Source organism: Hemitrygon akajei, chromosome 9, assembly GCF_048418815.1.
Source record: "Hemitrygon akajei chromosome 9, sHemAka1.3, whole genome shotgun sequence".
NCBI lineage: Eukaryota > Metazoa > Chordata > Chondrichthyes > Myliobatiformes > Dasyatidae > Hemitrygon > Hemitrygon akajei.
The window spans coordinates 163,750,940-163,872,835 of NC_133132.1; the positions used below are offsets into that span (position 1 = coordinate 163,750,940).

General features: G+C 41.1%; 1 protein-coding gene and 1 long non-coding RNA gene across 2 annotated transcripts; one reads left to right on the top strand and one right to left on the bottom strand.

Moving 5' to 3' along the window:
- Positions 1 to 24,473: 24,473 nt before the first annotated feature.
- LOC140732844 (uncharacterized) lies at positions 24,474 to 25,546 on the top strand. The gene is made up of 2 exons (XR_012100160.1): positions 24,474 to 24,612; positions 24,853 to 25,546. It is a non-coding gene; the product is annotated as an uncharacterized lncRNA (long non-coding RNA).
- A 23,189-nt stretch (positions 25,547 to 48,735) lies between these two features.
- Positions 48,736 to 119,871, bottom strand: LOC140733713 (histone deacetylase 2-like). The gene is made up of 14 exons (XM_073057417.1): positions 119,778 to 119,871; positions 81,470 to 81,582; positions 81,251 to 81,368; positions 80,398 to 80,472; positions 80,102 to 80,240; positions 73,894 to 74,035; positions 68,754 to 68,846; positions 68,527 to 68,635; positions 68,261 to 68,401; positions 67,092 to 67,200; positions 61,223 to 61,353; positions 59,502 to 59,654; positions 54,252 to 54,309; positions 48,736 to 50,291 (listed from the first exon to the last, which is right to left on the bottom strand). Exons 1-14 carry the CDS (start codon positions 119,830 to 119,832, stop codon positions 50,264 to 50,266), a joined length of 1,464 nt encoding a protein of 487 aa, XP_072913518.1. The 5' UTR covers positions 119,833 to 119,871; the 3' UTR covers positions 48,736 to 50,263.
- Positions 119,872 to 121,896: the final 2,025 nt, after the last annotated feature.

Genomic DNA, 121,896 nt, shown 5'->3' on the forward strand with positions numbered 1-121,896 from the left:
TTTTCTGTCGAATCCTGTGCCTTATGACTTATCAGTGTGCCGTTGCATATCTTCGGTAGCATCATGTTAAACCGGATTTATTATCAAAGTGCCTATATAGTAACATATACGCACTTTGACAAGAGGTTACTTTGACCCTGACTTTGATAAGGAAATTTGCCATGCAAAGTGATTACCAAACCTATGGGAGGTATCACCAAGAATACACAGGTCACTGCCGAGTCTTCAGGACGATTTTCTCTAAAATACAAGTCGTAGAGACATAGAAAAGTACAGCACAGAAACAGGCCCTTCAGCCCATTTAGTCCACGTGAAACCATTTAAACTATCAACTCCTATCGAGACGTAGCCCTTCATGCCCCTACCATCCAAACTTCTCTTAAACATTGAAATCCAGCTGGTGAGACCCCACCTGGAGTATTGTGTGCAGTTTTGGTCTCCAAATTTGAGGAAGGACATTCTTGCTATTGAGGGAGTGCAGCATAGGTTCACAAGCTTAATTCCTGGAATGGTGGGACTGTTATATGTTGAAAGATTGGAGCGACTGGGCTTGTATACACTGGAATTTAGAAGGATGAGAGGGAATCTGATTGAGACATATAAGATTATTAAGGGATTGGACAAGCTGGAGGCAGGAAGCATGTTCCCGCTGATGGGTGAGTCCAGAACTAGAGGCCACAGTTTAAGAATAAGGGATAGGCCATTTAGAACAGAGATGCGGAAAAACATTTTCACCCAGAGAGTGGTGGATATGTGGAATGCTCTGCCCCAGAAGGCAGTGGAGACCAAGTCTCTGGATGCATTCAAGAGAGAGTTAGATAGAGCTCATAGATAGCGGGGTCAAGGGATATGGGGAGAAGGCAGGAACGGGTACTGATTGTGTATGATCAGCCATGATCACAGTGAATGGCGGTGCTGGCTAGAAGGGCCAAATGGCCTACTCCTGCACCTACTGTCTATTGTCTATTAATACTAGAGGACATGCATCAGGTTTAAGGTGAGAGGGCAAAGGTTTAAAATGGACTTGAGGTGCGAGTTTTTCCACACAGACTGTGATGGAAAAGTTGAAGGCAGGTACAATTATAACACTTAGAAAGACATTTAGACATATATGTGGACATAAAAGGTTTAAAAGTATATGGGCCAGAAGTTCAAAGTACATTTATTATCAAAGAATGAGTTCAGTATACAACCCTGATATTTGTCTTCCCACAGACAGTCACAAAGCAAGAAGCAGTCATGGAGTCAACCCGACAAACATTAAACATCAAAGTCTCCTGCACCCCATGCACAAAAAAAATCGTGCAAACGGCAAAAAAAGATTAAAAACAAGATATAAAAGACAAATGGCATATCTCAGTAACAGTTCAGATCAGCGTTCATTATTTGCAGGCTGCCCGATTGAAAAGTTGCCCAAAAGTAGTGACAAAAATAGTGACCGTAACTAGAGCTAGAAATAGAACACATCATTAAAACTGAACTAGAGTCCAAATCTACAGTCTGTATCGATTAATCCTTGCTCCGGTCCCATCCACTAACAGCATTGAGGGAGAGAGAGATCACTTGAACGCAAGAACCTTCCCTCGGAAGCAGAGACCGAGGGACCATCTTACATACACATGTTCTCTGCAGCAGCGAGTGATGGGCTGGTAGACAGTGTTTCCACTCTTTTCGGGGTGGACAGAGTAACAAATGAGGAAGTGCTGTGAAAAGCCAGAAGGAGAGGAGAGCTGACATCATCAATCAGGAAACGGCAGCTGGGATTTCTGGGACATGCACTGAGGAAAGCAAAGCTCAAGAATCTTGCAGTGACAGGAAAAGTGAAGGAAGACAAAGTCGTAGTTGACAATTTATGACATTTATGAGTTATATCAAAGGAAGGACAGGCAAAAGCTTTGAAGAGCTTGCCAGAGCTTCTCAGATGGAAGACCATAATTACACATGTCATACGACAAGGCACCTAATGAAGATGACTCCAAGGGAGGGATAGAAGGGGCTGGCAGACATACAAACACATCTATTGTCATGGAGTAAATGAATGAGACATCTAGGTGTAAAGAAAACAGATAAGAATTTACAGAAACTTCCTCAACAAGTGATTCCAAGGTGGCTTGAAAATATATGAAAAATACAAAGCCAGCATTGTGATGATCTTGATCAATTTGAGGTGATGTCCCATTGAAAATGGAGATCCACTGGCTGGACAACCATCATGTTGTCGAAGACACAAGTAAAAATTACTCCAGACCTTGCAATTACTCCACATGGGATAGGCAAATGTAGAAGGACAGATGGGTCAGTGGTATACATGAGTAACATCTACAAAAATGGAGAGACAATGCTCCCAAATAGAAAACACTTGTCGGCAGGTCAGGCAGAATCTGTGGAAAGAATAGTATTAGCATTGGAACACTGGACGACAGAACCTGTGCTTGTTAGAACCATCAAAAGCACACTAAACACTAACTCTGACATAACCTGCTGTTTCTGTTCTTATTTTCAATTTCCAGCGTCTACAGTTTTTTGACGTCAACATGCTGTTGTGCCAGTATTGCAGAAATGAACAACAAAAAGAGGCTTAGCTTCAAACAACTTTCAGGTTTAAAAATCAAACTTTGTAGGAGAATTTACAGCATTGATTGAATAATCCCACTTTTCCCCTTTGCTAATTCTTATGCTAAATTTGAATTTTAAGCCTGAAAACTACTCGAACCTAATCAAGATTAACTCCAGATTAACCCCATTGTGTCAGTGTGTAAGGAGTATTTTGAACATAGAACAGTACAACACTGGACAGGCCAATCGTCCCACGATGTTGCGCTGGTCATGACACCAATTTATCCTAATTACCTTACACTTGTGCATCATCAATATCCCTTCATTTCCTACAATTCATGTGTCTTAAACTCCAAACAGCCAACTTCTCTCCGTAAAACAATCCTCTCATGTTGCTTTTAAACTACCTCCTCTTACCTTAAAAGCATGTCCTCTGGTATTAGACATTTCTACCTTGAGGAATAGACTGTCTATTTGATCTTTTTATCCCCTTGCATCAGTGAACTATGGGTCTGTACCTCAAGGTCCTTCTCTGCCTCAATGCTATTAATGGGTCTGCTATTAACTCTATACACCAAGTGGCCACTTTATTAGGTACACCTGCACACCTGCTTGTTAATGCACATATCTTCTCAGCCAATCAGGTGGCAGCCACTCAATGCGGAAAAAGATGCAGGCACTAATCTCCCTCCTGGCCAGTATCCCTGCAAATGACAGAATTGCTACACCTGCCCATTTACCTCCTCCCTCAGCTCCATTCAGGGCTCCAAGCAGTCCTTCCTGGTGAGTCAACACTTCACCTGTGAGTCTGTTGGGGTAGTCTATCGTATCCGGTGTTCCCGATGTGGCCTTCTCTACTGTTGAGACCTGATGTAAACTGGGGCATTGCTCTGTTGAGCACCTCCACTCTATCTGCCAAAAGCAGAACTTCCTGGTGGCCGACCATTTAAATTCCTACCCCCATTCCCATTCCAACATGTCAGTCCATGGTCTTTTTTGAGGCAACTCTCAAGGTGGAGGAGGAACACCTCATATTCTGCCGAGGTAGCTTCCAACCTGATGAAATGAACATAAAAATTTTCCCCTTACTTTCCCTCTTCTTCTGTTCCCCACTCTGGGTACTTGCCGCTTCTCCTTACCTGCCTGTCACCTCCCTGTGGTTCTCCTCTTTATTCTCTTTCTCTCATGGCCCACTCTTCTCTCTTACTGGATTCCTTCTTCTCCAGCCCTTTACCTTTCCCACCCACCTGGCTTCACTTATCACCTTCTTTTTCCCCTCCCCCCCATCTCTTTATTCTGGGATCTTCCCCCTTCCTTTTCAGTCCTGAAGAAGGGTCTCGGCCCACATCGTCGACTGTTTCATTCATTTCCATAGAAGCTGCCTGACCTGTTGAGTTTCTGCAGCATTTTGAGTGTGTTGCTCTAGATTTCCAGCATCTGCAGAATATTTTATGTTTATGAAAAGGTTGAGTTGTTCAGACCAAACATCAGAAAGGGAAAAATTTGTGGTCTAAGTGACTTTGACCATGGAATGAGTGTTGGTGCCAAACTGGAGTATCTCAGTATCTGAGATATTCTGAGTACCTCAGAAGTTTCTCATCTCCTGGGATTTCCACACATAACAGTCGCTAGAGTTTACAGAGAATGATGCGGGAAACAAAAAAACATCCAGTGAGCAGCAGTTCTGTGGGTGAAAATGGCTTGATAATGAGAGAGGTCAGAGGAGAATGGGCAGTCTGGTTCAAGTTGATGGGAAGGTGACAGTAACTCAAATAATCACATGTTACAACAGTGGTGTGCAGAAGAGCATTTCTGAATGCACAACACATCGAGCCTTGAAGTGGATAGGATACAGCAGCAGAAGACCATAAACATGCAGGAGGTACCTAATAAAGTGATTCCTGAGTCTATGTGAAAGGTATAAAAACTGGAAGCTTGAGTAAAAATAATGGCAATAATTAGAATTAAATATTTCCAAATTGATTTATCATGTTCTTCTTAAGGATTGACTGTTAATTTTTAGAAGGAGACCACTCTGGCCGCAATTCTAGATCTAGCTCTCTGACAGTGCTTATAATTATACACTTATATGATCAGGTTTCTTTTCTGCATAACTCAGTAATACCCTGTGTTTTCCCAGGTAATCTTCAGTTATTCCCTTGTAAGCTTGAAGAAATTCCACATGAACAAGCAGCAAGCAAATTGGAGCCAGTAATAAAAATGTCACCATATTTTTCTATCTGTCAAAGGACCGAACGTGTTGATTAACTCGATGATATTATCTGAGAGGACCTTGCAGCTCCCAGCCAGCTTGCAGTTGGCAAACTAGAGAGAGCCATTTAGGGATTAGAGAAGTGTTACTTTCCAAATAGCATTTAATGCTGTTAGTTTTTGTGACTTTCTTCCCACATTCAAATAATTTGCGTTTTTTCTAGTTTCCCTGTAGATTGTCATTGAATAGTTTCTGTTATTTTTATGACCATTTTTTTTCCATGTGTATTTACTCATCCAATTCGTATTATCTTGGGCCCTGGTGAGAGGTAAAACACAGAACTCGCATCTGGTCAATATTTTCTCCTGCACTCATCTATGTTTGTGGAATTGCACTTTCCAGAGGGACCTCTGCATAACAGTCAGGAGTGGAAAACCTGGCAGATCTTTTCCACTCTGCAATCCAGGGGGTGGGGGAATTGAAGCCCACGGGTAGTTTATATCACCACCCTAGCTGAGATCAGATAACTCAGTGCAGCCTGTCAGCTGAATGTGGCCGACACTGTTCGGTTTCAAGCTGTATGTTTAACCAATCAAGGAAATATTTTGTGTCTGTTTAAGTTTACAATGTCTATTTCCCTTGCTGCCGTGGATTACAAACCCACCCCCTCATTTGAGTGGAACCAGACAGAAAATGAAATGATCTGAAGGTCTGACTCAGGGAAAGAGGCCATGTGAACTTTCCCAACATACTGGAAGAAAGTTTTATTAACTTTTTTTTTCTAATGCAAAATATCTAAACCACTTCCTTGCCCCCATTTGTCAGATTCGATCTGTCTACCACCCCCATCCTCAGAAGGACATTTATTCAGACGCTGACATGTTTTGCACAGAAACTCAGCAAGTTAGTGATTTGGCGAAACAATTCAGGAAGGCCAAAAGTCACAATAAATAATGTTCCTCAAATTTAACTGCTTTAGATTTTTTTCTGAGGGTTGTGCCTGCAAGGATCTGATTATTCAGTGAATACCGAACGAATGTTTCTAGTAACCCAAGGAAGAGATCCTAGGCTAGCTTGTGCCGAGTTTTGCCAATAATTCTGATGGGAACTGCTGGCGTTCAGCTGTTGAAAGTGAAGTCAGTCTCAGATTAGCATGCACTCACTGTCGAACTTGAAAGTCTGGGATTTGCCAAGTTCAGGGGCCAAATCTGTCAGTTTGCTCTGCCAATGGATTCCGTTTGGTGTCCAGCAACAACGCTGACATTTCACAGTGTTATGCCAGGAGGACAGCTCACCTCTCACATCTACAAATAGACAGGTTCTATGCAAGAGCTGAGACCAGAGCGATTTCAGAATCTTTGGGCAATAATTTGCAGATTAACAAAAATAGATCTGTCACGTGTACATTGAGCGTTTGATGGTCTTTTTTTTAATGGGTTCTTTTAATATGACCGGCAAATGTAGTGAAATTTGTTAACTTTGCGGCAGCAGTACGATGCAATACATGGTAAATATAGTAAAGAAAACGGAATTACAGTAATTCTAGATATAAAATAGTTCAGTTAAAATAAGTAGTGCAAAACAGAAACACAAATAAGTACTGAAGTAGTGTTCGAGGGTTCAATGTCCATTTAGGAAGTGTATGGCAGAGGGGAAGAAGCTGTTCCTGAATTGCTGAGTGTGTGGCCCTTGTTCCTCTTTTCTGATGGTAACACTGAGAAGAGGGCACATCCTAGGTGGTGGGGATCCTTAATGATGGATGCTGTCTTCCTGAGGCATCGCTCCTTGAAGATGTCTTGGATGCTACAGAGGTTGTAAAATGTATACATACTTTGATAATAAATATGCTTTGAACTGAAACACTGAAACATACAGTGAAGTATGTTGGTCGTGTCAAAGCAGCGAGGATTGTGCTGGACAGCCCACAAGTGTTGCCGTGCTTCTGGAGCTAACGTAGCACGGAAGTGGTTTGAGAGGGATAATAAATCAGCCTGGATTGAATAGTGGATCAGAATCAATGGGCTGAGTGACCTTATTTTGCTCCTTTGTCTTATAGTATCCACATAAGGAATGCAGAGGGAAAGGTGAAGTTACCCTGTTAAAAGATTATTTGCTTTAGATTGATGTTTTAACTACTTAATAAGTGTTTAATATTCTAAATGTCTCCCCAAGTCACAGAGCAAAACAGCATGAAAACAGGCCCTTTGGCCCAACATATCTAATGCAGCACAGACTAGAAGGGACAAAGGGCCTGTTTCTGCGCTGCACTTTTCTTATGACTCCATGTCCCTGCTGACCTTCTGTGCTAGTTATATTTGCCTCTGGTTGGCCCTCATCCCTCTAAGCCAGGGTTCAAAACCTTCTTTATGCCTACTATTAACTGAGGGGTGTGTGGACCCGATGTTGGGAACCACTGCTCTAAGCCATTCCTACCCATGGACCCGTCGAAATGTCTTTGAAATATTTCTGTTATATGTACTTGCTTTAAATGCTGGTATTGCACCAGTCAGGATGGTGTGTGTGTGTGTGTGTGTGTGTGTGTGTGTGTGTGTGTGTGTGTGTGTGTGTGTGTGTGTGTGTGTGTGTGTGTGTGTGTGTGTGTGTGTGTGTGTGTGTGTGTGTGTGTGGTTGCAGGTAGATGGGACCAGGCAGGTGACTAGGTCAGCATGGAGAAGATGGGATGAAAGGCCTGTTTCTGTACTGTGGAGAACCGTGATTCAATGACTCAATGAAATATACTATCAGAGACAATTTCCACATCTGGCAATGCTGTGCTCCCAAACCTTGCCAGATGTTACCATTAGGAAAAAGGTACAGGAGTCTCAGGAGGTTCAGGAACAGTTTTCAACCACCAGGCTCTTGAAGCAAAGGGAAAAACTTCATTCAGCTTCGCTGGCTCCATCATTGAACTGTTGTCACAGCCTATGGACACCCTTTCAAGGACTCTTCATTGCATGTTCCCGACAATTACTGCTTATTTATTCACTGTTATTACTTCCTCTTTTTCTGTTTTCACTGTTTGTTGCCTTTTGCACACTGTTTGAATGCCCAAGTTGGTGCGATCATTCATTGATTCTGTTATGGTTATTATTCTTTGGATTTAACCATATAACAATTACAGCACGGAAACAGGCCATCTTGGCCCTTCTAGTCCATGCCAAACGCTTACTCTCACCTAGTCCCACTGACCCACACTCAGCCCATAACCCTCCATTCCTTTCCTGTCCATATACCTATCCAATTTTTATTTTTAAATGATTTGTTGAGTATGCCCACAAGACAATGAACCTCAGGGTTGTACATGGTGACATAGTTTGTTAATAAATTTACTTAGATCTTTGTTGAAGACTCTCAGCACCAGACCTCCACTCAGCACAGTCCATCACTGAGCCTGTAAGGAGTTTGTATGTTCTCCCCTTGACCAAGTGGGTTTCCTCCGGGCTCTCCAGTTTCCTCACACAGTCTAAGGGTGTACCGTTTTGTAGGTTAGTTAGTCATTGTAAATTGTCCCATGGTTAGGCTAGGATTAACTCAGGATAGTTGGGAGGCGTAGCTCAAAGAGCCAAAAGGCCCATTCCGTACTGTATCTCGATAAACTAAATAAAAATTGTCTTCACCATCTATCATCGCACCATCCAGACTGCACTGCTGTAGTTCTGAATGTGGAGGGCCAGTGAGTCAGGCCATCTGCTTCTGGTCCTGGCTGTGGATTGGGAGATAAATCATGGAAAAATAATTCATTGTGAGGATACCAAGCTATCATGATCTGATTCTCTCACAGCTGAGAATTCTGGATCTTGTTCTAGGCTGGCTGTGAACTACGTGATTGAGGGAGGCTGGCCAGATCTTAAGGTCAGGTCCCTGGGGATGGGGATGGAGAAGGGAGAATGAAAAAGGATTGGAGACTTTGGGATGATCTGGGTTAGGTCATGTTGCCAATCAGAGAGGGGGTAGAGGTTGACTGCGGGGGGGGGGGGGGGAGGGTACTTGCTAGCTAAGGAACTATGGACTGATCACAAGCTCAGGAAGAAAATGGATTAGGTAAGGAGATTCTGAGATTGAGCCAATGAGAGAGGAAGGGATGGTCAGGGAGGTGAGTGGACTGGCACAGGAGAACTGCTCTGACTGGAGGTTCAGAGGGGAGATTGCTGGGTCTCATGAATAGAGGAACATTTTGAGAAATTGTTGGGCGGGAGTTCTCTACCTTTGTGGAGTTCCTAACCAGCAGTGACTACAGAAACTTAGTATTGATACTGATATTGGTTTATTATTGTCACGTGTACAAAGACACTGTGAAAAACTTGTCTTGTATACTGTTTAAACAGTTCAGATCGTTACATTGAGTTAGAATAAGGTAAGAAAAAATGCAGAATAACATGTAAAAAGCTAATGAAAAAGAGCAGTGCAGGTAAACAATAAAGTGCAAGATCATGATGAGGTAGATTGTAAGGCCGAGAGTCCGTCTTATCACACAACGGGCCTGTTCAAGAGTCTGATAACAGTGGAATAGAAACTGACCTTGAGCCTAGTGCTAAGTGCTTTCAGCCTTCTGTATCTTCTGCCCAATCGAAGATAAAAGAATAGTACGGCCTAGTACAGGCCTTTTGGCCCACAATGTTGTGCCGACCCTTAAACCCTGCCTCCCATATAACCCCCCAACATAAATTCCTCCATATACCTATTTAGTAGTATCTTAAACTTCACCAGTGTATCTGCCTCCACCACTGACTCAGGCAGTGCATTCCCCACACCAACCACTCTCTGAGTGAATATCCCCCTTGAATTTCCCATAAAGCCTTACGTTAAAGCCATGTCCTCTTGTACTGAGCAGTGGTGCCTTGGGGAAGAGGCGCTGGCTGTCCACTCTATTCCTCTCAATATCTTGCACACCTCTATCATGTCTCTTCTCATCCTCCTTCTCTCCAGAGAGTAAAGCCCTAGCTCCCTTAATCTCTGATCATAATGCACACTCTCTAAACCAGGCAGCATCCTGGTAAATCTCCTCTGTACCCTTTCCAATGCTTCCACATCCTTCCTATAGTGAGGCGACCAGAATTGGACATAGTACTCCAAGTGTGGCCTAACCAGAGTTTTATAGAGCTGCATCATTACCCCGTGACTCTTAAACTCTATCCCTTGACTTATGAAAGCTAACACTCCATAAGCTTTCTTAACTATCCTATCTACCTGTGAGGGAACTTTCAGGGATCTGTGAACGTGTACCCACCAGATCCCTCTGCTCTTCCACACTACCAAGTATCCTGCCATTTACTTTGTACTCTGCGTTGGAGTTTGTCCTTCCAAAGTGTACCACCTCACACTTCTCCGGGTTGAACTCCATCTGCCACTTCTCAGCCCACTTCTGCATCCTATCAATGTCTCTCTGCAATCTTCGACAATCCTCTACACTATCTACAACATCACCAATCTTTGTGTCATCTGCAATCTTGCCAACCCACCCTTCTACCCCCACATCCAAGTCATTAATAAAAATCACGAAAAGTAGAGGTCCCAGAACCAATCCTTGTGGGACACCACTAGTCACAACCCTCCAATCTGAATGTACTCCCTCCACCACGACCCTCTGCCTTCTGCAGGCAAGCCAATTCTGAATCCACCTGGCCAAACTTCCCTGGATCCCATGCCTTCTGACTCTCTGAATAAGCCTACCGTGTGAAACCTTGTCAAATGCCTTACTAAAATCCATGTAGATCACATCCACTACACTACCCTCATCTATATGCCTGTCACCTCCTCAAAGGACTCTCTCAGGCTTGTTAGACGCAATGCCCTTCACAAAGCCATGCTGACTGTCCCTGATCAGACCATGATTCTCTAAATGCCCATAGATCCTGTCTCTAAGGATCTTTCCCAGCAGCTTTCCCACCACAGATTACGATGTCTGCTTTACTAAGATGGCGAGAAGCACAGGCGGAGCCCAGAGAGGAGAGGCTGGTTCCTGTGGTGTGGTGAGCTTTGTTCACAATTCCCTGCTGTTTCTAGTGGCAACGTGCAGAGCGGTTATCATACACCCAGCCAGAATGCTTTCAACTGAATTCAATTCATTTCAAGTTTATTTGTCATTCAACCATACATGAATACCAATGAATACAGTCAAACAAGACAGTGTTACTCCAGAGCCAAGGTGTAGAGCACAGAACCAACAGTCACATTACGTGCACAAGATAGCAAGCACATAATGGCATCAGGAAGATATAGCCACACAATAACAAAGTGCAAACGCGGGCCGCAGAAACCTGCAGTGGACCTCAATAGAGCTTGTTTCCCGCTGAGCGAACGCTGGGGGCAGCACCGACTGCAGCCTGGGGGCAGCACCACACTGCCCCTAGTGAAGCGCACCGGCTCCAACGCCTCTCTCCCCACGGCCGTAAACAATGGCGCACTGATAGAAATTAGTATGAGTCAACGGGGACGTGCTGAACTGCTTTTGGCCTCCTGAGGAAGTTGCGGCATTGCCCCATGGTGGGAAATCTTGTAACAATCTGATCTAATTTCCCTCACAATGCTCCAAAGCAGTTCAGCTGCACAAGTAGCTCGCACCCTGGGAATTTCCAGAGTGATACGAAACAAGTCAGGTATAGTTGTTATTGTGCCTCAGTGCACGACAGGTACACTTTCAGCCAGGTAATACTTTAAAAAAAAACTGTGCTCAGTTGTCTGTTTTCATGCTCCTATGGGACAGTACTAAAAACAAATATCTGTATCACCAGCTATATACCTAATCCTAACATTATTCCCACCGACACAAGTGCCGGGGTACTGTTTCTCACATCAGCCTTTATTATCAAGATGTGATCTACAAAATGCGTGTAGACTCATGCTAACTAGGTACTGGATTGCAATTAATTCCTCAGAGAACCTCGGAACTTGAAGAGAGACACACACATTCCACCCAGCTGGTCTCTACTTAAGTCCTAGAGTAAGAAGAACTTGAGCCAACTCTTCTTAATCTCCTGAGACAGATCTAAGTTAAATACCTATTAATGCTCTGTACAAAAAAAAAATGGGATTTTCTGCAAAAATAATTGCGAGTATCAGAAATTTCAAAGATCCGAAATTGTTTTTTTCCCCCATGAAGTTCTCCTTCCAGACTTGTGCATGTAATTGTGTCTGTCACGGTGATGTTACATACACGGTATGCTGCATTGTTGAAGTCTTATCTTTCAACGAGGCATTAAATCAAGATCCTTTCTGGTGGCTCTACAGCGATTAAATATCCACACTCACTGTTTGTAAAAGGACAAAGAATTACCCAAGTATTTCATTCCTCAACTAACTCTCTGCCATTTCCACCCCACCACTCCAAGTAACACTCCCCTATTTCAGTTAGAGGGTTCTGGCAATGCAAAGCGCTGCTCTATTTGATAACCACTGTACTTTACAGTAATCTATTGTAACACTGTGAAACACAGGAGCAGAATTGAGCCATCTGGTGCATAAAGTTTACTCCGTCATTTCATCATGGCTGATTTATTCTCTCTCTAAACCCTTCTCTCCCCATAACCTTTGACACCCCTAATAATCAAGACCTTATCAACCTCTGCTTTAAATATACTCACTAACTTGGCCTCTGTGGCAATGAATTCCACTCATTCACTACTCTCTGGATAAATAAGTTCCCAAGTTAAGCGTAATGGCGGAGCAGACTCAATGGGCCAAATGGCCTAATTCTGCTCATATGTCTTATGATATATGCTCCTATGGTCTTATAATATAGAACATTGAAGGTGGAACACTGCAGCGCAGTACAGGTCCTATGGTTTGCGATGTTGTGTTGATCATATAACCAACTTGAAGATGCGTCTAACCCAAGACGTGCCCTCTTCTCATTTCTACCATCAGGAATGAGGTACAAAGTCTGAAGGAACTCACTCAACAATAAAGGAACAGCTTCTTCCCATCTGCCATCCACTTTCTGAATGGACTTTGAACCCATGGACTACCTCACCACTTTTTTATTTCGATTTTGCACTACTTATTTAATTTAACTATTTTATATATATATATATATAATTGGTGTAATTCATGTTTTTCTCTATTATTATGTAGTACATTGTACTGCTACTGCAGAAACAACAAATTTCACGACCAATGCCTGGGACATTAAACCTGATTCTGATTCCGAGAAACATCCATTTTTCTTTAACTATTTGCATAAGAGTTTCTTAAATGCCCCTGTCTGTCTCTACCATCTCCCCTGGCAGCACATTCCACACATCTGCCACTCCCTATGAAAAACAACCTCCTCTGACATCACCCCCCCCCCCCAGACTTTCCTCTAAACACGTTAAAGTTTTTTCCTTTTTTCATAGACCATTTCTGCTCCAGGAAAATGTCTCTGGCAGTCCTCCCTGTTTATGAGGCACAGTGACATTGCAGTTAGTGCAGTTTACAGCACCAGCGAACTTCGATCACCTGTAAGGAGTTTGTAACCGCGAGGGTTTCCTCCGGGTGCGCCGGTTCCCTCTCAAGTGAGCCGCCCCCAGTACAATCCACAGAGTGCATCGCTGTTTGATGCAAAATGGCGCATTTCCTTGTGTGCTAAAGCATGCTGTGTCGCCATGCTTGGAGCTTTGGTCTGTGTGCTATCCATGCAGATCGCTTCATTGAGGTATTGCAAGAGAACAAAAAAACACAATGCAAACTAAACAGTTGCAGTTGCAGTGTGCGGGTAGATTGTGGTAAATTAACTGGTCATTATAAATTGACCCATGATCAGGCTAGGGTTAAACTGGCCATTGCTGGGCATCACAGCTCAAAGGGCCAGAAGGGCTTTCGACGTATCTCAGTGGATAGATAAGTAAATAAGTAAATATCAAAGCTGTTTTTATTGTAGGTGTGTTGATTGGCTTTTCAGTCCAGTGGTCCGAATTTTGCATCATCAATCGACAGTAACACAAGATTACTGGGGAGGGACAAATGGAGAAAGGAATTGAGGGACTGATCCCTGCAGAAAGCAGAGAATGGTGGGGGGGGGGGGTAGGTAAAGATGTAAAAATTTACAGAAATTGCTTAAATCTAGGATCTTTCTGGTCTCTTTGTTCTCTTGTACATGGACTCTTCATTTACCAACTCAGACTTCATGCCAATGTCTACTTCTTAGTTTATAAATTAAGGACTTGAATTTTTTTTTCAGGGAATGGCTTCTACAAATCTTCTAGACTAACCCTGAAAAAGCTCAGTAGATCCTGGAGAAATGGAAACAATGATGGGAGATCGCCCCCAGGCTCGACTGATGTAAGGGCCGGACCGAATCAGGACGTTCGGGTACAGGCCAAATCGAGGCGGCAGGGTCCAGGCACCAGAGTGTGTCGAAGCAACTGAACCTGATGCTTAGACAACGGTTTAGGCACTGGGCCAGACTGAAAAGTTCAGGGTGTCGGGGCCCAAGGGGAAGAGCAGGACGATCCAGCTTGTCATTCTGCTCTGCGCTGAACTAAGAACCTGGGGATGGACCCTTTGTGGACGTCAGAACACTATTTGCTTGTGTTTATTGTTTGCATGATTTGTGTTTATTTTTCTCTGCACATTGAGTATTTTTAATGGGCTCTATTGGGATTCTTTCTTTTGTGGCTGCCTGTTAGGAGACGAATCTCAAGGTTGTATAATGTATACATACTTCGATAATAAATATACATTCAACTTTGAACCTTGAGCAAGATGGCGTCCACAACTACAGAAATTCAGAGTTAATCATTATTTTTCCATTCCTGAAGGTAACTCAGAAGTGTGCATTTAAATTCCCATTTTTCCTATTTGTAAATAACTTATGGAAAAAATAACATTATAAATTATACTATAAGAAGGCATTCAAATAATGAACTGAGCATAAGTTCATCAACATACTCCTGATTTGAGTAATTATTCAGCTTCACAGTATAAAAAGTGAGGCCAGACAAGTTAGTTCAATAAGAGATAAGCTACCGCATATGATACATATGTCATGCAACATCTCAAGAGTTTATTACACATAATGTAGAAGCAATTCTAAACAGCACTGAATTTAATTTGTGTTGTAGATTTGTGTTGAATATTTAATATAATTTTAAACATCCCACTTGTTATTCTTGGTGTAAATCATACATTAAATCTGCAATTAAATTAACTGTAAATGTAACTAACATCTTTCACTGAATTTCCTTTTAGATTTTTGCAGAATTTGATGAATTTCAGAGACACTGGTAAAGTACCCTCTCAGTAATCTGACTGGATTTGCCAAAAAAAAAACCAAGATCAGCTGATTTGACAAAGCTGCTTTGTCAAAGCTATCTTTTACCTTTAATACATTTGCAGTCCAGTTGCCCTGAGGCACTTCAAGGATGAGTTGAACCCAAAGCAATTTTAAAGGAGATCTTCAGTGTAAGTATTAACGAGCAGACTTTGAGGCAGGGAAGGGAAAAGTCAGAAATAAGACCATAAGACATTGCAGCAGAATTAGGCCATTCAGCCCATCATGTCTGCCCCACATTCAATCATGGCTGATTTCAGAATCAGAATCAGGTTTAATATCATCGGCATATGCCGTGAAATTTGTTAGCTTTGCAGCAGCAGTACAATGCAATACATGATAAATATAGAAAAAAAACCTGTGAATTACAGTAAATATATGTGTGTATATTAAATAATTAAATTTAGTAATGCAATAATAGACATAGCAAAAAAAAAGCGAGGTAGTGTTCATGGCTTCAACGTCCATTTAGAAATTGGATAGCAAAAGGGGAGAAGCTGCTCCTGAATCACTAAGTGTGTGCCTCCAGGCTTCTGTACCTCCCTCCTGATGGTAACAATGAAAAGAGGGCATGTCCTGGGTGGTGGGGGACGGACGCCGTCTTTCTGAGACACTGCTCCTTGAAGATGTCCTGGAACTATGGAGGCCAGTACCCATGATGGAGCTGACTAATTTTACAACTCTCTGATTTTTTGTCACTCTCAGCGTCATTCTCCTGCCTTCTCCCTGTAACCTTTGGTGCCCTTACTAATCAAGAATCTATCAACCTCCACTTTGAAATAATTTGGCTTAACATTTGCTGCAAAAAAAACGAACCAAGCTATTGGACAAGACCAAGGTGGTTTACAAAACTCCATGTGGGGACTGAGGCAAATATTACATCAGCCATTCTGGGAGAAAACTATCCACAAGGATCCATGAACATCAACTGGCTGAAAACCAGCCTGACCAACTCTCCAGAAAGTCTCTACCCACGAAGATTGAGAGAGGCACAACTTCGACTGGGTATCAGAGAAAATCATGGCGCATGCAAACGCGCGGCATGAAAGAGAATCTCTAGAAGTGTGGTTTTCTGCGAACAGTTCTGTAAGCACATATGTAGACCTTGATCCTATTTATGAGCCAAGGTGAGCAAAATTCCTGACCACAATGCAAGAAGATCGCCGCCCAGCCAGTCAGCAAAGAGATTTCCTCCCCACGTCACAATTGAGTTTCCAAAATGGCGTCCAATCAGCTGATTAAAAAGTATGTAAAGGCCAAGTATTCAGAGAGCACAGCACTATCAACAGTGCACTGACAATGTCTCCTCACATGGCGACAAAACGTTTGCAAGCAAATTACCAAGATCGGAGAGCAATTCAACCCGGTTACCTCCGCTTTAAATATACCCAATGACCCAGTGCTGTCTGTGGCAATGAATTCCATAGATTCAGCACCTTCTAGTTAATGAAATTCCTCCTCATCTCAGTTCTAAAGGAATGTCCTTGTATTCTAAGGCTATGCACTCTGGTCCTATACTCACCTGCTATAGGAAACATTCTCTCCACATCCATTCAGTCTAACCCTTTCAATTTTCAATGACTCGGAAGCACAGTAGAAATCTTGCATTCGATGTCAGTAAGACCAAAGAACTAATGGCGGACTTTAAAAAGGGTTTAGACGAGGGATCACACACCAGTCCTCATAAAGGGATCAGAAGTGGAGAGGACGAGCAATTTCAAGGTCCTGGGTGTCAATATCTCTAAGGATCTAACCAGGTCCCAACATAATGATGCAGCCATAAAGAAGTCAATACAGCGGCTTTATTTCATTAGGGGTTTCAGGAGATTTGGTATGTCAGCGAAGACACTCGCAAATTTCTACAGATGTACCGTGGAGAGCTGCATCACCATTTGGTATGGGGTGGGGTGGGGTGGGGGGGGGGGGTTGCTACTGCACAGGATCAAAGTCAGCTGCAGAGAGTTGTAAGCTCAGTCACCTCCATCATGAGCACTATAATATCCAGGACATCTTCAAGGAGCAGTGCCTCAGAAAGCTGTTGTCTATCATTAAGGATCATCGTCACACAGGTCATGCCCTCTTCTCATTGCTACCATCAGGAAGGATGTACAGGAGCCAAAATGATTCAGACCACTCAACAATTCAGGAAAAGCTGCTTCCCTTCTGCCAGCCGATTTCTGAATAGACATTCAACCCATGAACACTATCTCACTACTTTCATATTTCTTTGTTTTTGCACTACTTATTTAATTATGTATGTGTGTGTATATATATATATATATATATATGTATGTATATACTTACTGTAGCCACATATTGCATTGTCCTGTTGCCACAAAGTTAACAAATTTCACCACATATGCCGGTGATATTAAACCTGATTCTGATTCTGATATCTCTGCTGTTTCTGATATCGGATACGCAGTACTGGCAGAGTAACCACCAATGCAATATAACCTGCAGTCCTTCAAAAGTTGCACGCTCCCTCCACCTGCTCGCCCTCGGCTGAAGAGAATATGAAATACATTCAGCTCTCCTTACACGGAGGGTACCAGCAGTATTAGCTGGAGAACTGAGAGGGAGACTCATGGAATCACAGAATACTACAGCACAGAATCAGTCCCTGAGGCTGTGCTCTCTGGTCCTAGGCTCTCCCATTGAACCTGTTAAATCTGAAGCCGGGGTTCATACCCTTGATTGTCTGGCAGCAGGGCAAATAAAGTATGTGCACTCCTGGCCTCAACTCTGAGCCCGTTACTGCCAAATACGTTACCGGCACCGGTACATTGATTTCCCTCAGAAACAATGTTTACTCACTGAGAGACCTCAGTGATGTCTGCTGAATCCTGATAATAGAATAAAAAAGGAAAATATCTCAAAGGAGCGGATCTTCCATGCTATTATACAACTGGTGTGGTGCAAATTTCCACAAAGAATTAATGAACAATCTCTGCTTATTACAGTCAACAAGAACCCACTCAGGTTTGACAATGACTCCCATACTTGGTGTACAAGGGGTTCTGAATCTGCTGGAAATCTCGAGCAACGCGCACAATGTGCGGGAGGATCTCAACAGGCCGGGCAGAATCTATGGAGGGGAACAAACAGGCAAGATTTCAGGCTGAAACCTTCATCAGGAATGGAAAGGGATGGAGAAGAGGCCAGAATAAGGTGTGGGCAGAGGGAGAAGTAGAAGTCGGCAGGAGAAAGGTGGGACGAGATGAGGAGGAAGATGGGTGGACGGGGGTGAGGGTAGGATGTGTGGAACTGGGGAGGGGGGAATGGGTAGAAGAGGTAAAGGACTGAAGAAGGAATACAATGATAGGAGAAGGCAGTGGAATGAAGCAAAGGAGGTGGGCTGTGGAGTGGGGGGAGTCATTCAGGCTTCTACTCACTTCCCTCCCAATCCTGATGAAGGGTGCCGGCCTGAAATATCAACAGGTTATTTCCCTTTATAATTGCTGTTTGATCTGCTGAGTTCCTGCAGCATTTTGTGGATCTTGCTAAAGTACATACTTGGCCTTTTGCAATGGAGCTGACTGGGAATTTGCATAGAGAAGTTGCCCCACTCATCAGAGACTAAACCCTGCACGTTGATGTCACACAAGCATACCCATGTGACTAATTAACCTACTTACCTGTACATCTTTGGACTGTGGGAGGAAACCAGAGCACCCGGTGGAAATCCACGCGGCGGTCACGGGAGAACGTATGCTCTCCTCACAGACAGCGGCGGAACTGAACCGAGATCACTGACGCTGTGATAATATTATCTTAACCACTAAGGGTTTTTACATATTTAAAGATTTTTCTTTAAATTAAAAGATTTTAAATGTGTTTTAAATTACCGACAGCTAAGCCAGAGGATGAGTCCCAGCCAGCTGTCAAAGTATGTTTTTCCATTTGTCCAAAGCCTCCTTGCCAAGACTTTAAGAGCCCTGCAACTGAGGACTGGGCTGACTTCCCTGTGCTAGGTCTGACTAGAGGGTTATTGGACTTGCTGAGTGTGAACTGTGTTTGAAGTCCTGGGCAAGGCATGGGCAAGTCACTATTGACTATACGCTCTACTCTTTAATGCACATGAAGTGTACATCATGTCAAGTGAGCAAAAGCTACCTCTGTCCTCTCTGCTTTCTCATCTTTGAAATAAATATGGAAGATGTTTGTTCACGGGAGTATCTTCACCCAAGGCAGTGTCAAATTGCAGCAGCTTACACGAGGAGCCCAGAAAACAATTTCGCCGGAAAAGAGTTACAAGCTGCAGACCGCTGGGGTATCTCCTTTTGCATGGAAATCTAAAGCTGTATGCAGTTACTTGAGGAAATGTTGGCAGTTACACAGATAAGTGCTGTCATATGGCAGAACAATTCAGGCTATTATATCACCTGGGCTAAGCATGTAAAAGAAAATGAGGCAAGAAAGCCCATGGCCAAGCAAGATCTCTGTTTCACTTTACATCTATTTATTTATCACAGAGTCATGGAAATTGCGTTTGCCTCCTGCCTGCCTATTTTTCTAACTTACCTGCAAGTAGACTTTGCAATTAGCTTTATTTTTCCAGTTGCGACTTCACTTTTGGTATTGTTTCTTTAATCCCTGGCTGCAGTTCAGATCCGCAGTTAGAATCAGGTTTATTATCATTGAATTATGTCATAGGAATATAGTCATAGAAAAGTACAACACAGAAACATGCCCTTTGTCCCATCTAGCCCAAGCCAAACCATTTAAATTGCCTACTCCCATTGACCTGTACCAGAACCATAGCCCTCCATACAGTGACCATTCATGCACCTACCCAAACTTCTCTTGAACATTGACATTGAGCTCGCATGCACCAGCTGTGCTGGCAGCTCGTTCCACACTTTCATGACCCTCTGAGTGAAGAAATTTCTCTCACGTTCTCCTTAAACTTTCAACTTTCACCCTTAAACCTCGATCTCTGGTTGTAGTCACATCCAACCTCTACCCCATCTATACCCCTCATAATTTTGTATACCTCTATCAAATTTCCACCCTGTCTTCAACATTCCAAGGAATAATGTCCTAATCTATTCAACCTTTCCTCGTAACTCAGGCATTCCAGACCTGGTAACATCATTGTAAATTTTCTCTGTTCTCCTTCAACCTTGTTTATATCTTTCCTGCAGGTAGGTGACCAAAACTGCACCCAATACTCCAAATTAGGCCTCACCAATGTTTTATACAACTTCAACATAACATCCCATCTGCTGTACTCGATACTTTAATTTATGAAGGCCAATGTGACAAAAGCTTTCCTTAGGACCCTATCAAAGGTTCAAAGAATGCATATACAATACAACTCTGATATTTTTCATCTCCAGTTAGCCATGAAATAGAGCAAGACCATACATCAACTTCCCCGTATGAAAAAGAAAAAGAAACAAAACTTGCAGACTCCAAAAACCCCCACCCCCACCCCTGAAGAAGACAAGAGCGACAACAGCATCAATCTCCCTCCCCTCCCCTGCAGGGAAAAAACAGCGGCGATAGAAACAAATCTCCACCTCCTCACTTGCAAAAAAGAACTGCGACAGTAGCATCGAAACTCCCGCTCCCCCTCCCCCTCCATTACGCCACTTTCGATGATTTATAGACCCGTATTCCCAGATCCCTTTGTTCTACTGCACTCCTCAGTGCCCTACCGTTCACTAGTGTAAGACCTACCCTGGTTGGTCCTACCGAAGTTCAACACTTCACACTTGCCTGAATACAATTCCACCTACAGTTGTTCAGCCCATTATTTCAGCTGGTCCAGAAACTGCAGAAATATATGATAGCCTTCCTTGCTGTCCACTACACCACCCCCCAAAACTTGGTATCATCTGCAAATTTTGCACATCCAGTCAGGGGAACAACACTGGCTATCCTCTAACCCTCTGGTACTTCATCTGTCACCAAAGATGATCTAAATATCTCTGCTATGGCCCCTGCAATTCTCGGCAATGTTGTGAAATTTGTTGTTTTGCAGCAGCAGTACAGTGCAATACATAAGATATACTATAAATGATAATAAGGCCATAGGAAATGGGAGCAGAATTAGGCCATTTGGCCCATCAAGTCTGCTCCGCCATTTCATCATGGCCGATCCTTTTCCCTCTCAGACCCGATCTCCTGCCTGCTCTCCGTAACCCTGACTAATCAAAAATCTGCCAACCTCTGCCTGAAGTATACAAATATTCCCAATGACTTGGCCTCTACGGCCGCTTGTGGGTAACAAATTCCACAGATTCACCTCTCTGTAGCCAAAGAAATTCCTCCTCACCTCCGTTCTGGAGGCGGTGTCCTCTGGTCCTAGTTAGAAATACACACATATAGTTAATTATGTAATGCAAAAAGAGAACAAAAATAGCGAGGTAGCGTTCAAGAGTTCATTCTCCATTTGTTCATACTTTAATAATTTTAGTCCCAAAAAGAATGTACAAGTTTACTTTACATATATTCGTATATCACTATCCATCACTTTATGCCTACTATCTATGTGTATCCTCTTAATTACATACATTATTTTTGTCATCCCTCTTATTTTCATCTCTCATCAAAGACAATTTTAGAATCTGCACAAGCATGCCACTGATTTTTAATTAAAAGCGTTTGTAATGTTCCCCTCATAAATTCAGTCCATATTCCAGAGGTCCTCCATTGGTCGGGGCCAACCATCGATATTGCATCCCAGCAGTCTGTGAAATATGCCAACTGGTACGTCAGCCTGGGCGGTACGATACGGAGAGCAAGCTGTTGCCCAGGCTGCCCCTCTCCGTGCAGCTGATGAAGGAACGGTAGAAACCAATAAAGTTTGGCACCTGCAGCATCGCAGGAGCTGCCATTCAGCATTGAACTCAGCGTAGGACTACCCGAGGGATTCCAGCTCCAAATTTTTCCCTCAGGGTTTACCCCCCCGAAGTCTCCCCCATAAGTGGGTGTAGCCACAAGGCAGTGGAGGTTTGAAATCAGAGTCTTCCTTCTCCTCGATAAGCTGCCAACTCCAGTGGAGGAGGCCATATTCCATTATTTAATAACTTACAGCATAGATGTAACCATTTCTACATCCTGGATCAAGATTCCAACTGCTAGCTCATTTACAGAAATACAAACAACAACGAGCTGGGCACCAACCCGTATGAGGCACTGTTAGCAATGACCTCATCCAATCTGGACCAAGGCATTTACTTTGAACTTTGAATATGCTATCAACCAACAAAATTCTAGTGCTGTCCGAAGAATTTTTGTCCACCCTTTGAGCATAATTTAATGCCACACTTCAGATTAATGCCACAATGCAGATGTGTAATATCCATACCTAATAGTTAGCTACTAGATTGGGTTGGCGCGTGGCCAAGTGGTTAAGGCATTCGTCTAATTATCTGAAGGTCGCTAGTTCGAGCCTTGGCTGAGGCTTGCATGTGTGTCCTTGAGCAAGGCACTTAACCACACATTGCTCTGCGACGACACCAGTGCCAAGCTGTATGGGTCCTAATGCCCTTTCCTTGGACAACATCGGTGGCGTGGAGAAGGGAGACTTACAGCTTGGGCAACTGTTGGTCTTCCATAAAGTGGATGTGGATAGGCTTTTTCCATTGAGAGTAGGGGAGATTCAAACAAGAGGACATGAGTTGAGAGTTAAGGGGCAAAAGTTTAGGGGTAACACGAGGGGGAACTTCTTTACTCAGAGAGTGGTAGCTGTGTGGAACGAGCTTCCAGTAGAAGTGGTAGAGGCAGGTTCGATATTGTCATTTAAAGTAAAATTGGATAGGTATATGGACAGGAAAGGAATGGAGGGTTATGGGCTGAGTGCAGGTGGGTGGGGCTAGGTGAGAGTAAGCGTTTGGCACAGACTAAAAGGGCCGAGATGGCCTATTTCCGTGCTGTAATTGTTTTCTGGTTATATGGTTATAAAAAAAACCTTGCCCAGGCTTGCACTCTGGAAACTTTCCAAGGTGCAAATCCATGGTTTATCGAGACTAACGGAGGCCTACTACACTGGATTGGAATCTTTTCCTATGTTACTGTGCAAAAGTCTGTGTGTACAATCTATAGAGCAAGAATGCCCAAGACTTGGCTCGGTACTGTATTTGTCAACACTGAGTGGGGAGCGAGTGGGGAGCACAGCAGGAGGGTTGTGGGACAGGTGAGGGATGAAGGCAAGGAGGCAGACACACCCTGCCCCGAGCCACTAGACAAAGTCAGTTGATTCTAAACAATTGGGTTATTGATCATTACAGAACGTCTTTCTGGTGCTTCCCACTCTAATCCTCCTTTGCCAGAGCCATGGATTTCGCTTAACAGCTCGCGCTAGTATGGAGGGCTGTCCGTGTGTGTGTGTGTGTGGAAGGAACAGGGCTTGTTACACCGTTGTTGTGTTCTGTGTTGCTCTGCTGAGCATTGCGGGCATGCTGTGGTGCCTCCGGAGTGTGAGGAGACTCTTGTAGGCTGCCCCAGCACATCCTTCGGTTGTGCTGGTTGTTAACGCAAATGACGCATTTCATGGTATGTTTCGATGTCTACGTGATAAATAAATGTTTCTGAATCTGAATGAACAAACCAAGAAGAGGACCAAGATTAGCCGACTCCCCCGTCTGGGCGGCAGGGTAGCATAGCGGTTAGCATCATGCTTTTACATCACCAGCGACCCGGGTTCAATTCCCGTTGCTGTCTGTAAGGAGTTTGTATGTTCTCCCGATGATTGTGTTGGTTTCTTCTGGGTGTCCAGCTTCCTCCCACATCCTAAAGACTGGCAGGTTAATTCGTCACACGGGTGCAATTCAGTGCTGTGGGCTCGTTTGGCCAGAATGGTCTGTTACCATGCAGTATAGAGCCATAGACGCATAGAAAAATACAGCACAGCAACAGGCCCTTCAGCCCATCTAGTCAATGCCAAACCATTTTAAACTGCCTACTCCTATCAACCTGCACTGTGACCATAGCCCTCCATACCCCTACCATCCATATACCATCTAAACTTCTCCTAAACTTTGAAATCGAGCTCATGTGCACCATTTCTGCTGGCAGCTCATTCCACACTCTCATTAAAAAGATTCCCCTCATGTTCCCCTTAAAGTTTTCACCTTTCAACCTTAACCCATAGTTATAGCCCCACCCAACCTCAGTAGGAAAAGCCTGCTTGGATTTACCCTATCTTTTGTATACCTCTATCCAATCTCCTCTTAATCTTCTACATTCCAAGGAATAAAGTCCTAACCTATTCAACCTTTCCTTATAATTCAAGGTCCCCCCCCCCCCCAATCCGGCAACAACCTTGTAATAGTATCTCTAAATTAAATTTTAAAAATTAAAATGAATAGATAGGAGGAGGAGAAATACTTCGCTGGTTGTCAGGGAAAACCCAGCCTTCCGGCTCCCTCCAGTGGGCGCTTGTGGAACTTGCCCTGCATCTGCAGTCACTGGTTGCGCAGGAATTCGTGTCACTGAACACGTCCTCCTGGTTCACCATGGAAGCAATGCAGGATTCTAGTGGGAGTTCGTTTAAATAGGTCTTCATCCGAGCTTTATATCAGATCCATGCAGAATAGAATGAGAGAGCTGACTAGAGCTAAAACCGGGCTATTTTTTTCGAAAGGTCTGCTTTCATTTTTTGTATAATCTATTCAGAGATGTATTTGGGTAAACATGCGACATCCCCTAGGCCGTCAGACATTCGCTCCGCTGCCGTGCAGCACACACGTACACCCTGTCTGAACGCCCAGCCCCACCATTCTCCAACTCACTGACACACTCTCATCCCGCACTGAACATTCTGCATTTTTTTATTGCTGCTGCCTTAAATATTTATATCACTGCTTGTTTTATTATCCTGCAGGAGGACCGCAACCTCGTCGTTGGGTTTGGAGGCTCGCCTGCCTCAATGGCCCACAGAGAGTGATGTTGGCTGGAGTCGGGGCCTTGTGCTTTGGCTCTTGGAAGGGTCACTCATGTCAAACGGGTCAAAGGGTAGAGGCCAGACTAAGAGAGGTCCACCCCTACAGGGTCAGGGGTTCAGCTCAGGGCTAACAACCCTGACTGGTAAAACAAAATTGTTATGGAAACAGCAATGAAGAACCCTTCTACATATAGTACGATGGCATTCTTGAGTCTCCACCTGGGACTTGAATGACCAACAGCAGTGAAAACCGAGAGGAAGCTACTGACGTGATGAAGGAAGCCCTGAACACCAGCAGAGATGGAGGACCTTCACTGCTGGCCTAATCCCCAGTGGTGTCACAGGCATGGCTTGGCTTTTTTTTGTTTTATTATAATAGTGCCAGTAACGTTATACTGTCTCACAGAAACAGGCACCTTGTACTTTATGTCAGCCTGACAATCTACAGGCCGTGTCAATCAGGGACTTGTGTAACCTTATTTTGAGATTGTATATGCTGGACTGTAACTATATGCGCTGTGTGTGACTGTATGTACTGTGCTTTGCACCTCAGCCTCAGGGGAATGAAGTTTTGTTTATGTGTATGTGTACATGTGTATGGTTGAATGACAATAAACTTGAACTTGAAGTGTCAGCATCATTGAGTCCATCGTATGGTATGGAAACATCGCAGCTCATCCGCCAGTCAAGAGTTCTGTCATAGTTAGTTCCATTTCAAGATTCAAGTTTGTTTAATGTCATTTCTAGCACACGTGTGTAAAGGAGAACGCTTGTTCCTCTGGACCCAATGAAGCACAAATAAAACACAATACAATAAAGAACACAATAATAAAAAACACAATAAATATAAATATTTATGATAGCTTTTGTCTGCACATAAAATGATGCTAGGTACAGGACACAAGGCGACTGGCAGGAAATGATAAAGTGGTGTGGTGGGGTGGGCCAGTGGCTGGAGGTGTTGCTTGGGGAATGTAACAGTCTTTGAGTCTGGTTTTCCTGGTGTGGATGTTAAGTAGCCTCCTCCCTGGTAGGAGTGGGTCAAACAGTCCATGTGCAGGGTGGGTGGGGACCTTTATGATGTTACTGGCCCTTCCCTATATACTCTGTCCTTGAAGGTGGGTAAGCTGGTACCAGTGGTACACTGGACAGTTTTGACAGCCTTCCCCCATTGCAGAGCAGTTTCCGTGCTGTGCAGAATGCCTTCCACTGTGTATCTGCAGAGTGACGTGAGTATGGACGTGCTGAGTCCAGCTCCTTTCAGCCTCCTCAGAAAGTTGAGGCATTAGTGAACTTTCTTGATTGTGTAGGACGTGTTCTGGGACCATGAGAGGTTGTGCAAGATATGCACTGGCAGGAGTTTGCAGCTGCTCGTGGTATCCATTGCTGTGTCACACCAATGTAAAGTGGGGTGTGAGTGGTGAGAGTTCTGAAGTCAATAACTAGCTCCTTTGTCTTGTTGACATTGAGGAAGAGGTTATTTGCCTGGCACCAGGTCCCGATCTCCTCAACCTCCCCTCTGTAGGCCGTCTAATCGTTGTTGGTGATGAGCCCCACCACTGTCGTGTCATTGACCAACTTGGCAATGTGATTACTCAGGTGTGTGAGCGTGCGGTCATGTGCGAGCGGAGTGTACAGAGTGGGCTCAGCACACAGATGTGGGCCGGGAAGGTCATTTGCTGGCATTTTGCCCATAACCTTCTAAAGCTTCCCTATCTGCGTACCCATCCAATTGTCTTTTAAACGTCATAGCTGTACTTCCTCTGGCAGCTCAGATTAGTATCAATGCGACATGTTTAAAGTTATTCAGCAGCCCACAAGCTTCCTGCTTACCTGACAGATTAAAATGTTTTCTTGCAATGATATCACAACATTTCATGGGAATTCTACTGGATTGCACCAACTTGATATCTTGATTACATTCATTTCATTATTGAAATAAGTACTAATGCCGCACTGACTTTATCTCAAAAACTAAGACGCATGCGCCACCTACTGTCCATTTAAGAGCAGTGCATGAATGAATGCTAGATCTGCATTCTTGGTGTTTAAACGAACGAGGAGCAATTTTATTGAAGGATATAAGATCCCAAGAGGTTCCATAAGGATGGTGTAGCCAGAGGTGGTAGTGGGGATAAGCTCTTATAAGCTCCCAAAGGTGTGCATCTCAAATAGCCTCTGACAACCAAGTCCAGCTCCTGGCCTTCATGTGTTGTCCAGCGGAACTGTTTCTAATGGCGGGAGAACGGGCAAAGGCAGGTTACTGGCACCTTAAAACCGGTCGCTTCTGGCAAATGGAGCTCGTCAGTCATGGTTGGCAGCTCATCTAGGAGAAGGAAAACTCTGATCTCAAACCTCTGCTTCCTTGCGGCTATATCCACTCATGGGGAAGGCTCCGGGGGTAAACCCTGAGGGAGAAATCCAGAGCTGGAGTCCCTAAGGCAGTCTAACATTTAAGTTCAACACCGACGGGCAACTCCCGCGATGCTGCTGGTGCCAAACTGTATCAGTCTCTGCCGTTCTTTTGGATTCATCAGATACGTGGCAAGAAGGAGCTTACTACCTAGGCAACAGCTTGCTGTCCACGTTGTACTACAAAGGCCTCAGGAGATCCTAAGGACAGGATGACAGGGCATACATTGAGATGTTAGGGAGGCACTGGTCCTTCAGCTCCCTCGCCACTGAGGTGACCCCCTTACCACCAGCACAGCCAGAAAAGATGAGAGAGGATCTAAAGATGAGCTTCATTTGTCACATGTACATCAAAACACACAGCAGACATCCCACCTCTCCAGGAAGTTTCGGGAGTCTCCCGCAAATTGATAGCGGCTTCCTGACGCCCGCAAATTACATACAATATCCTGGAAATAGATTTTTTTTTGAGAGCGAGAGAGAATCATGGTAGAGTGTTCCAAAAGAAAACAAAAATATAAAACGTACTTCATCCCAGACTACACTAAAGTGTACCCTTGCCTAATAGGGGTAAAAAATAATGACAGTGTTGCTCGCTGCACTGTTTGCAACAGTGACTTTTCTATTGCCCATGGTGGGTTAAAATGTAAAAAAAAACATGTTGAGGTGAGTTTAACAGGTGTCATTCATTCACTAGCAGAGTTAACGTTACTTAAACTAGCTGGCTAGCTGCTAAGGAGCTACTCGATTGCAGCCATCCCACCTCTCCCGGGAGTCTCCCGCAAATTGATGGTGCTACCTCCCTGAAATGAGTTTTCGCAGGGTGGGATGTCTGTTCATACAGTGAAACGTATCGTTCTGTGTCAACGACCGAAACATTCTGAGCACAAGCTGGGGTAGACATGCTTGCCCCACCGACATAGCAAGCCCACAACTCACTGATCCTTGTTAACCTGTACATCTTTTGGAATGAGGGAGGAAACCGGAGCACACAGAGGAAATCCACGTGGGCACTGAGATAATGTACAAACTCTTCACAGACAGCGTCAGGAATTGTACCCCCATCTTACAGATGACACTGTGAATGATGATGTTAATCGCTGTTATCGTGCTCCCCTAAAATCGTGTAGAGTTTGCCAGTTCTCCCTGTGAGTGAACTTCACCGAATGGGTTTCCATTAGACATAGGAGCTGGATTAGGCCATTCGACCCATCTAGTCTGCTGCGCCATTCCATCATAGATGATTTATCATCCCTCTCAACCCCATTTTTCTGCCTTCTCCTTGTAACCTTTGACACCCATACTAGTTAAGAACTCTAAAGTGACTCTAGAGCAGGGATTCCCAACTTTTTAATGCCATGGACGAATTCCAATAAGCAAGGACCTCAGGCTGGGGTCCCCTACTCTAAAGTGTCGCTGAGGAGTAGAATTTGGGGGGCTGTTGATAGAAATATCAGGGAAATAAAATGTGTTAGGGTAGGATTAGTGGTAAACATGTGAGGCTGATGATTGGAACAGAATTAGTTGTCTTAAGGCCCTACCTCTCTCATTTATCTTTCCTACGCTCCACGGCACGCTTCCATTAACTTAAACAGGGAGATGTGGATACAAGTTAAGAATCAGTGATTAAAACTGAGATGAGTAGGAGGTTCTTCTCATGGAGAGTGCTTTGTCTGTGTGATTCTCTACTCCAGAGTGCTGTGGAGACCATTAGAGAAGTTTAAAGAGAAATTAGGAAGATTTTTGAAAAATTCTGGAATTCAGCAGGAATTGACACAGGTTCAGACTTTATCCCTTGCAACATATAAGACTGAGAGGAGATTTGATAAAGGTATACAGAATTATGAGGGGTGTACATAGGGTAAATGTAAGTAGGCTTTTTCCACCGAAGTTGGGTGGAATTACAACTAGAAGCCGTGGGTTATGGGTGGAAGGTGAAAAGTTTAAGGGGAACATGAGGTGAAATTTCTTCACTCAGAGGGTGGTGAGAGTGTGGAACGACCTGCCCATGCAAGTGGTGCATGTGACCGTGATTTCAACGTTTAAGAGAAGTTTAGATAGGTACATGGATGGTAGAGGTATTGGGGGCTGTGGTTGAGGTGTGGGTTGTTGGGAGTAGGCAGCTTAGGTGGGTTGGCATGGACTAGATGGGATGAAGGGCCTGTTTCTGCACTGTGCTTCTCTATGACTCCAGAATCTGCTGAAACCATCCAGCACATAGTAGCAGGGTGCATGATGCAGGCAGGGACAGCATACACTGAACGGCACAACCAAGTTGCAGGAGTTGTGTACAGGAACACCTGCGTTGAGTATGGATTGGACACTCCCAAGTCCAAACAGGAAACATCCGAGAAAGTAGCGGAGACTGACAGAGCTAAGATCCAGTGGGACTTCCTAATCCAGACTGATAATCAGGTACTGGCCAGCCAACCAGACATAGTGACACTGGACAAGGAACAGAAGAAAGCAATAGTAATGGATGTGGCAATCCCAAAAGACAGTAACATCAGGAAGAAAGAATACGAGAAGCTGGAGAAATACCAGGGCTTGAAAGAATGGATAGAATGGATGTGGAAGGTTAAAGCCAGGGTAATCCTGGTGGTGATAGGAGCACTTGGAGCTGTGGCACCTGGTCTGGGAGTGTGGCTCCAACAAATCCCATATCTCAGTCCAGAAGTACACACCGCACTGAACCCTCAAGCTCCCAGGCTTCTGGTAGAGAACCTAAGATTGAGAGGAAAATACACATACACTTGACAGATAGACCTCAGTATGTGCGGTTGGGAGACTGTAGGTCTGACACGGTGGTCAGCAGCACAGGAGCGCTGCAGGGGACCGTGCTCTCTCCGGTCCTGTTCACCCTGTACACATCAGACTTCCAATATAACTCGGAGTCCTGCCATGTGCAGAAGTTCGCTGATGACACGGCCATAGTGGGGTGTGTCAGGAATGGACAGGAGGAGGAGTATAGGAAATTGATACAGGACTTTGTGATATGGTGCAACTCAAACTACCTGCGTCTCAATATCACCAAGACCAAGGAGATGGTGGTGGACTTTAGGAGATCTAGGCCTCATATGGAGCCAGTGATCATTAATGGAGAATGTGTGGAGCAGGTTAAGACCTACAAGTATCTGGGAGTACAGTTAGACGAGAAGCTAGACTGGACTGCCAACACAGATGCCTTGTGCAGGAAGGCACAGAGTCGACTGTACTTCCTTAGAAGGTTGGCGTCATTCAATGTCTGTAGTGAGATGCTGAAGATGTTCTATAGGTCAGTTGTGGAGAGCGCCCTCTTCTTTGTGGTGGCGTGTTGGGGAGGAAGCATTAAGAAGAGGGACGCCTCACGTCTTAATAAGCTGGTAAGGAAGGCGGGCTCTGTCGTGGGCAAAGTACTGGAGAGTTTAACATCGGTAGCTGAGCGAAGGGCGCTGAGTAGGCTACGGTCAATTATGGAAAACTCTGAACATCCTCTACATAGCACCATCCAGAGACAGAGAAGCAGTTTCAGCGACAGGTTACTATCGATGCAATGCTCCTCAGACAGGATGAAGAGGTCAATACTCCCCAATGCCATTAGGCTTTACAATTCTACCGCCAGGACTTAAGAACTTTTTAAAGGCTATTATTAATGCTTTTTGAGATAGTGATTTAGATGCATATCATATTTTTTACTGAGTTAAGTATTGTATGTAATTAGTTTTGCTACAACAAGTGTATGGGACATTGGAAAAAAAAAGTTGAATTTCCCCATGGGGATGAATAAAGTATCTATCTATCTATCTACCATCCATAAGGGATGAGAATATATATATATATATATATATATATATACACACCAAATAGTTAAATAAGTAATGCAAAAATTAAAATCAAAACTTAAAAAAGGTAATGAGGTGGTGTTCATGAGTTCAATGTCTATTCAGAAAACAGATGGTAGAGGGGAAGAAGCTGTTCCTGAATCACTCAGTGTGTCTTCAGGCTCCTGTGCTTCCTTTCTGATGACAGCAATGAGTACTATTATACAGTACTGTGCAAAGATCTTAGGCATCCTGGCTATATACATGTACCTGAGACTTTTGCACAGTACCGTACTTCATTCCTTCAGCTGTATACAGTTAAAATGAATGAATGATGCATAATACTTCTTGTGAACCAAGAAGAGTGGACAGGGGGCGCTCTTGTACTGTGAAGAACTAGTGACTGATTGCTGTTAATAGTATAACACTACTGTCTGCAGGCAGGCATCAGTATTACATTAATAAAATATCTCCACAGTAGCAATTCCTCACTTTGCCAATTCTTCCCCCCTCTCCTTTCTCAAATTTCGTAAACATCATTTCCATTGGCTCAAGTATTCTTTGGTCCTTTCCCCAAGCGATCATTATTTATACGTGAGACTGGGTGAGGTTCTTAAGTGTGGGATATCACACTTAAATATCCCTCTATTAAATAGAGGGATAGTCTCCTTAAATATCCCTCTATTCTGCCACACACACACACACATACACACACACACGCACACACACACATACACACACACACACCCACACGCACACGCACACGCACACGCACACGCACACGCGCACGTGCAAATAGTCTAAAAATGCTGGAAATCTTAAAATAAAAACAGTGGAAGCACTCAGTTATTCAGGCTGCATCCACAAAAAGAGAAAGAGAGAGTTAATGTTTCAGGTGGAATTCATTTGTTGGAACGGGGAAAGAGTGGAAAAATAAATGAAGCTACTGGGGAGGTGTGGATAGGACAAGGGAGTCACTGTGATAGGCTAATGGGGCAGAAAGAAGATGTTTTGATGAGAAAGGATCTCACTGAAACCTATTGATTATTGGAAGGTCCAGATTTCAGGGCTTCCCAAACTGGAGTTCATGGACCTCTCAGTTAATGACAAGGGTCAATGATATAAAAAAGGACAGGAACTCCTGATCTAGAAAAAGTGGAAGTGGAGAGTATATCTCCTATTGTGGGGAATCTTGGACCAGAGATCACTGCCTCAGAATAGAAGGACGTCCCTTTAGAACAGAGATGATGAGGAATTTCCTTAACCAGAAATTTAACCAAAAAGCAAGTCTGTGGAATTCATTACCACGGAAGAGCTGTGGAGGTCGAGTCTTTGGGTATGTTTAAAGCAGAGGTTGGTCGGATCCTGATTTGTCGGGGTGTTGAGGGTTACGGGGTGGAGGCATGAGAATGGGGGTGGGAGGGACATTAAATCAGTCATGGTGGAATGGTGGAACAGTTCCAATGGATGGAATGGCCTAATTCTACTCCTATGTCTAATGGCCTTATGACAAAGGTGTATTAGAAATTGTAGGTCCAGTTGTGCTCTGGAAGGGGAAAATGAGCTAAATATTTGAAACACAGGAGAAATGTCCAATTCTAACATGGACACAAAAGGTGGGTTATTAGAAGCTTTAAAACAAATGGCCAACTTTAAACACCTCTATGTTGGCTCTGTCTGGATAAGTGAGCACAGTCTAGGGTGGGCCTTCTATGTATGTACACGGTCAATCACTGCCAATGCCACAGGGAAACCCAGCCTCAATGTTTACAAACCCACATGTCTGAGTCACCTCTCTGTCACCTCTTCTATACAACGCTTCACTGTAAATTATAAGTATTACTCATGTCTGTCCCTTTCTTACAGAAAGTAGCTCAAAATGAAAAAAGGAGACATGGACCACTGTGATCGTAATAGTCCTGGCCAGAGTAGTTGAGGTATGGGTCTGCAATGACAGCATTGGAAGCAAGGGCCAGAGTTCAGGAATCACATCGCTGGGGTCTTCATGCACTTTACTATTCAGGAATCTCAATCCTCAGAGTTCCATTTCTGGCCTGATTCCTTCTCCTAGACGGTAGAGATCCTGCAGATGCTAGATGCTGGAAGAACTTAGCAGGTCAGACAGCATCTATAAGACCATAAGACATAGGAGAATCAGGGTATTCAGCCCATCGAATCTGCCCTGCTGTTCCATCCTGGCTGATCCCGGATCCCACTCAACCCCACACACCTGCCTTCTCGCCATATCCTTTGATGCCCTGACTGATCAGGAAATGATCAACTTCTGCCTTAAATATACCCACAGACTTGGCCTCCACCGCAGTCTGTGGCAGAGAATTCTACAGATTGACTTCTCTCTGATTAAAAAAAAATCCTGCTTACCTCCATTCTAAAAGGTTACTCCTCAATTTTGAGGCTGTGACCTCTAGTTCTGGATACCTCTACCATTGAAAACATCCTCTCCACATCCACACTAACTAGTCCTTTCAACTTTTGGTAGGTTTCAATGTGATCCCCACACATTCTTCGAAATTTCAGTGGGTACAGGCCCAAAGCTGTCAAATGATCCTCATAATTTAACACCTTCATTCCTGGAATCATCCTCCTGAGCCTCCTCTGGACTCTCTCCAATGACAACACATCATTTCTGAAATATGGGGCCCAAAACTGTTGGTGATACTCCAAGTGCAGCCTGACTAGTGTCTTATAACTGCTCAGCATTATCTCCTTGCTTTTATATTCTATTCCTCCTGAAATAAATGCCAACATTGCATTTGCCTTCTTTACCACAGACTCAACCTGTAAATTAACCTTCTGGGAATCTTGTACAAGGACTTCCAAGTCCCACTGCACCTCTGATGTTTGGACCTTCTCCCCATTTAGATAATAGTCAGCACTATTGTTCCTTTTACCAAAATGTATTATCATACATTTCCCAACACTGTATTCCATCTGCAACTTTTTTTGCCCGTTCTTCCAATTTATTTAAGTCCTGCTGCAATCACATTGCTTCTTCAGCACTACCCACCCCTCCACCTATCTTCGTATCATCTGCAAACTTTACCACAAAGCCATCAATTCCATTATCCAGATCACTGACAAAAAATATGAGAAGTAGCGGTTCCAATACTGACCCCTGAGGTACACCACTAGTCACTGGCAGCCAACCAGAAAAGGCCACTTTTATTCCCACTCACTGCCTCCTGCCTGCCATTTCTCTACCCCTGCCTCTATCCATCTTTCCTGTAACACCATAGGATTCTATCTTTTTAAGCAGCTTCACATGTGGCACCTTCTCAAATGCCTTCTGAAAATCCAAGTAAGTGACATCCACTGCTTCTTCTTTGTCCACTTTGCTTACTACTTCCTCAAAGGAATCCAACAGATTTGTCAGGCAAGATTTCCCTTTACAGAAACCATGATGACTTTGACTTATAATTTTTGTCCAAGTACCCTGAAAACTCATCTTTAATAACGGACTGCAATACTTTTCCAGCCATTAAAGTGAGGCTAACTAGCCACTAATATCCTTTCTTTTCCCTTCCTCCCTTCTTAAAGAGTGGAGTGATAATTTCAATCTTTCAGTCCTCTGGGACCATGCCAGAAACAAGTGATTCTTGAAAGATCATGACTAATGCATCCATTATCTCTTCAGCAACCTCCCTCTGGACCCGGGGATGTAGTCCATCTGGTCCAGATGACTTATCCACCTTAAGACCTTTCAGTCTGCCTAGCACATTTTCCTTTGTAATAGCAATGGCACTCACTCTTGCTCCCTGACACTCACGGGCCTCTGGTACACTGCTAGTGCCTTCCACAATGAAGACAAATGCAAAGCACCCATTAAGTTCATCTGCCATTTCTTTGTCCCCTATTACTACCTCACCAGCATCATTTTCCAGTGGTCCAATATCTACTCTCAACTCCCTTTTACTCTTTATATAACTGAACAACTGTTGTATCCTGCTTTATGTTATTGGCTAGTTTACCCTCATATCTCATCTTTTCTCTTCTTATAGCTTTTTAGTTGCCTTTTGGTGGACTTTAAAAGTTTCTCAATCATCCAACTTCCCACTCACTTTTGCTACCTTATATACCCTTTCCTTGGCTTTTATGCAGTCCTTAACTTCCTTTGTCAAGCACGGTTGCCTACCCCTGCCATTTGAGGACTTTTTCCTCTGTGGGGCAAATCTATCCTGCGCCTTGTGAATTACTTCCAAAAACTTCAACCATTTCTTCTCTGCTATCATCCCCGTCAGTATCCTCCCCCAATCCATCTAGGTACGATGCTTCAGGCCAAGTCCCGATGATGGGTTTCAGCCTGAGACATCAACTGTTTATTTCTTACCATAGATGCTGCCTGAAACATTGAGTTTTGTGTGTGCTACTCTTCCTTCTACTAAAGCTCCGGCAGCTTACTCTGTGCCTGTTTTAGATCTCCTCTTCTTCATCCTCCCAGTGAAGTGGACAGCTGAGCATCCATTTCTTCAGCAATAACTGAGGCTTTATATGGCATAGACAGGACTGTTAACAGATGTCTTGCCTTCTGCATCCTCCATTCATTCCCAAACAAACATACAAAAAATTCAGGATTGTTGAATGCAGTCTGAAAGAGGGTCATTTCTTGGTGTTATTATTTCTTGGTGAATGGCTCTTGTACAGTTTTCATATGGCATCTACTTATGGCAAAATTCAGCTGATTTTTTGTGGCTCCTTTTGACAAAACAAACTTCTGATATACACTCAGTGGTCATCTTACTAGGTACCCCTGTACACCTTTTTAATCTTTTAAATATCTAATTAGTTAATCGTGTGGTAGCAACTCAATGCACGAAAGTATATAGACCTGGTTAAGTTGTTCAGACCATACACGAGAACGAGGAAGAAATGTGGTCTAAGTGACTTTAGCCTTGGAATGATTGTTGATGCCATACATTGTAGTTTTGTTGTTTCAGAAGTGCTGATCTCCTGGAATTTTCACTCACAACAGTCTCTAGACTTTACAGAGAATGATGCAAAAAACAGAAAACGTCCAGTGGGCGGCAGATGTGCAGGCAAAAAGGCCTCGTTAATGAGAGAGGTCAGAGGAGAACGGCCAGACGGGTTCAAGCTGACAGGAAGGCAACAGTAACTCAAATAACCACACGTCACAACAGTGGTGTGCAGAAGAGCATCTCTGAATGCACAACACATCGAGCCTTGAAGTGGATGGGCTGTAGAAGCAGAAGAATTGAATTGAATTGACTTTATTTCTTACATCCTTCACATACATGCAGGTTAAAAATATTAATGTTACATCTCCATCTGAATGTGCAATGTACAATTTATAGTGATTTGTAATATCCAGTATGTACAACAGAACAGTCAATATAGCTTAGAAATACAATTGTATCAGCGTGAATTAATTAGTCTGACGGCCAGGTGGAAGAAGCTGTCCCAGAGCCTGTTGGTCCTGGCTTTAATGTTGTGGGACCATTCCCTGGACGGTAGCAGCTGGAATAGTTTGTGGTTGGGGTGACTCGGGTCTCCAATGATCCTTCAGGCCCTTTTTATGCACCTGTCTCTGTAAATGTCCTGAACAGTGGGAAATTCACATCTACAGATGCACTGGGCTGTCCGCACCACTCTCTGCAGAGTCCTGTGATTGAGGGATGTACAGTTCCCATACCAGGCAGTGATGCAACCAGTCAGGATGTTCTCAATTGTATGCCTATAGAAAGTTCTTAGGATCTGGGGGCCCATACCAAACTTCTACAACCATCTGAGGTGAAAGAGGCGCTGTTGTGCCTTTTTCACCACACAGCCGGTATGTATACACCGTGTGAGATCGTCAGTGATGTTTATGCTGAGGAACTTAAAGCTGTTCACACTCTCAACCCCAGATCCATTGATTCTATAGGGGTTAGCCTGTCTCCATTCCCCCTGTAGTCCACAACCAGCTCCTTTGGTTTTGCGACATTGAGGGAGAGTTTGTTTTCTTGACACCACTCTGTCAGGGTGATGACTTCTTCTCTGTAGGCTGCCTCGTTATTATTTGAGATTAGGCCGATCAATGTAGTATCATTAGCAAAGTTAATTAGCAGATTGGAGCTGTGGGTGGCGACACAGTCATGGGTATATAGAGAGTAAAGACCACACTGGGTTCCACTCTTGTATCTAATAATATAGCCATCATCAAGGACCCTGATCATCATGCTTGGCGAAGAAGGAAGCGTTATTACCCCTCAGCCATCAGGTTCCTGAACCAGTGTGGACACAGTACAACATTGAACTGATCACTGAACACATCCCAGCTTCCAAGGTCTCTACTACTCATGTTTTTAGTATTAGTTATTTAGTTATTATTAATAACAAACATTGTTTATTTTTGGATTTGCATGGTTTGTCTTATTTTATTAGTTGCTTGTCCGTCTTAATGTATAGCTTCTCATTGATTCCATTGTAATTCTTAGTTCTACTGTGAACACCTGCAAGAAAATGAATCGCAGGGCAGTATTTGGTGAAACATTGCATATGTAATTTAATAGTAGATTCACTTTCAAATTTGACATACACATCACATGTGCTTTCTGATTTGCCGTGTCACGCAGGTCAGGGTCAAGTATGTCCTTGTGTTATATAATCAAAACAGGAAATAAATCTCCTCCTATAGAATTGAAAACGATTAATTTCATAGCCTGAAGTTGTTAGATGACGCACTACCTACACTCCATCGGCTCCAGGCATGGGAATAACATTGGGATTTCATGCAAGCTAATATTTCACGTCAAAAAAATATTGACATAATTTATGTACCAGAGTTTTAAAAAACAAATGCATCTTTTACTTCTGGCTACATGTCTTTTTTAAAAGGATCTAACTTGTATTTTCTGACCTATTCCTTCCAATGTTTTTAGTTTGAAAATCACTTATCCTTTACAGATTTCAGTTTGAAAAATAACCATGAAACAAGAATCAAGCAAAGATGCACTACAGCGTATTAATCACCTGCAATCAATTAATCATGACACTTAACTGTACCAATTACTCTGAAGTATTTAACATAAATTAAGAGCTGGTGTTTTGTGTGTGCCTGATAACAAACCCTTTAATTAAAATAGTTAATGTAAAAACTACAATTTTAATTAAAAATGGATCGACTCCACCTATGTCAAAGTTTAATTGCAATGTAATAAAGAGCAGCATGTTTAATTAAAATTATTGGAATGAAAATATAAACAGAACATAATTGATTTTAAAATAAAGTAATTTTTTCTGTTGAGGAAAAAATGTTGGTGGATTTGTGAGAATCATAGAGCTTTAGAATGCTTTTTCACGTATTCATGTTTCAAGTACATGGTTAATTCAAAGGTTATGGGGAGAAGGCAGGAGACTAGGGTTGAGAGAAATAATAAATCAGCCATGGAGCAGACTTGATGGGCCAAATGGCTAAATTCTGCTCCTGCGTCTTATGGTTTATTTTAAGTAGCAAACAGATTTTTGAATAATAGTGTCAGTGATTCCAGTACAGTTATTATCTATAACAAGAGAAAATCTGCAGATGCTGGAAATACAAGCTACACACCCAAAATGTTGGAGGAGCCAGCATCTATGGAAAAGAGTAAACAGTCGACGATTTGGGCCGAGACCTGAAACACCGACTGTGTGCTTTTCCATAGATGCTCCTGGCCTGCTAAGTTCCTCCAGCAACTATTATTTGAGTTGCGTGTAACTATAAGCAATGGAACATTAAATGAATACCAACGATTATTAAGCTGTAGTTATCTGGGCTCTGTTCTCATTTTGCCATGATTTGTCAAACTGAAGTCTGCAAGAACAAAGTGACCTTCAAGGGAGATTAGCTTTATTTGTCACATGCACATCAAAACTCGACGTGTACAGTGAATGTCAATGATTAACGCAGTCCATTCATGTGCTGAGGGCAAGCTGCAAGTATTGCCATGCTTCTGACCCACCAACACAGCATGCCCACAACCTACTGACCTGTACGTCTTTGTAACGTGGAAGGAAACCCAGGCAGTCACAGGGAGAACAGCACAAATCCCTTACAGACAGAAATGGGAATTGAGTCGCAAAAACGAGAAAATCTGCAGATGCTTGAAAACCAAAGCAAAAACCGTTTACTCTTTTCCATAGATGCTGCCTGCTCTGCTGAGTTCCTCCAGCATTTTGTGTGTGTTGCTTTGGGAACTGAACCACTCTTCAAGAAAGGAGGAAGGCAGCAGAAAGGAAATTATAGACCAGTGAGCCTGACCTCAGTGGTTGGGAAGATGTTGGAGTCAATTGTTAAGGATGAGGTGATGGAGTACTTGGTGACACAGGACAAGATTGGACAAAGTTAGCATGGTTTTCTTCAGGGGAAATCCTGCCTGATGAAACTGTTGGAATTCTTTGAGGAGATGACAAGTAGGATAGATAAAGGGGATGTAGTGGATGTTGTATATTTGGACTTTCAGGCGGCCTTTGACAAGGTGCCACATGAGGCTGCTTACCAAGGTAAGAGCCCATGGTATTACAGGAAAGTTACTAACATAGTTAGAGCATTGACTGATTGGTAGGAGGCAGTGAATGGGAATAAAAGGATCCTTTTCTGGTTGGCTGGCAGTGATTAGTGGTGTTCTGCAGGGATCGGTGGTGGGACCACTTCTTTTTATGCTGTATGTCAATGATTTAGATGATGGAACAGATGGCTTTGTTGCCAAGTTTGCAGGTGATACGAAGATTCATGGAGGGGCAGGTAGTGTTGAGGAAACAGGTAGGCTGCAGAAGGACTTAGACAGATTAGGAGAATGTGCAAGAAAGTGGCAAATGAAATACAATGTTGGAAAATGCATGGTCATGCACTTTGGTAGCAGAAATAAATGCGGACAATTTTCTTAATGGGGAGAAAATCCAGGAATCTGAGATGGAAAGGGATTTGGGAGTCCTTGTGCAGAACACCCTGAAGGTTAACTTGCAGGTTGAGTCGGTGGTGAGGAAGGCAAATGCCAGGTTAGCATTCATTTCAAGAGGTCTAGAATACAAGAGCAAGGATGTGATGCTGAGTCTTTATCAGGCACTGGTGAGACCTGACCTTGAGTATTGTGAACAGTTTTAGGCTCCTCATCTTAGAAAAGGTGTGCTGGGATTGGAGAGGGTCCAGAGGAGGTTCACAAGGATGATGCCAGGAATGAAAGGGTTATCATACAAGGAACATTTGATGGTCCTGGGTCTGTACTCACTGGAATTCAGAAGGATGAGGGGGGGATCTCATTGAAACTTTTCAGATGTTGAAAGGCCTAGACAGAGTAGATGTGGAAAGGATGTTTCCCATGGTGGGAGAGAATCGGACAAGAGGGCACAGCCTCGGGATAGAGAGGTGCCCTTTCAAAAGAGATGCAAAGAAATTTCTTCAGCCAGAAGGGCAGTGAATTTTTGGAATTTGTTGCCACATGCAGCTGTAGAGGCCAGGTTGTTGGGTGTATTTAAGGCAGAGATTGATAGGCTCTTGATTGAACATGGCATCAAAGGTTTTGGTGAGAAGGCTGGGAACTGGGGTTGAGGAGGAGGATAAAAGGATCGGCCATGATTGGATGATGGGCCAGATGGCCTGATTCTGCTCCTATGTGTCAGGGTCATGTGGTCTTATGAATCCCGATCACTTGTGCAAAAAGGTGTTACACTAATGTGCCCTTCCCTTTGTTAAAATGAAGCCTGCAAGAACAAAGTGACTTATATGCTGGAAAATATCTCCCATTGCTATTCTGCTTTCTATTTGTTCACAGGATGTCGGTGTGGAGGGAGATGGAATGAGGGTGTGTCATCCCCTTGCTAAGGACTCTGGAGAAGTGTGTGGAATTTTACATCAGTCTCAATAGTCGCCTGTTATCTTTATTATGATTATTTTTATAATGAATTTCAGATTTGTTTGAATTTGAGTTCTCCAGCTGCCAAGGTCGGTCAGTCTGGCTCATCTGGAGCAACTGTCTGAAACTCCTTGCTGGTCCAAAAACTCAACCCAACCACTATGCACCATGCTCTTTGTAACACTGGGGTTAATGGAGGAAACACGTTCAGTCCCTGTGCATTCCTGGGTCATTTTCTCACCTTTGGCCCTCTTGGATTAGCAGATCTGGAAGGTGGAATTCAATGTTTGAGATCAGATATGCTATTGCAGCTGAGGTTTGTAAACTGGATAGTCGGCCTGTAGAAGCATACTGGGTGGGGGGGAATTAGGCCGTTTTGTTTAAAATACACTAGCAAGTTACAGCCACGTTTGGTCACTGTTATCTTTGAATGCTGCCCGTACCATGGAAACTGCTATCGATGGAGTCAGGGATTATGCTGCTTCTTCACGCAGCAGAGGTATACTTTTAAACACAGCACGGTCGTGTAGTGGTTAGCATAATGCTTTGCTGCGCCAATTCCTACTGCTGCTTTTTCGGAGTTTCTACATTCCATATGTGCCCGCATGGATCTCCTCTGGGTGCTTTGCCTTCCTCCCACATTCCAAAGACGGACAGGATCGGGTTAATGAGTTGTGGCCATGCTACGATGGCTCCGGAAACAAGGCAGAACTCGTGGCTGCCCCCAGCACATCCACATCCTCGGACTCTGATAGCCATTGACGCAAACAATGCATTGGACTGTATGTTTCAATATACGCGCGACAAATAAAGCAAATCGAAATATTTTAACTGCTCAAGTTTCACTTGCTACTTTTCAAAGGCTGCTCTAGCGCCCTAAGTAAGTTGAAATTAAGTTAACTTGAAATCATTGAAGTTAAAAGCAAGAGGTCTGCAAAGGGTCTTTCAGTTCACTGTTACTAGTCCAATCTAACAAGGCCATTATAACCCTCAATAAGCAGTGACTGAACAGCATTATTTCTAATGTAAAAATGTAATCTTGAAAGAAAATGACCACAATGAATCAAATCAAACAGAAAGCCACTAGAAATGCGCAGTGGGTCAGCAATCATTCACAAATAGTAAAAACAAGTAAAGATTTTTAATTTTTTTATTAATGTAATCTCTTTCACCATGTCACATTTATAAACCAGTGCTAAATCTGATGGTCAATGTGTAACAATTTCTGATACAAGATATAATTGATACAATTAACGTGATGTCCCTATTAAAATTGAAAAGATCAAAATCTTCTGATTAGGAAGCCATCCCATTATGAAATATCATGTTGGGAAAATTAATGACTGGTATTAGAGTCGATACCCTTGCAAAATTTAACATAAATAATACTGTTTTGCAAATTGCAAAGGTGCTAAATTTAAAACGAGACACTCCAGAAAATAGGTTATTTGTGGACAATGAACAAGAGACAATCTGTAGATGCTATATATCCAAGCAAAACTCACAAAATACTGGGAGAACTCAGCAAGCCAGGCAGCATCTATGTTAAAGAGTAAACAGTCAACATTTCAGGCTGAGACTATGACCTGTCCTGAAGAAAGGTCTTGGCTTGAAACGCCAACTGTTTACTCTTTTCCACAGATGCTGCCTGACCTATTTAGTTCCTCCAACATTCTGTGTGTGTTGTGCTACTTGTGAATAACGACTGATTACAAAATTGAACCAACTATTGTAAGATCTCATGTCCGGAATTAGATAGTCCAGGCAATATTTGCATACTACACAGGGCTTAGGACCTGTGAGGATTCACAGTTCCAGCTTTTGTTCAGTGATAGAGTTCCTCTTGTCCTTACCTACCACTCTGAGCCTCCACATCCAACACATCATCCTCCGCAACTTCCACCATCTCCAAAGGAATCCTACCGTTAAACATATCTTTACTTCCATCTCTCCCCCCCCCCCCACCCAGGGATCCCTTGTCCATTCGTTGTTCCCCACTTATCCCTACAAACAGCTTAAGTGCTACACCTAACCATTCACCTCCTCACTCACCTCCATTCACGGCCAAAAACTGTCTTTCCAGGTGAGATAACATTTCACCTGTGAATCTGTTGGGTTGTCTATTCAGTCCAGTGCTTCCAAATGAGACCCATCGTAAACTGGGGGACTGAGTCATCAAGCACCTCCACTCCACCTGCCAAAAGTGGAATTTACCGCTCAAACATTTTAATTCCAATTCCCAGCTCGATATGTGCCAAGCTGAGAGAATCCTCAGGGTGCAGAAGCAACACCTTATATTCCCTCTGGGTTGCATCCAACCTGGTGGTATGAATATCGATTTCTCCTTCTGGTAAAGAATATTTCCCCCACCTCCTTCTATTCCCTATTCTGGCCTTTTACTCCTTCTCGCTAGTCCTCCTTCCCCTCTCCCCCACCTTTTTACTCTGGTGTCTTTCCCCCTTTCCTTTCCAGTCCGGAAGAAGGGTCTCAGTCCACAACATTGATTTCCATTGATGCTGCCTGCTCTGCCAAGTTCCTCCAATATTTTTTTGTGTGTTGCTTTGTACTTCCAGCATCTGCAGAATTTCTCATGTTTTCAATTTTTGGCCTGTGCCCCGTGCTAGAAAATGTTTGTGTCTTGGATAAGAAAAGGACCTGGCTTCCCAAAGAAAGTAACAAAAAACTTCAGCTGCTTAAAATGTGAAATAAAAAAAATTGAAAGTCAGGCATCATCTCCTCTATATGGTTCTGATCCATCTCCCCTATTGTTATCATCTACACTCCCTCCTCCCAGCAACCCCACTGCTGGAATATTTTCTCAACTAAAACCTCATTTGCATCCCATGATTGAAACCCCAGCTGTCACGGATTGTACTTTAGAACTTTTCGCTAAATGTTCAATTCTCCATTTTGCAGTCTTCATTTAAAAGTTGTACGAGAATCTACATATTTGAAACTAAGTAATTTGCCTACCCCAAAAACAGTTGAAAACATGTCTTTCTCAGAATTTCATTAAGGTGTGAAACAGTTTGTAAAGTCCCTTAAAATAATACACCAAAGTGAAAAAGGACTCTAGAAATTAAGAATTTGCTTTGAATCACTCTGAGATATCTGCGATAATTATCTTCCACAACAGATGATGCTCTTTACCTGTTTTTGAATGTATCAAAGCAGATGTAGCCCTGAAGAAGTCTCTGTCTAAAATGTTGACTATCTATTCATTTTCATAGATGCTAATTGACCAGCTGAGTTCCCCCAGCATTTTGTGTGTGTTGCTATAAATCTGTTCTGTTTCAATTTATTATACTATTTTTTTGAAGTCGTAAGATAGAACTCTATGTGAAAAGTAGAACTGATAATGTTTACAGTAAAATGGCCAATGGCCAAGTAGAAATGTCCATGAATTGCAATGTTACACATTGGCCGGTTTTGATACCTGTTCAAAGTAAATTTATTATCCAAGTACATATATGTTACCACCTACAACCCTGAGATTCATTTTCTTATGGGCATTCACAGCAAGTCCAAGAACCATAACAGTTCACATTTAATTGTCATTCAACCATACATGAACACAGCCAAACACATAGAATCAATAGAAGACAGTATCCCAACAGGGCAGATACACAACCAATGTGCAAAAAATTTCAAACTGTGTCAACACAAAAGAGAAAACAAAGATCACAAATAAATAAGTAATAAATATCAAGAACAAGAGTCCTTGAAAGTGAGGCAGAGTCTTTTCATGAAGAGGAGAAGGGTTGAAGAAGGGAGAAAGACAGGCGTCCTGATGAAGGGTCTCGGCCCAAAACGTTGGCAGTGCTTCTCCTTATAGATGCTGCCTGGCCTGCCGTGTTCCACCAGCATTTTGTGTGTGTTCCTTGAAAGTGAGATCGTTTTAAATATCCTGATGATGGCTATTGGCTCGAAACTTTGACTGTTTATGCTTTTCCATAGATGCCGCGTGGCCTGCAGAGTTCCTCCAGCCTTTTGCGTGTGTTTCTCTGTTTTGAATATTAATTTGTTTCCAATCCACAGAAACCACTGAACTGATATTAGCAGCCATACAGCGGTGGTCAAGACCTCATAAATCTCCTTCACTGTGTCCATTTTATTGTGCTACCTTTGAGGCCAGTCTATAAATTCTTATATTAAAATAATTAATTTTGTCTATTGAGTGAAGATCTGCCGTTTCTTCACCAATGAAGATTTTGAGTGAGCAACAATTTTTTTTGTTTTGTGATTTCACTTGAGTCTTCAGCACAGAAATCTGAGCTTCATTGGAGTGCTATACAGATCGTGCTGTGCCAATGGCAGTGTTATTTTTCCAGTTGACCTGCTAAACAGAACCCCCTCACAAATGAATGTAATTCTTCACTTTACAGACATTTACCCCTCAACCATCTCATTAACACAAACTATCAGGTGGATATTTCACAGCGTATAGAACCTTGCTCTGCCTAAATCATACTTCTACATTTACCATAATATGACTGTGTTTGGAGGCACCTGAAAAAGTTGTATAAAAATTTAAATTACTTTTTCTTCAATTCTAAGCAAATTTACATTATTGCCCTCATCTCTTATTCATTTACCCTCTCATGTTTAGTACTGAAGACTTTTAATTGTTCCTCTTTGCGTCAGCATCCATGCATTTTTCTTGTGTCTCTTGGGCTTTCTGATCAGCCCTTTAATGTGCTTTTGCACGTTCCTACGTTTGTCCAATTGAATCTCTTCCCAGTTTGAATTTGTATCCCTTCTTTACTCCAATTTATTTCAGTGTTAATTTGTTAATCTATTTAAGTCAAACTTGTTTGCCAATTTTTTTCTGACATGCTATGAATTAATCTTTTGAATAGCCATTCTAAATGTGCTTGACGAGAGTGTGGTTGAACAGCCACCTGCAACTTAATTGCTTTAGCCCTCCTAACATGTGAGACTATTCAATTGCTAATTGCGATTCAGTCCACAGAATCTTAGTGCTGTCTGATATAGCCTGGCAATCTATTGATTAGTACAAACCCCAGCTTCTTTGCCACCTTTAGCAACACACACAAAATGCAGAGGGAAACTCAGCAGACCAGGCAGCATCTATGGAAATGAAAATGCTGTTGCTGTTTTGGGCTGAAACCTTGTTAACTTTGAACTTAATACGAAAACAAGAAACAATACCCTTGAGGCAATCTCTGCCCATTTTGACTGTAAAGATTAAATGTTACCCTATTTTGCTTTAAGACTCTCAGTACACTCTAAGGTTATAAAATGACAGAAAAATCAATTTTCCATAATTTTCTTTGAAGATAGTTAGATATGTCAACAAGTCACCTTACTTCATATGACATATAATAAAAATTTTAACATTTATCTTCTGTGTTGACTCACTTCAATCACAATTTCGAACCACAGTTTGAGTGCTCTCTCTCTCTCGATGGTGAGTGCTTGCTGCCGATTCTTGAGTCAGGGGATACTCAAAATAAAAGTGGTATTACAGACTGTAACACTGAAACAGCGACTGTTTGTCTCTTCTCTTGCTGAGGAAAGAGTGATTATCTCTCTCTCCTTTAGTGAGAGCCTGAGGGATGTTGAAATGTTAGGATGAAAAGTAGTTATGATGGGCTGTAGACCATGGCCTCTCTTTGGGGCTTTGCTGTTGCATGGTGACTGGTGGAAGTGCTGACACTTTCTGCTAGAGTAAGTGGAGAGAAGGTTGGCGCTGCTTGCTGCTTCCTGTGTGTAGGGGGGGGGGCAAGGGCTTTGGGCTTCATACATTTTTTTCTGTCATTCATTCTTTGGGGTTTTTCTTCTGTTTCAAGGATGACTTCGATGAGCAAGGATTTCAGGTTGTATATTGTATACGTTCTCTGAAATTAAATGGAACATTGAACCATTTTGACTAACTTCAAGTCCACATATTCGGAGCCAATTCCAAATAAATTCTAAAATTGCATTCAGACACAATAATGGTCATAGTATTTTAAAGTTTCATTTATTATCAAAGTATGCAGTATACAACTCTGAGATTCTCCAGATAGCTACAAAAAGCAAACCATTGAAATCAAAGAAAAACATCACCTCCCTGCGCATATAAAAAAAAGCAAATAGTGCCAGCCAGAAACATGATCATCAAACCATCCCCTCCCACGCAGAAAAACAACTCATGCAAACTGCAAGAACATTAAACTCCAACTCCTCCACACAAAAAAAACTTACAAATTGCGCCAAATTAAATTGCTCAAATGGCAGCAAGAAAGAACAGATGAAAATATGGAATATAAAAGATCTCAAACCGAAAAGAGCACTTATAATCCACAGTAAAATTCTACCATTATTCGCCAGGCATGGCATTATTTTTTTTGAACCATCTTCCCCGAATCTTGGTAGAATTTTCTAGAGTTAAAAAAATCTGTATAGGATTTTGGGAAATATTAAACTTGGCCATGTCAATTAGTTACTGAACATTGGTTTATAAATTTCTGTTGCCCTGTTCGATTTTGCACACTGCGGATATTCCTTAACACAAATCCAAATGGCCTTTTCACTGAAGTACAAGTCATTTGAAAGACGTGGATCAGAAATCAATCACTTTAATTGGAACCAGCAAGAGAAAAAGTGAATTTTATTTCTTATGTCTGTGTACAGTGAGGTATTTTCATAGTATAATGTAGATATAATGAGAATATACTGAAGGCATTCCGTCTAGTCACTACAATATTAATGACCCAACACTGCTTGTGCTCCTTGTTCTCTGGTAATCACATTCCATATCCTCAAGGGGCTATAGATCTTTGCAGTGTTGGCACATACAACACAACTGGAATGCTAAATGAATTTTGTTTTTTTTCCCCAACCATTTTTAATAACTGCAGAAATGATATTCAGAATTCTGAAGTGCACAGAATTATTGTTTAGATCGAATTTTTAGATAGTAGGAATCTTAATGCTAAATTCCCATTTGGATAATCTACACTTGAACCTGAGACCCTGGTTGTGTTTCATATGCACTTGATGAGACTACTTGAAAAAAAAAGACATTATTTGCAGAGCACTCCATTATGGCAGATATTGGAGATATGTACCATGACAACACAAATGTTAAACTCTACTTCAATTTTTAACTTTAGGCATCATTTTCAAATATATTTCAATATTAATTAAAATAGGAGCTTCAGGTGTTTGCTAAGCAAGCTGGTATCTTGAGATACAGAACATTCCAGACAAAAAAACATTTAGGATCGAAAATGTACTATTAAAAAATACAGTAATGTTCTTGCAAATGTTCTTTACCTCTTCTCTGAGGACAAACTGCCCATATATTTATTGTAGGAAAAGAGAACAAGAAAGGGCTTGAAACTTCAAACTGGAAAAAAAAGAGTAGCGATATCCATTCTATCAATCGGATTCAAACCTGGTAACCTTTTTATATTTTAGTAACGTCATAATGTAAAAGATGTGGGACCAGTTTTCAATAAATCCCAACTGTGCATGAAAAGTGGAAATATGTAACTATTTCTATAGTACTAATTCTGATAGTAACAGCTGTACCATTGCTTAAAACTATGTTCTAATCATATAAAAACAAATAAGCTAATGTATTTTACCAGCACTGTCACTCATTAGCCATGAACTTGCCTATTGACTTTCTAAACTGTTTTTGCAAAGCATGCTGCTGTCAACAAGTCATCTGAAAGCACTGTGGTTTCAACAGGACTTTTGTGCATTTCCTTAAGTAGACTGAAGAATGATTAATGAGAAGTCAGAAACCGAACTTAATATCAGTTAGAATATTTAATTGAATAACAAAATTGGAAAACAAAAGGGGTGACTGGAATAGACGGACATGAAAAATAAAAACAAAGTAAATAGAAGATATTTACCTTTAAAAAAAACTCTTAACAGAACAAATATGACTCCAAGCTTGTAAAAAGTCATTTGCAATGCCAAAGGTATTTCACAGCAATTAAGACATCATGTGGTTCAGCAGGTGGACAATTACCAACTCTTTCTGAGGTAAGTCAGTAAATTCATAGTAATCAAGGCATTTGATTGGCGAGACAATTTCTGGAGGATACTTCTAGACTTTAACTTAGCATGTGCATTACATAAACAGCAAGGATCATATTATAGCCCTTCCAAGAGCAAAACACTGAGGCTCTGCTAAATTAGATCATATAAATAAAACAGTACATTATTGAACTGTACTGAAGTGCAAATCTGCCTACCATTCATTACCCAATCAAAATCAAAATGGCAGGATACTGAAAAGTCTTGGAACCCACTTAAGTTTGATATTGAGGGATTCTGAGAGGGGGCTGGGGAAGCCAGAAAGAGGTGAAGAACTAAGTAACAAGAGATTTTAGATTGTGAGGAAAGGAGAATCAAACGTGATTAAGTGCTCAGAACCTTAGATTACCTTTTCCCCTGTACCCACCCCCTACCCCTGCCCCCACATCATAGCAGCAAAATAACTGACTGGAAAATAAATTACCTGGAAAACTAATATTTTTCTTGTCAAATGATTTTCCTACACAGAAAGCTGACAAATTGTCTGTATCAGCACCAGTCACAAACAAAATAGAATTCCATCAGTCCTTTCATTCCATTTAGTTCTAATCCTTAAAATACCTGAAACATTGTGTTGATCAAGTAGGTGGCTTTTTAACTTGAAATTGGTGCCTATAAACAGAATGTTCTTGTATTGTTATGCTAAGTAAAAGTTTGGATAGTTTTGTTTTGAAGACGCCATTAAGTTGTAAAACAGAAATCATGGTGGTGCTTTACATTTGTCATCATGTAAATACCTTTCAATATCACACATACACATATACACAAACACACACTCACTCACTCACTCCTGCACTATTCAGTTATGTGACAACATTTAATTACAAATTTGTGTAAAAGATAGTAAAAAGTTTTAACAAAGTAACAGATAGCTCAGTTATAAGCAAAATTGTTTGGTTAAAAAACATTAATTACAAATGCTATTATTTGCAATATCAGTAAGGTGGTTTTTAAAGTTAAACCTTTCTTTCAGCTTCATAATTGGTACTTGTTTTTCAGAAGGTCAAGAAAAAAGCTGACCAACATACATGCCTGGTTTTGAAATAAATATGTGGTCCACTTGAAAAAGTACAAAAAGATTTTAGCCTTCAAAAGCAGAGCTTTAAGATATGACCTCCGTTTGCTACATTAGCATCCATTTTGACGAAAGTTCACTGATCTGACATGGTAACTCTGCTTCTCTCTTCGCAGATGCTACCCAAACTGAAGGACATTTACAGCTTTTTCCACATTCTATTTGATGGTTTGTTCAGACCTGATCCTGAAAGGGAAGACATATTATTAGCCAGTTTTGATACCTTACACATAGGAATGCAAGCACTGAATGATAAGAAAAAAATGAACATGAAAAAACTTCCTAAAACTTCTATTTTCTTACAGACAAAAATCATATTAATATACTCAGTGACCAATTTATTAGATACACCTACTCATTAATGCAAATATCTAATCAGCTGATCCTGTGGCAGCAACTCAGTGAATAAAAGCATGTGGACATGGTCACGAGGGTCAGCTGTTCTTCAGACCAAACATCAGAGTGGGGAAGAAATGTAAGTGGGATTGAAGTGACTTTGACTGTGGAATGATTATTGGTGCCAAACGGGGTGGTTTGAGTACCTCAAAAATTGCTGATCTCCTGGGATTTTCACACACAAGTCTCTAGAGTTTACAGAGATTGGTGTGAAAAATAAAAAGCATCCAGTGAGCGGCAGGTCTCTGGGCAAAAACGCCTTGTTGATGAGAGAGATCAGAGAATGGCCAGGCTGATTCAAGGTGACAGGAAAGTGACAGCAACTCAAATAACCACGTGTTACAACAGTGGTGTGCAAAGAGCATTTTTGAACACACATGTCGAATCTTGAAGTAATGGACAACAGAAGCAGACGACCATGAACATACATTTAGTGACCACTTTATTAGGTACAGGACTTATGTGCTTTGTATCCTCCTTCAGAAATTTTGCAAGTAAATAGAACCCACAGAGATCATTATAATATATATAAATAATGCTCTTATCCGATTTTCAATTCCTATCCAATAACTCTGACTAGGGTATATAATCTCTGGTACCATAGCCAAGTGACTGATTTATGTACAATTCTGAATAATAAGCATCAACTCATATTCCTCCGGTACCTTATTTGTTCCTCTCTGCCTGCACCTGCTGTGCACCTCCTTTTTTCTTAAGTAGGGTGTCAATATCTCTCGAAAATCAAGGTTTTAATAATAAGAAATGCAAGAGAACATTCAAGGAGGAAATCAGCAAGGGTAAAAGAAGGCATGAGATTGCTCTAGCAGGCAAGGTGAAGAAGAATCCTAAGGGCTTTTCAGATATATTAAAAGCAGAAAAACAGCAAGGGACAAAATTAGTCCACTGGAAAATCAATGTGTGAAGCCGAAAGATATGGGATAGATCTTAAATTGATTTTTTTTTTGCATCTGTATTTACTTAGAAGCTCACCGAGTCTACAGAAGTGAGGCAAAGCAGCAGCGAGGTCATGGGCCCTATACAGATTACAGAGGAGGTGGTGTTTGCTGTCCTGAGGCAAATTAGGGTGGATAAATCCCCAGACCTGACAAGATGTTCCCTCAGACCCTGTGGGAAGTTAGTGCAGAAATTGCAGGGCCTCCAGCACAGTTATTTAAAACATCCTTAGCCATTGGTTAGGTGCCGGAGAATAGCTTATGTTGTCCTGTTGTTTCAGAAAGGCTCTAAGAATAAGTCAAGAAATTATAGGCTGGTGAGCCTGACATCAGTGGTGAGAAAGTTCTTGAAAGGTACGAGGGGTGATTGTTAAGTTTGTGGCCTAAGGTAGAGGAGATGAGTTATTGTTACAAAGAACAATACAGCACACAGGACATTCGGCCCACAATGTTGTGCCGACCCTTAAATCCTGCCCCCATATAAGCCTCCACCTTCAATTCTCCATATACCTGTCTAGTAGTCTCTTAAATTTCACTAGTGTATCTGCCTCCACTACTGACTCAGGCAGTGCATTCCACGCACCAACCACTCTCTGAGTAAAAAACCTTCCTCTAATATCCCCCCTGAACTTTCCTCCTCCTCCTACCTTAGTCATAGAACCATAAAACATTACAGCACAGAAACAGGTCTTTTGGCCCTTCTAGGCTGTGCCAAACCATTTTTCTGCCTAGTCCCACTGACCTGCACCTGGGCCATATCCCTCCAAACCCCTCTCATCCATATACCTGTCTAAGTTTTTCCTAAATGTCAAAAGTGAGCCCGCATTCTCCACTTCATCTGGCAGTTCATTTCACACTCCCACCACTCTCCACGAACACGAAGTCCACGAACTTATCAATCACCCCCAATGAGTTAACTTCAAACTTTCTACATAATCACTCAAAGAGTTTAACTGCAAGTGCATGTAACGAGAGCTGTATAACTCATCTCCTTTTATCTTAGGCCACAAACTCATCGATCACCCCTGCTGTGGACACTTTCTGGAGGTCCAAGATCCGTATGCTCCACGACCACTGGACACTAGTGTGTAAATGTAGGAGGGGACTATGGTGAAAAATAAATGTGCTAAGTTTTCTAAAACTGACTCCTTCTGCCTTAAGCCACGAACATCAATCACCCCTCGTATTCTAACAGACTGGATATAGAAGTATTTGGACAGATAGCGTCCAATTAAGGATAGTCAAAATTGGCACTGTGCATGGTAGGTCGTGTCTAACCAATCGTACAGTTGAGGAGGTTACCAGGAAAGTTGATAAAGGCAAGGCAGTGGATGTTAGCAAGGCATCTGACAAGGTCCCACATGGGAGGTTGGTCAAGAAGATTCAGTCGTTTGGCACTCAAGATTAGGTAGAAACTTGGATTAGACATTGGTTTGAGGACGAAGCCAGAGAGTGGTAGTAGAGGGTTGCCTATCTGACTGCAGACTTGTGACTAGTGGTGTGCTGCAGGGATCAATCCTGTGTACTTTGTTGTTTGTGTCATCTCTATCAATGATCTTGATGATATTGTGGTTAACTGGATCCGCAAATTTGCAGATGACACCAGTGTTGGGGGGGGGGGGGGGTGTAGCGGATAGCGAGGAAAACTATCAAAACTTGCAGTGGGATCTGAACCAGCTGGAAAAAATGGGCTGAAAAATACAGATAGAACTTGATTCAGAAAAGCTCGAGGTGTTGCACTTAGGTAGGACCAACCAGGGTACGTAGGTCTTAGACAATAAATGATAGGGCACTTGAGGAGCGTGGTAGAACAAAGAGAACTGGGAATACAGATCCATAACTCACGGAAAGTGATGTCACAATTCGATAGGGTCATAAAGAAAGCTTTTGGCACAATGACCTGGGAATTTAAGTTATAATTGCATAAGACAAGGGTGAGGCCTAATCTGGAGTATTGTGTGTAGTTTTGATACAGGAAAGATGTAAATAAGATTAAAAGAGTACAGAGAAAATTTACAAGGATGTTGCCAGGATTTGAGGACCAGAGTTATAGGGAAAGGTTTATTAGGTTAGGAGTTTATTCCCTGCAATGTAGAAGATTGAGGAAGAGTTTACAGAGGTATACCTAGTTATGAGGGGTATAGATCGGGGTAAATGCAAACAAACTTTTTGGGTGAATGAGACTACAACTAGAGGTCAGGGATTAGGGATGAAAGGTAAAATGCTTAAGGGGAACATGAGGAGGAACTTCTTCACTCAGAGAGTGCTGGGAACGTGCTGTCACCGTAAGTGGTGGATGTGGGTTTGATTTCAACACTTAAGAATCTGGATAAGTACATGGATGCAAGGGTTATGGAGAGCTGTGGTCCAGATGAAGGTCAATGGGACTAGGTAGATTAATGGTTTGGCATGCACTAGATGGGGTAAAGGGCCTGTTTCTGTGTTATAGTTTTCTATGACTAACTGGTAATGAAGCAGCAGACTAATGCTCAGCCATTCTTCCACAACCTAAAAACACTACAACATCCAGTGGAGGACAACAGATAGGTCAGAAGCTGGAAGCCCTGTAACAGCTACCTCCTGTAGTTACCGCACTCGTATTAGTATGTGGCTTCAACTTCAAAAACAATGAAGACATTTAACATTATCTTCCAATTATTCAAAAGCAGTCAGATGAAGTACCAAGCATGCAGCACCTAGCCCTCAATTAAATTCAACAAAAGAGTTTAGTCCCTTTGCTTTTCACTTGTGTCAAGTTATCTCCAACAAATGTTATTAATTTCAAATACTAACTTACCCCTTTGCATCAGTTATGTCTGTGTTGCTATCTTTAGATATGTCTTCCTCTTTGGTATCTGAAAACAGTTCAAACATTATTAGATTCTGAAGAAATTTAGAGAAAGGAAATTTAAATATGCTCTTGATGGTATGTGGTACTTGCAACTACTTTCAGTCTCCAAAGTGCTATCAAATAATTGTTTTCATAAAAAATACATTTTATTGCAAAGGAACTACAGTTCTCAATCTGTATGAAAACTAAATGCTGCCATTTTCCTTCACAGCATAAATCGAGAAAACTTTCTTCAGCTAATAGATAACTAATAAATTGTAATTCAAATGATTTACACTTCAAGGGGAAAAGATGATTTACCTCACAAGCATAAAGATTATCACAAAAGCAAAAGAAATCTACCCTAATATCTTTGGATATCCTAGAGCGTAACATAGAATCACAACCTTGTTACAGTTTATGACAGGAATTTGGCCCATCTTTTCTTTGATGATTCTCTATCTGCACCACATTCTAGTTCCAAGTAGCAGCACCTTCTCTGTTGCCTGCAATTTTCTCTCCAGCATGCATGTATCCAGTTCCCTCAAAGATAAGACAAGATGGGCCGAATTGCTCTCATATAATCTGATCATCATCTCATATTCCAATTTATGTTACAAACAAGTGCCGCTTACATCAGTTTTAATTCTCTTCCTCTTTATCTTAAACCTGTACTTCTAATTCTCAAACACTTTACCTGAGGGAACACCCACTTATTATATACTCTCATTGTTCTATCAAATCTTCCTTCAGCCTTCCTTTCTCCAAAGGAAATCACCCCAGCCTGTCTAATTTATCCTTGTAACTGTGGATCTCCATCTCAAGAAACATTCCTATAGATCTTTACTGAATTTTCTCCATTGTTTTTAGCCCATTAAGACATTGGAGCAGAACCAGGTTATTTGGCCTATCAAGTCTACTCTATCATTCCATCACGGCTGATTTATTTTTCTTCATAACCCCATTCTTCTGCCTTCTCCCCATAAACTTTCCTGCCTTACTAATTAAGAACCTATCAACTTCCACTTTAAACCTATCCAATGACCTGGTCCCCACAGCCGTCTGTGGCAATGAAGTCCACATATTCACCACTACCTGGCTAAATAATTTCCTCATTATCTCTGTTCTAAAGGGAGTCCTTCTATTCTGAGGATGTGCCCACTGGTCCTTGACACATCCCACTATCGGAAACATCCTCTCCATGTCCACTTATCTAGGCCTTTCAATGGAGGTCTTCACATCCTTTCTATAATGTGGTGAGCAGAATTCCATAATTCTCCAGTTGAAGCTCAACCAGTGTTTTATAAGATTCAGCAGAATTTCCCTGCACTCTCATTCTTTGTCTCTATTGATAATATTTCAAGAACAGCATGCTTAATCATTTCTTTGGACTGGATAAGATCAGTCGTTTAATAATGTGTGCAATTTCTAGACAATCACTATTCATTTAGGTACTTGTCTACTTGAGAATTTTCAGAAATATACCTTCAGTTTCCCTTCGCATTAGTGAGCTGACAGTCTCCTTTAGTAGTGTTATTTGAGGAACAAATGTTATCAAGACATTTTCTAGAAACATCCAGGGATACACCTTGCATCAAAAGAAAAGGTCAGTAGGCAGAGGAGGTGGGGTGCCTCTGTTGGTACAAAATGAAATCAAATCCTTAGAAAGAGGTGACACAGGATCAGAAGATGTAGAATCCTGTTGGGTAGAGTTAAGAAGCTGCAAGGGTAAAAAGACTCTGATGGCAGTTGTATACAGGCCTCCAAATAGTAGCCATGATGTGGGTATGAATTACAAAGGGAGATAGAAAGGGCAATGTTATGATAGTCATGGGGGATTTAATATGTAGGTAGATTGAGAAAATCAGGTTGGTCCTGGATCCCAAGAAAAGGAATTTGTAGAATACTTACAAGATGGCTTTTTAGAGCAGCTTGTGGTTGAGCGTTCCAGGGGAAAGGCAATTCCGGATAGGGTGTTGTGAAACGAACCAGATTTGATTAGGGAATTTAAGGTAAAGGAACCCATAGGAAACAGTGATAATAATATTATAGAATTCACCCTGCAGCTTGAGAGGGAGAAGATAAAGTCAAATGTACCAGAATTACAGTGGAGTAAAGGGAACTACAGAGGCATAAGAGAGGAGTTGACCAAAGTTGATTGGAAGGGGACACCATAAGGGATGATGGCAGAACAACATGGCTGTAGCTTCTGGGGTCAATTCGGGTAGATACATCTCCAAAATGAATAAGTATTCTAAAGGAAGGATGAGGTGACCATGGCTGACAAGGGAAGTCAAAGACAGCATGAAAGCAAAAGAAAGGGCAAATTATAGAGGATTGAGAAGCTTTTAAAAACCAACAGAAGGAAACCAAAAAAGCCATCAGGAGAAAAAAAGATGAAATATGAAGGGAAGCTAGCCAATAATATAAAAGAGGATACAAAAACTATTTTCAAATATATAGAGTAAAATAAGCTGAGAGTGGATATTGGAACTCCTGGAAAATGACACTGGTGGGATAGTAATGGGTGAACAATAAAATGGCAGAGGAATTTAATGTATTTTGTGTTGGTGTTCACAATAGAAAGCACTAGCAGTATGCCAGAAATCCAAGAGTGTCAGTGGGCAAAAGTCAGAAGTGCAAAGGGACTTGGGAATCCTGTGCAGGACACCCTAAAGGTTAACTTGCAGGTTGAGTCATTGGTAAGGAAGGCAAATGCAATATTCACATTCATTTCAAGACGACTAGAATATAAGAGCAAGGATGTGATGCTGAAGCTTTATAAGGCATTGGCCAGACTGCACTTGGGAGTATTCTGAGCAGTTTGGGCCCCTTATCTAAGATAAGTTGTGCTGGCATTGGAGAGGGGTCCAGAGGATACTTACAAAAATGATTCTGGGAATGAAAAGGTTAACATATGAGAAGCATTTTAACGGCTCTGGGACTGCACTTGCTGAAGTTTAGAAGATTGAGGATGGTATGGGGGAAGCTCATTGAAAGCTATTGAATATTGAAAGGTCTGGATAGAGCAGAAACAGGGAGGATGTTTCCTGTAGTGGATGAGTCTAGGACTAGAGGGCACAGCCTCAGACTAGAGGGTCGTCCATTTAGAATAGAGGAGGACTTTTATAGCCAGAGGGTAGTGAATCTGTGGAATTTATTGCCACTGAAGGCTGTGGAGGCCAACACATTGAGTATATTTAAAGTGGAGGCTGATAGGTTCTTGATTAGTTGGGGCATCAAAGGTCACATGGAAAAGGAAGGAGAATGGGGAAACAAATCAGCCACGATAGAATGGTGGAACAGACTCAATGGGTAGAATTTCTTAATTCTGTTCTTTTATCTTATAATCTTACAGTTAAAACCTCTGCTTCAAAGTATTAGTAAAAGACGCAAGAGACTGGAGATGCTGGAATCTCTCCTGTCAAATAATAGCCATGTCTCCTCTATGTCCTCACACCTGATTCAAGTTTCCAACCTGAAATACCAACAACTACCTTCCCTCACAGCCCGCACAGATACTCCTCAACCTGCTGAGTTCCTCCAACCAATTATCAGACTTCTTAACATCCATATGAGGAAACAGGGAAGATTTAGGTTTATCACTAATGTTGTGAACTTGATGGGCTGAGTGGCCTACCACAGTCATATGAAAATTAACAAAATAAGTCTGGAAAGTAACCACAGCAGTAATGCATCCATCTTGCTTGATATTGCAGATCGAACCTGCCTCTGCCTTTGCACTCGCCCACACTTATTTTATAAATAGATATTAAAAATTAAAATTAATTCTGACAACAAATCATGATAATTAGAGCACAAATGGCAATTCAGCAATAATGCTTATACAAACTAAGTAACTGGATCAATATTTTCCAATTTCAGTTACCTGCACCTTCTTTGTATCTTTTGCTTTCTTTCTTTTCTAGTAATTGTCTGACGCCCATTTAAACAGACCCAATAGTCCAGATTAAGTCTGCTGGGGGGTAGCAATACAAGCAGCAACTGGCACAGATGGCCTTCCAACACTCAACATTATCTTAACTTAAGACCATAAGACATAGGAGCAGAATTAGGCCATTCTGCCTGATAATTCTCCTCTGCTATTCCAATTTGGGTCATCAATCATCCCTCTCAACCCCATTCTCCTGCCTTCTCCCCGTCACCTTTGACACCCTTACAAATCAAGAACCCATCAACCTCTGTTTTAAACGTACCCAATGACTTGGCCTCCACAGGCATCTATGGCAATGAATTTCACAGCATCACCACCCTCTAGGTAAAGAAATTCCTCCTCATCACTGTTCTAAAGGGACTTCCTTGTACTCTGAGTCCTAGACTCCTCCACTATAGGAAACATCTCCTCCGTATCCACTCTAAGCATTTCAATATTCTGTATGTTTTAATTAGATTCCCCTCATTCTTCCAAACTCCAGCAAGTACAGGCTCAAAGCTCCTCATACATTAACTCCTTCATTTGCAAGATCATTTTCGTGAACTTCCTTTGGATCCTCTCCAATGCCAGTGCATCCTTTCTTAGCTAAGGAGCCCAAAATACTCCAAGTACGGTCTGACCAGTGCCTTATAAAACCTCAGCATTACATCTTCACTGTTATGTTCTAGGTCTCTTGAAATTAATGTTAACATTGCATTATGCCACAGGTCAGGTATCAATGCATCTGACCCCACACTTTATGGCTGGGCTCATCAATGACTCCAGAAGCAGCTCCAAAAATCAGAGAAGGCTGCATGCATTTCACATCCAGCCTTCTATTCATTTAAATAGTTTATCACCCTTAATTTAAAAATTCCCTGGGTATATTCCTAGCTGTCTCCCTACAATTAAATTTCTAGCATTTTTATTTACTTTATATTAATATTTTCACTAATTTGTAGTAGGTTCATAGATTTGTAAAACCTGATTACACAATTATTAGTTATATAATTAACAAAAATCATTTAAACAGCCTTTGATAGATAAATTAACAGAGTGAAATATAGCTGTGTCAGCAGATAGAGGCCAGAACTGTCCTGTGGTGGGACCCCAAACTTCACCTCCTGAGGTTTGGTCTTACCGTATACTTTTGTCTTGCAGTCTACTTTGAGCTCATTGAAAGTCTGAACACGTAGGCATTGAGGGAAAAACCTTCTTATATACGTACAGTACATATATTTGAATTCTACACATTTGAGTTGTTTTTATCTTTGAGTACTCACCTAGTTTTCTCTCTTCTGGTTCTTTCTTTTCTTCAATTCTCGCTCGTTTAGTACATTTCTTGTGGTGTGTAATATTTCTTCGGCCTCCTTCCCCTTCATCTTCAGAGTCAGAAAATTCTTCATCACGTGCTATTCGCTTATCAGATGCTCGGACTGCAATTGAACAAATACGATCAACTGCCCCAGTTCTATATCAATATATTTTTAGTATCCTTTCAAATAAACATTTAAATATATATGCAAAAGAAAAACCTTTTATTGCACTCCTTTTACAAACCCAAAGCACTTTTTGGACACTTCAAATTATTCAGTAAACAATAATTTTTAATGAAGTTCATTTCAACTTGTTCCAATCATACAATTTGCCTGTAAAATCTTCCGATGTTCTCTCATAGCTTGTCATCGTAGGAAACTACATCTTGCTGCCAGTTAAGTAGTACTTTAATAATTAAAACAATTAAACATTTAAAATAAAAGGCACTTCTATGTATAAGTAACCCAAATTCTTCAGTGCAACTAATGCAAGTGTTACTGTATGCTTAACATTCTGATTAGCATAATTTACCCTCGGTCAAATAATTTATGAATTTGTACATCTCACCCCAAATAAGATATTCCTCTCCATTGATGCTGCCCAACTTTATGAGTTCCTCTAGTACATCCTCTCGATGCTGAGTTCCTCCAGCATCTGCAGAATTTCTTGTGTTTATACTAGGGCGTGTCGCTGGTTTCAAAATTGTTAATCTAAGAACTAAGCTATCTTTCATAGATTTATGTCACATTTTATACTCTAAGTCTTCATTCTTGTAACACTTCTTATTCTTTAACAAAAAATGAATGAAAAAAGGACCCTAAATAACTTGTCCTTTCTGTACTACAGTTGGTTAACATTTCAAGCCAAACCTTTCAATCAAAACCTTTCCAGTGTGTAGAACTCAGTACACAGCCACATGAAGCATTTTATTTTGGGGAAAAGACTTTTCTTTTCAGCATCTAAAAGCTGAAAAGCAGTAATCAAATCCCTAATACATTAAACCAAAGTATACCTTTTACTTCTGGATACCTCATGTACACTGTAAGCACTGTTGCAGTATTCATAAGTTTTAACTGTACACTTCTAGAAACTAAACAACAGCATACAACGGTTGCATACATGTACCACAACTTGTATGAACAGGAATTGGAAAACAGAATATTCCTGGGTGATGTAGATCTCTTGGGAGAATACTTTCCTTTTGCACATTCAACCTGAAGGTGGCTGCACTTTCAACAATTCAGGTTCCTTGCTACCGCAGACTGCCTTTTTGTGTCCATCGCTTTGAAGTATAACTCCTCTTCAAAGGAATTCTTTTTTAAATCTTTCTTTTGCATCTCCATCTTGGATTTTTTTTATCTGGTTATGATTCTCTGGACACTTATGATATGATCATCAGGGCCTGTCTTCTACCCATCTGAGATATTTATCAGAAGTAATGCCTATATAGGGCCCTTTGCATTGTCAATGATCCCTCCCATCTGTCCTACAATCTCTTCGACCCCCTACTATCAGGCAGGATGTACTGTGGCCTAGGACAAGAACTGTTAGGATGGAAATCAGCTTCTTCCACCACCCCCCAGCCCCCTAACGCCACCCCAGGTGTGAGACTACTGAACTCTCTGCCACCAACCAGGTCTCATCACGAATGAACGCAATTGTAAAATGTAGGTGGACTACTACTAACTTGAAATTCGTTTGTCAGGATCTCCCTCCTCTTCTTCGCCACTGTTTTCCTGAATAGCATCTTCGGGGATTGCCTGCATTTGGACACCAGGAGCATGTGGTAGCATGCGTAGGTTTTCAAATAAACGCAGTCTGTGAAAAGACAAATTATACAAATACTAAATTACTTCAAGAATAACCGAACAATTTTAAAGGCAACAGAAACAACTACCGTTTAATATTGTGGCAGCCACAGAAAAGAAACAAGACAGTTATGGAAAAAGGATAAGGTTGACCCTCAAATTAATGTACTAAATTGGGGGTAAATCTTTTAAAAGAGATCTTTTAAAAGAGATTTAGTAAGAGTTTGTGACCAACATGTTACAGTAAGGTTGAAAGTTAAAAATGGCAAGATTAGGGAATCTTGAATGATAAAGGATATGCATCAGAAATAAAAGGAAAGATGACAGGTATAAGCAACTGAAATTGAGCAAGTGTCTTGAAAGTGAAAGGGAACTCAGGGAATAAACTAAGAAGGTGAAAAAGGGTCATGAGATATCCTTTGCAGATAAGATTACTCTCTAAATATTAAAGCAGCTTGAGTGCAACTAGAGAAAGAATAAAGCCAGAGGGTTTGGGGCAAGGTGAATACCTTTAATCTCTCTTCATTCAGGACAGGGACTTAAAATACAGTGAGTTCAGGGAGGGCCTGTCTGCAGTATTAAGATGGGGGAGATGATAGATATCACGTAAAACATAAAAGTTGATAAATTCCCAGGATGTATGAAATCTATCGTAGAATACCATTGGAAGTAAGAAAAGAGAAAGCTTGGGCCCCAGCAGAGATTTCTGCTTTATGTTAGTCATTGATGATGCATCAGAATACCACAGAACAGTACAGCACAGTATGGACCCTTTGGCTCATGACGTTGTGCCACCCTTTTAATTTACTCCATAATCAATTAATTCCTTCCCTCTAACCCATCCCATAACCCTCTTACCATGTGCCTACCTAAGGGTCTCTTAAATGTTCCTAATATATTTGCCACTCTCAGTAAACGTGGAAGAGCAGAGAATGAATCTTTTTTTGCCTATACTGAATTCAGAGTGTAATTAGTTCAACTAAAACATCACAGTACAATCTAAACTGAGAATCAATAAGTAAATTACTGGTGAGCAAGAACAGTGAAGGACACCTTCAACTAATCTTCCAAAATAGACTGATGGAATTTGATCAGTTTTCTGTTTACAGGATATATCTGGCTTAATTGCAAGTAAATGTCAATATTATTGTCCTACTGTTGTACCTTGGATGGACTGAGCAAAATATTAAGTTCTATAGACAATCCTCAATCATTTCTTCATATGTAGTGAACGGAACTGGGTAAAATCAAAGCTCTTACAGCCTGAGCCAAATCATCCATATGACACATCTGATAGAAGATCACAACTACTTCAAGTGCCTCATCGATGCATAGGTTGAAAACACAAGAGATTCTGCAGATGCTGGAAATCCAGGGTAACACATCCAACACTGGAGGAACTTAATAGGTCAAGCAGCAACTTTGGAATGGAAGAAGCAGTAGATGTTTTGTGCTAAGTCCCTTCACCATGACTGAAAAGGAAGGGATAAGTCAGAATAGGTATTTGGGGCAGGTTGCCAAGAGTGAAGCTGGTAGATCTGGGATGAATACATTTTATTTGACATACAAAATGCCTTGTAACGTGATGATGGATGTTCCTCATTATAAAAATAGCAATTTTCCACCTCGAGTTGTGCTGGGCACTTGTATGACAGTTACTGGCAGAATTGCTTTTGAAAGGAAGAATGATGTGGATAACATCACTTACGTTTAACGTTAGAAATAGTTTGCTCGCCATCTGTCATGGATCAGTTCTGGCAACAATGTCCCTCAGTATCTGGCCAACTTAGTTATCAGTCATGAATAAAGAAGTCTATTCCAACCACCCATCCAGTGCATTCTGCCCTGGACTACTCTCAGCGCTTCTTCCAAACATGGGAAAGTTCTGATTCACAAATGGAATGAATCAGTGTACTGGAGCCAGTATTCTGGTTACCCCCCACCCCCACATTCCAAGACACAGGGTTAGTAAACTGGGAGCATGCACGATGGATCCTGCAAGCTGCCCTCAGCACACCCTCAGACTGCACTGATCATTTACGCAAATAGCATATATCACTATGCTTTAACGAACATATGACAAATAAAGGCAACCTTTGATCTTAAATCACCAGTGGCTTTTTTTTTAGCCATATTTCACCTGAAGCTCCAGTAACGTTACCTTGAGTCAACAATAAAGAAATGCAAAGCCAAAAGCTACAATTATTTGCAAGGGGAAGGACATACCAAGGGATTATGAAGTTACTATCATTCTGAGCTCACAGCAGCAGTTTGTTGATTGAATGGACTTTGAGATGCTCTCCCAATTTAGACACAGGCGCTAACTGCTCGGGACATGGATTTGCAAGATCAAACTGACTTGAGTGCACTTCGGGTCCTCAACCTAGTTTCATTACGTTTTGACACAACCGAGAGGCCTGCAAGAGCATTTCAAAATGCAGTCAAGACCCAAATAACTGCTATGGCTCCAGAGTCACATATTAGCCAGATCAATTTCGCGTGGCAGATCTCTGGGAGGTTTTATGATCATAATTACTGACTACAACTGTTAAAAAAAAGTTTATTCAAATGATCAATTCCCAGATGCCATAGTGGGATGTGAAGTTATTCTTCCAGACATTTATTGTCTCTTTGAATTACCAATCCAGTAACTAGTGCATTATTTTACCAAATCCAAGCTGGAGGAGCATTTAGAGATATAGAGTGATAGACAAGTACAGCACAGCAACTGACCCTTCAGCCCATCTAGTCTGTGGCTAACCATTTAAACTGCCTACTCCCATTGACCTTCACCGGAACCATTTCCCTCTATACCTCAACCATCTATGTACCTTCCAAAATTCTCTTAAACCTTGAAATTGGACCTGCAAGCACCACTTGTACTGGCAGTTTATCCTGCACTCTCATGACTCCCTAAGTGAAGAAGCTCCCCTCATGCTTCCCTTAAACCTCTCATCTTTCACCCTCTACCCATGACCTCTGGTTGTAGTTCCACCTAACTTCAGTGGAAAAAGCCTGCTTGCATTTACCCTGTCTGTATCCCTCATAGTTTTGTTTCTTACCTTCAGAGCTTCATCAATTATGGCTACCCCTTCAGCTGACATGTCCCTAAACCTGGAAATCCTTCTATAATTCTTTCAATTTCTCAGACCTTTATTCTTACAATCCTACATTGATCAAAACTCCAATTAAGACATTAAAGATACAACATGGCATCTTTGATGTCCATTTCGGTCTGCTTTACTATTAATTATAAATTGCAGACACTATTCATTTGAAGGGAAGATGCAGAAAACTTAGACACGGCCACCTTCCACAAACAGAATATTTAAAAACAAATTGAGCGAGGATTAAATAGGGACAGCACGGTGGTGTAGCTAGCTGAGTGGCTGCCATACAGAGCCAGAAAGACGGGTTATCCCAGTCCTGACCTCGATCAATGTTTATGTGGAGTTTGCATGTTCTCTCTACCATGGCATCTAGGTCCTGAAAACAGAATACTGGGAGTTAGGAAGAAAGCTGAGAAGCAGGACCTCAAGGGTAGTAATCTCGGGATTGCTGTCTGTGTCACACAACAATGAAGACGGGAATAAAATGAGGTGGTGAATAAATGTGTGGCTGAAGAATTGGAGCAAGGGAAAGGGATTCAGATTTCTGGATCATTGGGACCTCTTCTGAGGCAGGTGTGACATGTACAAAAGGGATGGGTTCACTTGAATCTGAGGGGGACCAATATCCTTGCAGGTAGGTTTGCTGGAGCAGTTGGGAGTGGTACGGGGATGGGAACCAGTATGATAGAGCTGAGGATGAGCCAGCAGGTTTAAAGTAGATGATGTAATGTAATATGAATGTAAGGAAGGACAAGCCAATGACAGAGCAAAGAAAAGTGCAGACAGAACAAAGAGTTGAGTTGTACCACAGAGGCAAAATTCATAAGGGCAAAGAATGCAAGACTGAAGGTGCTATATTTAGATGCACGTAGCATTAGGAATAAGGTGGACCAATTAGGAGAATGGGCAAAGAGCTGGCAGATGGAATAGTGTCATGAATGTGCTGAGGTTGAAGAGGGTTCAAAGTACAAAGGGCCTCCCCTCCCACCTAGGGCACCAAAGTTAACCCACCTTCCCTTTTCAATAGTACTATGTGGATTTCTTTTTATACTAATCTGAGAGAAAAGTGACCTTATCTTAACATCTCATCAGACAATTCACACAGTTCAGGCAGTCCAGCAGTCTTACAGTAATGCATCAAAGTGTCAGCCATTTGGGCAAGTCAGTTCTGTTAACTCAACTTTTCAGAACTGACACATTACAAGACCTTTAACAATATTCCCAAGGAAAAATACTTGAAATGGTGCTCATTTAATATTTAAGGGTTTAAAGATAGAAGTCATATACTGAAAGACAAGTAGGGAGATGAAAGCTGTTAAAATGCTGATGTGTTTAGAGTGAGCATGTTTCTCCAGAGAATGGAATCAATAAACAGTTCATTAATGAACAAACACAACGTCTGTTGTAATCACAAAAGTTCAGCACTAGGGACTGAGTAGGAAGCTCAGTGAAGTTCTGCTCATACTTGTAAACAGAGATAGCAGAAACCCCAGCAATTTATCCCATCAGTTTTTGGATTAGAATGTGCATACTCAATCACGCGAAGTCAAGTAGGAATGGCTAGTAGCTTTCTAATTGCAAAGTAGAAAAAAAATGTAGTGTTCATTAATTTGTATTGTGCAAAGGCAAGTCTTTGAACTGAAGTAAGCAACATTAGACATAATGATTAGTACCCAAGTGTGCCTCAGCAACTATCTTTTCAACTCGCTTGGCAAATATTCAAATTTCTAGCTTGGACCAAAAAGAAATATTATCTTAACAGACTGATTATGCATAATTTTATTTTTGACTATTCAAGCACACAAGTTACTCATGGTACCTGTGTACTCAAGGGGATTTCTACAGCAAAACATAAACTGTGAAAAATTACTTTTAGATACACAATGCTTAACTTTCTCCCATTTTACCGAAGTAATTCAGGAAATTGCTTGCATTATTTAAAAAAATGATATTTAAAATTGAAATTTTACTAATGTAATTTTTGCACTACTTATTCAACAATTTAATATATATTCATACTATAATTCACAGATTTTCCTCCCTCTATTATTATGTATTGCATTGTACTGCTGCCACAAAGTTAACAAATTTCATAACATTTGCCGGTGGTATTAAACCTGATTCTAATTTAAAGTTGTTTATTGAGTCATAAATTGATATAGTAAATGAAATGAAAGAAGTAGTGATAGATTCAAAAACCTAAATACCTCCTAAATCTGAAAGACCATTGTCTCAGGCAATGCAAAAATACATTGTCGATTTGCAAATTAATTGGATATATCTAAGTTAAGACCTACCAATATCTGTTTCTCACTTTATTATCCATTATTCGGTGTCTATTATCAGAAGCTTTTTACATTAACTAGTACTAGATCAAGAGATTGCTGTATCATGACAGTGCATTACCTTGCATACTTTAAAATTTTAATTTCACAGCGTGTATAGCTCCCTGCCCAAAAAAGTTAGCAGATCTAAAAGCTTGGAGGGTTTGGGTGCCAAGGAGGTGGATAATGTAATCTGAAGAATGGAGATTTGAGGAACTTCAGAAATAGCTTTCACCTAAAGTCAATACGGCCAACACTGGAATTTAGGATTCATCCTCTGTGCTTTTGACCTACTGTAAGATTACAATACTTACTTAATTTTTTCCATATATTCCAGTGTGTTCTGGTTCATCATATTGGAAGGACTGATGTGTAGCTTGAAGTCTGGCCCAAAGTACTCAAAATAGTCATTATATGGTAATTCTAATGTAGGAAAATAAGAATACAAGTTTTAGATTACGAGAGCATCTAAAATACATGAGAACATTACTAATGAAATATTCATATGATTATTTAATAACAAGGGTAAAGAAGGAATTCTTTTGTACTGCAGGAATATAACTGAGGACCAAATAAGCTGTGCTAAATTTGATATGAAAAACAGGAGAAATATTGTGGATGGTAGAAATCTGAATTGACAACAGAAAATGCTAGATACACTGAGCAAGTCATAGAGCATTATGAAGCAAGGTATGGAGATAACATTTTAAGTTGCTGACATTACATTAACTCAAAGGTGACTAAGTGCAACAAAAACATTTAGTCTCTAAGGGATATAAAAGCAGAAGAAAATTGAAAAAAATTCATGAAGATGACTTACTTATTGAGATATAGCATGGAATATGCCTTTCTGGTTCTTCGAACCATGCCAGCAAGCAATCCCTGATTTAATCCAAGTCTAATCACAGGACAATTTTACAACGACCAATTAACCTACCAACAGGTACTTCTTTGGACTGTGGGAGGAAACTGGAGCACCCAGAAGAAACCTACACAGTCATGGAGAGAACAGGCAGCAGCGGGAATTGAACCCGGATGTCTGTACCATAAAGCATTATGCGAGCCTCTACACTACCATGCCGCCACAGATGTCAGAATTGGGAGGATATTAATAAAGAATAGATGGTCTTAGGTCCTTATCTCTACAAACAAAATTAGAACATTGAGCTAATAATAAAACTTTTAAATTACGAAAGGCATCAATAGTATTTGCACTTCTGGGAAAGTCTAAGATTAAGTGCCAATAAATTGCGAATATATTTAAATTTTATCCTGCAGACAAAAATGTATTATCTTCTGATTAAACTAGCTTTATTTCCAGAATGGATACTTCAAACTATGCAAATTTTGTATCAATTTTTCTTATGTGCTCAGTATCATCAGGAATCCTACTGAAATCATTAAGTAAACAAGTAAGATTTTTGCTTAAAGTTTACAAGCTCAGTGTTAGCACTAATAAAATTATTTTGTGTGCAATAATTACCATTTGGGATTTCTGTATCCAGTGCTACAGCAGTCTCATATGTCCAACAACGAGCAACATTGCGGATTGTATATCCTCCACCTCCAAGCATCAGGAGGGGCAAGTTGAAAGTCTTCATGAATTCCACACACTTAGCATGACCTATTGCAACAAAGAGTAATAATCTAAAATGGTGTCCTCTAAAAACCATTAAGAGCATGCTGTGTCTTTCAATAATGAATGCATGCATGAGAATTCATTACAACATATGGTAAATGTGCACATACCCTTTAGTGTGAGATTGAAACATCCAAGTCTGTCTCCTGACAATGAATCAGCCCCACACTGTAGTACAACAGCACTGGGCTGGTACATTTCCATTACCTTGGTCAAAATCTGCATTAAAAAGTAGAACAGGTCAGCTCTTTATACTAAATGGTACAATTTATAGTGCATAATCAATCACAGAAAAGTTAAATACCTACAAAGTTAGAAGAATATTCAAGAAACTTACTGGCTTAAATATCTGTTCATAAGATTCATCATCAATTCCATCTCGTAATGGGAAGTTAACAGCATAATATTTACCTTTGCCTGCCCCTATGTCCTGTTGGTAAAAGACAGACAAAATCTGAAATCAGTCATAATTTGGGACAGAATCATTACTGATACAATTCAATCACTTTTCATGCACAAAACATCTGTATATCAAAATATTATTTTCAGATGATATTAATCTATTTATATTGTCATAATGTTTCCTTGACTATTTTGACTCTGGACCATGGCAACTCCAAACAGATGTTACATCTCTTTATAACTTTTCTGCTAATTGTTAGGTTTGACTCAATAAATTTCTTAATAAATTCTTGAAACAAGTCACGAAAGAGGCAATCAAGTCAAGAGATGTTCATTGCTGCAAGAACATTGCTATACTATCTTTTTTCTTCACATTATTTAAGGATTTCAACCCGGAGAAGTGTAAGGTGGTACACTTTGGAAGGACAAACTCCAAGGCAGAGTACAAAGTAAATGGCAGGATACATGGGAGTGTGGAGGAGCAGAGGGATCTGGGGGGTACATGTCCACAGATCCCTGAAAGTTGCCTCACAGGTAGATTGGGTAGTTAAGAAAGCTTATGGGGTGTTAGCTTTCATAAGTCGAGGGATAGAGTTTAAGAGATGTGATGTAATGATGCAGCTCTATAAAACTCTAGTTAGGCCACACTTGGAGTACTGTGTCCAGTTCTGGTGGCCTCAGTATAGGAAGGATGTGGAAGCATTGGAAAGGGTACAGAGGAGATTTACCAGGATGCTGCCTGGTTTAGAGAGCATGGATTATGATCAGAGATTAAGGGAGCTAGGGCTTTACTCTTTGGGGAGAAGGAGGATGAGAGGAGACATGATAGAGGTGCACAAGATATTAACAGGAATAGATAGAGTAGATAGCTAGCACCTCTTCCCCAGGGCACTACTGCTCAGTACAAGAGGACATGGCTTTAAGGTAAGGGGAGGGAAGTTCAAGGGGGATATTAGAGGAAGGTTTTTCACTCAGAGAGTGGTTGGTGCACGGAATGCACTGCCTGAGTCAGTGGTGGAGGCAGATACACTAGTGAAGTTTAAGAGACTACTAGACAGGTATATGGAAGAATTTAAGGTGGGGGGTTTTATCGGAGGCAGGGTTTGAGGGTCGGCACAACATTATGGGCCGAAGGGCCTGTAATGTGCTGTACTATTCTATGTTCTATGATCGTAGCTTGAATAATAAAAGGTTTAGGTAGCAGAGTGGATTACTTCAGGTTTTGAATGCAAATTCAAAACACTTACAAACCATCTGGATGTATGCATCCTTGGACAATCAAATGGATTTTAAAAAAAACTACAGATACTATCGCAGTACTGTCTCACCATATGGCAGATAGTGGCACCACAATATAATCTGCTGAGCCATCGTGCGAGCCTGCGGATTGTAGCAGAATTGTTGTGATTGCTACGATACCTGGCTAAAACCCAAGTCAAGACTTCAAAGTCACACAGAGCTAAGGGAAAGGCTTTCATATACAAAATCATAGCTAAGTGGGTAATGCGTTTTTAAATTAACTATTCTGCATTTCTTTTGATTTCTTTGGGTCTCAGTTTACCATGCCAGATCATGCTGGAATTAGCCTCCCTGTCCACAGTATCCTCTTACAAAATGGATGGAAAGCTGAATTCAACCCTGCTTCCCTATGTCCTCCTGAAAAAACAAAGCTCACTGCTAGCAATATCCTGATTTTAAAATAGTCTCTGATAAAAACAAACTAAACAGTTTAAAATACTTTATAAAAGGCTAAATACAAAGTCCTATCTACACTTCCTCTACAGTATACTGAAACAATTAAATCTGAGATACCTTTTACTTCACTAACAGTGGCTTTCTTTTCACCACTGTTAGCCACACTCTCAACCTCGTCTGTCCATTTCCTTGTATTTCTCAAAAGGCTTAAGGATTGTACTTTTTCCCTCTTCTTCCACTCTAACAGTATTCATATTCATTAGACCAGCCTTCATAATTTACACCATCTTGAACATGATGCCAATACTAGAAACATCTCCCTTTCACCATTCTCTCCTGCTAGTCCATTCACTCTGCAACTCTCTGGGTCACTTTTCTATTTCTACTAAAGCCTACTCTCCATGTAACACAGGAGATGCAACAACAGGAATTGCTCTCCTGCTAGCAATTCTTCCACTCTAACAGTAATCATATTCATTAGACCAGCCTTCATAATTTACACCATCTTGAACATGATGCCAATACTAGAAACATCTCCCTTTCACCATTCTCTCTGGGTCACTTTTCTATTTCTACTAAAGCCTACTCTCCATGTAACACAGGAGATGCAACAACTGCTCTTTTACCTCCTCCCTTCCCACCACTTAGAGATTCAAATACATCTTCCAGTGATTTGGTAATTCACTTGCACTTCTTCCAACTTAATTTGATACCCAGATGCAATCCCCTCTCCAACAGAGAAACCCACATGTCCACTAGGCAAAACAACTAGGTTCAAGGTGTAGGGTAACCCTGAGCTTTCAAGTGCCTGTCACTTTAATTCTCTATCCCAATCTGACCTTCCTGATGTCCTACACCGTTCTAATGAACCTCAATGCAAATTTGAGGAACATCATATCATCTTTGTTTATTTGTTATTTATTGAGACACAGTGTGGAATAGGCTCTTCCAACCATTCAAGCGGTGCCACCCAGCAAACCTTGATTTAACTCTAGCTGCTCTTCACCAAACTGAGGCCGAGGTGGTGGACCTGCTCCGGGCTCCATGCCTGAGGACTCATTTTCATTCTAAATGCTATTTGCTTACTTTTATTGTTTGCACTATTTGTTGTTTTCTCCCTCTGCACACTGGGTGTTTGTTGATCTTTTTTACTAATGGATTTATTTAGGTTTCGTTTCATGGCTGCCTGTACATAAGAACATAACAGATAGGAGCAGGAGTAGGCCAATCAGCCCCTCAAGCCTGCTCCGCCATTCAACAAGATCATGGCTGATCCAATCTTAACTCTAGTTTTCACCGAATCCCACAAGGCAACAGTGCCAACCAACAGGGCACCATGCCGCCCATTTTCTTTTATTATTCATCCCGCCCAAACCCATGTGATCACCCGGGGAAAAAATCTGGAAAATTCCTCTCCGACCCATCCAGGCTATCGAAAACTGGTCTAGGAGATCACATGGCTGATCTAAACCTAGGCTCATGTCCACTTACCTGCTCGCTCACCGTATCCCCTAATGCCATTTTTATCCAGGAAAATGTCTATCTCCATTTTGAATTTATTGAGTATAGTAGCTTCCACAGCTCTCTGGGGCAGCAAATTCCACAGCCCCACTACCCTCTGAGTGAAGAAATTTCTCCGCATCTCAGTCCTGGAACGGCATCCCCTTATTTTAAGATGATGCCCCCTAGTCCTAGTTTCACCCATCATTGGGAACATTCTCCCCGCATCCACCCGATCAATCCCCTTCACAATCTTAAATGTTTCAATAAGATCGCCTCTCATTCTTCGGAACTCCAATGAGTAGAGTCCCAATCTACTCAACCTCTCATCATACATCAACCCACCCATCCCCGGAATTAACCTAGTGAACCTTCTCTGCACTGCCTCGAGAGCCAGTATGTCCTTTCTTAAATATGGACACCAGAACTGCACGCAGTACTCCAGGTGTGGTCTCACCAATATCCGGTACAACTGCAGTAAGACCTCCCTGTTCTTATACTCCATCCCCCTAGCAATAAAAGCCAGCATTCCATTGGCCTTCTTGACCACCTGCTGCACTTGCATACTAACTTTTTGTGTTTCCTGCACCAGGACCCCCAGATCCCTTTGCACAGAAGCACTTTCCAGTTTCTCTCCATTTAGATAATAACTTGCTCTATTATTTTTCCTGCCAAAGTGCAAGACCTCACACTTGTCAGTATTATATTTCATCTGCCAAATGTCTGCCCAATCACTCAGCCTATCTATGTCCCCCTGCAGGGTTTCAATGTCCTCCGCACTCATTACACTCCCTCCCATCTTTGTGTCATCAGCAAACTTCGATACGTTGCACTTAGTCCCTTTCTCCAAATCATTAATATAGATTGTAAAGGACCCCTGCGGAACACCACTAGTCACCAACTGCCAGTCTGAGAATAAACCATTTATCCCAACTCTCTGTCTTCTGTTAGAAAGCCAATCCTCCACCCATGCCAGAATATTATCCCCAATCCCATGATTTTTTACTTTAAGTAATAATCTTTGGTGTGGCACCTTGTCAAATGCCTTTTGGAAGTCCAAATACACCACATCCACTGTAAGGAGACTAATCTTAAGGTTGTATAGTGTATACATACTTTGATAATAAATGTACATTGAACTTTGAATTAATCACTGAACAGTTTACAATGACCAATTAACCTAAGAACCGATACGTCTTTGGACTGTGGAAGAAAACTGGAGCACCTGGAGAAAACCCATGCATTTTATGGGGAGGACGTGCAGACTTCTTACAGACGACATCAGAATTGAAATCCAACCTCCAATGTCTGGAGCTATAATACTGTTTCACTAACCACTATGCTGCCTTTCATCAGGACATGTTAAGAACCTCAGGATTTCACAATGAATTCAAGAATTTCAGATATCTACCATTTCCAGTTTGTGTCCAGCTTTGTTCTGATGAAATGCCATTAACAGTAACGCTAACTGCGTTTTTCTCTCCAGTCAATCCAATATTTTTTAGATTTCCAGAAACTCCAGTCTATAGCCCCAACACTGCTTATTTCCTTCTCCTCTGCCTTCAATCTTTTCCTTCCATGTACATCTCCTCCAGATAAATCTATAATCATTCTCTCACAGTTGGTACCAACTACTTCTGAGTTACTCAAACTGTCATGTTCTGCACCCCATCACAGGAATTTCTCTTTGCTGTCTTCAACTCTTCCTTCTCTACAACTTAAAACATGTAGTTTCTAACTTTACCTCAGTTCTGATTTAAGGCCCGAAGTATCATCTTTGACTACTTCTCCACACTTAATGCCTGTCCTGCTGTCAACCCGTAGGAGTTCCTGATTTTACTTCAGATTTTCAGTATCTGTCGTTTTTATTTTGCACTTACCCGAAGATCCCCCGTGCCAGGGAAATATTCACCATACTTATGGAATGATACAGTCATTACACGATCTGTTGTATAAAAGGCCTCTTCCACCCCATCTCCATGGTGGATATCTATGTCAATATACAAAACTCTTTGATGGTATCTGCAGAAAGAGAAAATATGCCCTATTGAATGTATTATGAAGAAAGGTACTCAAATGGAACATCGTGATCCAATTAATTTGCAGCCATCCAAAGAGATTCTTCAAAATCCATCTTTACAGCATCCATGCACAGAAGTGTCCCAAGATTCTCAACAGTAGTATCATCAAACAAAAATGATCCAAACATAAGTTTGGATATATAACAACTATAAACAGAAGAGATTCTGCTGATGCTCGAAATCCAGAGCAATGCACACACAAACTGTTGAAAGAACTCAGCATATCAGGCAGCATCTGTGGAATTGACGTTTTGGGCCAAGAGTCTTGGATCATGGTCCGAAACACTGACCATTTATTCCCCTCCATAGATGCTGCCTGACCTGTTGAGGACAAATGCTTAGTCAAAGATTAGCATTTAAATTATTTTAAAACTACATTAAATGAAGAAAGCAAAGCAGAAATATTATTAAATTTTTTGAGGAAAGTTGAAGTTTGTGCCTTGATAATCGAAGACCTAGATTCTAAAGGTGGAACTATTACATTTTAGGTTAACTTACAGGCCAAAATTTGAGGACCACAGATACCTCAGTTATCTGAGGTATCACAAAGATAGAGACTCACTTCAAATCAAAATGGATAATTTTCAAGATGTGTTTCTGTTTAACAAAGAGCTAATACAGGCCAGCTATTATAAATGAATTGACCCTCATGAGAGTTCAGACTTAGGAAGCCAAAACCGTACAGTAGAGCTAGGGAAACTGACTCGGAGTGTTTTGGATTAATCAAGTCCACAAGTTACAAAAGCATGAGTGAGGATGAGCTGAGGCAGAAGTAATTTCTGGCAATGTTGCAAAGATGGAAATAAAGATCAGATTCTGCAGAAGCTGGAAATCCAGATAAACACAGGCAAAATGCTGGAGGAACTCAGCAGGTCAGGCAGCATTTATGGGAAGGAATAAACTGTTGATGTTCTGTGCCTAGACCCTTAATTGGGACTGGAAAGGAACAGAGAAGAAGTCAAAAATAGGGTGGAAATATATGTTATTTGACACATTGCTAATCTATCAGGATTCTTATACTGGAAAATAGCACAACAGTACAAAACTTTTCTTGTAATTCTTCTCAAGTTATTTTTTTATTAATAGTATTGAATAAGTTTTTGTTATAGATACATGTAGACCAAACTGCCAAGTCAAGAATAAAAACATTAATGATTGGCTGTTGCAATAGCATAGAATTTCTATTTTTGCTTCAAATGTGGCTTCAGTCTTAAATTGTTAGAATATCTTGTGGGTGAAATTTAAGGTTCAATAAGAGACAAAACAGACAGAAGCAGTTAAGCAACTTGCTATACCCCTAATTGTTTTCCCTTCCATTGAAATCAATGGAAAGCATGAAGGGATATGGGAAGAAGGCAGGGGATTGGGGCTGAGAAGGAAATGGATCAGCCATGATGAAATGGTGGAGCAGATGCTTTGGGCCAAATGGCCTAATTCTGCTCCTATATCTTATGGTCTTATACAAGAGTTTTAAACATCCACTAGTCCATTCTACATATAATTCAATCCCCATCTCACTTACTGCCCTTTCTTTCTTCTTTAATGGAAATTTAAATTTAATTGGTCAATAGGTAGGAAACTAGCATTTCCTTCTAATTTTATTGCCTTTATTGATAATGTTTATTAATCTTTCATATGGTTGGCTTCATTGAACAGCTGAATTGGGCTTTTACAAAATTGTAAAGGGAGAGGGAGTGAACTGCAGTAAGGTATTAATATACTAAGGTGAATCCTGAGGTGAGGAGGTTTGTCCTATTAACAGAGACTCAACTAATTACCCTATATTCACTGGAGTTTAGAAGTGGAGCATGGTATTTTTGAAAACATCAAATAAAGATTGATGGAATAGATAAGAGGTTGCTTCTTTTGGATGGAGAATCTAGAATTAAAGGGCATGATAATTAGAAAAGAGGGAGAAAAGGGGATACAATTTCTAAAGTGGGTGTTGGATATTTTCTATTCTCTACAAGCGCAGACGCATTGCTAAATTTAATTATGAATAACAAGATATTGGTTGGGGAAATAATTTGATACAAGTGAACATTTTGGGACAAGTAACACATACAAAATGCTGGTGGAACGCAGCAGGCCAGGCAGCATCTATAGGAAGAAGTACAGTCGACGTTTCGGACTGAGACCCTTCGTCAGGACTAACTGAAAGAAAAGATAGTAAGAGATTTGAAAGGGGGAGGGGAGGGGGAGATCCGAAATGATAGGAGAAGATAGGAGGGGGAGGGATGAAGCCAAGAGTTCGAAAGTTGATTGGCAAAAGGGAAACACAGCTGGAGAAAGGAAAGAATCATGGGATGGGAAGCCTAAGGAGAAAGAAAGGGGGAGGGGAGCAACAGAGGGAGATGGACAGCAGGCAGAGTGATTGTGAGAGGGGAAAAAAGTGGGGGGATAAATAAATAAATAAGGGATGGGGTAGGAAGGGGAGGAGGGGCATTAATGGAAGCTAGAGAAATCAATGTTCATGCCATCAGGTTGGAGGCTACCCAGACTGAATATAACGTGTTGTTCCTCCAACCTGAGTGTGGCTTCATCTTGATAATTTTGGGATAAGTGATCATAATACGATGCTATTTACAGACTCATTGTTAAACACTAAAGAAAATTAGACATAATGAGACAGAAATAGAAGAGACTTTTATAATGATGAGAAGCAAACTGGCCAAAGTGAAACAAAAGGGAAGACTGACTCCAAGGAAATCAATATTGGGATAGCTTTAAAAAGACTGAAAATATATAGAACAAATACACACCATCAAATTCAGTCTGATAAATAATGATGCTACGAAAAATATTAAGAGGGCACTTGGAATCAATCTTTTCTTAATCACTCATTTCTACATTGACAAAAATGTTAAGATGAAGAGGGGAAGCATGACAAGAAAATGTTCACTATATTGCAACAAATTTTATTTTACTCATTAAAGGAGGATTGTTAAATAAGATGTGAGTTCTGAGGGACAACAGAAATTGGTAGATATAATTAGCAACTAATTTGATTTTGCATTCACAGAATAAATAAACGCTTAATCCATAGAATATTGATAAGAGGTATTAGAAGGAAAAATACTGATATTGGCAAGTTGAAGGCAAAATAAGTACTCAGACTATAGGCAGTTTGTGGAAATTATTTAGGGTGGTTGGAGGAGGAGGGATTCAAAGTGGAAAGAAAATGGGAAATTCAGGAGTTCTCAAGACTACTGAAAATGGCCAATAAAACAAACAGTTTATAAAGAGAACAATTAGATAAGTACCGTGTAATTGCAGAACAGTTAATTCAAAGTATGGAAAGCAAGGAGGTGCACTCTTCGGCACACTTTGATAACTGGAGTGCCTAAGATTTTTGCACAACACTGTAAATGTTTACCAATATTAACAACAACTTAATAGTCAGATATTGTTGTTTCAAGAGCAAATAAAGAAAGGATGGATATGGATATCTTTTCATCATGTGCTTTAAATCAAATCAAAATTAACTTACGCAGGAAATAATGTAAAAATATCAGCTTGCAGTACTGTGCAAAAGTCTTAGGCATCCTAGCTACATACATTTTTTATACAGTACTGTACAAACTTATTTTCCATACTTTTAATTAACTGTTCTGTACAGTACTCTAGGCAAAAACAGGAAGTTGAAATTGTAGAAAGCATTAAATATCTAGATGAGAAGACAGCAACGTGATTTTTAAACAGGTTATGTTTGAAAAAGCAACACACACAAAGTGCTGGAGGAGCTCAGCAGGTCAGGCAGCATCTATAGAAAAGAGTAAATACCGTAGATGCCGGATTATAAGCCGCTACTTTTTTCCCATGCTTTGAACAGCTTTGAACACTGCGGCCTTTACTACGGTGCGGCTAATGCATGGTTTTTTTTCATGCCGCCAAAAACATTTTGCCTCATAACAGTAGACCAATAAAATTGATGAGTAGTTCACAGAGGTCCAATGAAATTGTACGATAAATCAAGCGCACTTTCACAATTAAATTATTGTAAATCAGTCATTTGTACTCACCCTCATCAACATGGAAAACACTCGAAGAAAAGCATTGTGCTGCCTTTATGGCAGTTATTTAGTTTATAATATTTTCGCTTAGTAATTCATTTGTTAGTATTTTCTAGTTAAAGTTAGAAGTGTTTTAAGTATATTTGTTTTCTGTACTACATCCCGGGATGCTATGACGTCACATCCGGTTTCGCCGCGTCTTGTGGGAAAATACCGGTTTGCGATAAACGGAAAGGTGGGGGCGAGCGCATTAGACCCGCGCGAGAACGCTGCTTTTAAGTTAAAGGCGATCAATAACTTTTCCTGGTAGGCTGCAGTATATATTTTTTTACCAGTCGTTAGGAGATATTGGAATGTTGTTCGTGCACTGTTCAGTAAAAAAGTATACGAAACATAATTTGTGTGTTACCGAAACGTATGTATATTTAAAAGTAGCCGTGTTACAGGCACGGTTCGAAAAAAAGCATTTGCAATATGTATTTGTTTATGTTACCATACGGATTTAATTAAAAGTTAAAAAATCCTCACGTGTAATATCTTTCTGTGTAAATATCTCATATTACAACGTGGGACACCTGCGGCTTGTACAAGTACAAAATTGATTTTCTTTCTAAAATTAGAGCCTGCGGCTTTTAATCAGGTGCGCTCTGTAGTACGGAATCTACGGTAGTCAATGCTTCAGGCAGAGACATCGATTATTTTCTCTTTTTCATAGATGCTGCCTGGCCTGCTGAGTACCTCCAGCATTTTTTGTGTGTGTTGCTTTGGATTTCCAGCATCTGCAGATTTTCTCTTCTTTAAGAAAACAGAAACAGAGTACTGATAAAAAGGAAAAAACTGAATTAAAAACTAGAAAGAAGGGCCCTATCAGGTTTTTCAAAATGTTTACAAGTCAGTCACAATGGTACACAGGAGAGTGTTCTGGCACAAATTCTGTGCATTTCAATGATGCATATATTGGGCATATATTTGATGCATATATTTAGTGCTGGCGCGTGGCCAAGAGGTTAAGGCGTTTGTCTAGTGATCTGAAGGTCGCTAGTTTGTGTGTGTCCTTGAGCAAGGCACTTAACCACACATTGCTCTGCAACAACACCGGTGCCAAGCTGGATGGGTCCTAATGCCCTTACCTTGGACAACATCGGTGGCGTGGAGAGGGGAGACTTGCAGCTTGGGCAACTGCCGGTCTTCCATAAAAAAAAACTTCACCTAGGCTTGTACCCTGGAAACTTTCCAAGGAGCAAATCCATGGTCTATCGAGACTAACGGAGGCCTACACACATACATACACATATTGGGCAGGAGAGGGTAGCACCCAGACTTGCAGGTGTTAAGGAAAAGGTAACAAACTAAATAATTAAATAAAAAGATTAAAGGAAACTGTAAAGAAATAACAATGGATTACAGATATGGGTAAAAGACAAACCCATGCTTGTGGATAAGAAAAGCAGCTCTGATCAAAGATAAGATTTCAGCATAGACTGGGTGTGACAGATGATCAATTTCATGCTATATTTCTATATTTTTAAAAATTTAGATACAGTGTGGAATAGGCCCTTCCGGCCCGTTGAGCCACACCACCCAGTAACCATCCCGATTTAATCTTAGCCTAATTGCGGTACCATTTACAATGATCAATTTACCTACCAACTACTATGTCTTTGTACTGTGGGAGGAAACTGGAGCACCCAGCGGAAACCCAAGTGGTCATGGGGAGAAACCCCTTACAGGCAGCAGCAGGAATCTAACCTGGGTTGCTGATACTGTAGATTATTGTGCTAACCACTGCGCTATTGTGTTATCACCAATACTACCAGCTTTAAAAAGTACAGTATATTGTACAGGGATTTCCTTGGAAATTTAGTATTTAGTCAATTTAGCAATTTTAGAGCATTGAAAATTCCACTGAATTATTTATGCAGTGAACTGCAAGTCTGTAGAAGACAAATAAGGTCAGTGATTGACTTCAAAAAGACAGTAACTAATTTACTTACTTCAGCAATTCAAGGATGGCGAGAACAATATCATTGACATAACAGAAACCTGATGCCTCAGATTTCTTGGCATGATGAAGGCCTCCAGCCCAGTTGATTGCAATGTCAGTCTGTTGCCTGTTGAGTTTTACTGCTGCAGCTATGTAGAAGAGGAAAAGCAGTATTTTCTTTGACATGATAGAAATTTGACTTGCAATAGAATTTGTAATGAATTTTGAAATAGTTCACTAAATTGCGATGACAATTTAATAGCTTATGATGCTAAAGTGCATCCCAGAAACTTCACAAAATCTCACCGACTGAACCTCCTGTTGATAACTGACAAAATTCAAACATTCCGTCAAATACAGGACAATCTTCTCCAACATTAACTGCAGGAACAAAAGCAATTTTGGAAAATATTGAATGCAATCACAGAAAACATTTAAATGAATAATTAATAACTTTGATTACTCTTTTTAAATAGACAGAATGTTTCAGCTGGCTTACTCAGAATGGAAGTATCAGTACAAATATAGTAAAAGCAGCCCCAAGTCAGAAGTGAAATACATTTTAGTAGTAAAATCACGTATGGCACCCTGAATTATCAGGATTCCTACTACTACCATTTCAGCATAACTATAATTCAACTGATATTGCTTTCAAATCAGAAAGTTGAAGGTTTAAATGATTTTGAGCATGTAACATAGTCAAATATGTCTTTTCAATACCGAGCACCAACTGCTGGGTGGCATTTTAAATTGAAGCCTTTTCCAATATTGAATTAATTTACTCCAAAGATTTTTTCAATGCAATTCTGAGAGATGTTAGGAGTTCCTTAACTCTGTTCAACTTCACTGTATGACTCCACAAGATTATATTGTACATCTATTTCCCATACCATGCTTCCTTATGGAAGAGTAAAGAAAATCAATTATTTCTTTCTTACTAACTAGATATAGAATAATTTCAAATATGCAGCTGAAAAAGAGAGAGATGGAGAAACAACCACTTTGAACTTTTCTACCACATTTTAGATGACATGTGTAACTTTGGAATAAGAGCAATTAATATCTTGGTTTGGGATTATATATCAGTGGACCTTTAAAATATCCTCCACAGTTAATCATAAAATTGTATTGTACAAAACAGTTAAAATTATATTCTTACATCTTTGCATCTGCTTGCTGTACTCTGACATGTTATCTGGTCGTATTGATCGTAGAAATTTGACGTAGTCATCACTATGGTACTTCGTCATCTCCTCAGTTACAGCTTTATGTGGTCGCTAGTGGAAAAATAAAGATAATAACTAGGTTGTATTATTGTCAACTCTCCTTTAATCTTCAACTACTCAGGTTAATAAAAAAAATACAATCGCCAACTTACATAAATTTCCATCTTTCGGTATAAACCATAATTCAACAGTAGATTATGGGTCATACGGATTCGATGTGGTTTCATGGGATGTCCCTGGCCATAATAGTAGTTTCCGATATCACCTAGTAAAAATGAAAATATTACAAGAATAAAACCTGCAGTTTTGCAAGCATCATTTAATCTCTGCGATTTAACTATAGTTCCAATATAGTTCATCAGCTGAGTCCTGACAATCAAGTAATTCAAGTATCAGTGCCAAAGAATCCTATTAAAATATTTATTGTGGATTCAGTTTATCAACAGCAAGTCACAGGTAATGCACTTCTCAAAATGTGAATACTAGATATGATGAAAAAGGAGCTTAAGAGTTATTTTAAACACCAAAATTTTTTTTTAAATCTTTGACACTACCACCTATCACCTCCCAGTTTCTTACATTATTCCCACTACCCCATTCACCTCCTATCTTCCTGCCTTTCACTTGGATTCACCTACCACCCACCAGCTCTCGCTCTACTTCTGCATTCTTTATACTCGCTATCTCCCTTTTTTCCTGTCTTTAGGAAGGCTCTCAACCTGCAACATTGACTGTTTATTTCGCTCGATAGATTCTGCTTGACACAATGAATTCATCCAGTTCGGAAAAATAAAACTACTGTTATGCTAATATGAGAGTAAAGATGTATCTAGTCCAGCTCAAAAACTAAGACAGAAAAGATAACTATTGAATGGCCAAACAGTTGATCTTTCATTTAAAAACAAAACTATTTTCATTGGGTGTTATCAAGACAGCTTGATTACAATGTACTGGAGACATTGTAATGAGAGATGCAGAGATGGCAGAGGAAATGAATGCATATTCTGCATCAGTCTTCCCAGTGGGAGACGTCTGCAGTATACCAGACATTCAAGAGTGTCAGGAAAGTGAAGTATGAGCAGTGAAAATTATGACTGAAAAGGTGCTCAGGAAGCTTAATTCTCTGAGGATGGATAAATCTCCTGGAGCTGATGGAATGCACCCTCGGGTCCTGAAGGAAGTAGCTGGAGAGATTGCAGAGGCATTAACAATGATCTTTCAAGAATCGATAGATTCTGGCATTGTACCGGATGACTGGAAAATTGCAAATGTTACTCCACTATTTAAGAAGGGTGGGAGGCAGCAGAAGGGAAACTATAGACCTTTTAGCCTGACAGTGGTTGGGAAGTTGTTGGAATCGATTGTTAGGGATAAGATTACAGAATACCTGGAGGCACATGACAAGATAGGCCAAAGCCAGCATGGTTTCCTGAAAGGAAAATCCTGCCTGACCAACCTACTGCAATTTTTTGAGGAAATTACAAGCAGGGTAGACAAAGGAGATGCAGTAGATGTGGAGTGCATGGAATTACAGGGGAGTTACTAGCATGGGTGGAGCACTGGCTGAAAAGCAGAAAACAGAGGGTGGGAAAAAAGGGAGCTTATTTTGGCTGGCTGCCAGTTACCAGTGGAGTTCCACAGGGGTCAGTGTTGGGACCGCTGCTTTTTACGATGTATGTCAATGATTTGGACTATAGGATTAATGGGTTTGTGGTTAAATTTGCCAATGATACAAAGATAGGTGGAGGAATGGGTAGTGTTAAGGAAACAGAAAGCCTGCAGGAAGACTCAGATAGTTTAGGGGAATGGACAAAGAGGTGGCAAATGAAATACAATGTGGGAAAGTGTATGGTCATGCACTTTGGTGGAGGAAATAAACGGACTATTACTTAGATGGGGTGAGAACTCAAAATGCACAGATGCAAGGGGACTTGGGAGTTCTTGTGCAGGATACCCTAAAGGTTGAACTCCAGGTTGAGTCGGTGGTGAAGAAGGCGAATGCAATGTTGGCATTCATTTCTAGAGGTATAGAATACAAGAGCAGGGATGAGATGTTGAGGCTCTATAAGGCACTCGTGAGACCACACTTGGAGTATTGTGTGCAGTTTTGGACTCCTATTTTAGAAAGGATATGCTGACATTGAGAGAGGGTTCAGAGAAGATTCACGAGAATGATTCCAGGAATGAAAGGGTTACTGTATGAGGAACGCCTAGCAACTCTTGGACTGTATTCCCTGGGGTTCAGGAGAATGAGTGGGGGATCTCATAGAAACATTCCAAATGTTAAAAGGCCTGAACAGATTAGATATGGCAAAGTTATTTCCCATGGTAGGGGATTCTAGGACAAAAGGGCACGACTTCAGGATTGAAGGACATCCATTTAGGACAGAGATGCAGAGAAATTACTTTAGTCAGAGGGTGGTAAATCTGTGGAATTTGTTGCCATGAGCAGCTGCGGAACCCAAGTCATTGTTTTACTGGAAGGAGAAATCAATATTCATGCCATCAAGTGGGAGGCTAACTAGATGGAATATAAGGTGTTTGTCCTCCACCCTAAGGGTGACTTCATCATGGCACAAGAGGAGGCCGTAACTGACATGTCAGAACGGAAATGGGAATTGGAATTAAAATATTTGACCACTGGGAAGTCCCACTTTTCGCAGTTGGAACAGAGGTGCTCAATGAAGCACTCCCCAAATTTATGACTGGTCTCACCAACGTACAGGAGGTGAGCATCGGAAGCAACAGATACAATAGATGACCCCAGCAGATTCACTAGTGAAATGTTGCCTCACTTGAAAGGACTGTTTGGGGCTTGAATGAAGGTGAATGAGTAGGTATAGCACTTTGGCTGCTTGCAAGGATAAAAGTGGAGTTATAACAATGTATGATGAATATATGTTCAACCATATTGAATAGTACGGTTATAATCAAATTTAAATAATTCAACATATGCACAGCTCACTGAAATCATAATCTGGACCTCCATAACTACCAATTTCAAAATTCTAAATATAAATGGTATTTTTCTTTCAGCATGGGATCCAGACTGAAAAAGTATACTGTTGGATATTTTCAAATAAAGTGCTTTGCTTTTATGCTGATATAAATGTTTCATGACTGATTTATTTTCATTCCTGATCTTCTTGTCCTTGAGTTAATAACTGAAACTACAGATCTAATGTTGGGTAACTCTCTCTTGACTGGCACTGACTTCATGTTGAATGAACAATTTATATTCCATAAATATCCTATTTTCCTAGTTCAGAACTGTTTTCAAAGTTGGAACTTAAACAAAACAGATAACTATCTCACCGAAATGAACAAGTTTGTGTCAGACATGATGGTAAAAATTCACATATTTCAGTACCAAATCTTAGCTGCCTAGAAAACATTTTCTAATTGTAATTTATATTTCTATTAATAGTGTTACAGGATAAATGATATCATATGTCCCAACTTTATCATTAGCAGGCTGGGTCACCCAGGCCTTGGTAAACAAGACAGTTAAAGTTAGGAATTTCTGGGTGAAACCACACAGGGCATGCGCTCTTCTCACTACTGTCATCAGGAAGAAGGTAAGGGAGCCTAAGGTCTCACACCATCAGGTTAAGAACAGTTACTTCAGGCTCCTGAACCAGTGGGGATAACTTCACTTATATCATCATTGAACTGTTCCCACATCCTATGGGCTCCCTTTCAATGATTCTCCATCTCCTCTTACTATTTATTGCACATTTGTTGTTATTATTTCTTATTTTTCTTTTGTATTTGCACGGTTTGTTGTCTTTTGCACATGGGTTGTTGGGGCCTTCTTTAATATGATTCTATTATGGTTTTGGATTTACTGAGTACAGTACTGTGCAAAAGTTGTAAACACATATATACAGCTAGAGTGTCAGACCTTTTCACAGTGCTGTATTTTTCAACATTCAGCGAAGAGCAAGTTTGTAAGGATTTTGGGAATAGCAAGAGAGGAGCACCATGGGAGGAGTGTGGGATAGGTGGCAGACAAGGAGTGCCAGGGGTGGAAGATGACACGGGTGCAGACACACTCACCCCCAAGACACCAGGCAAGGAAATTTGATTCCAAACAAATGGTTTATTGATCATTACAAAACGTCCTGGGTATGAGGATAAAATACATCCGGCTGTGGAACATTTGCTTTGGGTAATGAGGTTACCATTAACCACAGCACCTCCAGGTCACCCTTAGGCAGGGTGTAGCACCTGTTAGCCTCCCTACTTGAGTTACAGTGAAGCCACAGAATGCAGGTTGTGGATGAAGCAGAAGGCAAGTTGTGAGTAACACAACTGATGGTTCCTGCTTCTCAGACGCTGAGCAGAAGATCCTTTTTATAGGACAATGACAATTGTAAAGACACTGCATCAGAAGCAAGCAAGGGGAAGCTACCTCTTGTACTTCATCTCTAGTACAACCATGGTTAATACATACACAAACGTAAAAGACAACAGCGTAAATGGGAGCCCGCTACTAAGTAGTGCGGACATCTCGCTCGGTACGGGATATCATGTAAACAGACAGGTGAGCCCGGATCGTCATACCACTACTGTCTGCAAGAACAAGAGACAGCGAGTTGCCACTTGGAATGTATGAACCCTGCACCAAGCTGGTAAGCTAGAAAATGTAAAAGTAGAAATGAAGAGACTAGAAGTCAGCATCCTAGGCTTAAGTGAAATACGATGGAAAGGCCATGGAGTATTCCAATCAGACGACTACAGGATGACATACTCTGGAGGAGATAAACATGAAAAGAGTGTTGCAATCATCTTAGACAAAGAAATATCCAAGAGCCTGCTAGGATATTGGCATATCTCAGACAGAATGATGCAAATCAAACTAAAAAGACAACAAAACAACATCTCTATCATTCAAGTATATGTACCCACAACGACAAGCTCAGAGGAAGAAACAGATGTCTACTACTCCCTAGACTAGTGGTCGCCAACCAGTCAATTGCGATCAACCGGTCGATCTTTGAGACTTTCCCAGTAGATCCCGGAATAAAAGAAAAATAAATACACAAATACATTATGCCTGATAAACCTTTTGATGCAAATATATAGTAACTTCTACTTTGAAAAAAGACCACTTGACAACTTTGTGCCCAAAAGGAACAACTTTATCTAGGACAGTAGAAGGATATTCGCATACAGAGGTTTTCACTAATGCTAGGAAAACCCCGCTACTCCGGAAACAATCTCTCTTCACAAACAGCTTTACCATGATCCTAACTGGTATTATCTTATCTTTATCTTTATAATACTCACATTACAACTCTTCTCCCCTTTAAACTCCAACATTCCCCAAATGTACAAGAAATGGGAAACAAAAGCAGTGGTGTCATTAGCTTACGTACCCCTGAAACTTATACTAGTGTCTCAGTAAGTTTACCAATACCAGGAAAGCTGAGGAACTGAAATCGGAGTTGAAGGCAAAGCAAACATGCTGCTCCGAGGACGTGGATCGACAGTGATAAAGGACTTATCACTCTGTGAGTATCTTTTCACAACAGTTTGATGAATCCCTGGATGTAATGCAAATAGCTCAGCTTGTTGTTTTTGTCAGAATGGCTTTCCAGGATTTTACAACAAAGGAGGACTTCCTCACTCTTTTGCACTTAAAGGAGAGAACGAGAGGTGAGGATATTTACAAATAGTTTAAAAAAAAATGTCCATGAAAATGACATCGCCATTCATAAACTGGTGGCAATTACTACTGATGGGGCCCCAGCAATGCGCGGTGTGCGCATTGGTTTTTATAGCACTGTGCCGCAATGACCCTGATTTTCCCGACTTCCTGGATTATCACTGTGATTCATCAGCAGGCCTTGGCTGGGAAAGTCGTGCACTTTTCTCATGTAATGACACTGGTGGTCAAACTGATAAACTTGATTCGAGCAAAAGTGTTCCAGCACTGCTTATTCAAGGTGTTATCGGATGAGCTCGATGCCGCTATGGCCTGTTTGATATGCTAGTTACAGTGTTTTCTTGGCTAAATTAATTTGAAAGTTTGATAAAAGCATTTTATGTAATTAAAATACAATGAGCCCAAATAAAGGGCCTCGAGTTGAAAGTAAAATCTGAGCTGTTTTTCCTCTAAACGATTTAGTAGATCAATCTTGCCTTTCACTAAGGAGGAGGTAGGGAATCTTGGGCTTAAAAATGTTGGTGACCATTACCCTAGACAAAGCACTACAACATTGCAAATCACAAGAAGTCATCATAGTCATGGGTGACTTCAATGCATAAATTGGTGAGGGGAGAGAAGACCATATTGCTGGAGACCTGAGTTTGATAGACAGAAATGAAAGAGGAGAAACGATTATATCATGGTGTAAAACAATCAGATGATCACCAACACTTGGTTTAAACAACACCCACGAAGGAAATTTACATGGAGAAGCACAGATGGGAACAACAAAAATCAAATCGATTACATAACAATCAATAACAGATTCAAAAATTCAATAACTCAATCCAAAAGTTACCCTAGAGTAGACTGTGGGAGCGACCACATACCAGTCATTTGCAAAATGAAAATAAAGATGAGAAAATTAAAGAAACCAAAAAGATCAGAGCCACTGGATTATCAACAACTACAAAACAACCCTCATCTGAAAACAGAATACAGAATCAAGGTGAAAAACTGTTTTCAATTACTGCAGGATGAAGGAGGCAAATCTTCCTGGGATATACTGAAGGAATTCATGATTGAAGCTGCAAAAGAAACCATCCGACGAAAAGAGCAGAAAAGTAAGAAATGGATAACTGAAGATATAATACAGTTGATGCAATAAAAACAGATCATCAAACGAAGAGACAGCGAAGAATACAAACAACTTGATAAAAAGTAAGTGCAGAGAAATGCTCAGAGATAGAAATGCTACAAACCCATAGCTCTGGAACAAAGATGATGCACAGTAAGATTAAAGAACTAATGGGGAAATTACCTTGCTCAGCAAGTGGATGCATCAAGGCAAAAGACGGCAACTTAATAATGAGCAACGAGGAAATCATAAACAGATGGACAGAATATATAAAAGAACTTTTTGAAGACCAAAGAGAAGAAAAACCGAACATAAAGAAGAATCTTGAAGGACCCAACATTCTAAAATCAGAAATTCGAACAGCCATAAATAAAACAAAACATAACAGAGCAAATGGTCCCGACAACATCACTGCTGAAATGATACTTGTCTTAGAAGATTTTAGAATAGAGAAAGTAACAGAAATAGCAAATGAAATCTATGATTATGGGGAGATACTTGATGATTTAAGTAAATCAGTGTTCATTACACTTCCAAAGAAAGAGGGAGCAACAAAACGTGAGTTACATCGTACAATAAGCCTGATGAGTCATGTGGCAAAAATTATTCTCAGAGTAATCAGGATGAGAGCAAGACATTGTATAAAACCAGAAATCAGTAAGGAACAATGCGGATTTGTGGAAAACATTGGAGCCAGAAATGCAATTTTCATGCTATGGATGATCTGTGAACGAGCCATCCAGGTACAAAAAGACATCTACCTGTTTCATCGACTATACAAAAGCTTTTGACACTGTCAGACACCAAGATCTCCCGGAAATGCTTCAAGGCCTTGACATAGATGGGAAAGATATATGTTTCTTAAGAAACTTATACTGGGACCAGACAGCATCCATCAGAATAGAAGAAGTGAGTGAGTATGGGAATATCATGAGAGGAGTCAGGCAAGATTGTGTCTTTTCACCCGACTTATTCAACCCATATAGTGAAAATATCTTGAGAAGTATCAAAGACATCAAAGGACTCACAATTGGAGGCCATAATATAAATAACATCAGACAAGCTGATGACATCGTACTAATAGCTGACTCAGAAACAAAACTTCACAAACTACTCACTACAGTGGCAGCAGAACGTAATCGCAGAGGCCACTCAATCAACAACAAGAAGACAGAAAGCATGGTCATCTCCAGAAAGACAAACATCTCACAATGCGTGATCAAGATCGGAAATAAAAACATTAAAGAAGTCAACAAGTTCAGATATCTTGGCAGCCAAATAACAAGTGATGGCAGGTGTGACACAGATATCAAATACAGAATAGCAATGGTGAATGAAGCTTTCCAGAAAATGAAGACTATATTAACAGACAGAAAGATGAGCATGTACACTAAAAACAGAATACTGCAGTGCTACATTTATTCTATCCTGACTTATGGAAGTGAATGCTGGACCATTCCCCAGCAATGGAAAAGAGACTAGAAGCAGCTGAATTATGGTTCTACAGGAGAGTGTTAACAATATCATGGACTACACACACATCAAATGAAGAAGTTCTCTGAAGAGCCCAAGGAGTTAAATCACTCATACCAACAATAAGAGAAAGACAACTTAGATTCCTAGGACAAATCATGTGGAAAGATGAACTAGAAAAACTCATACACTCTGGAAAGATTGAGGGAAGCAAATCTAGAGGAAGACCTCAGCTTATGTACATCAAAAGCCTAGCTAGGTGGCTACACATCGAGGAAATGGAAGTCATCCAAAGAACAAGGGGTAGATCTGTATGGAAAACCATGGTCACCAACGTCCACATTGGATATGGTACCTAGACAGACAAAATGTCTCCTTGCTGCTTCCTGCTCCCTCCCCTCTCCCTACCCTTTTTGCCAACACAATTCCCCTCCCCCTGCCCCCTTTCCACTCTCAGTTCACAATACAGACCCATATTAGAATCAGGTTTATTATCACTTTTTTGCAGCAGCAGTACAGTGCAACACATCAGATTACTACTGTACTGCGCAAAAGTCTTAGGCACCCTAACCATATATGTGTGCCTAAGACTTTTGCACAGTCGTGTATGCCTGCAGGAAAACAAATTATATATGGTGACCTATAATTTGGGCTCCTTATTTAAGAAAGTATGTGCTGACATTGGAGAGGGTTCAGAGAAGATTCATGTGTATGATTCCAGGAATGAGAGGGTTAACATATGAGGAAAGTTTGACCACTCTTGGACTGTACTCCTTGGAGTTTAGAAGAATGAGGGGGCACCTCATAGAAACATTTTGAATGTTGAAAGGCATGGACAGAGTGGATGTGGCAAACTTGTTTCCCATGGTGGGGGAGTCTAGTACGAGAGGGCATGACTTAAGGATTGAAGGACGCCCATTCAGAACAGAGATGCAAAGAAATTTTTTTAGCCAGAGGGTGGTGAATCTGTGGAATTTGTTGCCACGGGCGGCAGTGGAGGCCAAGTCATTGGGTGTATTTAAGGCAGAGATAGATAGGTATCTGAGTAGCCAGGGCATCAAATGTTATGGTGAGAAGGCGGGGGAGTGGGACTAAATGGGAGAATGGATCAGCTCATGATAAAATGGCGGAGCAGACTCGATGGGCCGAATGGCCAACTTCTGCTCCTTTGTCTTATGGTCATATATTTACTTAAAGAATAAATATACTTTGAACCCCTTTAGCCTGGAAGAGGAAGGAATGCTTTCTAGCTAGGGCCCTCAATTCTCACACCTCACTGTATACCAAATGCCTCTCATGCTCTACACTGAATAGTTTAATACCCTTAAACTATTGGTTGCCCTCACTGGCTTACATCTTCCCCAAACAACTTCATTCCCTCTTGAGATCACAATTGCCTCCACACTATCCACCAGTCTTTTGTGATTTTCTCTGAGAAGACAGCACCAACCCCAGAATTTAAATTAGAGATAGCTTAAGTTCAATATTTTCAGAAGCTTCAGAACATTACAAGCAAGAATGCAATGTTGAGGCTTTATAAAGCACTGGTGAAGCCCCGCTTGACCATTTAGAGTGGAGATGAAGAGGCAGAGAGTGGTGAATCTGTGAATTTGTTGCCACAGGTGGCTGTGGAGGCCAAGTCATTCAGTATACTTAAGGAAGAGGTTGACAGATTCTTGATTAGTCAAAGCATGAAAGGACACATGGAGAAGGCAGGAGATTGGGGCTGAGAGGGATAATGGATCAGCTATGATGAAATGATGGGCCAAATGGCCTAATTTGCTACTATATCTTATGATCTACTAATATGCCTTTACCTAGTTCTCACAGCTAGGTAAACATACAGAAGCAAGGAAACCAAAAACAGTTGACGTCTTCCAATCTCAAAAAGGTTATTTTTGTTGCCTAGAATTGCCAAATGTAGTGGAATTGCTTTCACATGTAAATTTACTTGAGCTAAACAAATTAGATAGTGCATGGACAGGACAAAAAAAAATCAATAAATAATCACTGTATTGAAAAGAGTGAGGCATAATAGTGATTACATTGAGATGTAGCCCTTTTTAAAACATGTATGTTCACACAATTCCATTCAGTTAGTATATGTGCATAATAAATCCAAGAAGCATACACAATACATAATAGTGATGTACTACACACATCTAATTACATTGATTTACTTGCTGCTATATCTCAAATACAAAGAAATGGCTCTCCATGATGCATTGCATCCAATCTAAATAAATTTTGGCAAACAATGTCAGATTTTTTTAAATAGGGAGTTAATTTACACTGGAACAGTTGCTTGGCTTAAAGAGATATAAAAAGGTGAGTTTTCTTTTTCCCTGTAATAAGGCGGCATTGGGAAGCACCCTGTACCAAAAGAATTGTCTCTCGCTGTTTTTAAACACTCCTATTGATGAGTATCCATGTAAAATCTCAGAAAAATAAGTTTATTTTAATGTTTACTTGACTAATTCAGAGATACTGCTTCAAATCACAGAACACATAGAAATTTCAATGCTTCTTCAGGCATTTTGTCAAAAGCTGAAACATACTGACATTTCCATAAACATTTCCATTAATATTTTATCAAATAGCTTAAAACAATTTCCATTTAAATATACTATGTAATAAAATTTTATTACACAATTAGTATGATACAAATTACTACAAATCCTCCAAGAGGACCACAACCTTGTTGTTGGGTTTGGAGGCTTACATGCCTCAATAACCTCTGAGAACAATGCTGACTGGAGTAGGGCTTTATGCTTTGGCTCTAGGTAGGGTCACTCATGCCGAACAGGTCAAAGGATAGAGGTCAGACTAAGTGGTCCACTGGTCTGCCAGGTTTGGAGGTTCAGCTCAGGGCTAACAGACAGTACTTCTGCGTCTCCATCCGGTATGTTCATAACTGACTATAGTGAAAACTGAGAGAAAGCTACTGACATGATGAGGGAAACCCTGAACACTTCAGAGATGGAGGACCTTCACTGCTGCCCTAAATGCTAGCGGCATAAGAGGCAGTAAGTAAATTACTACAACTAGTACTTCTTAGATTGTCAATGTAATTAATGATTTATATTAATTTGAAATTTTAAACAAATAATTTTAAACATAATTTGAAACAAATAACCACGAATTTGCTCTTGTGAGTCCAAATCACATACCTGTCCTCATCTCTTATTTTGGTATATTAACTGGTTTGGTGCCATTTCTTCCCCTCTCTGAACAAAAGGCTTTAACCCTTCGTGGAGCGAAGTTAAGATGGAGCTAAATGGTGACTCCTTTGCTTGCGTCTTTGGAAACAGCTCTATTTCCATCTTTATTATCCCCTTTCAGGGCTCTTTTGAAGACCCTGACCTGGAGTTACACGCTGACTTTGGTTCTTTGAGGGAATGGGACCCATTCTCAGGGTTTCAGGATTGGCCATTGTCGGCATGCCATGGGTTTGGCTTGAGTGTCCAGCTAGGATTTGGAAGCCTAAGATCTTGGGGCTCTGGAGACTGGTGGATCGAGAGTCAGTGTGACAGCAGGACATCTGTGTGTCGCCCGGGGAGCCGGAAAATCTACTGCTGTGTGCCCAAAGACCCAGGACCTTTGAGATCTTTGGGAACAGAGCTTGGAAAAAGCGACGTAACGGACTTTTAACATCGTAAACCAGCAAGTTGTTTGTTATGTCTCTCCACTCGCTGGGAAAAAACGGAGACACCTCCTTCTTCCTTATTAGGGAGAGTGAGAGCCTATGGTATGTCGAATGCCGGGTGAAACACAAAGTCTTTGGGGTAACTGCAAGTCTGTGTCTTTGCTATTGCTTTGCTCACACTTCAGTGCTTGGTGGCGATGCCGATGCTTTTTTTGGCCGATGGGGAAGGAAGGATCATTGCTTGCTACCACTTATACACAAGAGGGAGGGGAGCTGAGAGGGGGACTTTGGGGTTCTTATGTTTAACTGTCGTTCATTCTTTGGGGCACTTCTCTATTTTCATGAATGTATGTGAAGAAAAAGCTTTTCAGGATGTATATTGTATACATTTGTTTGACATTAAATTGGACCTTTGAACCCTTTCAATGCCAATTTCCAAACTCCCCCCACTTCCACATTGTCACCGAACTCTTCCATTTCTCAGCATCTCAGCCTGTATTTTAGGGGATAGGTTAATATCCAGAACTCACTACATGCTCACAGATGACTACATCACATTTTATCAGTTTCTTCTGCAGATTTGTCTCACTGATACTGGTTTCCATACAAGGCCTTTGACTTTTTGTGTTCCATTTCCTACCTACAAGTACCAGGATAGGAAAATTCATGCCCACTTTCCATTTCACTGCCCTTCATATTCAATGGTTCATCCCAAACAATTTCCAAGACCTCCAAAGCCATGCCACAACTAAACATGAAGTGCACTGCAGATGCTGTGGTCAAATCAAGACGCCCCTGCCCCCTCCTTTAGTCCTGACGAAGGGTCTCAACCCGAAACGTTGACTGCTCCTTTCAACGGATGCTGCCCGACCTGCTGAGTTCATCCAGCTTTTTTGTACGTCCACAACTAAACATGATTTCCCGTATCCTTCCTTTCTGAGTGGTGTAGTTCACTCTTCCACATCCGTCAATAAGTAGTCCATTCCCAAGATATCCTTCAATGGTTATACACCTACTCTTTCAAATTCCCTTCCAAGGCTTCACAGATAAGCACTGACATATATACACTTTATTGTACAGCATTTTCTTCCCATATATTGGTCTTGTGTACAGGAGGGAAACTAAACACAAATTAACTGACCACTTTCTTCAGTCCCAATCTGACCTCACTTTCTTTGGTTTCCTACAAACATTGAGCTCAAGAGACAGCATCACATTCCCCTTCATATCATTTTACAGAGGAGGTTCTTGGGAAAACTGAAAGGTCTGAAAGTAGGTAAGTCACACGGACCAGATGTGACTGAAAGAGGTGGCTGAAGAGAGCATGGAAGCATTAGTAATGATCTTTGAAGAATCAGTAGATTCTGGAAAGGTTCCAGAAGACTGGAAAATTGCAAATGTCACTTCACTCTTTAAGAAGGGAGAAAGGAACAAGAAGGGGAACTATAGGTCAGTTAGTCAGACCTCAATGATTGGGAAGATGCTGGAGTCAATTATAAGGATGAGGACTCAGGGTACTTCAAAGCACATGATAAAATAGGATGTAGTCAACATGATTTCCTCAAGAGAAAATCTTGCCTGACAAATCTGTTGGAATTCTTTGAAGAAATAACAAGCAGGATAGAAAAACCAGTATCGGTTAGTGTTGTGTTCTTGGATTTACAGGCTATGACAAGATGCCACACATGTGGCTGCTTAACAAGCTATGAGCCGATGGTATTACAGTAAAGATTCTAGCATGGATAAAGCAGTGGATGACTGGCAGGAGGCAAAAGGGGGAATAAAGGGAGCCTTTTCTGGTTGGCTGCCTTTGACTAGTGGTGTTCCACAGGGGTCTGTGTTAGGACAGATTCTTTTTGCATTGTATGTCAATGATTTGGATGGTGGAATTGATGGCTTTGTTGCAAAGTTTGCAGACAAATTGAAGATGGGTGAAGGGGTGGGTAGTTTTGAGGAAGTAGAGGGGCTACAGAAGGGCTTCGACAGATTAGGAGAACGGGCAAAGAAATGGCAAATGGAATATTGTGTCAGGAAGTGTATGGTCATATATTTTAGTAGAAGAAATGAATTACTTTCTAAAAGGAGAGAAAACACAAAAAACTGACATGGAAAGGGACTTGGGAGTCTGTGCAGCATTCTTTAAATGTTAATTTTCAGGTTGAGTCTGTGGTGAGGAAGGCAAATGTAATGTTAGCGTTCACTTCAAGGGGACAATATAAAAGCAGGGATGTAATTTGAGACTTTATAAGCACTGGTGAGGCCTCACTCAGAGAATTGTGAGCAGTTTTGGGTCCTTAACAAACTTCGCTTGGAAGAATAAAAACCACTAACACTAAACTCCAAAATTTAAAATTCCAAATGTTATACTTCGTAAGCTCAGAATGGGAAAATAACTACAATGCAAATAATAATAGCAATAAATACTTTATTGATCTCGAGTGGGAAGTTCTTTCGTTACAGCAGCAACATTTATAAACACACTTAGCAGTGAGCAGACGTAACTAATAATAAGGTATAGAATAATAATATATGCAATAATTTACCAATGTGCAATAATAATGTACAAAATAATAAAACAGACTATTGTACTATGATGTGTGTTCTCCTGTCACACAGGGATGAACTGTTGTATATACTTAATGCATTTGGTAGAAAAGATTTTCTGTAAGGTCCATGTGACAGCGGAGCTGAATGATTTTGTTCGAAAGGGTCCTCTGCTGCTTATTCAGTAGGTCATGAAGAGTATACGAACATCCAATTGTATGTAAATGCTTTTTATTTATCCAGAATTATCTTGGTTTAATAAAACAAAACCACTGCTTGTGGTTTTCATTGAAATTGTCAGCATACTGTATGCATATTGTATAACTTGGCCAGCCAGCGTGTAGTAGCATCAGCACCAGACTTCAAATCGAATGGTCCTGGGTCCTTGTACACTTTCCATCCATGCTGGGTTGAGCATCAAGCTAGCAACTTGGCCTCGTAAAAAAACAGACAAATGCTAAAGAAACTGCAAGGTTGCTACTGGATGCACCACAAGGTGTGGAGAGGAACAACAATATTGCATCACTACATATCGGACTCAAAGTCTGGAAGTGGACAGTGACAGGTAAAACCACCACTGAACTACATTTTGCCTCTACCTTCAGATCATCAGAATCAGAATCAGGTTTAATATCACGGGCATGTGTCGTAAAATTTGTTGTAATGCAGCAGCAGTACATTGCAATACACTAATAAAATCTGAATTACAATAAATATATGAAAGTTAAATTAAATAAGCAGTGCAAAAATAAGTAGTCAGGCTGTATTCATGAATTCAATGTCAATTCAGAAGTCTGATGGCAGAGGGGAAGAAGCTATTCCTGAGTAACTGAGTGTGTGCTTTCAAATTCCCGTACCTCCTTCCTGATGGTAGGAATGTGAAGAGGACGTGTCCTGGGAGATGGGAGTCCTTAATGACGGATGGTACCTTTTCATAAATTCTTAGTGCATATTGTTCTAGAATAACTGAGTATACCAGAACTGTATTTAATGCAAGGCTTTATTTAGCCTAGTTTGGAGTAAAAGGACCAACAATCACTGACAGCCAGCAAATAGATTGTCCCACATAGAGATTAAAAGAACAATTATTTCTAAGGCCAGTGTGTAGTCAGGTGCAACTTTTCAATTAACACTTAATGAGATCTAAAAAAAATAGTGCTTTCTGGAACACACAAAGGAGTTAGAACTTTGCATGGATACTATGAATTTTACTATTCCTTGCAAATATGCTAAACGGACCCTTCAATGTTCAGAGATGAAATATCCTTCTTTCCACATTTTCATTTCTATTGGAAATTTACACTGAAAACACTCTTCCTCCCTCACAGGGGTTCACGACCTTTTTTATGCCACGGACCCCTACCATTAACCGAGGTGTCCGTGAATTCCAGGTTAGGAACCCCTACTCTATCAAAAGCATTGATGGTGCTTAAGCAATAAAGTCTAGAGAAAGAACTGTCATCAAGGCAAAATGGTAAAAATACAACAGTGACAGAGAAGCTTGAACAATTATAGATATGAAATGGATAGGATACCTCAAACAAATCTTACTGGATTAGCTTTATAAGGATACAGTAACATGAATCTTCAACCTAAAACACCATATTTTTCAATTCTATGCCATCTATTCATAATGAACTAAAAGTGCTGTGTAACATACAGTAATTCCCAAAGTAATAGAATCAATGTATTTTAAACCAAAGAAATAATAGATAGATAGATAGATACTTTATTCATCCCCATGGGGAAATTCAACTTTTTTTCCAATGTCCCATACACTTGTTGTAGCAAAACTAATTACATACAATACTTAACACAGTAAAAAAATTTGATATGCATCTAAATCACTATCTCAAAAAGCATTAATAATAGCTTTTAAAAAGTTCTTAAGTCCTGGCGGTAGAATTGTAAAGCCTAATGGCATTGGGGAGTATTGACCTCTTCATCCTGTCTGAGGAGCATTGCATCGATAGTAACCTGTCGCTGAAACTGCTTCTCTGTCTCTGGATGGTGCTATGTAGAGGATGTTCAGAGTTTTCCATAATTGACCGTAGCCTACTCAGCGCCCTTCGCTCAGCTACCGATGTTAAACTCTCCAGTACTTTGCCCATGACAGAGCCCGCCTTCCTTACCAGTTTATTAAGACGTGAGGCGTCCCTCTTCTTAATGCTTCCTCCCCAACACGCCACCACAAAGAAGAGGGCGCTCTCCACAACTGACCTATAGAACATCTTCAGCATCTCACTACAGACATTGAATGACGCCAACCTTCTAAGGAAGTACAGTCGACTCTGTGCCTTCCTGCACAAGGCATCTGTGTTGGCAGTCCAGTCTAGCTTCTCGTCTAACTGTACTCCCAGATACTTGTAGGTCTTAACCTGCTCCACACATTCTCCATTAATGATCACTGGCTCCATATGAGGCCTAGATCTCCTAAAGTCCACCACCATCTCCTTGGTCTTGGTGATATTGAGACGCAGGTAGTTTGAGTTGCACCATATCACAAAGTCCTGTATCAGTTTCCTATACTCCTCCTCCTGTCCATTCCTGACACACCCCACTATGGCCGTGTCATCAGCGAACTTCTGCACATGGCAGGACTCCGAGTTATATTGGAAGTCTGATGTGTACAGGGTGAACAGGACCGGAGAGAGTACGGTTCCCTGCGGCGCTCCTGTGCTGCTGACCACCGTGTCAGACCTACAGTCTCCCAACCGCACATACTGAGGTCTATCTGTCAAGTAGTCCACTATCCAATCCACCATGTGAGAGTCTACTCCCATCTCCGTTAGTTTGTGCCTTAAGATCTTGGGCTGGATGGTGTTAAAGGCACTAGAGAAGTCAAGGAATGTAATCCTCACAGCACAACTGACCCCATCTAGGTGAGAGAGTGATTTGTGCAGCAAATACGTGATAGCATCCTCCACTCCCACCTTCTCCTTATACGCAAACTGAAGAGGATCCTGGGCGTGCCTGGTTTGTGGCCTCAGATTCTGTATTATCAGCCGCTCCATGGTCTTCATCACGTGCGACGTCAAGGCAACAGGTCTGAAGTCATTCAACTCCTTTGGTTGTGGTTTCTTCGGTACCGGGACAATACAGGATGTTTTCCACTGTCTGGGTACTCTTCTCTGCTCCAGGCTCATGTTGAAGATGCGCTGTAGTGGTTCTCCCAGCTCAGTCGCACAGGCCCTCAGTAATAGGACTATTTTGATCAACTACATGTTACCATAGCCATGCCGTTGTGAGTGCGTGAATTCTTCCACTGGTCTCCCAGGAGAAAAATACAAAAAATCCTATTATAGATTATGAGTAAATTCTAAACAAATCCAGCTTCTCAACCTCCAGTTAGGATTGCTCAAAAATATTCGTATATATAATGCCTTGTGACTGTCCGGGTTTTTTCTTTGTTTTCACCCATATCTAAAAAAAAAGTGCTGGGGTGGTAAAATGACTATTGTAAGTTGCTCCAACTTGGGCAGTGGGCAGCTGATGGGAACTTGAGAGGAATAGGTTGCGATACACAAGTATTTTTGGTTTAATAAGTAGGATGAACTAGCAGTACAAATGCAAAATGGCAAGTATGATGTTGTAGGCATCACTGAATCATGTCTAAAAGATTATAACTTGGAGCTTAATATCCAAGGATATACATTTTACTGAAAGGACAAACTGAAGTAAGAGACAGCAACGTTGTTCTGCAGAAGAAAAATAAAATCAAATAATTAGAAAGAAGTGGCATAGGATCAGAAGATATTGAATTATTGTGGATCATGGATAGAGCTAAAAAATTGCAAGGGTAAGATGACCCTAATGGGAGTTGCATACAAACCCCCAAACAGCAATAAGGATGTGGTCTACAAATTATAACAGGAGACAGAAACTGCTTGCCAAAAGGGCAATGTTACAATAGTCATGGGGGACTTCAGTATGCAGGTAGAATGGGAAAATCTGGTTGATGCTGATTGGCAGGAGGCAAAGTATGGAAATAAAGGGATCCTTCTCTGGTTAGCTGCCAGTTTATAGTAGTGTTGGGACCGATTCTTTTTACATTATATGTCAAAGACTTGGATGATAGTATTGATGGCTTTGTTGCAAAGTTTGCAGACAATATGAAGTTAATTTGCAGGTTGAGTCTATGGTTAGAAAGGCAAATGCAATCTTTACATTCATTTTAAGAGGACAAGAACATAAAAACAAGGATATAACATTGAGACTTTATAAAGCACTACTTAGACCTCACTTGTGAGGAGTTTTGTGCCCCTTACCTTAGAAGGAATGTGCTGAAAGTGGAGATAGTTCAAAAGAGGTTCATGAAAATGATTCCAGGATTAAAAGGCTTGTATTGGAAGAATGTTTGAAGGCTCTAGGCTTGTATTCACTGGAATCTAGAAGAATGAAGGGTGACCTAATTGAAACCTATCAAATGGTGAAAGGCCCTGATAGAGTGGATATGGAGAGGATGTTGCCTATGATGGAGAGTCTAAGACCAGAGGACTCAACCCCAAAATAGAGGAATGACCTTTTAGAACAGAAATGAGGAGGAATTTCTTTAGCCACAGGCAGCTGTGGATGCCAAGCCTTTTATGTATATTTAAGGCAGAGATTGATAGATTCTTGTTTGGTCAGGGCATGAAGGGATACAGGGTGAACATAAGAACATAAGAAATAGGAGCAGGAGTAGGCCATCCGGTCCATCGAGCCTGCCCCGGCATTCAATAAGATCATGGATGACCTGTCCATAAATTTAGCTCCATCTACCTGCCTTTTCCCCATAACCCTTAATTGCCTTACTATGTAAAAACCTATCTAACTGTTTCTTAAATATATTTAGTGAAGAAGCCTCAACTGCTTCCCTGGGCAGAGAATTCCACAGCTTCACCACTCTTTGGGAAAAACAGTTTCTCCTCATCTCCGTCCTAAATCTTCTCCCCTGCATCTTGAGGTAATATCCCCTAGTTCTACTCTCACCAACCAATGGAAACAACTTTCCTACTTCTATCTTCTCTATCCCTTTCAAAATTTTGCATTTTCTATAAGAACCATTCTTCTGAACTCAAGAGTATAGTCCCAGGCAACTCAACCGCTCCTCATAGGTTAACCCCTTCATCCCTGGAATCAACCTGGTGAACCTCCTCTGCACTGCCTCCAAAGCCAGTATACCCTTCCTCAAGTATGAAGGCAGGAGATTTGGGGTTGAGAGGAAAATTGGATCAGCCATGATGAAAAGCCGGAGCAGACTTGATGGGCCAAATGGCCCAATTCTGTTCCTATATCTTTTGGACAGTGTGATCACGGAACCGTTGCAGCAGGAGGAGCGAGGGGACCAGGAGAGCGCTGAGTGCTGGGAAGCAGCTGAGGTGAAGTGTGCTTTAAAAGGAGCGCGGAATGCAACTGAAGGGTTAAACAGAGTGTTGATTAGAGGGAGTGAGTGCTTGAGATAATTGGCAGGGACAAATAAAAGGACGGGTAACTGAAGAGGAATGGCCAGTGTGTGAGTGGCTCAGGGTCGGAGTGGAGCTTTGAGGCTTTGGCAAGCAGAGGCTGAGGATGAGCTTGTTCCCAGTGAGGTAAGGCCGGTTAAGTTACTTTAATTAACTTAGGAGTAGATAATGAAGGCAGCAGTTAGGGTAGTCGAGTGCTCTGTATGCAGTAAGTGGAAAATCAGGAACAGCACAATTGTCCCTGATGTTTACACCTGTAAAAGGTGCATCCAGCTGCAGCTCCTGACAAACTGAGTTAGGGAGCTGGAGCTGGATGAACTTTGGATCATTTGTGAGGTAGAGGTAGAAATAGATAGGAGTTTTGGGGAGACAGTCACCCCTAAAAGTCAGGAGGCAGGTAGCTGGATGACTGTCAGGAGAAGGAAGGAGAATAGACAGAATGAGCAGAGTACCCATGTGGCTGTTCCCATCAACAATAAGTATACTGTTTTGGATACTGTTGGTGGGGATGACCTACCAGGGACAAGTTGTAGTGGTTGTATCTCTGGCACTGAGACTAGACCCTCAGCTCAGAAAGGAAGGAGGGAAAAGAGGAGAGCAGTAGTGATAGGGGATTCAATAGTTAGGGTGACAGATAAGAGGTTCTGTGGGAGAGATCGAGAATCCCGGATGGTCTGTTGCCTCCCTGGTGCCAGAGTCTGCGGTATCTCAGATCGAGTTCTCGGTATTCTCAGGAGGGAGGGTGAGCAGCCAGATGTCGTGGTCCATGTAGGGACCAATGACGTGGATAGGAAGGAGGAGAAGGTCCTGCAAAGAGAGTTTAGGGAGTTAGGTGCAAAGTTGAAGGACAGGACCTCCAGGGTTGCAATTTCAGGAATGCTACCTGTGCCACGTGCTAGTGAGGTTAGAAATGGGAAGATAATGCAGCTAAGTATGTGGCTAAGGAGATGGTGCAGGAGGGAGGGCTTTATGTTCCTGGACAATTAGGCTTCCTTCCAGGGAAGGTGGGACCTGTTCTGACAGGATGGTTTGCATCCGAACTGGAGGGGGACGAACATCCTTGCTGGTAGATTTGTTCGTGCTGCTCTGGGGGGTTTAAAATAGATTTGCAGGGGGAGGAGAACCAGAATGTTAGAGCAGATAGTAAGGTGGAGGAGGATAAAGGTCATGCAAGGACTGCATGTATAGACAGAAATCAAAGGTTTGTACGTGATAGAAATGTTCCTATATGCATCTATTTCAATGCAAGGAGTATTGTAGGGAAGGCAGGTGAGCTTAGGGCGTGGATTGGCACGTGGGATTACGACATTATTACTATTAGTGAGACTTGGTTGCAGGAGGGGCAGGACTGGCAGCTTAATGTTCCGGGGTTCTGTTGTTTCAGACGTGATAGAGGGAGAGGGATGAAAGGGGGAGGAGTGGCATTACTAGTCAGGGAAAATATCACAGCTGTGCACAAACAGGACAGCTTGGAGGGCTTGTCTAGAGGCCGTATTGGTAGACCTGAGGAACAGGAAAGGTGTGACCACACTGATAGGGTTGTATTATAGACCGCCCATAGTCAGAGAGAATTGGAGGAGCAAATCTTTAGAGAGATGCAGATCAATGTAAGAAACAGAAAGCTGTAATAGTAGGGGATTTTAAATTTCCACATATTGACTGGGACTCCCACACTGTGAAAGGGCTAGATGGCTTGGTGTTTGTCAACTGTGTTTAGGAAAGTTTTCTAAATCAATATATAGAAGTACCTATGAGAGAGGATGCAATACTTGATCTCCTATTAGGGAACCAGACAGGTCAGGTGACAGAAGTATGTGATGGCAAACATTTTGGGTCCAGTGACCATAATGTCATTAGTTTCAAGTTAATTATGGATAAATATAGGTCTGGTCCTCGAGTTGAGGTTCTAAATTGGAGAAGGGCCAATTTTGTGAAAATGAGAAAGGATCTAGGAAGAGTGGATTGGGCTAAGTTTTTTTTCTGGCAAGGATGTGTTCAGTATGTGGAAGGCCTTCAAAGGTGAAATTTTGAGAGTGCAGAGTTTGTATGTTTCTGCCAGGATTAAAGGCGAAGTTAACAGGCATAGGGAACCTTGATTTCCAAGGGATATTGGCGATCTAGTTAAGAAAAAGAGAGAGGTTGTATAGCAGGTATAGGCAACAAGGAACAAATGAGGTACTTGAAGAGTATAGAAAATGTAAGAAAATACTAAAGAAGGAAATTAGGAAGGCAAAAAGAGAACATGAGGTTGCTTTGGCAGATATTGTGAAGGTAAACCCGAAGGGCTTCTACAAGTATATTAAGGGTAAAAGGATAGTAAGGGACAAAATTGGTCCTCTAGAAGATCAGAGTGGTCGTTTATGTGGGAAGATCTTAAATAGTTTTTTTGCATCAGTATTTACTCAGGAAACTGGCATAGCATATATGGAAGGAAGGGAAACAAGCAGTAGTGTCATGGAACATGTAGAGATTAAAGAGGAGGTGCATGCTGCCATACAGCGAATAAAGGTAGATAAATCCACCGGGCCTGAAATGATCTTTCCTCAGACCTTGAGAGAGACTAGTGTAGAAATTGCAGGGGCCCTGGCAGAAATATTTAAAATGTCTTTAGCCACGGGTGTGGTGCTGGAGGACTGGAGAGTAGCTCATGTTGTTCCGTTTTTTAAAAAAGGCTCCAGAAGTAAACCAGGTAATTGCATGCCGGTGAGCCTGACATCAGTAGTAGGTAACTTATTGGAACGTGTTCTGAGAGATCAGATATACAAGTATTTGGACAGCCAAGGGCTGATTAGGGATAGTCAGCATGGCTTTGAGCGTGGTAGATTGCGTTTAACAAACCTTGTAGAGTTTTTCGAGGAGGTTACCAAGAAAGTAGATGAAGGAAAGGCTGTGGATGTTGTATACATGGACTTTAGTAAGGCCTTTGACAAGGTCCCACATGAGGTTAGTTCAGAAGATTCAGACACAAGGTATCCATGGAGAGGTTGTAAACTGGATTTGAAATTGGCTGTGTGGGAGAAGACAGAGTGGTAGTGGATGATTGCTTCTCAGACTGGAGGCCTGTGACTAGTGGTGTACCTCAGGGATCTGTGCTGGGGCCATTGTTGTTTGTTGCCTCTATCAGTGATATAGATGATAATGTGGTAAATTGGATCAGCAAGTTTGCTGATGACACTAAAATTGGAGGCGTTGTGGACAGCGAGGAAGGCTTTCAAAGCTTGCAGAGGGATCTGGACCAACTGGAAAAATAGGCCAGAAAATGGCAGATGGAATAAATACAGACAAGTGTGAGGTGCTGCATTTTGGAAGGACAAATCAAGGTAGGACATAAACAGTAAATGGTAGGACACTGAGGAGTGCGGAGGAACAAAGGGATCTGGGAGTTCAGATACATAATTCCCTGAAAGTGGCATCACAGGTAGACAGGGTTGTAAAGAAGGCTTTTGGCATCCTGGTATTCATAAATCAAAGTATTGAGTATAGGAGTTAGGATGTTATGGTGAGGTTGTGTAAGACATTGGTGAGGTCAAATTTGGAGTATTGTGTACAGTTCTGGTCACCTAACTATAGGAAGGATATCAGTAAGATTGAAAGAGTGCAGAGAAGATTTACTAAGATGTTGCCAGGACTTCAGGAGTTGAGTTACAGGGAAAGATTGAACAGGTTAGGACTTTATTCCTTGGAGCGTAGAAGAATGGGGTGGGGGGAGTTTGATATAGGTTTACAAAATTATGTGGGGTATAGACAGAGTAAATGTGAGTAGGCTCTTTCCACTTAGATTAGGGAAGATAAATTCGAGAGGACATGGCTTTAGGGGGAAAGGTTTAGGGGGAACTTCTTCACTCAGAGAGGTGGGAGTGTGGAACGAGCTGCCGTCTGACGTGGTAAATGTGGGCTCACACTTAAGTTTTAAGAATAAATTGGATAGATACATGGATGGCAGAGGTCTGGAGGGCTATGGACTGTGTTCAGGTCAATGGGACTAGTGGAATAAAGTTTCAGCACAGACTAGAAGGGCCAAATGGCCTGTTTTCTGTGCTGTAGTGTTGCCTGGTAAGTGAGGGAATGGAGCTGAGAGGATTGCACTGAGAATCAGTATTGACACAATGGGCTATACTGGCCTCTTATGTTGTAAGAAAGTATGATTTCAAATGTAACAATAAAATATAAGAAAATTAAATAAAACATGACAAAATTGAAGTCTAAAGATATAAAGAATAGAAGATGATTGAGAAAAATTAATCAACCATAAGCAGAAGAAATATCTTAAACTTTCATAGCTCCTCAATGAAGATGGTGGGAGGGACTGTTAGAGAAAGGGAAATGGACAATGGATCCAGAATGTGGAAGATGAGGTAATGTACATGGTTAACAATACAGACAAAAATTTAAAGGAATTTTTTGAAGTTTGGAAGAAATAACAAGACTAGTGAGCTCATGAAGAAAATCCAGAGTGTAGAGTTATAACGATAATGGCAAACGACTGTTACTGATGGTGCAGTTCAAATGGTATAGACCAGGGGTACCCAATCTGGTGTCCACAGAACCCTTGCTTAATGGCAGTGATCCATGGCATAAAAAAAGTTTGGGAACCCCTGGTATAGAGAGAAATCCTGGCTTCAAAACTGCACGTCTTGGAAATTGTTGGAGAACATCAATAACTTTATGCAGCGACTTCTAAATGAATGTACTGAGTCACATCAAAGTGGACTTTATTGAAGAAAACCAAGTTCTGAAAAAGGTAGAGATGAGCATTTAAGATGCGGGGTCGAGATATAGTCAATAACAACCCAGAATCCATACTATATGGAAATAACCAACTTTAGTAATGAAGTCAATTTGAATTTAAAGTGGAAATCCAAAAAGGTGGTACAGTTTTGATCATTATTCTTGGAGGAAGAGAAAAATTTCCCTCATGTCATGAAATAAATGGGTTTAAGCCAATTACGGCTTAGATTAGATACACAAGCGCAGTGTCAGACTACAATTTTCAGTTAAATAAGCTGAAACAAAAATTAAAAATTTCAACTGCACCGTATTTTCAATGCTTCTATAATCTTTTCTTTAGTTTATCAAACCATTGCACCAGAAGCAGATGCAATCCACAAAACTGATCAGAACTTAATTGACTTAACCACTATTGAAAGATCCCAGTGATTGTGCTCATTTGGAAAAACCTTCCAAAAAGGCTTTTTTTTTAAATTCAGCAAACTTTGTGTAAAGGAGCTAATTAGCTAGTTTTAAGAGACGATGTACTTGCATAGATCTGTGAACTAATTTTCGATGATTTAAATTTTCAATTAAATCAAATTAGGTTACTTACAGGTGGTGGGTTAGATAAACATCGACTTTGTGATAAACTCAGTTTTAACAGTGCTTGTATAATTTTACTTTAGAATACAGGTGGCCCGTTTTTCGAACGTTTGCTTTACGACAGCTCGCTGTTATGAAAGACATTTCGCTAACCAAAGAGGATTTTCACTTTTACGAAAAAAAGACGCCCACTTTATACGTGTGTTTACCCTGAGAAAGACTACAATGACCATGAAGCCTTGTGTGGGCAATTATTTGCACATGTATGTACGTGCCGATATTTTTTTCCCTCCAAATTGGCTTGCTGTCTTCCCGAGCTTGCTAAGTGAAACTACACCATACATACAATATTTCTACTTTATATAGGGTGTATATTTATCATATAATTCCTGTTTTTACTATATGTTAAGAGTTATTTCAGGTTTTGTGCTATTTGGTATGATTTGGTAGGTTATTTTTTGAGTATGGGAATGCTGAAAAATTTTCCCATATAAATTAATGTTAATTGCTTCTTCGCTTTACGACATTTTGGCTTATAAATGGTTTCATAGGACCACTCTACCTTCAGATAGCAGGGGAAACCTGTATTCCATGCTATATGTGCGATATTATAGATATTAATTTCCTTAAATCAGACTAAAAGGTTAACTGATGTTCTAGTTTTCAGCCAGGTTACCAACTGCACCTGAAGTAGAAACTCCTGACTAACATCTGGAAGAAATGGGCAATCTTAAAACATGCTCAAACTTTGCAGACAAATGCCCAGATGAAGACCATAACGATTCCCTATCTTTCAATGGAACTTCTTAATATTTCTTTTTATATAACGGATGCCCCATTCTTTATTGATATTATCAAACCACTTCTGGAGATATTAAGTTTCCATTATCCATAATAGCTCAATCTTTTTTCAATCTCTTTAGCTCACAACTTCTTTATGCAGTGCTTCAAGTTCCATGTTATGAGGCAAGAAAAGGTAATTTTAAATCAGTTTTCACTTAAGAAGGTGATGCTGCTGCAGACTAGGCAAAGCAAGTAGTTAAGATTATGGATGGGCTACAAATTGATATGCTTGGCTCAGATGAGGTTGCTGAGGGAACTAGGGCAGGAAATTAGAGTTCCTGGTCATAATCTTCTACCTTCTGAGAATAGAATTGCCAATTTCACATCCTTGTACAAAAAAGAATGATTGCATAATCTCAGTAAATAGAGACAAGTTGATTCCTTAAGGTTGTCACAGCCAGGGGTGGTAGTGGGGATAAGCTTTCATGACCTATTTGCGTGTGTCTCAAATAGCCTGACAACCAAATCCAGCTCCCAGCCTTCATGTGTGGCTTAGCTAAGCCCAGCAGAACCATTTCTACTGATAGAAGGGACAAATTTGAGTTACTAGTGCCTTAACACCAGTTGCTTTAGGTAGATGGGGCTTGTCAGCTGTGGTTGGCAGCTCATCTAAAAGAAGGAAAACACTGATCTGAGACCTCTGCTGCCTTGTGGCTGTACCCAGTTGTGGGGAAAGCTTCGTGAGTAAAACCTGAGAGAAAATTCGAGAGCTGGAGTCTGAGGCAGTCCTACATAGAGTTCAATGCTGACACTGCTGGTGCCAAACTGCATTGGTCTCTACTGTTCCTTTGTGTTCATCAGATACATGGAGAAGGGGAGCTTGCTACACAAGTAACATCTTACTCTCCATTTTGTACTGCCCTGGCTTGCATATGTAGACAGTAAGGATGCAACAGCCATGGTCGAACCTGACCAATGGAGATTTCAGATAGACAAGTCAGATTAACCTTGGTATAGAGGAAATTTTAAAAACAATAAGGGACAGAATTAGCAGTAACTTGGACCAGTGTGAATTGATCAGAGAAAGCAAGCACTGATTTGCTAAAGGCAAGCCTTGCACAACTAAAGAGATTTTTTGATTAAATAATTGAGAAGATCAATGATGGAAATGCGATTGATGTGAGGCACATGAAATTCCAAAAGATTTTTGATCAAATATAATAAACTTGTCATTAATCATGCACCATGGAGCAAAAAAAAAACTAATTTAATAATGACAAGTAAAACACACAAAATGTTGGAGGAACTCAGCAGGTCAGGCAACATTCATTTCCATAACTAAATAGTCAACGTTTCAGACCAGGACCCTTCATCAGGACTGAGATGCAGTAAATTTTGGACAGAAACTGATGGATAGATGGGAGGTGAAATTTAATGCTAGGCAATGTGAAGTTCTTCTTGGTAGGAAGAACAAGAGGCTACAAAACTGGAGGGAGGACCGTGTTCTAAAATGGTATGACAGAGAAATTGGACTACTGGAGTATCTTTCACTGAAATAGCAAGACGTGGAGAAAGCATCTGGAATCCTAAACTTTCTAAATTCAGGAAATACTGAAAAAGTTTTAAGGAATTTACAACATAACTTTTTTTTTAAAAAGCACTGGAGTACAATGTCTAGTCCTGGATGCCATACTTGAGAAAAGAATTTAGCAAAGAAATGGACTGATGAAGGGTCTTGACTGTCTAGTTTCCTCCACAGATGCTGCTTGGTTCCAACTTGGTTCCTCCAGTGTTTTGTTTGTTGCACAGGAGAGAGATTAGCTGAGAATCTCAATGACTGCATTCTGTACTGAACCATTCTGCAATATTAATATATCAGAATCAGGTTTAATATCACTGGAATGTCGTGACATTCATTGTTTTGTGGTAGCAGTACATTGTAATACATTATATTTTTAAAAACTATAAATTACAATAAGAACAATATATTAAAAATTGAACAGTGCAAAAAAAAATAGCGAGGTAGTGTTCGTGGGTTCACTGTCCATTCAGAAACCTCCTGGTATTGGGGAAGAAGCTGAAACTTTCAGTGTGTGTCTTCAGGCTCCTATACCACCTTTTTCATTGCTGTCATCAAAAGAGGGCATGTTTTGGACAATGGGGGTCCTTAATGGATACTGCCTTCTCAAGGCATCACCTTTTGAACCTGTCCTCAATGCTGTGAAGGCTGGTGCCCATAATGGAGCTGGCTTAGTCTGCAACATTCTACAGCTTTCCCCAGTCCTGTGCAGTAGCCCCTCCAAAACAGACGCTGATGCAATCCATTAATACACCTGTAGAAATTTGCAAATGTCTTTGGTGACATATCAAAACTCCTCAAACTCTTAATGAAATATAGCCACCATCGAGCTTCATCAATATGTTGGGGCCATGGATAGATCAGCAGAGATGCTGACAGCCAGGAATTTGAAACTGCACACCCTTTCCACTGCTGATGCCTCACTGAGGACTGGGGTGTGTTCCTGCAACTTCCCCTTCCTGGTCTACAATCAATTCCTTGGTCTTAATGACACTGAGTTCAAGGTTGCTGTGACACCACTAAACCAGCTGATCTATCTTGCTCGAGATGCCTCATCACCATCTGATATTCTGCCAACAATAGGTGAGTCATTAGCAAATTTATAGATTATTATTGAGACCACAAAGCTGTGCTGAACATGTCCTTGCCTTAGAAATTACGTAAGGTTACCCATAGCCCATCTATTTTTCTAAGCTCCATATACCTATCCAGGAGTCTCTTAAAAGACCCTATTGTATCCGCCTCCAACACCGTTACCGGCAGCTCACCACTCTCTATGTAAAGCAGTGGGCTAACCACGCATCCTTGAGGTACACCCGTGTTGACTGCCAGCAAAAAGATATTATTTCTAATCTGCACTAATTGTGGTCTCCTGGTGAGGAAGTCAAAGATCCAGATGCAGATCCTGACATTATTAATAACATCAGAATGCAGGGTGTCCTCGACTGAATTATTAGACATTAGATGTAAAGGAAGCCCACCAACAGGAACATCTGTAATCCTCAATGGGTGGAGTCTGTAAAGTCTGGACAATATGAAAGGAGTGGTTCACAGAAGTTTCAACACAATCCTATAAAGAGCCTCAGCACAAAATGTCAACTGTACTCTGTTCCCTAGATGCTGCCTGACCTGCTGAGCTCCTCCAGCATTTGGTGTGTGTTACTTGGTTTTCCAGCATTGCAGCTTGTCTCGTTTGTGTTTCAACATAATGTCTCTTCGCAGATGACACTTGAAATTGGTGACAGTCAGTAACAAGATCTAGCAACAACAAAGTCAGCAGTGCAATGGCAGACGGAACTTAGCTCAGACAAATGCAAAATGAATCACTTTGGGAAGTTAAACCACGGGAAGACAGTTAAATGGCATTGTCCTGGTGAGTACTATTGAACAGGGAGACTTCAGGATACAAGTAGATATTCTCCTGAAAGGTGTGACAAAAATGGACAAGGTGGTGGTAAAGGCATATGGCATCCTTGCCTTCATTGGCTGAGGCACAGAGTACAAGATTTGGGATGTCATTTTACAACTGTACAAGGCAATGCACACTGTATTGTGTGCAGTTTTGGTCACCAAATAAAAGGAAGCATGTGATTAAATCCATGTTCAATTATCATTCATCCATTCATGAATACAGATGAACAAAAAAGCCTTCCAATGACAGTGCAGAGAAGATTCATGAAGATGCTGCAGGGACGAGAGGACTTAAGTTGTATAGACAGCATAAAATGAAAAGAGAGGGCATATACGACAGCAAAAATAATGGGAAGTTAGAGGATTCGGAAGTTTATTAAAATCTAACAGAAAGCAACCAAAAAGCCATTAAGAGAGAAAAATGTGAATGTAAGCTAGTCAATGATATAGGAGGATAGCAAAGGCTTTTTTTCAAATATAAAGAGTAAAAAGAGAGGTAAAAGTGGATATCAGACCACTGAAAAATGACGCTGAAGAGGTAGTAATAAGGACAAAGAAATGATGGACAAACTTAGTATTTTGCATCAGTGGAAGGCACTAGCAACATGACAGAAATTCGAGAGAGTCGAGGGCTGAAGGGAGTGTAGTTGCTATTACTAAGGAGAAGGTGCTTGGGAAGCTGTATGGTCTGAAGATAGATAAGTTACCTGGACCACATGGACGACACCTAAGGATTCTGAAAGATGTAGCCAAAGAGGTTGTGGAGGCATTAGTAATGATCTTTCAAGAATTACTGGATTTTGAAATGTTTCTGGACATTGGAAAATAGCAAATGTTACTCGACTCTTTAAGGGAGGGAAGCAGAAGAAAGAACATTACAGGCCAGCTAATCTGATTTTAGTGGTTAAGAAGATGTTGGGAGTCCACTATTAAGGATGAGGTTTCAGAGTATTTGGAGGCACATAAAACAGGCCGAAGTTGGCATGGTTTCTTTAAGGGGAACTTTTCCCTGACAAATCAGTTGCAATTCTTTGAGAAAGTAACAAGCAGGATAGAGTTAGTGAAAATTGTTTACTTGGATTTCCAAAAAGCTTTTTAACAGGGTGCTGCATATGAGGCTGTTTATGATAAGAAAAAGGAAGATACAAGCATAGGTAGAAGACTGGCTGGAGGCAAAAAGTGGGAATAAAGGGAGCCTTTTCTGGTTGGCTGTAGGTGACTAGTGAAGTTCTGCAGGGATCAGCGTTGGGACTGTTTCTTTAATGTAGTATGTCAATGATTTGGATGATAAATTGGTGGCTTTGTGACCAAGTTTGCAAATGATGCAAAGATACATTAGGTGTAGGGGGGAAGACAGTGTTGAGGAACCAGGGACTCTGCAGAAGGACTTAGACAGATTGGGAGAATAGGCAAAGAAGTGGCAGATGTAATATAGTATCTGGAAGTGTTTGCTCATGCACTTTGGTAGAAGAAATAAAGGAGTGGACTAATTTCTAAATCGGGAGAATACTCATTCAGGATTCCCTAAAGTTAACTGGCAGGTTGAGCTGGTGATAAGGAGGGCAAATGCAATGTTAGTATTCATTTCGCGAGGACTAGAATATAAAAACAAGGATGTAATACTGAGGCTTTATGAGGCATTGGTCAGACTGCAATTGGAGTATTTTTGGGAGCATTTTTGTGAGCAGTTTTAAGCCCCTTATCCAAGAAAAGATGTGGTGGCCTTGGAGAGGAAAGAGAAGGTTTACGAGAATGGCTCGAGAAAAGTTTAATGTATGAGGAGTGTTTGATGACTCTGTGTCTGTACTCACTGAGATTTAAAAGAATGGTGGGGGGGGGGGGAGAGATCTCATTGAAACCTGTTGAATAAGAAAGGCCTAGCTATAGCGGACATGAAGAGGATGTTTCCTATCGTGGGTGAATCTAGGACCAGAGGGCACAGCCTCAGAAGAGGGTACTTAGAACAGAAGTAAGGAGAAATGTTGTTAGCCAGAGGGTAGTGAATCTATGGAATTTATTGCCACAGATGGCTATGGAGGCAATGTGATAAAATATATTTAAATCAGAGGTTCTTGATTAGTCAGGGCATCAAAGGTTACACAGAAGGCGGAGAATAAATCAGCTGTGATGTAATGCCCTGGATTCATATTTTTACTGTTATGCTGTATGTATTTCATTTTGGGCTGTTCTGTAAGAGCAGCTTGTTTTCAGTTTGTTTGGGTTATTGTTGAAGATGACAGATGAGGAGAAATGTGTGCCATCCAATTAGGGCGGTCGGATTAAGGGCTGGTTTCTCTAGAGAGGGACACCAAGGTTGGAGTTTTTGTTCAGTGGGAAATAAAGAGAGAAGATGCTGGGGAGAATCAGTTGTAGCAGTGGGATCCAGTGGGAGACCCGTTTGTTCGAGATGGATTGTGAGCGACATTCGGAAGGTGGTGTGTGCTTTCATGCAGACCGCGGGCCCAACGCGTGAGTGTCAGAAGTTCAAGATGAGTTCCAATTTGTGCACACCTGTTTAATTAGAATAGGCCTTTTTCTTTTTGTTATTCTTTGCTAACCCTTTATTTAAGATTCATAAATATAATTCTTTTAATGTACACAGTGTACTGTCTGTTATTTCATGACACTAATTTGTAACAGGGTAGCAAATTACACAACATCCACACAAACTGGAGTTTGGGGTGGGATCGAGCAGTCTCAATCTCACAAGTTTGGCAGGACTTGGATGTCTTCCCTAGACTTGTGCAGTCAAGGAAACCAGGGCAGTTCACTGAAAAGACTGGTATTGTTTTCATTGGAGTGAAGGAAGCACACTTAAGGGTATATAAAATCACAAGGGGCATAAGATAGGGAAGATATTCTTTCCTCCCACCCCACCCCCTCATAATTCTGTATCTACAGGGCTATTGTTTATTAAGTTATCAATATCACTCTAATGTGAAGGAAGTTTGTTGTGATTTGCAGACTGTTCAATGTTTTAGAAGACCCACAAGAGATGTCACAGAAAATATGGCCTTGCTTTCAATACAGTGTGGCCAACACACAGCAAGGGATTCTACGACCAAGGGACATAGATTTAAGGCTGAGATGGGAAAAATTTAAAGGGGACTAAGAGACAAGTTTTCCCCACTTGGGACAGTAGGTATATGGAACAAGCTGCCAGTTGAGGTGGCAGAGGCAGATACAAATACATTCAGAAGATATTTGCACAGGTATTCAAATAAGAACATTATTAATCAAATGAAGGCAAATGGGACTGGCTCAGGTAAGCTCCTTGGTTGGCATGAACACGTTGAGCCTGTTTCTGGGCAAGATAAAGAGTGATCTTACTAGGTGAAAGGCAAATTGCCTGGGATAAAGTGCTGTGTAATATACAATGGCATGCAAAAGTTTGGGCACCCCCGTCAAAAATTCTGTTACTGTGTATAACTAAGCGAGTAAACGATGACGTGATTTCCAAAAGGCATAAAGATGACACATTTCTTTAATATTTTAAGCAAGGTTACCGTAGATTTCGCACTACAGAGCGCACCTGATTAAAAGCCGCTGGCTCTAATTTTAGAAAGAAAATCAATTTTGTACTTGTACAAGCCGCACCGGATTTTAGGCCGCAGGTGTCCCACGTTGTAATATGAGATATTTACACAGAAAGATACTACACGTGAGGATTTTTTAACTTTTAATTAAATCCATATGGTAACATAAACAAATACATATTGCAAATGCTTTTTTTCGAACCGTGCCTCTAACACGGCTACTTTTAAATATACATACGTATCGGTAACACACAAATTACGTTGCGTATACTTTTTTACTGAACAGTGCACGAACAACATTCCAATATCTCCTTAGGACTGGTAAAAAAAATATATACTGCAGCCTACCAGGAAAAGTTATTGATCGCCTTTAACTTAAAAGCAGCGTTTTCGATCGGGTCTAATGCCGCTCCCCCCCACCTTCCCGTTTATCGCAAACCGGTATTTCCCACAAGACGCGCCGAAACCGGATGTGACGTCATAGTATCCCGGGATGTAGTACTTCTAACTTTAATACTAACAAATATACTAACAAATGAATTACTAAGCGAAAATATTATAAACTAAATAACTGCCATAAAGGCAGCACAATGCTTTTCTTCGAGTGTTTTCCATGTTGATGAGGGTGAGTACAAATGACTGATTTACAATAATTTAATTGTGAAAGTGCGCTTGATTTATCGTACAATTTCATTGGACCTCTGTGAACTACTCATCAATTTTATTGGTCTACTGTTACGAGGCAAAATGTTTTTGGCGGCATGAAAAAAAATCATGCATTAGCCGCACCGTAGTAAAGGCCGCAGTGTTCAAAGCTGTTCAAAATGTGGGAAAAAAGTAGCGGCTTATAATCCGACATCTACGGTACTTTTTTATTTCCATCTTTTAGTTTCAAAATAACAAAAGAGGGCCCAAAACAAAAGTTTGAGCACCATGCATGGTCAGTACTTAGTAACACCCCTTTTTTGGCAATTATCACAGCTTGAAAATGCTTTCTGTAGCCAGCTACGAGTCTTTCAATTCTTGTTTGGGGGATTTTCACCCATTCTTCCTTGTAAAAGGCTTCTAGTTCTCTGAGATTCTTAGGCCGTCTTGCATGCACTGCTCTTTTGAGGTCTATCTACAGGTTTTCAATGATGTTTAGGTCGGGGGGACTGTGAGGGCCATGGCAAAACCTTCAGCTTGTGCCTCATGAGGTAGTCCATTCTGGATTTTGAGGTGTGTTTAGGATCATTATCCTGTTGTAGAAGCCATATTCTTTTCATTTTCAGCTTTTTTTGTGTTACAGACAGTGTGATGTTTGCTTCCAGAACTTGCTGGTGTTTAATTGAATTCATACTTCCCTCTACCTGTGAAATGTTCCCCGTGCCACTGGCTGCAACACAAGCCAAAAGCATGATTGATTCACCCCTGTGCTTAACAGTTGGAGAGGAATTCTTTTCATGAAATTCTGCACTTTTTTTCTCCAAACATACCTTTGCTCATTGTGGCCAAAATGTTCTATTTTAACTTCATCAGTCCACAGGACTTGTTTCCAAAATACATCAGTCTTGTTTAGATGTTCCTTTGCAAACTTCCGACACTGAATTTTGTGGTGAGGACGCAGGAAAGGTTTACTTCTGATGACTGTTCCATGAAGGTCATATTTGTGCAGGTGTCACAGCACAGTAGAACAGTGCACCACCACTCCAGAGTCTGCTAAATCTTCCTGAAGGACTTTTGTAGTCAAACAGGAGTCTTGATTTGCCTTTCTAGCAATCCTATGAGCAGTTCTCTTGGAAATTTCTCTTGGTCTTCCAGACCTCAACTTGACCTCCACCATTCCTGTTAACTGCCATTTCTTAATTACATCACGAACTGAGCAAAGCGTTTTCAGGTAGCCGTTTCCTATCTTCTTATAGCCTTCTCCTGCTTTGTGGGCATCATTTATTTTAAATTTCATAGTGCAGCTGCTTAGAGGAGCCTATAGTTGCTGATTGTTGGGACAAGGTTTGAGGAGTCAGGGTATTAATAAAGCTTTGAAATTTGTATCACCTGGCCTTTCCTAACGATGACTGTGAACATGCCATAGCCCTAACAAGCTAATTAAGGTCTGAGACCTTGGTAAAAGTTATCTAAGCTCAAATCTCTTGGGGTGCCCAAACTTTTCCATGGTGCTTTTTTCCTTTTTTTCACTCTAAAATTGTACAAAACAAAAATAATATACACTAATCTTGCTTAAAATGTTGAAAAGAATGTTCATCTTTAACTTTATGACTTTCAGAGATCAGTTCATCTTTTACTCACTTAACGATTCACAGTAACAGAAATTTTGACCGGGGTGCCCAAACTTTTGCATGCCACTGTATCTAGCAGAGTTAGATATGGTTGCAGATAATTGGACAAATTTTGGGAAAGATCTGTATCTACAAGTTCATTGTTTATTAAGTTATTAGATGGATCCATTGTGAAGGAACTGTGTGGTGAGTTGAAGATCGTTCAGTGTGCACCATTCTCTTGAAATTCCACAGACTTGTCTGTGAAAACCCAAGATTAGCAGTTTCGGAGATACTGAAACCATCCTTTTTGGCACCAACAATCATTCCACAGGCAAGGTCATTTGGATCACATATGATCGTCATTCTGATGTTTGACTTTCATAAATGTGTCATAAGAGAGTATATTGACTGGCTTCACCACAGCCTGATGTGGAACCACTCTGAACAGAAAATCGTACAAGATATAATGGACATGGCCCAGACCATCATGGGTAAAGCCCTACCCATCACAGACCATTCCCTCCTCTCCCACCCCCCCCCCCGCCCACAAGCACCAAGTCATTCTCTTTTCTCGCTGCTAGTCCATCAGTGAGCTGCTTGTTGATCAGAGTAGCTGGACTGGTGTCAGCAGCAGAGCCGGCTGAGGTATCTAAAGGGCCAGCCGATGCTGGGATGTTGGAGACCGTGTGACTCCCTGCTATTCAGAAGCCTCGATGTTGGTCAGTGTAACTGTGGGGGATTGTCTCGGACATTTCACTTGCGATTGCAAGACTCTGTTGGACACTGATGATACAAGTTGCTGCAGGCCTATACCCCTTGGTGGAGGGATAGACGACACGGGAGCTGTGTAGCCTCAGCTGTAGCGAGAACTAGGCCACAAGCCTCGGGCTTGCCTGCTGCTGCAGACCAGTTGAGCTCTATTTTTGCATTTCCCCCTGCCCCCACTACTTTCAAATCTCTTACTATCGTTCCTTTCGGTTAGTCCTGACGAAGGGTCTCGGCCCGAAACGTCGACAGTGCTTCTCCCTATAGATGCTGCCTGGCCTGCTGTGTTCCACCAGCATTTTGTGTGTGTTGTGAGTTCTACTTGGCTTGGCCTTGGCCTCGGTGCTGCCCTCCAATGTTTGAGCAGTAGAATGACAGGCTGGATTGCATGCATTTGTACATTGCCAGGAGACCGGGCCATCGATTGCTTGACATTGTCGCTCAGCGTATTTTTTTTTTGTCTGAATATGCTTCTTTGAATTTGTTACTCACTTTTTTTGAATGTTTGGCTTACCATTTTTGAATGTTTTGCACCTTGGCCTCAGAGAAACACTGTCTCGTTCAGCTGTATCCATGTATGGTTTGAATGATAATTAAACTTGATTTGAGTTTTTTTGTGCCTTGTCAAGCCCTGGGCATTTGCATCATCACAACAAACACCACCTCCTTTGGAATCTGTATAGGGTCCATAACCTCGCTGTTGCTTTGCCTCACTCCTACAGACTCTGTGTCAATCTCCCAAATAAATAGATGCAAAAAAAATTTAAATTCTCCCCCATCTCTTCTGACTCCATGCACAGATTGCCACTCTGATCTTCCAGAGGACCAATTTCATCCCTTGCAATCCTTTTGTTCTTAACATATAGAACCCCTTGGAATTCTCCTTCACCTTGTCTGCTCAGGGAAACTTCCTGCCTTCTTTCAGCTTTCCCAATTTCTTTCACAAGTGTTCTGCATTTCTTATACTCATACCTGCTATGCACCTCTTTTTTTTTCTTAACCAGTCTCAATATCTCTCAAAAACCAATGTTACCTAAACCTGTTATCCTTGCCTTTTATTCTGACAGGCACGTACAAGCTTTGTACTCTCAATATTTCACTTTTGAAGGCCTCCCGCTTATCAAGTCCACCTTTGCCAGAGAACAGCCTGTCCCAGTCCACACTTGACAGATCCTTTGATACCATCAAAATTGGCCTTTCTCCAATTTAGAACCTCAACCCAAGGATCAGACAGATCCTCTTCCATAATTACCTTGAAACTAATGGCATTATGATCACAAGATGCAAAGTATTTCTGTCAAACTTCTGTCACCTGCTCTCTCATTCCCTAATAGGAGATCAAGTATTACACTCTCTCTCATTGGGACTTCTCCACACCGATTTAGGAAATTTTCTTGAACACATTTGACAAACTCTATCCCATCTGGTCCTTAACAAGTATTTTTCTTCCTTTTGTATTTGCACACTGGTTGTCCACCCTATTGGTGTGGTGTTTTACTGGTTACATTATGGTTATTGGATTTAATGAGTACGCCACAAGAAAATGAATCTCAGGGTAGTATAAAGTGACATATATGTATTTTGACTTGGATAATAAATTTATTTTAATTATTAACATTAACAAGCAGTTATACAGCTGTACCTAATTAAGTGACCACTGCATGCACATGGTGATTAATTACCAGTACAATTTTAAATCTATACTATTAATTTATGTAAATATTTGATTGTTTCCTCTTGAAACCTAATATACATCCACAGAAACAATGTAGAAGATCAAGTAACATATTTTTAACAACTAAGAATACCAAGTAATATAACTTTCAATAAATCGGTGTCTCTGCAATTTACCTCAGTGAGAAGCAGTACCATAAAGCTCACAGACAAAACATATTTATTAAGTTCAGGAGTAACTTCTGAATACGAGTTGTAAAAGAAGATTTTTCAAGAATGGGAAAATCATTAAAACGAAGAAAACCCACTGAACAGAATCAATCGGTGAATATAAAGTACAAATTTATGATCGTCATTGGCAGTGCCAAATGTGGGAGATTTCCCTAGCAACCTGGGGTCCATGGACCCCTTGTCTAATGGCATCGGTCCATTGTGCAAAAGTGGCTGGGAATCCCTGTTCTCTCCCCCTACCATCATCCATTCCAACACAATGGGACCGGGACCGGGACCCGACCCGGACCATGCTACCTGGCTCGGTGGCCGCGCCCGGAGGCCGCTGCTTGCCCCATTCAGTCCCCGCCTCCGGAACCCCATGCTTCACATCCCGGCACCGGCTCAGCCCGGCGCCGTCGGCTCTACTTTCCACGCGGGTGGGCCGAACGGCTGCAGCCAGCCGGCCCCAAAGCACCGGCGACGGCTACGCTCCCCTTCCTTGTCCCCAGCCCCGAGCGGCCGCATCTTACCGTCGTAGTAATAGCAAACTTTCCTCCTCCCGCCAGCCCCCGCAGCGAGCGCCATGACAGCAGCGCCAGAGGTCCCGGCCACCGACAACGCCACGTGGGGGCGAGGGGAATCAGCTGGGAGAGACAGACAGCAACCCCCGACCCTACGCGTACTGGCATCATCTTCAGGCAAAAAGAAACTCTCTGTTCAGTTTACAAGTACAATCACAAGGACAGCCTCTGCGTTGTTGAGCAGGGAGCAGTAGGCGAGTGCGAAAGTTCAAACTGTCCTCCCCTCATTACTTGCAATTGGAAGAGTCCCCACCGCTCTCCGACCCGTCAATCAATCGCGCAGGGGCGTGACTAATTCTCAATCCGTCAATCAGACGCGCAGGGGCGTGACTAATCTCCGTCCGCCAATCAGGCACGCCGGTCTAATTCTAACATTTCCCTGTTCTGGCGAAAACCTGAAAAGTTGGCGGCTCCTTGTTCCACAGATGCTGCCTGACCGCTTGATTATTTTTTTCTTCAGCAAGTAACTAATTGCTTTAAATGATTAATTTTCCTATGAAGCAATGTTGTATTTGTCATATGCCTTAAAAAGAATGAACTTTATTTACCACATGCACATCGAAACTTGGAAGGGATGTGTGTCATTTGCATCATCGACCAACACAATCTGAGGCGGTAACATGGCATGTTCACAACGTACTAACTCTAGGATCTTTCAAATGGGGAAGGAAGAAAGAGCACCTGAAGGAAGCCCACCCAGACACAGGGAGAATGTACAAACTCCTTGCAGACAATGGCAGGAATGAAGCCTGATCACTAGTTGCTGCCACTGTAAATCGTTATGAAGGTTGGCACAAGTATAAAGTATACTTCCAGGATTCTTTATTGGTTTTGTTGGATTTGAATCCAGGTTGTTGTTTTTATTGTGTTTTTCCTTGTAGTTTTAATCTTCATTATGCTTGCTTAGATGTTTGTATAGTCAACTATATGTAGACTTTTAGTAACTCGTCGTACATGACCTGGATATGAATAACCTGTAACAGAACATACGGACACAAGAGAATCTACAGATAGCGGAAATCCAAGCATCCTGACGAAGGTTCTCAACCTGAAATGTTGATTGTTTACTCTTTTCCATAGGTTTCCATAGGCCTGGCTTGCTGAGTTCCTCCTGCATTTTGTTTGTGTTGCTTCGATGAAAATGTAGATGGCTGTGTTAATAGGTCTGTGGATGCTACCAGGATTGATGGAGTTGTGGCTAGTGTAGAAGACTGGCAAAGTGTACAGTGTGATATAGATCATTTGCAGATATGGGCAGAAAAATGGCAGATGGAATTTAGCCCAGATAAATGTGAGGTGTTGCACCTTGGTAGGAGACAGTATACTGTGAAGGACAAGAGCAGAGAGATCTTGGGTTTCAAATTCATAGCTTCTTGAAAATGGCTATACAGGTCAATAAGATGGTTAAGAAGATGTATGGAATCAGAATCAGGTTTATTATCAATGGCATGTGACATGAAATTTGTTAACTTAGCAGCAGCAGTTCAATACAATACATAATATAGAAGAAAAAATAAAATAGTAATAATTATAATAAATAAGTAAATCTTATTCAGTATACTTTATACAGTATATGTATATTGAATAGATTAAAAATCGTGCAAAAAATAGAAATACTATATATTTAAAAAAGTGAGGTAGTGTCAAGAGTTCAATGTCCATTTAGGAATTGGATGGCAGAAAGAAAGAAGCTGCTCCTGAATTGTTGAGCGTGTGCCTTCAGGCTTCTGTACCTCCTACCTGATGGTAACAGTGAGAAAAGGGCATGCCCTGGGTGCTGGAGGTCCTTAATAATGGACGCTGCCTTTCTGAGACACCGCTCCTTGAAGATGTCCTGGGTACTTTGTAGGCTAGTGCCTAAGATGGAGTTGACTAAATTTTCAACCCTCTGTAGCTTCTTTCACTCCTGTGCAGTTGTGGTGAACTACATATACCTGTCTGGACACGCCCCCCCCCTCCGCTGACTGCTCCTGTGGCTCCTCCCACTGACCGTGACTCCTCCCACAGACCACGGTATAAAGGCGATTGGAGCCTGAGCCCTGCCCTCAGTCTCCAGGATGTAGTATGG

Excerpts from the sequence above, each read along its gene's own strand:
- LOC140733713 (XM_073057417.1), bottom strand. The coding sequence starts at position 119,832 with ATGGCGCTCGCTGCGGGGGCTGGCGGGAGGAGGAAAGTTTGCTATTAC. Across the intron at positions 67,201-68,260 it reads GGATACAGAAATCCCAAATG|AATTACCATATAATGACTAT; the intron begins GTAATTATTGCA and ends TTCCTACATTAG. Across the intron at positions 61,354-67,091 it reads GAATATATGGAAAAAATTAA|ACTGCGTTTATTTGAAAACC; the intron begins GTAAGTATTGTA and ends GTCTTTTCACAG.